This window comes from Rhopalosiphum maidis, chromosome 4, assembly GCF_003676215.2.
Source record: "Rhopalosiphum maidis isolate BTI-1 chromosome 4, ASM367621v3, whole genome shotgun sequence".
Classification (NCBI taxonomy): Eukaryota; Metazoa; Arthropoda; class Insecta; order Hemiptera; family Aphididae; genus Rhopalosiphum; species Rhopalosiphum maidis.
In genome coordinates this window covers 49,301,043-49,420,250 of record NC_040880.1, presented here as the reverse complement: position 1 = coordinate 49,420,250, position 119,208 = coordinate 49,301,043, and the positions used below count along the sequence as shown (strand labels likewise).

General features: G+C 26.8%; 6 protein-coding genes across 8 annotated transcripts; 2 read left to right on the top strand and 4 right to left on the bottom strand.

Annotated features, from left to right (window-relative positions):
• Window positions 1–7,015: 7,015 nt before the first annotated feature.
• LOC113557189 (forkhead box protein N3-like) lies at window positions 7,016–50,741 on the top strand. Of its 3 annotated transcripts, XM_026962554.1 has the most exons (10): window positions 7,017–7,362; window positions 24,380–24,682; window positions 33,343–33,479; window positions 34,906–35,029; window positions 42,717–42,928; window positions 43,090–43,302; window positions 44,389–44,650; window positions 45,764–45,813; window positions 48,284–48,351; window positions 50,045–50,741. In XM_026962554.1, exons 2-10 carry the CDS (start codon window positions 24,415–24,417, stop codon window positions 50,283–50,285), a joined length of 1,575 nt encoding a protein of 524 aa, XP_026818355.1. In that variant the 5' UTR covers window positions 7,017–7,362; window positions 24,380–24,414; the 3' UTR covers window positions 50,286–50,741. The 3 variants fall into 3 exon arrangements, with proteins under 3 accessions (XP_026818357.1, XP_026818355.1, XP_026818356.1); XM_026962556.1 differs by lacking the exon at window positions 50,045–50,741 and having other exon boundaries at window positions 7,016–7,362; window positions 45,764–45,844; XM_026962555.1 differs by lacking the exon at window positions 24,380–24,682 and having other exon boundaries at window positions 7,019–7,362.
• Window positions 50,742–51,603: 862 nt separating this feature from the next.
• On the bottom strand, window positions 51,604–55,150 carry LOC113556815 (atypical kinase COQ8B, mitochondrial). The gene is made up of 9 exons (XM_026961976.1): window positions 54,703–55,150; window positions 53,973–54,051; window positions 53,594–53,913; window positions 53,302–53,530; window positions 53,095–53,219; window positions 52,664–53,027; window positions 52,316–52,518; window positions 51,840–52,176; window positions 51,604–51,773 (listed from the first exon to the last, which is right to left on the bottom strand). Exons 1-9 carry the CDS (start codon window positions 54,883–54,885, stop codon window positions 51,682–51,684), a joined length of 1,932 nt encoding a protein of 643 aa, XP_026817777.1. The 5' UTR covers window positions 54,886–55,150; the 3' UTR covers window positions 51,604–51,681.
• A 2,227-nt stretch (window positions 55,151–57,377) lies between these two features.
• Window positions 57,378–67,246, top strand: LOC113558186. The gene is made up of 3 exons (XM_026963689.1): window positions 57,378–57,813; window positions 58,798–58,902; window positions 67,151–67,246. The coding sequence occupies exons 1-3, from the start codon at window positions 57,418–57,420 to the stop codon at window positions 67,244–67,246; spliced, it is 597 nt and encodes a 198-aa protein (XP_026819490.1). The 5' UTR covers window positions 57,378–57,417.
• An 816-nt stretch (window positions 67,247–68,062) lies between these two features.
• On the bottom strand, window positions 68,063–87,013 carry LOC113559272 (protein argonaute-2-like). The gene is made up of 21 exons (XM_026964934.1): window positions 86,752–87,013; window positions 86,443–86,576; window positions 86,355–86,384; window positions 83,512–83,559; window positions 82,955–83,017; window positions 82,511–82,654; window positions 81,481–81,522; window positions 81,210–81,417; window positions 80,625–80,721; window positions 78,961–79,154; window positions 77,053–77,186; window positions 76,153–76,366; window positions 74,862–75,009; window positions 74,455–74,697; window positions 72,205–72,323; window positions 71,932–72,137; window positions 71,548–71,707; window positions 70,331–70,418; window positions 68,566–68,997; window positions 68,293–68,477; window positions 68,063–68,224 (listed from the first exon to the last, which is right to left on the bottom strand). Exons 2-21 carry the CDS (start codon window positions 86,474–86,476, stop codon window positions 68,131–68,133), a joined length of 2,883 nt encoding a protein of 960 aa, XP_026820735.1. The 5' UTR covers window positions 86,477–86,576; window positions 86,752–87,013; the 3' UTR covers window positions 68,063–68,130.
• Window positions 87,014–89,147: 2,134 nt separating this feature from the next.
• Window positions 89,148–104,278, bottom strand: LOC113558825 (folate transporter 1-like). Its single transcript, XM_026964385.1, has 9 exons — window positions 103,950–104,278; window positions 103,268–103,438; window positions 102,923–103,139; window positions 97,657–97,793; window positions 94,176–94,319; window positions 93,990–94,092; window positions 93,179–93,371; window positions 90,228–90,369; window positions 89,148–89,588 (listed from the first exon to the last, which is right to left on the bottom strand). Exons 1-9 carry the CDS (start codon window positions 104,076–104,078, stop codon window positions 89,511–89,513), a joined length of 1,314 nt encoding a protein of 437 aa, XP_026820186.1. The 5' UTR covers window positions 104,079–104,278; the 3' UTR covers window positions 89,148–89,510.
• A 238-nt stretch (window positions 104,279–104,516) lies between these two features.
• LOC113557120 (protein misato) lies at window positions 104,517–108,960 on the bottom strand. Its single transcript, XM_026962435.1, has 8 exons — window positions 108,646–108,960; window positions 108,488–108,571; window positions 106,474–106,690; window positions 106,055–106,308; window positions 105,561–105,845; window positions 105,161–105,471; window positions 104,832–105,046; window positions 104,517–104,754 (listed from the first exon to the last, which is right to left on the bottom strand). Exons 1-8 carry the CDS (start codon window positions 108,724–108,726, stop codon window positions 104,546–104,548), a joined length of 1,656 nt encoding a protein of 551 aa, XP_026818236.1. The 5' UTR covers window positions 108,727–108,960; the 3' UTR covers window positions 104,517–104,545.
• Window positions 108,961–119,208: the final 10,248 nt, after the last annotated feature.

Genomic DNA, 119,208 nt, shown 5'->3' with positions numbered 1-119,208 from the left:
AGTTTTTCACGTACAACACCTATCTTAAATCAGACAAATTATAATGTTTTTTATTTAAAAAAAAAAAAAATATTTTATACAAATTTAATTTAGTCATTCGATTAAAAGTGATTTATGCATTTAAATTAATTTTAGAACTTATTGTATTAATATTCAGTCACCGCAATAAGGCTTTAAGAGTTTTTCACCTCGTCGTCAGTGGGATGATACCAAAAAAGGTGCTTCGACGACTACACACATCGTACATTTACGTAGTGGTTGGAGCACAGTCAAGAGTATGCCACCAACGCACACGCAGTTCAACGACACGGGTTCGAAGGGTTCGGTAACGTGGTGCGTGTTGACGAACACTTGCATGGGCTATTTTTTGGGTTGGCCGAGGTCGTAGGGTCGTCGTTTAGAGGCCACCGCAAACACACCACATATCGGAAACGTATAATACGCATAGGGTGGTGTATATTAGATAAATATGGTTATGCAGCCATCAGTAGAACGTGTCAGCTATGAAATATTCTGTGAACACGTGTGACACGACGACCGGGATACTGTATTTACCGAAAGTGACCGCCACAATACAGCAGCGTGCGGGCCACGACGCTAACTGCATGATGTCGGAACGCTGAGCCGGCAAGCCTCTATGGTGCACACGTAGTTCTATGCTCGGCGGTTCCTTGTCGAACCAAGATCGTAAATGCCGAAATCCTGTCGCAAAAATCTGTCATGATGTCGCACGTGAAACCGTAGGCGTTGGCTATTAACGACACCATAGTCAAGCGAACGGTGTGAACAGCACGTAGGCGTCCATGTTGACAGCCATCGCGGTGACGTCCGTTTTGTCGCCGTATACTCTCCAAGCACACGCCGGCGAGTTCATACCAAGTCCTCTATCGTCCTTTAGTCGTCGCTTTTGTGTAACTGTGTGATATCGATGTATGTATTGGTAAATCGTGTTGTACCACGCTGTCCACTGACAATCTGAGATATTATATTATTATAATATTATGATAAAAGTATTTAGTAGATACTATACTTTACCTGCGATGGAGTGTGTTTTTGACATAATAGGTACACACCAATTCGCACGCTCAAGCTCGCCAACGGAAATAAAGTGTACAATGATTTATCATTAAATTAAATTACCTATAGTCAATATTATTAGGATGTTCAATCTACTATACGTTTATACATCAGAGTAACTTCTTCGGGTTTTCGCTAGCTCTGATATTGCAATTTTTATTATAATTTTGAAACAATCTATAAAATTTTTAATCTGAAACATTTTCATTTTAAATACGTTTATAAATTATACGAATAATAGTATTTTAAGCGCGCTATCATATTTTAAAACTATATTTCAGATATTTAATTAGAATAAAACGGACAACGCGTATAGCCGTGGTCTGTGGACCCAGTTTTATTGTAAAATAAAATTGCACGCATTAGGTTTGGGCAGATTTTAAGCATATTGCCACAGCCCACAATCGGTACCTTCATAATATAATACCAGATTATTCACATTACTGGAAACAGTTATAGATAATAAACATTGAATCTGTGAATCTATGCGTGTATGATGATTATCAAAGATATTATTCTAAAAATATTTAACTATAATGTATCTGAAGATTTAAAAATAATTTTGAATTATTGTATAGTCAGTTAATATTTGAATTGTTATAGTACCAAAGGTTAAATTTTAAAGTTCCAAAACAGCAACTAATTTAAACTAAAATAGATAGTTTTGATCTATCTTGCTGTCGAAGTGTTTTTTTTTAAATCACAATAAATAATAATGGTGTATAACTATAAACAGTTAATATATATATTAATTGTTATGTACTTAAGTTGATATAATTTGACTATTTTATAATAATGAAAAATAAATAAAACATTTAAAACTAAATAGCACAGCTTCTAAAAATTTACGTATAGATAAAAATGTTAAGAATACAGATGACATTTTTGAAATCCTCAAAACATAAAATTATTTTATTATGGAGAAATCTGACAATTTAACTATTATATAATAAGTGTTGAGTGTTTAAAAGTTCATGTAAAGTTGTTGTATCCAAATGGTTGTATTTATTCGTGTTTAAAGGGTATTAGGGTGTACAAAAGCATTATTAAGGAAGTCAAAATTATAAATGTGTCTCTGTAAATACCTAAATTTAATACTAGCTAGACTGTCAAAAGTCTAAGAATTATAATAATATATGAACCAAACTTACGGCGTATGGTATAGGCATTGTATGTACATCATATTATTTAAATTATACATATTTAGGAATCTGCAAGCAAATTATCTATAAATATTTAATAACAAATTTCAGATTTTAATTCATAATTTAAAAATATGGTCCCGATATTAATATTTTAATTGAATTACAACAATATTTTATCTATATTATGTATTTAAATAAAATATAATTTATAAGTTAGTATAAGTTCTGTTTATATCCTAATAAGAAGGTTAAATTGTAATTTTATTTATTAATGTAAACACCCTCGAAGGCTCAAATACAGTATATTGAAATATTACCAACGTAAATTTAATACAAAAACTATTAACATATTAAATATTACATGTCATAATATAATTATATTTTATTACATTAAAACATTTAAATTAGATACTCTAATATATTTTATGAATCTATATTATGAAAAATAAATAACTCAATAGACATTAATTTTAAATTGAAACACAATTTGAATTTAAAACTAAAATATAATTACAGCTCTTGGCTGTGTCAATCATCATGCATTCATTACCATTAATAAAATGAAATGGACTCATGTTTTCAACAAACGTTTATCATTTCCTAACCTTAATTCCACGCGAATTGCCTTGGGAACTTGCTATGGTAATTTATAGACACTATGGCCAACATGTATAATATACAATATTATTACAACTATAAATAACACCAAGCTGCAATGAAAATGGTTTGTGCATAACAGAAGCGTTAAGCGTGATTATATTATTACTGCAGTTCTATTTATGCTGAATATAAAACTGAATTAATTTTCCTAACATTTCATATTGCCATATTGGTACAAAATAATGTAAATTTTAAATATATTATACTTCATTAAAATTGCCATTTAATATTAGGAACTGCAGTCATAGAACACAACACAAGTAAGTGTTCTATAAATACAATTGGTCTGACGAAACTGTAGAACTTTGGTTACCTGACGGATTTTAATTTTAAATATATGTTCTTATTCAAATTGACTGTAAACTTATGAATCAGCTATATTTTTGGTACTTATCTTTTAATATTTTAATACATAATATTATAATCTTATTTCATTGTAATTGTATGATAACTAATATTAAGATTTCAGATTTAAAATTATAAAATAAAACAATTAACAATACATACTTTAGTTTAAGCCTCTACTACACATAATAAGAAGTTTTATTCCATAAAAATAAAAATATTTGTATTGAATATGTGACACATAATAGATTACCTTGATAAAACATATGTATAATTTTAATTATATTAACTATTTTTAATTTAAATTAATAATTATTTCTATGAAGACACATATATAAATGTTAAGTTTATTTTTATTGATTAAATTACATTAAAGCGTTCAAATTGTGTTAAATGTATTATCATGTTATTATTTAAACTATTTATTTTCTAAAATATTTTATCATATTTTAATGTTTTTGTTCTTCTTCTATGTCTTTACTCTAAAATATATGTCATATGAACTATATAGTAAAAAGCTATATTGTAGTGGCGTCACCTCCTGTGGTTTATTGTAAAGAGCTCTTGCATTGTATAGATTTTTGAGCGCCAAACATTTTTAATGCCGTTCCGCCAAAGCCATGACAACCGAAGAGTGAACAAGTAAAGCAGAGAGGGAAAGAGAGAGAAAGAGCGTGATTAGAAACTATAAACTATAAAAATAATCTAAAATAATATCACTTTAATCATTTACTGTAAAAAATCGGAAATTCTATAACAACAAATTATATTATTAACTAATAAAACGTAGTAATATTAATGCGATAACTGATGTATCAATAATATAAATTTCAATTTAAAAATTAAATAAGTATATAAGTATATATAAATAATTTAAAATTCCAAATCTCAAGTCATTGTCAATCTAAAATATTTTAAAACCCTTAATCTTATTTATGATGTAAAATAAATAATTACTAAGAATTTCATAGTCAAATACAGATTATAAGATATTATGATGATTGATTTTAAAAATTCACAATACTATTAATCATAATTCATATTAACTGTAAATATAGTCATTTAACTATTCTTTCTATATTTTCAACAAATTTAAATTATGACAAGCTCAAAGTATAGTATATGTAAAATTTCCAATCGATTAACTTTGTATAAAAGGGATTAGAACACATTAATAACGCTAAAAGTATTTTTAGATAAAATGTAATATACCTACTATATTATAATTTAAAATACACTAAATTAAAATACAAATATAACTTTTTTATACTTTATTTTCGATATAAAATACTAATTGCTGATCTATCTTATGATACACTAATATCCTACATATATTTTATGACAAGTGAAACAGTTAAAGCTATGATGAATAGTAATATTAACATGTCATAGTTACATACTTACATTTAGTAGTATTGACATATTGACATTGTAATATTGTATACGAAATTCACAAACATTAACTCACACTAATATTCATATTTTACTTCTCACACAATAATTGCTATAAAAAATAACCATTGTTGCCTATGCATAACCCCTTAATAATTGTTTTCAATCTCTCAGAGATCTAAGACATTTTAAAAACAATAAAAATACATTTTCTTAAATCGGCTTTAAAATATTTATAGGTTGTAAAATTATTAATTTTGATTTAATAAAAAATTGTATGCATTTTTAATCGGTATTTATAATTAATATAGTTGCAGAAACTTCAAAGTTAAAAGGACGTTATACCCGCATGTGTTGTCTCTTTCTTACTAATGTAGATCATAGCAAATTTGCGTTCAGCAGAACAGATTTTGTGATGTTAGTTGTAATATTAGAGTAAATTTACCTATTATCAAACTTAAAGGTAATAATATTATCTAGGGCATCTCATAGGATTTTAATTTTTAAGCGAATTACGAGCATTTTAAAGTTTTAATATTTTACATAACTATAACTCACTTAAAAATTAAGATATCAATAAAAGCCTATGAAATGCCCTAGATAATATTATTACCTTTAAGTTTGATAATAGGTAAATTTATTCTAATATTAAAGCTAATATCACAAAATATGTTCTGCTGAACGCAAATTTGCTATGATCTACATTAATAAGAGAGACAACACATGCGGGTCTAACGTCCTCTTAATAATACTTTTAGTAAAAATAATACTCAATAACAAATTCATACTGTGTCATCAAAGTTAATTTTTGCAGGTGTGAAAAATCATACATTTAGTTCTCATTCCCCATACCACCACGAGAATTTAATTTAATCTAACCTACCTGGTATTAATAAATATCAAAAATCAAAATTTCGAGAGGTGGCAACCTCCACTTATATTAATTGGAATACATGCCACTGTAAATTTTCTAAATTGAATCATCCACTGTTGATGTTAAATGTCAATATTCTAATTTCAGTATGTTATATATTTTATATTTTATAAAAAAAATTAAATCTGAAAAATAAAATAGATTATTAAAATTATTGTAAAAGTCGCTTTTAATTCTGAGCAGAGAAAAGAAATATATACCTATTGGTATTATGTGTGTTTTTTATATCCGTCATTACGGAAGTTTAAAAATGTTATTTTAGATTACTCATAAATTTGTCTTGCTGGAATTAAAAAAAATTTTATCATAATTTCATATGATTTTTTGTGAGCGTTTTAAGTTCATATTTTTATGACATTGGATATTCAAAAATATAACAAATAACAATTTTATTAAAAACTATTTATCCTCAAAAGATTTTGTTAATTATTATTTGTTTTTTAAATAATTGTTCTAAGAAGGTTGAAACATAAACTTTTATTTAAATTTTTGTTTTCTATACACAATTAAATTTTGAAAATATTTAGATTAGTTATTATCTCTATCAAAATATATTTTTAGACGTTTAAAATTTTGGAATTGCTTTAGTTTGCTTTCAATAAATGTAAATAAAAAATTAATAATAAAATAAAAGATGGCAAAAAAATATAGATTACAATAACAGTATAAGACATAGATACCTACTCGAAATTAAAATCTTAATACTCAAAACTACACTAATTTAATTTAATATAATATTAAATAAAATAAAATATTATAATCGTAAGATGTGTAATGAATTGATTGTACCTTATTCGTTCAAAATAGCAACAACTTCTGTTATAGTAATAAATTTCAACATATTTTAGAATCAGAAGTTTAGAATTTATTTTACTCGAATTATTAAAAATTGATAAAACTTAAAATAAATAGGTTACTAAGATATTAGTACAAGCAATTTAAAATTTAAATTTTATTAATGACCCGGGCTGTCACAACACACATTGGATAAAAAATATAATATAAGACTAATACGTAGTCAATATCAAAAAATCAGAATCGATTTAAAACTTTTATGAAACATAGAAACGTATTAATTGTAAATTGTAAATTCAATTTTTTCATCTAAAATATTGAAGTTTAATCACAATAAAAATATTAGTTGTAATTTTGTGGCATATTAATATTATTTATTATAAACATGAAAGATTTTCTTGTAAGTCATATTATAAACACCCATAATCATAATGATAAAACAAGGTAAATAATTAATAACTAACGTCTAACAGTGATTGTCCAAACCAAGTTGTTTTTAACTAAAGAATTTCATTATCGGAATTTATTGTGACGTTGTGGCGTCCATGTGTCCGAAACGGTGTGCTGGTGGGGGCATAGGTTGTGCGAAGGACGAAAATGAGTGGGGATGAAGCCGTGACGTCATAAAGTTTGTTAAACAGTCCATCCCGTTGCCAACTTCGGTCGGTACTCGGTATACAGACCGTCAGCTGGTACCCACGCACGCACAGTCTCGCCGTAGCCGTAGTCGTCATTCCGCGTTGGTCCTGCCAACGTATACTCCGTCGGAGACGCGGTCGTGTTAGCCCCTTTTTTTTCGAACCAAAAAGTAAAATCTGTGATTCGTAAATTTTAGAATTTTGGTTTGTGCGAGTGATTTGGCTACAATTACAAAAATTTGTTTACGTGAACTACGCGAGTTGTAATAATTGTTTTTTTTCTAATTCACCTTCTGTTGCGCTATCTAAATCCATACGTAATGTTTACGTAACCATGGTAGATAAATAGATTGGTCAGATCGTCAGCAATCTCGAGGTAATAAATTTGAAAATATAGTTTGTTTATTTTGCATGAACTTTAATCGCAGATTACCTATATATATGCATAAACGTCACCTATATCTACCGATTATGTAGTGTTATAGTAGGTACATATTACCTATTGGAAAAATATATTTTAAATTTCAATAACATCGAAACTCAGCTTACTTACGCGTATTTGTACACACCACTTAATAAAGAATTGTGTATTTAAATATATCTACTTCAATTTTGAAATATATTAGTTGGCATAGGCCATACCAAAAAACTATTACTATCGTTTATCGCCAATAACTATATTTTAAGTGATATGAATATTTTATAAAATATACAATAAACTATATAGTTTGGTAAATTTATAATTTATTTTAATACAATAATCACGAGCACAATTTACATACGTATTATATATAAATGTGCATACAGACATTCAATTGGTTTTCACTAACCAAATATAGTCTTTGCTTTTGCATATTATATTCGTTCTACGGATATAAAATAATATCGTATAGCTTAATATTATTAAATCACATTTGTAAGACTACGGTCAAATGTAATGTAATACCATTACGATATTTATAATGCGAGAGATGACCTTTCAGCCAGAACCACATGTATATAGAACTCCATATCTGGTCATGGTTGTTCGATAAATAAAGAAAGAATCGTTTACAGTTTATACAGTATTTCAAATATCATCTCACTTTATTATCTATAGGTCCTTATCCTTGACTCATAAATACAACTAGCGAATTAAGAAAATAATGTTTTATGGTTTATAAAACATGGAGTTCAACCCCTGCGTTGAACACGTGTTCGTCATCGTATTTATTTTGTTGATGATGTTTATTTTTAATTACGTACAGCTTTACAAACGATAAACAGTTATCCTAAAACCGTGATATTAAAATGAATTCTATTCGATTTTAAACATAGCATCTATAGGCTAATATTATATTTATATAATAATATTAGTTAAAAGGTACATTTAATAGAATTTTAAGCAAATTTTATAATAGATTTAATATAATGTAAATAATAATTTTTACGTTTTTGATTTTTATTGATATAGCAGTAATACAAAAAAAAAATCTGCTTAGTTTACACAACCATAATATGCTTTAATATGGTATGTAGTTGTTGAGAGTCGTCCCCACCCAGAGCCTCTTGTACTCCGTCATAATATTATACATTTACCGTACACAAAAGTGTACTCGTACCTACTCTAATCGCAAACACACAGTCCACGTTGACTTGCACGTGTAACCATAGAATTGTAGGTGATACACACAATTCAACGATCAGCCAAAGATCGTAAGTGTTTTTAATCAAATGTATTCTATTCTGCCCGATGACCCACATCGAGCTCACTCAACTAGAACGACGTTCTGCTAACATTTTCTCCACATAATATAGGAAATTGGACTACATTAAAGAATACAATAACCTATACAGACTTCTTTTTATATAAATAAAAATACCAAACCCATGTCTATTCGTTCCATTATTCCATAGGCCGTTCCCGCTCTAGTTTTTCGATTTACTCTGTTATGAGTCACGGACAGACACAACTATTAAACTACATTATAAATCGTCTAATCTATTTTGTTCGATTAGGTTACTGCTGGCACAATTGATGGTGAAAAAAAAATTAATTACATTTTTTAATATTTTGTCAATGTAATCTTTAATATTTAATGATCACTAATAATTGATATGTTAATAAATAACACATTTTGGTAGAAATTACTTTCTATTAACTTCATTTAATTACCTTATGGCTATATGATTATAATATACATTATGTATTCGTTTAGTATGTATATATGATAACATTAAAACTATACGTTTCAAAATTGAACAAAATAAGTAAATATTATAAGTAAAATTGAATAGAATTCGAAATTATTGGAGAACATTTTTTTTTATATCCTTTGATTGTTTGGTTTAGTTTGGTATGTCCTTCTCTAATAGAACTCGTGGCCGCATTATTGGCCGGCGACGTCATCATCGAGCGCGTCCGAGAACGTGGGCCGTTACCCTGCCAACGGCATCGTATACCGTCACCGGGGCAACGGCTATGGTGTTGCCCCGTGCGACCGATAGAGTACCACCACGAGTGTTGGACTTGAGACGAGGTAAATAAAAAATAAAAGAAAAAAAGAAACAATTGGTATTCAAAAAACCTATATGAATAGAAAAATATGAATTTATTGGACTTGATTTATATTACCTTAGGCAAAGCTGCTATATTAGAGAAGAACATAAGAAATAATTTAACTAGGTAGTTTAAAATAAGACGTATATACGATAATGTTAAGTAAAGTTTTTCATCGGGGCGTAGGATTTTTAATTTTCAGCTCATTGGCCATGGCCCGATTCATTTTATTCTCGCTGTTATAAACACTTTGCGTGCATTATGTAAACTCGTTATTTGGATATGAAAACTATAATTGTTTTTCTTGATTAAATTCTTATGTCTAATTTTGTATTAATTTTATGATCTTAAAATACGGCTTTGATTTTAAAGTCATTAACTGTAATTAATTTGATAGATGTTTTACAACTAGATCGTAATTCATAATTATCACAGCCAATCAAAACATAATTTCGCTTTAACTGTTAAATCATCGTTAAAACGTAAAATATATAAGATATAACCTGCTGTCACGGCACTCGGAATAGCAAATGCTGTTTTTGCATTATCGTCGACCATCGTCACTTATTATGTCACGTCTTATTTTAAATAATTTTCAACGTAGGAGCTGTTTAAGTTGTTCTGAAAATTTTTAGTTGAATATTAATAAACGATGCTGAGCTATATTATTTTATATTTTGTAATTGTATTAGTTTATAATAATTAATAATAAATAGTTTACCTACGTTTTTTTTTCTTTACCAAAAATAAAGAACGGGTGGAAACTGTTTGTCACAATACTGCCACCACAAATATATAATATAGGTATTTGGTAAATAGTGTATATTTTACGGCTTTCGAGCGACTTTACATACATGATTTAATAAACACAAATATTTTAAATGTATATGTTTTTAATCATCTATTTAACGTTGTACGTTTTGAGGTATTCAGCGGACACACACTTGCGCAACAATCATAATATCCAAACTTGTTATTTGTCAGAATACTGACAACGTTCGAATCGGCTGCGCCGCAAACCAAATCTAACACACTTGCGCAGATATAACTTACATATTATACTAAAACGCACAATTATGGCATTATGCTACCAGCCAGCAATGACGATAGTACCTACATAAATAATATATATTAATATAGTGTTAAACTTAAAATTGAGTGTGTATAAAAAGTTGGAAAATATTCACTGAGAACCGTATTATTATTATTATTATTTTTGAAAAATAAATTTGAAACCGCATACATTGTTGAAATTGCATTTTTATTTAAATATACATATTACTTTGAAATCAAAATCCGTTTGAAATATATTATGTCGGATACGTAATTGTATGGAAAATATTCTGTTTGAAACATATGTTGTTAGAACTGGAATATACTGAACAATACTTTGTCTGATTCGTATTTCTCAGAAACTTATTTTCATGGAAAATCATTCTCATTCTTTAGAAATGTACCTATATTATTGGGTTACGGTATACGGTTCCGATCAAATAATTTTCCGACCAAATACGTTTCTGAGCTAATAGTAATACTCTTCCGATAAATACATTTTAAATACATACGATTTCAATGTAATGTTTATAAATAGATTAATTTATAAGCGCAACGTGTTCGATAAAATTGATAATTTCCCATTAAAATATATTTCCAAATCAATTCAATATATAATTCAACAGATAAAAGTATTTCCTGAATTTTTACGTTTCAACCAATTAAATTTTCAACGAAATAAACCTCCTATAGGAAACACTCCTATAATAAATTATACTTGATTTTTTTACTAGAGTTTAGGATCAAACCCTAGTAACCTACCCATAATAATATGTAAATAAACTAAATTCTATTTTTAAATGACAAGGTTGTAGTATGTGGTATGGAACTGTCTATTCTTGTTCTTATACTTTCAGTGAATATATAGGTAATTTGGTATATTATCCTACTTTGACTATCGCCGCCCGATACGTAATTCTTTGGAAACTGTTTTTCATCCGGAAGTGATTAAGACTCGTTTCGTCACTGCACTAAGCTTATATATAGGTAATATGAATTCGCGAACGTCAGTTCAAAAACAGTTTAAGATCGAGACGTATTATGTGACCGGATTTCGTGGCATAGCACTACACACAACGCTCGCTCTCTCTCACACGAAAAAAGAAATGTGGAAAAGTGTTTATAATACTTGTTGTATTAATACAACTTTTTACTTGTTGTTTTTTTAACAATTTTAGTTATTCAATAATAAAAACAATTTCTATGGAAGTCGATCCTCAAAGGTATTAGGTAAAGTATATTTTTAGTAGATCGTGACCATAAAAAGTTAGGCCACCCCTGGTATAGACTTATTCGAGGCTAGCGAATACGAGAGTGACTGTGATATTTTTCACTGGTCGTCAACAACTGTCGTCCGTTCACGAAAATGTTCGATAAAACCGTCTTTATAGTCACCGCCCGCAAGACAAGTGCAGTATCACGACGACGAGTTTCGGCCGTGGATTTCATTTTGCACTTTACTAGGCTATAACCGAAATTCCGACGAAACAAGTCTTAAACGTCAGTCAATCACCTATGCGGTGGCTCGTAAAGGTAGAAATGGTAGAATGCACATCAGTAACCTATATTATACTCAGCTGTTCTTTATATAGTTGTATACGAATAGAAACAATTTCTTACGCTTTTACGATGCTTATTATTTTAATTTTTTGTATTTACCTATTATAGATGTGTAACACATTATATGTGTAATGTAAGTACTTATACGTAATGGGTATATTGTTAGGTTTCTAAGATTCAAATAAAACTTTAATACAATTTTGGTGCGACTTATAAATATTAAGTATCATTGTGTGCATTATCATCTCTTTATTTTGTTTATAATATATATTTAGGTGTAGGTATTTATATTTATTAATTGTATTCTTTAAGCAGATAATGACATAATGGGCTCCACTAAAAATGTTGGACCCCTATAAAACTATTTTTAAACGACATGTGATAAAAATGCAAGTATATCGCTTAATTTAATATACTTTTATAAAATAGCACTAACAGAGATATTATGTACATGATTATTTTTACTGTTATAAAATAATTCAGTGTATATGTTGAATCGCACTTGAAAACTGCGTAGTATTACGGTTTAATAACATGTATTACCTATATTATTATACGATTATTACAAACGAATTGCAATTTATCAATATGATTTTTTTTCCACTGGTCCAAACGCGTGTATTGCCCTAGTTCGATATTTTGGGGGGGAATAAAATAAAACGAGAAAACGAGAAAAAAACACGTTGAACGACCGCGTCGGCCGGGTCGTCGGACGAACGTCGTCCATAGAAACGTATAAAAACTCGTTATCCCACCAAGTTCTTACTATAAGGCATGCCCGGTGGATATTATTATTTTTATTATTATTATTATTATTATTATGTGGCTACAGCTGATTCGTTCAGTCGTCTCTCGGCACGGGGCACACAAGTACATAACAGCAGCAACTACAATGTATAGCCTTATGGATGCTGATTCCGTGTATACTTGTACATTATGATTATTATGCTACAAGTTACAATATTATCGACGCGCAATAAACCGATCGTCAAGGATGTGATTTCGCCGCCGACCGCGTGTCGTGTTTTGTGTGTACGACTCTCAGCGTCGTCGTCGTCGCGGTGGTGGCATATTTTAACAACGGTGCCAAGGTCATATTATAGTCGTCGCCGCCGCGTATGTCTACAATACTGCGTTGCACGTTTGATACCAAAAACTCAGATGTCGTTGTTATTTGTTTTTCTTTAGACTTTAGACCACTGCCTTTAAAGAAAAAAATTGTTTTCGCAGATTATTGTCAATCGCACTATGATGGCGTAACTGCGGATTAGTGTTGCCCTCGAATCTCGATAACCAAACGTCCGCTTCGTTGTTTCCTGTAATAATTAACGACGACAACGACGATGATAATAATAGTATTGATTATAAATACTTAATCAATGATAATAATAATAATAATAATATGAATATTTATAAGTGTACTCTACAAATCTAAGACGAGTAAAACGAGTTGAGATGGCGGAAGGTGGCCCTTTGAGTACAGCTCGCCATTAAATTATTTAGGTATAGTATTATAAATCGAGTCTTGATTTGCGTCAAGTGACGACGTATGGTGGCGTTGACAATGACAATCGTATTACTATGAATTATGATTATTTTTTATTACAGTAATAAGCGATACTACGCGTATGACTGCAATTAAGTTAAGAGCGTCCGACATGAAAATAATATGAAATATCTTTACGATACGTAATTACGCGCATTTTCAAGACAATGTTGCGTTGTAACGTGACGACCGATCGCTGTACCCTATAATCGACAACCATATATTATGAATAATATGTACTACTATGAAGTTACATGTCGTTGACCCCGTCGGCCACCAAAACGGCACACTACGCTATATTATAATATAATCTATTATTACTTATTAATATTATCATTATTATGTACATAATATTACTACACCAAGTCAGTCATACTTGTCTTTATATTCACACCCGCTCGTATCCCAGTACCCTCTAGCCATGCGTTTTTGTTAATGTCGCTTCGTTAAATAACACAAAACTTGACACTAGAAACATCAAAGAACAAGTGTCACACTCCTGTGTATATGTATAATTAACATATTCGAAACCCTGTGTTGTTTGGACACACCCACTTGAGATTTCTAACAATTTATTCTTTAGCGCTCGCTTATAATGATATAAATAATAAAATAAATGTTCATAATATAATAATTACACGTCATATAATGTGATATGATTAGAGGTATGTGTAATCATTAGTTCATAGCCTAAAACGTTGCTGTCTGAAAACACCGTTTTCCATAATTATATCATTTTGAAATGTGAATACGTATATTTTAATATCTGCGGATATTCGTTTAAATGTTCAATGCGGATAATTTTATAATATCTATTGTAAATTTATCTTTTTTTATTATTAGTGTTCGATAAGAACACAATTTTTTTTTTTTTTTTTTTTTTTTTAGTTTCTATGCATTTCTATGAGATACTATAATATCATTATATAATATAATTACTAATTAGGTATAGTTTTGCCTTAAAATACATTTATAAATTTATAATACAAGTTTTGTTAGGACTTTTTACATGTACACTTTACACGAGTCGCGACCTACTTTTTATTTGTATTTTTTAAGTTTATAAATAATCCCTTTATCTTGTACAGATATTCGGGAAATGTCTATATTCTATAAAGATACTAAATATTATATTATCTACCAAACTTACTATTTCATTACTAAGTGAATGATATTTTCATTTTTTAGAATTGTACACAGAGTCTGATTGGTAAACCTAGTTATAGTTGTTTGACCTGTATGTTCGCATTATTTGTATGTTTTCTTTTTTTTCTTTATTTCATACCTACAATATATATAAAAATCATATATGAGTATATGATACGATCTATATTATATATAATATTTAAAATAAGTACAAGTGAAGAAATGTTACATTAAAATTAGTCTTAGGATTCTTGAGTGAAAAACCATCCATTTATGGGAATTCACGATGTTAAGTGGTTGATTTTAGACATTAATTTCTAAAAAGCTAGATTATAACACAGTTTGTGTAATAAACGTATTTTAAGGAGTCATCTTAGATACTACAAATAGTAGTAAAGGTATAATATTTGTATGTATCTTTGAGGTTCTATTATTTTCCAAGATAAACTTGACGGTTTACAGGCTATGTTATCTACTGCTATACCTCATAGGATTACAAAGACACGAAGTTCATACTCATTATAAATTCATACACATTAACATTTAACGTCTTCTTTAGTACCTATACATTTTATATCTTCATTGGAAATTTTATATTATTAATAACAATTTAAAACGCCAATTTGGTTCTGCCCTGACTTAGGTTATAGGTAGTTAGTCAAGCCTAATTTTATTCTAAAATCAACTACATAATATGATTTTATTTTTTTTTTTAATATTATTGTCTATACTGTATAATATACATATTATGATGTAAATAAGTAAATAACTATCTATTTAATTGTAATCCAATCATAAAATATCATAATCCTTCTTATGTGGTTCAAATTAAAAAGTTTTAAAAATATTTACTATAGTACTATAGTTTTTAAATTTGAATTAAATATTGATACTTTTAAAATTATTTCCTGTATTAAAATAAAATTAAAATAATATTAGTACATATTTTACTACCAATATATTCTATTTAAGTATATTTCATGAGCAATTAGTAAATTGAAATATTTTAGAAATATAATGTCGTTTCACTAGTTTAAGAAACTCGTGAAAACTAATTTGATTTAAATAAGCTGATATAACTGTTTAAACTACTTCAATGTTTCACTTTGTTTGCGATTCAAAAAACTTCAATAGTTCAGTACCTTTATTTTTATTTTTTATTTAATGGCGATTGTTATCAGGCTACATAATCGTCGTTTATTTACTTAAAAAATTTGATCCAAACAAAATTATATTTTTACCATGGCCTTTTATATTATTGACAATATTGCTGAAATTGCAACGTCGCTGTTTAATAACTGAACCTCATTAAGATAACAATATTCTGATAAATATATTTGATACAACTAAGTATTACAATGAAGTATAATGAATATAAATTTATAGTTTTAAGTATCCCATGTAATACCAAATATCATGGTGCATATCAACGTGTTCTTTCGAATATCCTATAAATTAATTTTCAATAGTGATATATATATACAGGGATATCTACAGGAATATATTCTGTAGATTGTAAAGTATCCTGTATTATTGTATGTCTACATTATTTTGGATTATAAAACACATCGAAATACTGAGGTACCTTGCAAATGTATAATTTAATTATTCAAGTTGAAAATAGTTGTATAAAGCATAATATTTTATAAACTTATACATTTTGTTAAACATATCTTAATTATAAATTTGCAAAAAAAATATTACAGTTATCATTATATTTGCATTATTTGTTAAAAATATTTTGTTGAAAGTTGGAAGGTATATTATACCAGTTTTGAAGGAAAACTGGAATGATTAAATAAAATGTTGTTTATTGCTTACCATAATTAATAGTGGTAAATCTTGATATGCCCCAAGTGGTGATAATATTTTTCTTTTAATCAAAAATTAGAAAGTAATTATGTATATTTATGTATAATATTTATTTTATACTTTTCATTTACTTTTCACAAAGAAACTAAACAGGATTGAAATTTAGTTTTTATACTTTTATACAAGTATAGAACTATTAATGTACCAACACTTATATCTTATAACTTATTAAATAGGTGTTTATAATTTTATAATTGATGACTTGCTGTATAACTTGACTTCGCCCGTGAAAAAATGGACAAAAATAATATTTTAACGTATTTCAATTCACGGAAAATTGGCGTCAGTGCACTTCACTTTGTGAACTGATTCAACTAAGATGGGTAATCTGTTATTTTTATATGTACATACATTATATAAAAATATCGTGAACCAAACCGAAATCCATGTGTAAGTCCACCCTATAGTAACAGTACGGCATAGACGTTTACCATAATATTCCCGACCTAAAAATATATAGGAAAACTGTACCTAAATGTGTATGCATTATATCGATATTTGCAAAGAAAATAAAAATAGTAAATTAGAACTTGTTCAACCAATTCGTATAAATCATAAATGATTCGGTGATATTTTAGTGTTTTTCTTTCGGTTGACCCTATAGGGTAGATAATTATATTAAAAATTGTATGAATAGTTGACCTGTAAAAATTAACATGTAACTATCTAAACCAAACCGAATAATAGTAAAATAAATAAGGATAGGATAGTCTAAAAAATGACAGTATAGTGTAAGTTATTAAAAATAGTTATTTTTTCATAGCTATATTTATGGTTTGGAAAGAGTTCTGGCATATTTTCCAAATAGTATAAAATAAACTCAAGTCAACAGTGTAAGATTAGGTAAGAATTTAAAGATATTAAGTTAATAATATTTCCAAACTAAAAGTTTTTACATAATTATTTCAATCGTTTATTAATCGAAACAAACAAAATCTTAAAAGCACAATTTATCTACATTATATAGTATCATAATCTTATGATCCTGTAAATAAATTAAATTGAAATTTGCATGAACGATCGTCAGTTTTTAGAATTTACGAGAATGACTACTTAATATAATATGCTGCAGGACTTAGAGCTGCACGCTACTAAGCTACTAAGGCTACAATGTCTTCAAGAATCAATATTAAAGTATAAGCTTTCACTCCATAAAAAATTATGCTTATAGGTACTAGGTAGATTACTTACAATAATATAATATACAAGTATATTTTAATTCATCATTTGTTTATTTATGTATCCATAGACAAACTTTAAATCTGAAGTTGAATTACCTAACATTTAAAAAAAATTGTTTTCCTTTAATATTTTCTCCAATATATTCTTCCAATTATAGGTAATTATTTCTCAGGAAATAAAAAGTCATCTTACGTCATCTCGTAAGTTCTATTTTTTGGTGTTACTTCAAACAGATGTTTTAGCCGAATATTGAGTTTCGTAGTCTTTCGAATATGAGCTAATTTCTACGCTCCGTGTAAAACAATAGTATATACAACAAATATAACAGGAATTGATTGCCTCTATTTTTCTTGTATATATAATATACACAAAATACACTAGATTTTAAAAATAGTGCGAGTACCTAGTGCAATAAATCATATAAAATAATATAATATATTATAGTATTATATTTGTATTATAAATACTTGTATGCATTTTTTACATTTGTTTGTCAAGAATTTTAGCTATCAACATTAATCAAATTGTATATTGCATATATCTATACTAAATTTGTTTACAATAATCATCTATAGGTACATTTTAATAACCATTTATTTTTAATAGTTAACTCACACTCAGTATACTAAAAAAAATCGTATACATAGGGGTCAATTTTTTGGATATGTTACCCTGTTAACTGCAAGAGGATATCCGCAGTACGCACCACAGTCTAACAATAATATTCTCCATAAATTCTCACCGTGTATATAATAAACCCTCACAATAATGTTTCAATGAATATTGAACGTAGGGGCTTACCGTCGCGTTATTATAGCAATGTCATTCAGCATTTCCTTGAACCCGTATTGACCTTATATTCTCTATGACTGCCCCTTCCACTAAAATTTAGAATAACGGAATTAAAGCATGAACGCTATTATGCAGTAATATAAAATATATTATAATAAGTGTATAGAAATAATAAGTAAATATTTTAAAATCTATTTGCAGTTTTAAAACAATATTCAACAAATGTTTTCGAATGAGGATAAATAAAAAAACAACGTTACGACTACTAGGTCATAGTCAACACATAACAATTTAAATAAAATTATACCATAAAAAAGTTAGTTTCTATTTTTTAAACAAATCAATCTTAAAAAACGACAACACGTTTGTTATATGATATATCAGTTTAATGCAGAAAGTGATAGTGTAAATTTTTGTTTATATTTTTTAATTTTTTAATTAAAATAACAAAATTATTTTATTTTTTCATTTAGTCATTTCTTGCACATTGGTAACTATGTTGCAATGTAGTCATGTAAAAATTCGCCAAGTGAAAAACAAATAATTTAAAAATAAATTTATACTTCTTGCACGATTAAATAATAAGTGAAGTGATTTATTTATTTCCTCTTGTATTTCATATTTTTATAATAAGATTTTAAATATATTTTTGGATATTAAAAATACGTATGCATACTGAATGCTTTTATATTTGTCTCTGATTTTACCTTTATTTATATCTCTATAATATATTTTAGTTGATATATAATTATATATTAATAATATACTGTTGTAAAAACTAATTTAGAAGTTAGGTAGTGTTCAGTGTTCACATTCATTTATGGTCATGGAGACCTCTAATTTCTGAATAATGCAGAAGACCAAATGATTATTGCGACTCCCTACTATTAATTAATATGACAAACAGCAATATCATCGCTATAATTATCAATTTTAGCTTAATTAAGGACACTCAAACACATAATATGTCTTAAAATTATAGATTTACAAAAATATTTTATTTAATATTGTAGTTTTTTACAACTAATTATTTCTTTAGACAGCTATATATGGAAAGATTATTCGATTGACGGCTAAAGTAAACTGAGAATACTTCAAACCGCCAAGAATTATTATACACTGCATATTGTGTAAAAACGTACTCAACATTATAGGTACTAACGTATTTTTTTTTTTTTTACCAATTACTAATGAGTATAAAATGTATAATAAAAGAAGAGTAGACTCGTTATCGGTGGTTATCTGTATGCATGTGTCTGTAATATGACGTATAACAACATGCGGCCCTACTCCACACAGTTGCACACCACGTAATAAAATCACACAATATATGGTGATAACAACGCGTATTAAATACATTTAAAAAATGAAGCACGCCTGACATTTAACAATACTTAAACAAATACAGACAATGTTGCGTTGTTGTAGTAGCTACACGTGTTTTTTCGGACCACTTTTATCGGTTTGACATTTATAATGATTTTATTTGAACAAATAAATGCTCTAGGTGTCGGTGGGGCACGTTTTCCAGTTGGGTCAGTACGGCTATCAGTAAAATGTGTGACACATTATGTGTCGTTAGGTACTATATTATTATTATTACAATTAGGCATAGCGATGAGTCTTTAAATTAAAATAAGATAAATAATACATAGTGAGTAATTTAGAAATTTTATTATTATTATATATATATCCACTTCTACGTTCCAACTGTATTATAAGTATGCATTTGGTTATTATAATATATTGTGTTATTATTATGTATTTTGTTAACCAGGAAAAAAACGTAAACAATATTGTAATAAATTGATGGTTATTTTCTTATCGTCCGTCAACATTTAAATCGTTCAATTTTTTTTTCTCCTCTCCGAGCACCATTAAAACAGCAACGTTGCCGTTCATTAATTTACCTACTCACGATATGACTACATGCACCGCGCCCATGCACGTGCGCGAATGAACGCAATGTGTTGCAAAACTCGGCGAGAGATAAACATTGGATATGGACTGTTTGCAATATACATATTATGAAGTCGGTGTTGGTGGTTGCCAAGCAACTCCACATACGAACGACGTTGGCGAGCGTCTATTTTGTGATAATAATAATAACGCGTAATATAATATTATAATACTATAGTCATATTCCATTTTACAGTGTTGTTCGTGATTTAGATGTAATTTCGTTTTATTTTATTATAATACTGTATTATGCTTGCCAATTTCCTATAAAATAATATTTTTATGTCTGTACATCTGTATTAATGTATTATACGTATATTTTTAGTTTACTGGCATTTAACAGAAACGCGGGTTGCACCTTGCGTGTAGGGTAGGGTTGAAGGTTCCCATTTTACGTAATATACACTACAAGTATTTTTCATTCAACCTGTTCCTGAAATCGACGTGAAAACCCTCATGATTTCGAATGCTTCAGTAGTTCAGTGTATCATAATAATTATATAAGTATATCGTGTATACATTTTAATATTTTATAATAGTGCGTTTGCATTAATCCGTAGTGGATTTATCATTAATAGCCGCGACAAAAGGCAATATTATTATCAAGTTTTATAAAAGCATCGATTTCACTTGGGTTCTGTATGTGTTATAAATTATAACATAATTACAATAAAAAAATTATAACTTATAACTAATTATAACTTATAATTATTTCCATTCTCTAAAGAATTCAATTATTTCCGAATAACGACAAGAAAATTGTGTTTATACATAAATGTTTCTAGTAAAAAATCAACAATATTACTTATAGATAAATTTATAAATATTAGCTGCGTACTTGAAGTGTACTTAGGGTTCTAAGCAGACCGATGAATGTATTGATTTTACTACTATAATGCGTTTTTTTTTATTTTATATAATATTGTATATTTTTTTTATATAAATGTATAAATTTCTAATTTTTAAAAATTGAACATTTATTCGAAAAAACGATTTTAGTTATTATATTGTAATTTAAAATAGTATATTATGTGGCAAAGGCGGAAAGTGGGCTATTTCTGTCACGGTCGTCGTGCGTGTCGTACGTGTCGTAGGTGATGGCTAAATTTCGCTCAAATCAGAAATTGCTTTCCAGCACGAGTCACACACACACTTTTATCACGTCTCGTGTCTCTTATCTGTGCTACCGCTGCCAATGATAATTAGAAACACACTCATCATGAATTCATGATTTCAATTTCTTTACATCAAGAAAAATAATCAAAAAGTAAGTTATAATATACAAAGGGTTAATGTTTTATTAGGATCATGGACCATGGTTTAGATTGTCAGTCAAACACAGACTTAATTCATAATGAACTGTTCTTGTCGTTCTCGGTATCTAGATTCACCAAATTATTTTATAGAAACAGCTCGGGAGCAATCCACCTACCAGATATTATTTGATATAATATTTTTTTGTGCACATAATTTTTAATTAGTTGTATTAATTAGAAAAATTTATGATATAGTATTATGATTATTAATATAAAATATTATATGCCATGTTTTTCCAAAAATTAGTATAACATTAACCTAATATTAAATCACCTATTACAAAATAAATTATAAAATATCCTTAGAAGTAGACTGTCTCCGCTCAGAATTTTTTTTTTGTAGTTACTCAATGATTTATCAAATTTAACAAATCCATTACTGTAAAATTACTTCATATATTTAATGACGAGGTTCACTTGAAATCTTTTACACAGTAAAGGGATATTTTTTACTTATAATTTACAATACAATTATGATGTAGCTATATTGCCTTTGGTTGTACTTGTACATATTAAAGGTTATAGGTACCACTGATAATATTCTAAATCCAATCCATATTTTACGTTTTCAAATTAAATTATTACTTATATTTTATTAACATAATAATTTTACATTTTTACCAAATATAATCCCCCAGGTACAAGTTGACTTTATTACTAAAGGTTACACACGATATTGGTTACTACTAGCTTAGACACAAAATTACATACAGATAATATCTCGAATTAATGATCATATTATTATAACGGTATAAGTAATAACACTATTATTAACTTTGGAAATCGAAAACGTATTACATATGTTCATCGTTTATATATAGTTTCTAACGAAGTCACAATCTTGCCAATAGAATAAGTAGGTACAAAAATACACTACTAATGTTATTATTACATACAACAATTAAAGAGATGGAAATGGTAGATTTTTGACATTTTTTAGATAGTAATTTAATGAATTTCTAACAAAGTAAAATAAGACATACTATTATTAAATTTTAAAATTGCTTCTAAATAATCTATTATAGGCAAGTATACTAGAAGCTTAAAAACACAGGATTATTATAGCCCACTTTATAATTCAATATGCAATTATCTGTAAATAATGTGTCTGTACTTCATGTATATACACAATACATGATAAGTAATAACATATTATATGAAAACTCTATATTATGTGTATACTGTATATATATATTATATATACTATATTATTATCGGAATATGCACATGCTGAAATGGTTGTTTTTCATAAAGTTTAACATACTAAAAAAGTAGCGTATAGCACCTTTATGTAATAAAAATAATAATACCTTTATTTATACATACATTTCATGAGCGGAACAACGCGATTTTAAATGATGTAAGAATTTTTAATCAAGATGTAATAATTCAAAATAAAATATTTATATGCGTTTTGTGCATTTAATTTTAATTATTATTGTTAGATTAAATATGTATTATGTACATTTTCTATTGTATCTGTTATAATGATTGTCATATTGATACAGTTTTAAAAAAAATCATCCTTATTTACCATATTAAAATCATATATTTTTTAATTACATTTTTTAGTTATACCTTTTAAAATAATTATTAATATTTATATTTTTTATAAAATTATTAAGATCTTTCATCGTACAAGGTTCTTTTTGATATTCAATTTCTTTAGTAAACCTGTGAACGAGTTATATTTTTTGTGACAATTACCAATGGCTTTCTTTAACAACAATAATTATGGTTATTATTATTTGTAGGCATCTATCTAATAAATATTATAATATTAACTCAACAAATACGTTAAAAATATTTTTTTTATAATAAATTATGATTAAAATCCAGTAGGTTTATGTATTTATAATATACAATATAATATTAACACTAAATGCATTAGTTTTTTACTGTTATATAATAAAAAAATTAAAAATTAAAAATTGTAATATTTTGAAAGATGAGGGCTAGGGAAATGTACTTATTACTATGAATATTTTTTAATTTTATATTTAAATTATTTTTAAATCTAAATATACTAATTAGTTATTAGTAATTAGTAATATTAGGTGTTATTACTAACATATTCCAGTTATCAATTACCAAATTACAAAACCCATATGTCTATATACGTTATATGTAAAACACTGTACTTGAGTTTTGTATTGAAATTTAACATTTTCACTATTCACGATTATTTCGTACGTGATAAAGAAAAAAAGAAATTTGTGATTTTTACGTTTTTCCTTTGGTTACAATGAGATAGTCTGACCATGCTTTATAATAAAATGAAGCGCGTTATGTGTCTATTTCTTTCTAAATATTTCAGTAAACTACGCGCAATTATCAATTTTTTTTTCCAATTTCACAGTTATTATAATAATATTGTGTACAACTTAAACTAAACGTTCGGCTGTGTGCATGTGTGTGTGTGTTGAAGGAGGCGGCGATCGGTTGCGGTGGCGGCGACGGTGGATGGCGCCGCCTCGGTTGTCGGACGAACAGAAGGCATTGTCACGTCAGCGCAGACGGGACAGGCGTAGGGAGTTGCAGAGGTTGAGGCGGGCCGACCCGGTATACCGGCTGGCGGAGCGGGCGCGAAACACGCGAGCCCGTCGGGAACAGAGGAACGACCCGGAGTACCGCAAGAAGGAAAGGGAACGCGACACGCGGGCGCACCGGGACCGGCGGAACAGGGTGGACACGGTGATGCGAAACATCGCCGGCAGCCTGTGGACCAACGGTAATGCACGGGAATCCCCATCACATATTACATAATAATATATCTATAACTATACCCAAAGTATTAAAGTCGATCATCGCACTAAGTATTTACAACTTTAACTACTTACATACGTATATTGTTACATTATATTATCATAATGTGTTGTGTATCGTACAACTGTCTTGTATGTGTAATACAAGAAGTAAGAAATATAGAGGAGACTTGGGAGGGCTAAAAGCAGCTCTCCCTCCATCAATATAGTCCTTTCAAATCTTTATATTGTATTTTTCACGTATATACTTATTTAAAATTATTTTAGCAAATATGGATTAGGTACAAATGACGAGTGACTATAAAGATTTTGATTATTTTTCTAATCGTGATAAATTATATTATATATTAAGTATACTTTTAAAAAATATAAAACATATTTAAAATTAATGTTGTTTGAATTATATGAATCTAGTGTTATTTTGTAAATTATTAGAGAACTTGGTATACTCGTAGTCTTTTATCTATGTATAGATTATACCTAGTAATAATTATTGTATCATTTTATATAAAAAAAAAGAGTAAGCTCTTTCTAAAATGTTATCATAATTTGAGGTATTGAAGCGTTCTTTTAATTTGAAGTATACTTGTCTTGCGTTTTTAGTTTGTTATTTAGAATTTACAATTATACGCATTACTCATATTATAGTTGACCGATGTTTGAATCACCGGATTTGATGGATAGTTCTAAGGGAATTTATAGGATCAGGCTCCCAATCTTTGCCATGTAGTACTTATATTATATTTACTACAGTTCATCTTATACTTTAATATTATTAAATTTAATAGGTTTTTTACCAGAAGAAAAAATTAGATTTTTAATGACCAGATTTGTATTATCATCTTGAGAATTGTTTAAATAAATTATACATAAAATATTAAAAACATATGTGTTACGCATTATAATACATAAATAGATTATGTTTTCAATTTAAGATTAAATCTTTCATCTTTTTCCGTAGCGTTTGCATTCATTATTATTTTTTTTTGATTCCTTTAATATCTGCATCATTACTCACACCATATAGTATCTCAAAAATTAGAAACAGACTTACCTTTATATTCTCTTTTCTTCCACTATGCGATTGCGTACCTGCAGGCTGCAGTTATACGTGAGCGCAGCTATACAAACGTTCGTTCCTAAAGTTTTCCAATAAACCGCGCGTGTACCATGGTGACCCAGAAACGCGATCTTGTTACCTATATAAACGCATCGGTTTATTGTGGCAACCGCTGACGCCCCACCAGTCGACCTGTATACACGCGTCGGTATTATTATTGTTGTTGTTAGCAACGCTAAATGTAATTTGAAATTATTATGTTATCGTGGTCGGTCGTAGTAGCTTATAATTTTTTTACTATTATTTTTCGTTGTATCGAAACGGTCGGAAAACGATACCGCGAGCGTGCACAACGAAGGTTTCCCTATAAACAATACAATAATGATATTGTGTGACGATGACTGGTTAGGATTTAATTAACATATAGTAAAAAATTTCATTGTAGTTAAAATAAAAATTAATCCTATACTTTATACTGGTTTAAGCCGTATTTTCTCTCGCGTGTTTGTGACTATAATAATGCGGTTTTATGATTGCGATCCGACCGACGTAATATTGTAATTTTAATATACATAATACGTCGAAATTGTTTACCAAAATGTATTTCATACGCGGTATACATAAGATAGTCGATGATGATTATTTCACTGCAGTCTTGGAAATCTGCATCTGTGTACCACCACGGCCATATTGCGTGTTAAATTCGTGTCTCATGATGATATTATTGTGGACAGTGTATATCAAATGAATTGATCTTTATTATCGGAATTTTAATTCTGTCTAGACCTAAATGTAATTGAATATCGTTAATAACGTTTTGACAATGTATTATTAGGTACTACATTCGATTAAAGTTTACTTATCGAAGGCTAATATTTTTAAATAGGTTAGATTAGGTTATCTATATTATATATATACACACATAATATATAGATTTCCTACATTTCTGTGGGCAGTGCATATAGAATATAATGAATATAAAATATTGTATTATTATGACTATTATGCGAATTCGTTATAAAAAAAAATTATGTCCGCAAAGATTTCATAATAATAAGTAATATTATAATTTATAGGTGCGGCGTAGGAAATATAGATACAATTGTATAGATATAATATTATTGATGAAATAAAAACTAAGTATCATTCAATTACAAATTCTAATTACTTGTTATGTTCGAATTTGAGATACCTACATGTTTTATTTTTATGCTGTCATAGTCACATAGATATTATTCAAACTAATTAATAATATATACATAATAATACAAAATAATGTTTTATTGCAAAATTTTATAATTTTTTAACATTTAAAAAAAATATATTATACCGTACAGATCCTAATTAAATTTAATTACATAAAAATAATATAGTGCTGTTTTTATTTTTAAATATTACAACATGTGATATATCCAATATACATTTTATATATATATATTTATGTACCTATTATAGCTTTTATCATAACGCATTAGTCAGAAATATGAGTGTCATAAATCAATATTTGTTTTGTATGTTAACAATATTGTAATATATCTATTTATGTATATAATATAATATAATATAATATATGCGCTGTACTACTATTTATGTATATATCGTTCTTAATATATACCCCCAATGGAGATGTTAGTTTTCAAAGAATGATTCAGTTATTGATTATGAACCTGTATTTTTTATACGATTTATTATTAATCAATTCAGTTATTTTACAAGTTAACAAATAAAATGCGAGATAGTTGTTTACCAATATAATTATGCATCACACAGAGCACACGATTAAATCACAACATTTTTTTAACTTGTACGGGTTGGTAATATTAATTATCTAAGTATGCCTACTGCATATTTACCTAATGTCCATTTATAATGCACCATTATATATAAGCTTTAGCTGTCCTTGATTAAAACTTTGAAAATGTATTACACAATCTGTATAATGACACATTACGTGACAGCTTATTCTGCAATGGAACACATCATATTATAGCTACACGTTAAAAAAACAAATCTAAACACTATGTGAATAAATATATAATAGTAAAAAGTTGTTTGGTTGTATTTTTTCACTAAAATAATTGAAATTCAAGAATTTTTATAAAAATGAATAAACTTTTACTAAACCCTAAATAATATTATAAATTATAAAGAACATGGCATTTATTAAAAAAAAATAATACATTTGAAAGTTGAAATTAAATTAAAATGCAATTACTTATTTTTGTAATTATGAAATGTATAATAATATATATAAAAATAAAACAATAGGTTATACAAGAAAATTTCACAATTGTTTACAAATTAATTCTTCACCTATTATACTTCATATTTGTTACCTATTTATATATATTTTTATTTATTGTATCATTTAAATTAATAATAAAACAAAAATGTTTAAGGGATACCCTAAAATTACTAGAATAATACTATCTTATAATTCAATATCAGCAAAATAAAATAATGCAACTATATTATGATTGGATTTACCTAAATTTATTAAATTGGCTAAATTACAGTTAGTAATAATATACTGTGTTTTTATTAATCAATTAAACTGTAATTATTATAAATATTTACATTTTCACAAATATTTGGAACGTATTACAAGGGTATTAGAAAAAAAATTTTTAACGAAAGCAATATTATAAAAATCAATCGTATTAAAGAGTACATAGAAATATAATTATATTTTATCAAATTATAACATTTTTATATTTAATACATATTAACACACATATATATTTATAAGTTTATAACTAAATTACTTTATGCATTAATGTTAAAATATAAACAGGAAGTTAAGAAAAAGATAACGTAGCTTAATAATAAATGTATAAATATTCAAATTTAATAAAGCATAATTTTACTTCTTTGTGTAACTCTTTAATAAGATCTTTATAGAAAATGTATAACATATACTATCACATATACTAGTTATATTCTTTTAAACTTCTAAACATAAATTTAGAACACCTTACATCCCCGTTGTATCTATCCATCCGTTATAGTTACCAATACACATTTATGATTGTTGATGTTAACTATGTTAAGATATTTATTTATTGTCTGTAGTATACTGTACATAGTTACGACTGTTTGTATTAAAACCTTTTAACAGTTCTATTCAAAGTAAATTTATACTAGCCAGTACGAAAAAAAAAATTCAAAATATAATTATTTAATATAGATTGATATTAACCAATATAAAAATAAGCACTAAAATATAAAGGTTAACAAATTGTTTTTTAAAATAACTATAGTTTATTGCGTAGTTTTAAAAGTTCAGAGACCGAGAATTTAGCACACTCGTAGAGTAAGCGTTCCCAACTTGTTATAATCAAATATCAATGTCTATGTATTTAAATTCTTTTAAAACAATAATATCATAGCAATTTTAGTTAGCCTTGATGGTTTCATTAACTACGTGTCTATATTAAATAAATAAATAACTAAAAATAAAATATCTAATAAATTTAATAACTATAAAACAAATTAATATATTATTCATTTTGAATACATTTTACTTCTACATAGTTCAATTATAGTTAACGCAAATCTATAATTAAAATTTAGAATATATATTATATACTCCTCTTGAAGTTCCTTTTAATGGAGGTATTCTTCACTCTGTGTCACATGTATGTTTGTTTTATTTTATTTTCTCTTTGTTATCACATTTACTTATTATTCTTTATGTGAAAAAATTGAGTAAAATAGTTTTCAATATTATGTATAATATTTAATATTATGTTATATGTATGACTTGTTTTGCTTCTAAAAATGTTTTAAAAAATAAACATTACATCATCATTAAAACATTTAAACTTAAAAGCAAAGTTCACAAGTTATATTCTAATATTTTTGAGATTACATTTGTATTTTTACGGCACGTAATTTTTATAGTTAAGAACTTTAAAAAATTTAGTCAATTTATAAAGTATTATATAAAATTATAATTTACAATACTTATTAAAACGTATAACATATTTTTTTTATAATTGTCTTTTATAGTTATGATTTACATAAATATTAAGATAGAGTTAAATGATAAATAAAAATGTTTTATAAGTTGGGTATTTCTAAAAAATAATGTCAATTATCTTAAAATTGTATAATATATTGATAAAAAAAAATAGTATTTAAAGGTATTTAGTATTTAGTATTGAAAATCACTGTACAAGCGTTTTCTTTATATTAGCCTTTAAAATTAAATATACTAAAAATAGTTTATGGTTTAATCTTGATTTTATTGGTTTCTCCGTTGATGATACTATGATAGGACCTGGTGTAAATATTTAAGCTATAGTAAGTAGATTTATTATGCTTATAAAAATATTTTTTAAAAAAACGTATTTTTTAAACATCAAATCCAGGGTCAATGTCGACTATCATCGGGCTTACTACGTACCTTATAGGTACATACAATAATTACATGCTATCTCCGTCATGACCCATATATCCATGCATGTGTGCAATGTATATTGTATAATATTATTTTATTATTGTGTTGTACATAGTTATTATAGTTACACGAATAGATACAATATGGTTGTATTGACGACGGAGCATCATAATAATTGTCGTCGCCTAACTATCTTGTATTATATTTGTGCTGTACCCAACAAAACGAATTGGTTAAATAGATATACTTATATCAGTAATATCATTAATGACGTTGTAGTTATTATGTATATAATATATAAGTGCAATGTTGTATACTGTATACATGAAAGAAACGAAGCAATCTCAACGGCTTACACATCGCGCGCGCGTTTAACGTGGTCGCCGAGGTTTAAACACGCACTTAAACCATTCGGCGTGCGCTTCAGTCACGGTCTGCGGGATGAGTGGGGAGAAAGGGTTGTGTTGAACGAGCTTGGGTGTTGAAAAACGCATGCGTTATATTAATTAATTCTGTGTGCCACTCCGCGTGCCGCGCGGAAGGACGTGGCTGGTGGCTCCGACGAAACTTTTAAGGCGCAACTCTTTTTCGATGTTTTCTTTTTTCTCTCTAATTTTTTTTCGCTACTCCGGCCAAGCTAATTGTTTTCCACGTCTTTGGCAGAACATCTATTCCTGACCCGCGCTCGCCGACCGTCGTCGCACGCCACCTGCAGACCGATAGCATCGTCGTGAGCAGCTCACCGCGCGGAGACGGCGGCGCTAGGCGCGGCGACGTTGTTGTCGACGCCGTGGGTTTTAAACGGCTAGGGCAACCGAATGCCGCCGTTTCGGGGTCACTGCCGCCGCCGTCGGCGAGATAACGTCGGTGAGCCGGACGGTCGGTCGGTAGGTCGGTCCACGTCGTCGGAGAATCCCCCGCTCGAATATGAAAACCCGCACTATAATACCGAAGCAGTTTCCGCCCAAAGATTTTTTTATATTATAAAATATTATTATGTATTGTTAAACTGAGCATGTCTATGTATTTGTGTGTCGGGTGAAAAAATAAACTATGTCCAAGGCGTAATAAAATATATTTTTTTGGTCGTCATAATACACTGCGAAGGGTACGTGGTGTGCTTCTCGTCGTGCAGAACCCGCACATTTTAGTTTTTATATAGCCGCTGTAAGTCTCGAGAGCGAATTATTTATTAATTTATAGAGGTACGCAGCGTAATATTATTGCTGGTATTTAAAATTCCCCCCCCCTCGCCCAATCACAACATCAAACTATACAATAAAATATATATTAATATTATTATGCGGTCATATTAAAGGGTATATTATGCGCGCGATATGCGGGCCCCATGGCATCGAGCCGCCGTTGTTTGAAACCCGATACTGGTACAGTGGTACAGACTACAGGAACAACGCCACGTCGCACATCGCTGCGGCGTGCTTCCGTCAGTCCCGTCCGTCCTCACGTTTGTGGTTTATAAAATTTATTATATTATATTTTTATCTAATACGAAATAGCATCATGTGTTACAGCACGCGGTAGATACTAAATGCGCAGCATGCAGGTCGAAATAAACCAAAAATCGCGTCGCGCATGGCGTTCGTCCAAATGAAAAAAAATTAATAAATAGATAAACTCGCACCGTTTACACGAGTTACGTTTATATTATATGTAGGGGGGGATGTGTCTGAGCAGTCGTCGTCGTCGCCGCCCGACGTCGAAATAAACTACGTTTGGATATTGTTTCGTTTACTGTATACAATTATTGTGTGTGCACCAGCTAACATTATAAACTTAAAAAGTTCAACGACATGTGCCAACTCGTATTAGGGTCCGGCGAGTCGTCGTAGACAGTGAGACTTGATTGCTGCCGTTCAATATAAGCTGCTGTATTTTGCTTTGGATAATAACAATTTTTTTTTTTCAAAACCGATGTGCATGCGACTTAAAAGCAAAACTGTCTGGGATATTATATAGCTAAGCCAGCACTGTATGATTCTATAGTAATTGTATAGGTATAGCAAATAGTTCAGTAATAAAAAAAAGTGTTAATTTGATTTTAATGCATTGCAATTATTATTCGTACTGCACATCGATAATGATTGTACAATTAAAAATACTATCAACACAATTTAATTTTTTTTTAAGGTATTCGTTTAGGTATACACATTTCTACGAGTTTATGATGTTTATATACAGAGGTATACAAGATTTTAGAAAACTCATTTGACAAAAATGGTAGGAATTAATGTTTGTTTCTATGCGATTCTCGCCATTAGTTGCCATACACTATTTGAAAGACCTGTATAAGTAATAAAGGTGTATAAATACATACTATACGCTATTATAGTGATGTTTTATATGATGTCTGTTCTGTCTGTGTATTATTATCTCATTTCGAATCACAATTTACAGAAATGTCAATTACTAATTTATATAGGTAGCTAACAATTTGTTGTTATACGCGTTATATGACCAAAAAAAAAAGATTGTTCCCCACATAACACCCTCTGACGAAGGATTGTATGCTATAAGTAAGGGGGAAAAGGTGTCTTTTCTTTTTTACAGTATATACAGTATACTTACTGCATTTAGTATAGTACATTTTTTCCATTTTGTATAGGCAGCATCGTCATCTATGCCTTAAAATGGAAACCGGACGAGACCGAATTATTTTCTCCTACAGTATATTTGGCGCGTGTGTGTATAGTGTATTACTGTACACGTGTATAGGATAATGCGTTATCTATCTTCTCTCTCACTATATTACTTTTCTCTCCACAGCCCATTGCTATATTCGTGAGTCATTATTGCCCCACTGAAAACTGGTTGTTTGTACTAGTTCGCCAAACAAAATAATATTACTCACATACCACATGATGTGGTATCTCAGTGACTATAGTATACATTTATTATACATACAAATTATAATAATTGAGCGAATTTTCACCACATGATAATAATAATACGGAGACCATCTAATGTCTGCTGCAGTATGGCTTCGGGTCGCGTTACAGATGATATTATAGCGATAATATTGATTAGACGCGGTGTATTTTAAAAATCGACTATTCCCCTATTTAAATAATAGCAATATTATGTATAAAAACCTCTACCCTTATTTTTGTTTGGAAATAAAATATGTCATCGTTTATTGGTTTTAGCTGAATTGGAAAACATGGCACCGGATCAAGTAGGACCGGACGAAGACACGGGTGTAACCGCTCTAAGTAACTGTCCGGCTACAATGATGAACACCACAGTCTTCGTTACAGTGCCAGCTAGTCCTTTCCCAGCCCGGGTGAGTTATTAAAGAGAAAACGACTTCTACGAAATTTTACCCAAATGAGTAAACATTAATTTCTAAATAACTTAACCAAGCAATAATAATTTTGTTATGAAAATTATACATATTTCAAAACAGATAAATTGTAGACACTATTATTTTTAAGTATAAATATTATTTGCTATCTTCAACAAAGTTCCGATTCATCATTATAGGTATTATTCTGTTATAGACCTGTAACATTCCTAAAATCGTGTGTTATTGTAGGTAGTAGGTACATCAAAAATTTTGTTAACAACAATGTAGATGCCACGCTGTGACCGTTTAAAAAAAACAATTTGCATCTTTTAGAAAATAAAATATTTTATATAATTTAAAATATTTATTTAAAGATATCTAAATAAAATAAATATTGAAGCTTAAACCATTAACCAAGTTCAAGTTTTCATGTTTTTACAACATACTACTATCATAAAATTGATCCAATAGACGAGGGATTGTAACTTGTGAGAGTATTAAAACTATGGTTTTGTCGTTATACAGATTGACGTCAATGAAAATAAAGTACCTTTACAAATACAATAGAATATAAAATACATGTATTATCCAATTTGTTAAAATATGTTTGTTACATATGTACTATATATTATATAAATATAGAAATGTAGTTATTTAAATTTATAATATATATACTATAATATACTAATACCTAATTATACTATATAGCCATTTACCCGTCTATGTAAATTGTAAATGTACATTTTAGATATTAATTAAATGCTATACACTACGGTTTCTATATAATCACTGTTCAATAGTGCTATGTATACTACTCGTAAACCTAGTAAAGTTAAGAATTGTTAGAAGTTATAACTACGTAATACGTACAAAAATACATTTCTGAGGACATAATTTAATTGCGTGCTACAATTTTTTTTCTTTTTATTGTGAAAACGTTAGAACTCAGAACTTATAGTATTGTTTCCGATGCTTGCAATCATTGTATCTAAATTATCTTCTGGAGATTCATATGGATAGGTCGCTTTATATGGACTGAGATACAACCGCAGTGATTTATTTTTAAAAACGCTCAAGGGGTCAGTATAAATAGAAGCACAGACAAGACGAAGATACGTGCTTGGACAACTATCAAGTGGCCAGCAATGCGACAAATGTTCATTTATTCCCAGGGGGGAAGCTTTTTATACACACGCACACACAAGTATACGCATACTGTATACATCGACGACGTTTTATATCCTTGCCCTGTAGTCTGGAATAATTCAATTTACCTATTAGGGGTCACGTATAGTACCACCATATTATACTGGTGACGTGTCATTATTATGTATAATATCCATATCTATTAAATCATTTATCAATATTCGTGTCAATCGACGTAGTAAACTCATCATTCGGTTTTGTATTTATGTAATTACAGGAAGAACTGTCGTCCGAAAACGTTTATGTCGGCGGTGACAAAGACAAAGGCAACTCGACGGATGACAACGAGGACGACGACCTCACTTCGCTAAGTTGGCTGCAAAACAAGAATCTGCTCAAAGGTTAGAGTAAAATGTGTATATATATATTCATAATAAACAGTCAATATATAAAAGGGGACTGTACTTTTCGTTACGGATTGTTAGTCGAGTTCTCTTAAAAGAAAAACGTTTTCTGTACATTTAGGTCAGGCCAATGTTTTGTAAATGAGGATAACGAACAATAGTGTTGGGTATAACAATTATGCACACGCTTTATATGTATTATAATATATAATACAAATTATAATCATTGGTACTTGCAAGGCAAACCAGCCATAACGATATTCCTTTAAATTACTTATATATATTTTATTTTAAAAGTAATATAAACAATTATTTAATTTTATTAATAAGTAAAAATTTTCTGTATGGAAAAAATAATGCTTTCATGTGACGTTATTCAATTTTTCTAAATTTAAAGTGTATTAAAAGTAATAATTAATAACATACAATAAGTATGATACTAATAATTGAAGAGTTTATATTATTATTATATTAATAATGTTTTTTTGTTATTTAAGGTTTAGCAGTTTAACTTAAACGTTTAATATGTAGGTACCTACTATATAAAAATGTTAGTTAATTGTTACTTGTTAAATATAAAATGAAATGATATGTACGTTTTTACCCTTGCAATATCAATTATTGTAAACCTACGGATTATAAAAATGATGGTATATACCAGATAATTCACTCAAATTCATTGTAATTTTTCCTTTAATTATGCATTTATATGAATTCTATTTTTTGAAATTTTCAAGTATACTTGATACCATATTTTTAAATACTTAGACTTTTTATATAATTTAGCGACAGGCAACGGTACGAACTCTAAGCCATTTTTAATAACAAGAATAAATTTTTCTAGCATTAATTTTTTGATATTAGCACATCTTTTTTATGGGAATTTTGATGTATAATTGTACCTATAATATAAATCAAACTCATTAAAAAAACATTTGTTTCACCACAGAACGCTTCGCTTCTAAAATGGTATAAAAATCAAATTATTTTTTTCAAAATATTGTCTAAGTATGTTAAAAATTCCAAATATATATATAAGAATATGCTTTGTAAATTATCCTGTACATTAACATAATATATACTTAACATTTAATCAAAATTGTAAACAGTGTATTCATTTTTCTTTTTTTAATAATGATTCATTTTATTTCATTTTTGAAGTTAGTACTGACTTTGCCTATTAAATACCCTAATGCTTAAAGCATTTAAGCCGATAATGCGATTAAAAATACAATAGAATTTTAAAAAGTGTATGTTAGCAAAAATAAAAATAAAAACTGACATATATCATAATGCCGTTTTAAGATTCTGTAGAATAAAGGTCATTTTTCGATTTTTTTTAATAGTGTCTCAAACTATACAGACAACTATCGTAATTTTTTTTTAAAAAATTGGCAAATTTAATTTTAACCCAGCTTAGTTAAGAATTGTATTGAATGATTGTATACATTTCTGTATAGTTTATTGTTTTTACGTTTTGTGGCCAGAGTCCAGGGGCGAGCGTAAGAAAAAATTTCGTACGGGGAAGATCTTTTTATGTTTTTTTTTAAAAAAAATTCTTCAAATCGCTATGCCTGTAACATATAATTGTATTGTTTGTTATTAATTATTATTATTATTTTATATTATATTTACAAAAATATAATCGATTCATCTTTGAATTTTTGCCATTTCATCGTTGAATTCTTTTTACGTCTTTTCCATAACAATGTCATTCTGTTTAATCGTTTTTCACCCGTTTTACTTCTTGGATATATTTTTAGCTAACTAAAAGGAAAAAGCGTTTTCTTGAAGTCACTGGAACAGGAAGTGTCATACCGATTTTTAAACAACGGTGAATATTGTCGAATTACGTCGAATCATAAATATTCAGGGTGGTGCTTGACAGATTTATTCAATATTTTGAAATATTTTATTATCGTACTTGTACTGATTTTCAGAATATAAATAAAATATTGTAATATAAATAATTAATAACATGATATAATTTATATAATTATTATATAAATATAAATTACTGTATCCCCAACTCTTCCTACGTTTTCTGCTGTTATCGCTACATTAAACACCAAAATCCACCCACCATATCTTGTGCTGAATCGAATGAAATTAGACGAGTGCCTTGCTCTCGGTTATTGTATCCTATTTTTATTTTATCTATTTTTTCTTCCATTTAAGTATTAACACTAATTAATATATTCAGACATAAATACTTTATGAATTTAAATGGCGTGATATAATTATATTCCCATATGATGCTAAGACTAAAACACCAGTTGATTTAAACATTTAGTTTCGTTGGAAGATATTAAATTAAATCATAGATACTTTTTTTAAAGTATAACTCGTGTTATGCCTATTCACGTTATAATAAATTCGTTCATCACCAATATCATATCCTTTATTAAATTGTCCGGCTTCTTATTTCACTTCTTTTATATTTTGTAAAATTAAGTGTTATATATTTGTTGTTAATTACCGTATCATATTCAATCGATATTAAAAATAAGAAAATTATAAATTAATTAAGCTGTATTTCTTACTCAAATTATTATTTTATATAAAGTATCCATCACAATTTTCATAATGCTTATGGAACTTGTATATAGTATTTTATTCATACCTATTTATGTTTTAAAAATACACGAGAAATTATCTTATCGCGCACCTTTAAATATGTGTACATGAGTATGCTGCATAATATTCAAATTAGAAAGTATAATATGGCAATATTATATATATATACTTGAAATTAATTGTAATAAATTTAGCCTAGTTATGTATAACACAGAGTTTATAATTTAAAACAGAACAGTAACATAATTAAAGTAATATTGGCTTTCCTTTAAAGCATAAAATAAATATTTACTTTATATAATTATACTTGTTACATATTAGTGGATTATTGAGATTATTTTTTATTTAAATAGAAATCATTTTTATTACTGGAACAGTTATACATAATCTATAAGTGATATTATTGGTTTAAAAATAAAATACATTTAATAAAAACTTAGTTTGCCCATTTTTAAAATCATTATTCGTTTGGAAAATCAAAATGCTGATCACCTATTAAACATTAAATATTTTAAGAGGTATACAATAAAATATTAGATGTAGCATTGTTGCTGTCATAGAAAAGTCGACTTTAGAACCAAATCGTATGATTATTTTAATATTGTATTAAACATTTCAGCGTAATAATGAAATCTTTATATTTTTTAATTTATAAATTCTTAATCCATTTTACGAGAATTTGATTTACAAATATGAATCTAAATATAATATAACTTTTTAAATACATAACAATAATCTAATTGTTAAATAAGATTACTTATTTATTTTAAGGAAATACTTTTGAATATAAAAATACCTTTAATATAAAGCTTAATAATGTTCAAGGTTCATTGATATTCTAAAGATTTTTCATAAAACAGTATTTCCCCTATTTGATTATTTCATAAAAACACAAATTGCAGTAGAGGTAGATATGTAAAATATAAAATAACATTTTTGTTACAAAATATTTATAGATTTATCATCTACATGATAAATATATAAAAATAAAACACATTAGTGCAGTATCATATTGTTTTCAAAATATTTAATTTAAATAATTGTCTGATTTTTTTTAATACGTTTTATAAAGATTATATAAATTATCCCTTCTATTGAAATGATTAATAATATCATTTTTTCTCTGTCATGCTTTTTATTGTTTTATAAATGTATGATTTAAACGTTAATAAGTAACTACTATCATATAAATATATAATAGAACATAAAGACTATACTGAATAGTAAGCTAATGCATATTTCATACTCTACTACCTACCTACTTTAATAAAAATAACAATAAATCAAATTTAAATAAATTACAACATTACAAAGATATAATAGGAATACATTTTTTTTTTATCAAAAATATGAAAACAATATATTAACTTTTTATAATAATGTTTGTATTTTTTACAATATCAATTTATGAAATAAAATGTAAATATTCACATAGTTCTATTACTTATTCTTATGTTTTTATACCTGATTATGAAATATTTTAATTTATCTAGTTAGTCATATTAAGATAAATATTGATTTAACAATTAGGTAATATTATTTTGTAATATATACAATATATAGTTCATAAAACACTTTCGTACATTTAGAAGCTGATTTATCTACATACTATATAGGTAAAATCTATTATTTATAATTTTATAAGTTGTTTTTCATATCATCATAATATTATTATTTATATCAAAAGAAAATTACTCAAGTTTGCAAAATAAGAGAATGTTTTAAAGTAATATAAGTACAAATATAATTAACTTCAAATGCATATACAATATGTCAATATATTAAATTGTAAAGTAAAACATAGACTAATTTAAAATTACCCAGATTTGTATTCTTTAAATGTATTATGTTGGTAACAAAGTTTGAATAAAATTTAAAAGTATACATAAACAAATAACATAACTAGTAAAAAAATAGTAATATAACTAAACTATAGATGGAAAAATGTATTTAATTTAAATTAGAGAAATTAGACTCGATTAGAGAAATTAAGAAATATTATTTAGTTTACTTATTTACTATATATAATATTGCACTACTTTAATTATTGCTTTCACTGTGATCTGACTAGGGAATCTAGTTATCGCAACACCACTAAATCTAAATATATCAACTAATTGATTATTTCTCAGACTGCAGTTAATAATTCTCCGAAATTATAAAATAACTTTAAAAAATATATTAGAATCTAGTACAAATCTTACTACATTTAATATTATAAAATTATAATTTTGTATTTTCGTATGAACAAAGAATAGTTAATGAACAGTTGTATAGAGATTTTATGCATCTTAAAAATCAGAACATTGGTATTTACTTTTTAATTTTCACAAAAATGTCAGTTACCTTAAGGACATATGTAATGGAAATGAATTATTACAGTATACTCAATATTCTTATTATATAAACAAAAATAGTCATCATGTTTACCATTAAAAACAAAATTTAACCAAACATTCTTTAATTAAAAACTGCTTATATAGCAACATAATATAATTTTCAATTTAAATAAAACGATAACTAGTAAGAGGATGTCAGCGCAATATTTGTTTATTCTCACAGACCCACGCACAACATAGATAAAACGCGTTCACCTAAAATCGTTTTTTATAATTATTAAGTAAACTTAGAGTAAAATCACCTATTACAAAAATTATAGAGGATAATATTTTTAAGGGAATATGATATAACAGTTTTATATTTTAATATTATTTGATTTTGTATTCGACTTTAAAAATAAAAAAAAATATAAATTTGAGTGTTATTTAAATTGTTTTGAAACAATATTTAGATAAATCGATAAGTCATACCCTCAAAAATTTTATTCTCTATCGTTTTTGTAATGGGTGATTTTAAAATTACTCAAAACAATAAAAAAAAATTGGTTTTGCATAAATGCGTTTTGTCTATGTTACGCATGGGCCAAAAAAAAAAAAACAATGTGCTGGTATCCTCTTAATAAATAAGACGTTAAATAATAAATAAATAATTTGTTCAACATTCACGTTTTACTACGGAACCCCAATTCATATTTTTTTATTGCTTGTATTAAAATAATTTATGAAATAATTATTAAGTAGGCACATTAGTATAATCTTATTTTTTGACTTATGCATGTGTAATATAGTTAAAATCTCCACCATATTTCATCCATTTTGATTACAATTTTTAAATTAAGGTACTACAACCTATAACAGTTATAAAAATAACATTGTATGTCTTTTTAGTTATGTCAATATTTTCATTTTTTTAAATAACTACAAATAATTATAGAGAACTAAAAAATTTAATTCAATTTTCAATTATACGTGTAGATATTGTATTAATATTTTGGGTGTAATTTATTTATGATAAGAATCAAAACATATTAGGTCGAGTATGACCCAAAACAAATTCACTGGTCTGACTATAATAATTATAGAAAGATAATTATTTAAATATTTAATATGCTTTTATAAACGTAGGTGTCACAGACTATATTGCTACGAAATATATGTTAAACTTATACTATACTTATTATAAGTTGCTATGCGAATAAATAAATTGTTTATACTTTTAATAATGGGACGGGCATTACTAACTCTATATATATAGTTTATTTTAAATTTTGATCTTACAGGACATCCTGTAACTACTAAACTAGTGATAATCACGAAGGGGGATTTTCGTTCATGGATTATTTTCTACTTTGGTTTACTAGGCCCCTGTCACAATTAAATCCTTATTACACTGTATAACATACATTAAAACATTAGTAATCACATGCTATTGATATTATAACTTTTTTTTTTATTGAATTAGAACTCACTAAAATCATTAAAATTGGGTATGTTTTATTTTTAAATCTATTGATACCATGTTGCATTTAATATTATGTAATATATCTACCTATCATATTTTATTTTATTATGACATTATGTACATTCTTAAGCAAACGCCACACCCAGTGTGTTGTTTCCGTCTTACAAACGAACGACAGCACGTAGCATATTTTACGTTCATAATAATCCATTTTATTATGTTATTTTCAAAACTAGAATGAATTTACCTGGTATAATATTTAAAAGTAAGATCATTACCTCGAGATCTCGAACACTTTTATTTATATTTTAATTTTGAAGCATGTTGTAATTAAAATCAATAAAGCCTCCTCGATGCCCTAAATAATAATCTTACTTTTAAATTATAATATAATCAATTCACTCTAATTTAAAAAATAACAAGAATAAAATTGGTTATTGTAAAATTTGCTTGATGTAAATTGTAAGACAGAGACCACATATTATGATGCAGGTGTGGCGTCTTCTTAAAAGTGTTTAAAAAAAATCAACCATTGTCTATCAACTCAAGTAAAACTATTAGGTAATTTTATATTAATGACATGCATAAACATAAAAATATACATAATTTTTGCAATTATAATGAAAGTGTGTGCCTAATTTAATTAAAATGAATATATTTATGATACGTCTTTTATATGACTATCATTTAGGTATATATTATATATAAATATACAATATAAAATTATTGCAAAATACAATAGCTACTTAATTTTTAAATTTAAGTTCACATCGTACCACTTGTGATTATATTACGTATTAGTCTTTTATACATTGAAGAATAATGAGTGATTAAATTTTAATTTTAAAACATATTAGTATAATATTACTAATTATAAACGTGTATAGTAGATACCTATATTAATATTACATTTTAATCAATTAAAAAAATACTTTAATATGTATATTAAATATAAATTTCATAATTTCGTTTTAATTAATGTATAGTTTTTTTTTTCCCAGAAAACAAAATATTAATTTAATATATTTTATTTTTTTTTTATTATTTTATATATTGAACTTCGTGATTTTACAACTATATAGGTAGTGTGATTTACGAACTAATTAAAAATTTAAATAAGAAATATGAATATCTACCTAAAATATTATATACCTATGTGGCTATGTGTTTACCAACAGGAAGTCCTAGTTTAGAAACTCTTGTTTTACATTAGCCCATTCGTGACTAATGATTAAAAAACAAATAAAAATGTATTAAACATTATTAAAAGTATGAATATTATTAATGGAATTTTTATTTTCTACAGGTGTTCATGAGCTGCCAAAGACCGATTATGCGGACGACGCTTCATCGGACTCTCGTTCATCTAGTGGTCAGTCAATATCGCCGGTCCGATGTTGGCCGGCTATGGCAGGTCTACCCACTATCATAAATAACAACAACAACAACAACAATACTAATAATAATAACAATAACAACAAGACTTCCTCGTTGCGGTCGTCCAGTTATGATCCAAAGGTAATCCTACCAAATAACTTGGCAGAGTATGAATACTGAATGTAGAATTTTATATTTATAATTTTTGACTTGATGGTGATATATTAAAATATCTATAATACACAATGACGATACAATAATGCATTATTCTTAACACACGCGTATCTTTTTTGAAATTACAGGTGCACACGGAATCCAAACCACCGTACTCGTTTTCATGTCTGATCTTCATGGCCATCGAAGACTCGCCTATCAAAGCGCTACCGGTCAAAGACATCTATGGATGGATTGTTGACCATTTCCCGTACTACAAAAACGCGCCCACTGGCTGGAAAAACAGCGTGCGACACAACCTTTCGCTGAATAAGTGTTTCAGAAAAGTGGAAAAAGCACCCGTAAGTCTAATTTTTTTTTTTGTTCATTTTCAACTGAATACCCACCGTTAAAAGGTACAATATTAGCTACAGAATACAGAATACTGACTTCTCCGCCATCATCCGTATTTGTCCGCGTCAGACATTCGATTTATCTAAATTTTTTTCTTAGAACTGTATTAACTGTATTATATTTTAGAAAATCACGTTTATAATATTATAATAATTCATAATATAGTAATTTTATCTGGATAAAAAAATAAAATTTAGTTTTGAATAAAATATGTTTCACTGAGATGATCTATACTTATAGTATAGAATATAGCCAGTAGGTAATTTTATGTATGCAAACATTTGCATACATGTGCACATGTTTTTTATTCATTTAAGCTGTTGATATATACATTTTACTCTTTTCATCTGTAGACTCAATAATACTATTTTTTCCTCGTTCGCGTTTGGGACCTAATTATTATGCATCGATTATTTGCATTAAACATTCAAATAGAAACAGTGATATATTTTCTCATTTTTTGACAAGTAATGGGAGTACATTGTATATTGTGGGGAAGCACTGTTATGTAGTATGAGTAGAAAAATACCATTATGTTGCAAGAATTTTCTTTTGACCCTATTTCTCAAAGTATGATATTAGTGATTGATGTACTGGACTTGATTGTTGTGGAAGAGGTTATAAAAGCAATTTTTCAAGTTTAACTCAATAATTATTTGTATATTATTCTATGATAATAATGGTGTGATTATGAAAAAATTGGAATTAAAAAGGATATAGATTATTTTGATTTTATGCAGTCATATTCTTAGTTAACTGTTCTCTTGTTAATATATCACTATTTCCTACTACCCAGTTTGAGTTATACTGTCTATTGACATTAGACTCAACACGTCCATTGTTATTATTTTTTTTTATACATGATGCATATATGATATATGCATAACAATTAAATATTAATAATGGCTGTCTGGACGTCTGCTGTAATAGCGTTGTCTATTTGGCGGTTGAGCAGGTGTGCCATGTTGGTGAATATTGTAACAATAACAATAACAATCATTATAGCTTTAATTGACGTTACCCTCTACTTATAGAACTTGGGAAAAGGTTCCCTTTGGATGGTTGAACCCTCATACCGGCCGTGCCTGATCCAAGCGTTACAAAAGACCCCGTACACTAAGGGATACAGCAAAAAGTCGACGGTGAACACGAGCCCGACGGTTCGAGGCGAGACCATGGAGACGGTCAAGGACGAACGGAGCGAAGACGAAATGTCTACGGTCAGTGACGTGGACGCGGCGACCGCAATGTTGGTGCTCAAGCACGGTCCGCACGTGCGCATCGTGCACGACAGAGGTTAGTTAAACAAAACCATAATATTATTATTCTAATAATTACACCAATCGTGGAATGATATCGTAACCTGCACGTTTAGCCTGGGTAAATAAGGTATCGCCAGTTGCATATATGGGGTGGATCATATAAGCTATAAAGAAGTTTAAGTACATTTATAATTATGTTAAAATATACATTTTCCAAGAAAATATTTGGCATTGAAAACTTGAAAAGTTAAAAGCATAATATAATACAAATATACAATAATGACTACACTTTACTGAATTGGTTACTATATCACATACTAAATGATTTATCTAAAATTCGATAAACATAATATCATCACAGAATAAATAAAATAATCATACTATTAAATGTTAGCAAGGAGAATATATTATCATGTCCACTTTGATCGTTAGTTGAAATTGCATTATTTATCAGCATATTTTCCACAAGATGTTTGTCCACTATACCTATATTCCGATAATTTAAACTTGGAAAACTGGCAACTGTAATTAACTTCTCGTTCGAAATCTAATTTTTATACTTCGAAATACTCTGAAAAATATTCAGCTTTGGAATATAAAATCAAAAATATATATTATCCTTTAAACATAAATGGTATAAATTATTTAACGTATCACATACTCATATTATGTAAATCATGATTTTTGAAAGAGAATTAGCACTGTGATTACCAATATGATAAAAATGGCGATGATGTTGATGGCTTTTTTTTTATTTTTAAACTTATTTTTATATATATACATCTCGTAATTGGCGGCGATAACTGCAATAATTTAACTAAATCCAGACCATAATATACTACAGGTGTCAATGAAATTCGTTATGACAATGTAAATAATGTAATACATATTCATATTCATTATTTTTTAATAATATTACATAATTTTCAATGGCTGCGTTGAAAAATAATATGTGGTAATGGCAAATACTTTATTATTACTCTCAATCGATTCGTGGTGATGATGCGATTAAAATGATGATATATTGTATTATTATTATGTTAAATTCGTTCATTAACACACTATAATAATCATATCGGCAGGAAAGACCATATTTTACTTACACAACGAGACGTGCAAGCAATTTTAATTAGTCTATTAATTTCAGATTGGCAGCTAACGCAAACAAAACCTGACACGGATCCAGAACTAGCCGGGGTACGTAAATGTCTACATTGAATAATTCTCGGTAACATTATTTTATTTGATTACCTTGGTTTTTATTTTTACGTTTCTTACCCTCGCACGCGTTTGTTCCGCCGTCACGCGTCTGTCAGAACATGGCGTTTGTATGTTTATTAATAAACATTGATGGAACTCCGTAAATAAGAGCCAAAATATTTACTATAGGTATTTCTGTACTTAATACTATGTATAAATGTATCATATTTAGGACGATTGTACATAATAATGAATACATACTTAGACTAATATTGCTGAATGAATAATATTATACACTTCGTTAATTACATTTCCAAACTATTTTATATTATTTTCTTATGAAAGTAAATGTTTACTTCATTAATTTCTTAAAAATAATATTATATTATACAATGTGTATTCGACGCAAATAAAGTGCTGAAATAACGGCTGTACAAAGAGTTAATTTATTCAAATAATTCTAAATTTTTTAATCAATGAGATAAGTCTATAAGAGTAATTTTACAAATGATGTTAAAACTTGGTAATGAATAATATTGTAACATTTTTTATTTTAAATTTGTAGTTGTATTATTATATAATGATAAAAGATACCCATGAGGTAACCCCTAAAAATAATAAACAATTAAGAGGACGTCTCACCCGCATGTGTTGTCTCCGTCTTACACACGTACGACATAGTAAATTTTCGTTGACCAGTTTCAATAGTGTGCTTTTTAGTTTTAATATTAGAGTGAATTGACCTATTATCAAACTTTTAGATAAGAAAATTATCTGTGTTCTCTCGTTGGCTTTTTACGATATTTTAATTTTTATGTGAATTATAATTATTTTTATATATTTAATAATTTCATACTCATAACTCACCTAAAAATTAAAATATCGTAAAAAGCCAACGAGAGAACACAGATATTTTTCTTACCTAAAAGTTTGATAATAGGTCAATTCACTCTAATATTAAAACTAAAAGCACACTATTGAAACTGGTGAACGAAAATTTACTATGTCGTACGTGTGTAAGACGGAGACAACACATGCGTGTGAGACATCTTCTTTACAGACCTTGATACATGTAATTAAATAAATTTTATTAATGAAAATGGGTCTCTGCGATTTTTAATGTTAACAGAGGACTTGGTACACAAGCAAATTTGTTTGTGTATATTTTGTACTAAAATCATATAATCTATTATAGAAAAAAAGATCATTTTTGATATTAACTCCGATCATCACAATACTATTGTATCTTCAAAAATAAACATAGGTACCTTTTTATAATCTTCTTCTTTTTCTCAGCTTACCGGTCCATTAAGGACCATTTCTGCCTTCAAGAGGTCTCGCCATCCATTTATCTGTTGTAAATCAACTCAAAGATTACATTATGGTCTATCTCTTTCAAGTCTGGTTATTACATCGATCCACCGGGTTCTTGGTCTTCCTAGCGGCCTTTTTTGTACATTTTCTCTACAAGTACTTTTTTATTAGTTGTCCATCTGCTCTCCAAGTATGTCCAAACCACTAGTCGTATATTCCTAATAAACGCTAAGATAATATATTTGATCTGTTGTACAATTTCTGTAATTCATTCTTCTTTCATAGGTATTCATTTCTTGGTTGAAACGTGGCCTATAGATGTTTCGGAGTATTTTTCTCTCAAATATCATTAATTTCCTTTCATTGCCTTTTGTTAAGGACTGTGGCTCGCAATCATATGTTATTATGGGGCGCAGGTAGTTATGATAGAGGCGAATTTTTTATGTCCATGAAAGTAATTTTGATTTTAGTAGTTTGACTATACTATATCACTATAATAACACCTGTTCCTACACGCCTTTTTATAATATTATAAATAATTTTTTTACAAAAAAACTATCTTTCGGTTACAATTGTTTTTTCCTAGACTTTTGTAATAGTTAAATTTTCCTTTAAAATCAAATTTGGAAGATAGAAATAAGTTATGGGTTCAATAATCTTTATGACCAATATAATTTTGAAACCACTGTTAGAAACTATTAATAATTTTGTAATTTTTCAAAAGACTATTTTGATAGTTTATATTAAATAAAATTTATCTAATATGTATCGTTATTTCTGTAAACACAATGATTTATTGTTATACTTTCATATGGTTAATAAAAAGTCTAAAATAATGATTTTTATAAAATACAATTTTAAAATAATAAATAATTTAAACATGTTCTGCAAGCAAAGATGTAAGTTTGTCATTTGTTCAAACATTGTGTACACCGAATTATTAAATGCTAGAATATAAAATGCAATATTTTACTAAAGATAATCAGCTCCATTATTTACTCGACATTTTTCGGTCAAATACGCTGAATAAATTTTCTATTAACTACTAAGTACTAAAATAGATATTTTCCACAGTAAAAAGGCCTTTGATAGCGAAAATTATGTTTAAAGCACAATATTATATTATGTTGATGAATTAATTAATGTTTTTCAGCTATATCCAATTGTTACGATATGCCCAAGCGAGGATCATACCTACGACAACTGCTTCAAAATGGACAGGTACTTCAAATACTATTTTTTCAATTTACTGATGGTATTATTAAATATTTTCTATGTCGTATGAAATTTGAAACATGTGTTATCTTCGTCTTACAAACGTAATTAACGACGTATATATTGTACATTTTCATCATGCGTTTAGCAGAATTAATTTTGTATTGATAATTTTAATGCGAGAATGATTATATTATGTATATATCTGTTACCAAACTTACGGTTAGAATATTATCTCTGTTTGTCGTTTATGTACTAACGATAAACATTTTCAAACGAACAATGATTATGTACTACTAAAACACTGCTGCACGTGCAAAATATTACGAATTTTAAAATGCTCATACTTGCTTCAAAATTAAAATACCTTAAAATTTCAACGTAACCTCACCTTCAAGTTTGATAATGAATAATGATGATAGGTAAATTAATTTTGATAACTATTAAGAAAGATAACATCACAAGATACCTAACCCGAACCCAAATCCTATGTTCTATACTTGCACGTTTGTAAGAAGGAGACAATATTATAATGTGGGGTTATAGCGTCCTTATAATATTATCATTTACTATATTTCGATCTAACGACTAACGAATATACAAATAACCATTAATATACAAATGGTGATATGTTATACATATAGAATATTATTAGGTAGGTACTTGGCAATTATTAGTTAACATCTACTAATTAGTATAATGTTTATTCGACGTTACGGTTGTTCTTTAAATATTTTTATTTTTTGTATTTACATTGACTACAATTTTTACCATTACCATATCGTATTATCATCAAATTGTCGCTGTAGTATATATCCCTTATTGTACTATAATGTACACCAACAAACTACTACACTAATAATTCCCAACAGCCCTGTAACGTGTTAAATATAAATAATGTACATATTATGGGTACTTAGTACTTACTACTTACTAATAAGTAATAATTAATAATTTATCGTTTTCTATACAACTGTATAATACAGCGAGACTAATATCTACAGTCTTCATACCTTAAATCGTTTTTCAAATAATAGCAGGTTTGTCATTTTTTTTCTGATTTAATTATTCCCGAAACAAACTAAGTAGGCACTTGGATTTAATAGCCATGTTATAATTAAAATAGTTTTCGAGTAAACCATTTTGATATTTTTTTACCCTATCATCAACGTCTGCAACGTTCCTACAGGTACCTGATAGTCGCAGTTTAACATATTCATTTAGATTTCAATTTTAAAATTGTCGAAACCCCCTCTCATAAGTATTCAAAATTTTATAGCATGTCTTTTTTTTTTTTACCATTTATTTTAAATAATAAAAAATATTGCTGTAATAGCGACATTTCTCTTATGCTGTTTTAATAAATTAGTCTGATTATTCGAACGATTCAATTCGTCGCATGCAAAAAATATTTCCCGTCGCCCGCGGCGGATTCTTTCAAAAACGAAAACGATTTTAATCACGAATAATTATATACTAATATAGTATAATAAATGCATTGTCGATTTATTCGCAAAAAAAATGGGACAACAGGATGTAAAATAGGAAATAATGACAGGATTGCACAGAGTTTAGAAACATCGGTAGGTTACCTATAATAACTATCCATAAACCGCATCTATATACTCGTCTAGCTCCCTCCCCTTCGGAATTTGATAGGTTGGATTTGTATTTATAATCGTTTTGTTTTCCATTGCAGCCTGTGCAAAGAGGACGCAGAAGAACGTCGTAAAATAGTCGAGGGCGCTGACGCATTGTTGAACCTGGCCGGCATCACCACCCGCCGTTTACGCAAACGTTCTTCGAGCGTCGAGTGCATCGATGCTAAACGAGAGTGCACAGACACCCTGCGACAGATGTACCTGAAGAAACAGTCGACGGACAACAACAACGAGCCCGCGTCGGTGATCATCGAACATCACAAGGACAAATTCAGATAAAACGCACCACGACCGCGGCGTTTAATGAAATATAGCCTACTCCGTTTAGCATTTTGTTGACTAGTTTATACGTAACACAGATTAAAATAGTTTATTTACTTTATTTATACTTGCAGAAAAGAAAGAACTTCTCCCTCCCGCCAGAAAATTAACTATTAAATTAATGAGAACAATAATGTTTAATGATTTACATCGTGCGGGTTAGTTAAAAAAAAATAATAATAAAAAAATAAATGTAAAAGGTATTTTTTGAAATGGTGATAGTTTTTTCTCTCGAGTAATATATTATGTATTGTTAATTGAACGTTTTTGTCTTCTTGCTCTTAGGAAGCACTGTGATAGTATTTTTTAAAAAATTAATAAATTTTTAATTGTTTTTTGGTACGACCAAACCATATTGATATTTTCGACAAAAAAAAAGAAAAATGCCAGGCTGTTCACCATATTTGTTAATATCTTTTTTTTGTTAAGTTTATTCTTATGATAAATATATAATTACATAATATATTAATATATTATATATTATTTTTTTTTTTTTTTATAACTTTATTTTCTCTTGATCGTTAGTAACTTATATCAAAATTATAAAAGAATTAGTTTTATGTGCTTCTATGAAGTATTTGTGTTCAGAGACAATCAACACAATTAATAATTTTCATTTCTATTACCTTCAAGAACTTCAAAATGAACAATAGTACATGTTTATACTTTTATAGTGAAGAATTTGGAGAAGTAATACATATGAGACCTCTCTCTCTGCTTTAAGCAACGCTACAATATGCAAATAAAAAAACCTGATACCTATATTAATACATTTTTACAAGTATTTACAAGATAATAGTCTTTTTCTTTTTTTGTATTTCTCTATTCTAATGAATTTTTTTCTTTATATTTCATAAAAAAAACTAATGTGTTATGTTAATAAAAGACATTAATATGAAGAAACACTTTCTTTATGAATATATAAAGTTTTATTGTTTTTTATGTATTTATTATTGTTTTTTTTTTAAAGATTTGTGTTTTTTTTTTTTAGTCAAACCTTAGTCTATTTATTTTTAAATAAATAAACTATTTGAAAAAATTATTTCACCAAAATTATGTTGTAGGTACTCAATTATTAAAAACTACAAAAACAGTCCTTTATAAGGAAAACTGTTTTCCTACATAAAGGCCATAGTATTTTTAGTAATTGTTTTGATTCAAAAATTTAGTCAATTGTAATTATAATAACATGCTACATTTTAATAATAAAAAAATAATAATAATAAAGCAATAAAAACAATATATTATCTAGAAAATTTAAAATGTTGATCTTTTTTTCCTCAATTGCACATTTTATTTGTAAATGAATAACATCTAAAAATGTTATATATATAAATTACTACCATTGAAATTATTAATATTTGTGTTTGAACTGTTCGTAAGTATCAAAGAATAATTTTCTGCACATAAACTTGGCTTTTAATTTGGAACAAAGTAAAAATATACCTGTAAAAAAAAGAAATGACCATATTTTTTATTATTTTAAATATAATAACATTTTGATAATATTACCAGATAATTTCCTGTGAATGCTATAAATTTCTTCAGGTGGAGGTGCTAATCGTTGATGTAGAATTATTGGTAATAGTGACTGGATACGTTTAGTAGAATTCTGAGAGCCAAAATCATACTCTCCATCATACTGAAACACTTCTCCCATAATCATTACCATATCAACATGAGCTTCCTCCATTGCCTTTGATTCATATCCTGTTAAAAATCCCATTTCTTTGGAAAAATTCAGAACTAGTTCACGATTGTTGTCTGCTGCTGCCTTGATGATTCTTAAATAATCACTTAAAAACTTTTGATCAAAAGAACGAGTTGCTCCGAAATCCAATAAAATCAACTGAAATAAAAAACAATTTAGTTTCTTCATTTAATATTATATTTTAGAAATGAACAATAATAATAATAATAATTATTATTATTATAATTATAATTGAAATCACCAACAAAATATAAAATTAATTATGATACTAATTTACCTGTTTAGTCCTTTCATTATAAAAAAAATTGGCCCAATTTGGATCAGTTTGCATGTATGCAAATTCAAAAAGCTCTTTAAGGCACAGTTGTAATACTAAAAAACACAAATTGTTACGGGTTTCCTGATCCATGTAATCACATTTGTCCAATGGAATTCCCTCAATTAATTCCGATGTAAATATCCGTTTGGTACTAACTTCATCTAATATAAAAACATCTTTTAAGTAATGTATATCATATAGGCTTGTAGTTTATATAACATATTGAAGTTATACATTTTAATTTATAAATTATTTTAATCAGGTTAAAGGCAATTTACAAAAAAAATATAATGTTGTAAGACTTACCGATGACTTTTGGTACATAATAATCATTATAAGGTTCCAATAACTCTCTGAATTTTCTTGTACATTCTGCCTCTCTAATGTAATCTACTTCATTAGACAGTTCTTTGTTAGCCACTTTAACAATATTATCTATAAACATGCCTTCTGGAAACATATTCCACACTTTCATAACACCGACCAAATTATCAATATCACTCTTTATACTATCAGCAACACCAGGATATTGAACTTTGACTGCAACTCTAGTTCCATCTTTAATGGTAGCTTCATGTACTTGACCAATAGATGCAGCTGCAAAAGGCTTCAAGTTAAAAGTGTTGAAACGTTCTTTCCAATTAGTACCCAATTCTTTAGCTAATACTTTCTAAATATAGAAAAAAAAATTAAATAAAAATTTTGGAAAGTAATAACAAAAATTAATTAATTATTACTTCTAATTGCCAAGTTGGCATAAAATCTGCTGATTGGCGCACTCTTTCAAATGCTTTCTGCAACTGTGGACTTAATAAATTGTTATCTTGAATGCTAAGAATTTGACCAATTTTTAAAGCAGCACCTAGAAAATAATAAAAATCAAATATACTAATATATCCATGAAAATAATAATATTTAAAAATCGTATGATAATATTAACAAACCTCGAACTTCGCATAATGTATTAGCAATACGTTCAGCATTTTCTGGAGATATAAATGCACTTTCCATGTAACCACCATCCTCTTTTAAGGTGGATTTGCTCATTCCTAGTGTACGTTTTGTCACTTCTGTAACAGCTCCAATACCTATTCCAGCTGCAAGTCCACCAAATGACAACATTCGACCAATATGTGAAGATGGTACAGTTCTCTGTTTTGCAGAACCACTTAACTAAAAATTGTTTTCAGAATTTAGTTTTATACTCTTATACAATTCTAAGAAATTCTAAACAACCTGTTGTTTTGGTTTTGTGTTTTTGCTAACAGTTGGTTTACGTTTTTCTTTAATTTCATTTTTACTTTTATCAGTTGCACTTTGTTTTGATTCGTTTCCATTACTACTATAAAACAATTTTTGTCCAATAATATTAGATTCAAGTGGATCAATAATCAAATCTCTAGTGCAAGATCCATAGAAACAATGTTTTTTCAATACATCACTCGGAACCTTAAATGGTCCGCTTAATGCTTGACCTTCATTAGGAATTTGATCAAGAGGTGCAATATCTACTAGATTAGGTTGTATAGTTTCTTCAGACTGATTATTTTGCTGGACTATAAACAAATATATAGAATTAGTAATGTTTATTTGAACTTTAGTATTAATAACTTACGTGTCATAATGATGACATTTCGCAGACCTTCAAATACCATAGCTGATCTTTCAGAAACTTCTTTTGCGATGTTTTCTGGCTATAAAAGAAAAATAATTATGAATATAAATCAACACACAAATAAAAATATATTGCTTAAAGATAAAATATAGTCATGATCTAAAAATACATGTTTTTAGTTGCTTACAATAACTCAATATTAATTGACCATATCAAAGACCTTAACAAGAGCCAATAATTTTAAAGTTGACAAAAGATGAAAATATAATACTCAAAAAAGAAATTATTCAACACATAATAAATCATTAATAAACCTGGATAGAAACAGTAAATTATTATTTTACTAAAGACTACTTAAATACTGCATTACTATTTACTGCAGCAATATATTAATTGAGTAATCTAAAAAGTTTAAAGTGGTAAAGTTAAGCTATGCTTGTGATGGATTAGGGAAAAACTGGATCAATATTCTGTATGATTAGCAAAATGGGAATGTTTATCATGTTTTTAATTGTTATCGGTCCATACTATAATGTCACAACATACCTGTATAATACATAAAATTAAACTATACCGGTTTAATGTTTTATTATTAAATTTTTTATTCTTGGTCAATCTAATCTATATTATTAGCACGGGTAATGAAGTCTATAAATTATTGGTATACACAGAGTATACCTAAAATATTCACTATCATCTATTATAAATTATAGAAATTGCATTGCATTACTTTTAATTTAGCTGCTCCAAGCCTGTCGGCAAATTGAACTGTAGTATCTTTAAATGCAGTTGTAATGCTACAGTTTTTCATATTCCTTTTGCATACAAGTTCGTTGGCCTTAAATATTTCCTCCAACACCATTTGCGCACCTCTGAACACCCTTGTTGCATCTGTACCTCTTGAAGCCGACATCGTTAATAAAGATTTGTGACTACTGTGCAATTCTATTTGTTTTTAATATATATACACATCAATAATGAGTATTAATTAATATTATAGTTAGTAGGATTTGCTTTACTTATGATTCACAGTTATGTATCATTAAATAAAATAAATAGTTCCTTAGCTTACAAAGAAAGAAATTAAATTGCTAAGGTAAAAGTGAATACCATAACTATAATTACAAAATATACCTATAGATAAATATTACTCAAGATGTTGACAGAATATTATGTCGACCGAGAAGGCAAGAAGATACTAGATAGTGTTTATCTACCCATAAATCATTATCTCAGATAACAGTAGTATTCGTTATCAATTAACTTTGATAAGCCTAATGTATTATGTGTATTACTATGATTTATTATTCAACCTTGAAAAAGATTAATTATTTAAATTTAAACGAAACTAAAAAAATAAAATCCAAAAAAAATGTCAAAAATTAATTAATGTACTAAAAGGTTATATAGTGGTAGGTTAGACGTAATTTACGTACAAATAAAAAATATTTAGGCCTAAATTTTTTTATCTGTTTGTATAAAATATCCCCGGTACAAACAATTTTAAAAATGGGACACATTTTACAATGACCCGAATTAATTCATCAGAATTCGGAACATGATTTCAATGTGAGATGCAATTTCTTCGATACTGTCTATTCAAATACTTCTTACAAAAATGTGTAAATACCTATATACCGGGCAATGGCTACTAACCACCACCAACTGTATCCAATATTGGCACCTATACTAATTTATTATACATACCTACATAATACATAAGGCACGTCATAACTCATAAGATGATAAGAATATTATTATCCTAACCATTTGTCGGTCTATGGATTCGAAATCGTTGTTTCAAGGCAACATAGTAATACGGCCGAAATGTTCAAATATGTATAAAATATTATTTAATGTAGGTGCGTCTTCAAAACGCACTTGTCATAATATTATTACAGAATGTAAATCAGTTTTTTTTATCAACTGTTTATGACTTTTTAAATTGTAGTAGGTAAAATACCTATATTATAATAAACAAATATTCATTCAAAAAATATAATAAAAAAAAACTTTTGGAAGGTGGTCACCTATACTTATCGCTTTGATCATCACTCATCGACATACCTAACTCAATAAATATTACGCCCCTAAAAAGTAATATTGTATATTATTGTCGATTGATATACCTGTCCGGACGTCCATTATTTCGGCACTTGGTTTTAAAAAAAATTAAACATTTGATCATATGGTGTAACTTCAAATATTTAAAATATTTTACTTTGATAATATAGTATAATAATATTAAGTTCAATACCGCAAGCAAACGAACCAATAACATTATTGGATATTAATAATTTAATACTTTTAGTAATAAACAGGTACTCATAAGCGTTTAGAATTTCACGGGAATAATGCGACAAGTATACGATTTTTAGAAGATTGAAATAATATAATATCATAAAAATATATTATTCTGTTGTAACCATTAAAGTATATTAAACACGCCCAAATAATAATATATTATATTGTTCTTCGAGTAATAATTTTACTCGGTTGTCCGTCGTACCGCAGCAGTCAGCGTGAGCGCGTGATAAGTACTTGCTGTACAGTACTATAAACCTACAGCATACTTACGAGGACGGGCGTATACTTCGGAATGAAATAACAATATACAATTTTAAGGATTATTAAGACCAGTATAGACGGTGGTAACTGGTAATGATTTTTTAGTTGTCGTGGTGTCTTACGTTTGTAAATTGCGCAAGGCCTCGCAAATCACTGCGTATTAAGACGACGGCGGCCGCACCAGTACGGGATGACAACTCGCACTGCATACAGCATATGGGCCGCCTTGGTGTACTGGACGGGCAAAGTGGCCGGGGTTTTGGTGTTGGCCGAGACCGCCGCGGACCGCCGCCAGTTCACGGCCACTGCGGCGTCGACCGGCGGATGGCGGTTAGCCGGCACCCGTGCGTGGAACGCGGTCTGCCTGGCGGCCGTGGCGCATCGGATCGTCGTGGAAACGTGGCCCGTCACGGCGCAGGCCATCACGCACTTGCCACAGGCCTCGTGCTACGACACCGTGTGCGGTGGCGTGTGGTGCGTGTACGCGTGCGTGTACTACGCGGTCGCCTGGCTCGACAGGACGTCGGAGATCTGCGCGTTGGTGGCGGCCGTCACGTGGCGCCGGCAGTCCACGGTCGAATGCTTGAACTCGGCCGCGTCCGGTTACTTGGATGACAACGACGACGGCGGCGACGGTGGCAGCGGCAGTGGCGATGGCGACAGTGCCGGAAAACCGTCGGTGGTCAGTATGCCGTGGCACGCGTATCTGATCGTGGCGTTTCCGGTCGCACAGTTTGCGATGGCCGCGAACGTGATATCGTCCGGTCACCACGGCGTGTGGCGCACCGTTATGATCGCGGTGGCCGCGGTGGCCAGTTGTGCGCCGGTCGCCGCACACGGCACCGCGGCCGCCCTGCTGGTCGTGGCTAACAACAGCATGCGGTCGGTCAACTGCAGGATAACTCACCTGTTGCCGGTCGGGCAGCTGCGTCGCGTCCGATCCTCCGGCGACCGCCTTAGCGCCAACCGTGCCGACGACGCCGACGACGAAAACTGTCGGCAACGCGACGTCATCGCGCAGCTGGCCCGCAGACACTGGCGGATCACCGGGCTGGTGACGGGCGGCGTGTGCGGCGCTTACGGCGTCGATCTCATGGCGGCCGTCCTGCTGGCCGCCGTTCGCGTCACGTACGTGGCCATATCGGTGTTCCATCGGCTGACCGACGATTCGGACGCGCGGACCAACATGTCGCCGGCTGTCGTCGTGCAGTTGATAGCGTGGTTCGGACAGTTTACGTATTTGGCGTACACGTGCGACGAGCTGGCCGCCCAAGTATTTGCATATATATACACATTATAATGTATTATCATTTATCATATTATATTTTAATATTTATTTTCTCGTAAAACCGTCAGTTTTGAATTAAATTCACTGAATTGTAAAAGTATAAAAAAAAAAAAAAACCACGAAGCATACGAGTCATAGTTATAATGTATTAAATACCTATATATAATTAGAGGCCTCCTCCGTTTCTGCTCGCTTCACCCCCCTGGCGTCCCCAAGACCCCTCTATTTGATTATTTAAGTTTAATATCTATAAATTAAAATATTCACTATGAAAAAATGTTTTAACATATGTTAATATGATGAATAGGTAACAAATAAGTAGAAAGTAGACGGTGAGTAAGGCTGAGAAATTGGGTTTTAATGCGTTATAGTTTTTTTGTTTCAACCGTTTTAAGTGAAAAATATATTATATTATAGCAAAATTACCTGATTATTTTAATGATAGTTTTTGGAAAATTCAACTTCTTAGTGCATCTTTTAAACTAGAACATCTATCACAATTTATTTTTAAAGCGAACGTAAATTGTAGTACAAAATTATCATAAAATCCAGTACATCCATATAAAAATACATAGTGGCCAAATATGTTTTCATATAGTTAGGTAATACTCCATCATTTCTCTTAGTTCTTAACGTCCATCCATGTAAAACATATCATATTAATATTTATAATATAATAAAAATAAATAATCATTTAAATTCTATTGATTTTAATGAGATTATATGAAATTTATAAATAAAGATTAAACTATTCAAGTATATTAATTAAATTATGATGTGTGATTAGATAATATAACTATTCATAATATTATTTACATAAGTTTTTAGTAAAACAATAATAAATAAATATAAATTTTATAAAATTGATATAATATGAAAAACCACCTAATGTTCTATTAAAATTAAATACAATAATTAATTGTGTACCTATTAAAAATTAAAAATTTTTTTTTTTTTTCTATTAAATAGTCAAGTGAAATGTTTGACAATTTAAATACACTGTTGTTGGATATTTTCAAAGAAAGTCGACTATCCGGAGAACCATACATAAGTAAAATGCAAGAGATTGAAGCGGTGAGTGTAGGTATAATAAGATAAAGGTAACAATATAAAGTATAATCTAAACAGCTATACCTACTATGTTACTACCTATAGTACTATAGATATAATCCATAACATTATCTTAAACCGTTCGAAATCTACAAATACAGCGTGTACACAGAATATAGGTTTTTCAAAAAAATGGTTTTTGATGAATTTGGTAATAAATTTTTGGTTTATCGAAATTATTATTGTTTTAAAATATTAAGAGAAGGTTCTTTATAGATTCTATACTGCATAGCATAGAAGTCTAACAAACACTCTATACTCTAAAAAAGACGTAAAATTAGTTTTGTATTGAAAAATCGATCAAAAGGTGGAAAACAAATTGACATTTTATACTTTTATATATGTTTATATAAATTGTTTCGCACACTCAACTAATCGTGAATGTGATGTTTCAAAATTAAATTCTTACTTTTTCACCCCATCAACGCATTTATGGGGTGATATGGGGAATAGATTTCCTCCCTCCTTCCACTTTTTTTTTAAAATCAGTTGTAAGCATTATACACTATGGGTACTTATAAATTATAAGTTATAATGTTATAAAAATGCTTTGCGTGAAGTAACTGAAGTTAAATGTAACAGCACTAAACAACTATTTCATAACCTCCTCCTCCTCCTCCTCAATAAAATTATTTATACGCGGGCCGTTGTTCCGCACCTACCAGATTATTCAAAATAATTTTATCATCTCTTTTAAATTAAATGTAGTTATCATCAAGTATATGTGCTTATATTGTCCATTATTATATTACCTCGAATCTTGATTATACTGTTATCAATAAATACAATTTATAATAACTTATGTAAGTATATTATGCTACCTAGCAGGGGCGGAGTGGGAACCAAATCCAGGCCAGAAGTTTAAAATATATCCAGGCCACCTACCAAAAATTTTTTGTATTTACCTATTTCAAAACTATTATACAAGTAGATTTTACTTCATTACTACTTTCAGTATTTTAAAAGTATTTCAATTACTATTTTGCTATTTCTTTTAACTTCTGTCTTCTAACGCATTATATTAATATATCACTCATACCTGAAAGTCTGAAAAATTAAATTAGTAAGTATATATACTTTAATAGTTAAAACCAATGAACTATTAATAATTATATATTGTGTTTTAATGGTTTAAGTATAGTAGGTATAAGGTAATAAGTAATACATAAATTATAAACAATAAAATAAAAAAGATTTATACATTTATAATAATAATTTAGATAATAGCTTAGATTTTTCACTAACTGCATTTATGATAATATTATTATCTATTTCCATGAGAATTTTATTTTCAATGGCCATTAACATAAAAGACTCAAGGTGTTCATTGGTTATTGAATTTCTCAACAGGTTTTTTAAATACTTCAATGTTGAAAACGACCTTTCACAAGCAATTTGAGTAACAGGGAGGGTTAAAATGTATTGATATGCTATAGTTAATGTCGGGTAAGCATTTGCAAATAAATTATATTTAACTAAAACATTATAACAACATATTACACAGTTTTTACAAGACTTGTTACACGGTTTCACGGTTTCCAGGCCATCTGGAAAATTCCCATTTCCAGACCGGCCACTCCGCCCCTGCTACCTAGTTATACAATATAAATTAAAATCAAATTTTTAATTACACTATAATAAAACAGTAAGTAATAAGTAATAAAAAAATTAATATAAACTGTTAGTATTCAGTTATTTTAAAATCAATAAATTATTTGAAGTTTGAAATTAAGAATTTTTAAATAATTAACAAAATTAATAACGCAATATTTACTAATTTTTAATAATTTATACTTATATCATAATCTTAAGAAGGTATATACACAGTGATAAATATATTTTTAAATTTAAATCCATGATTATTATCTTACAACTGTCAAGTAACGTTAGATGTTACACAGACACACAGTAACTAAAATAAAGATTAAAACAATAAATTATTTATATAATATTATTATTATAATATATTTATTACATTTTAGTTATAATAGCTAAAAGTTTCAATTTTTATAATAGGTATACTTGGCGAAACAATACAAATAGTTAGAATTTCATTCTAGCAGTGGATACAAAATACATCATTACTATGTAATAGTAATTACTAATTAGTGTATACGACATAACATTAAATAACAAGAATAAATTAATATTGTTACTTGACACTTGTAACATCACGTTTGGTTGTTTGACGTTTGTATAAAACACTATAGTTTGTATTACGGTATTAGGGTTATTGCAAGTTGCAACTTTTAATCATTTGAAAAATCAAATTTGTTCGTATCGCATCTACGATTTTTTTTAGTGAATGGCACTTCTGTCTTAAAATTTGAGGACGGTTTCTGGTTGAAAATTTAGTTTAAATTAATAATTAGTTCTTTTAGAAAGCCAAAAATAAAAAATGTCCATTAGGTACCTACTTTTTTAAATAATTGAAAAGATAACAAAAAAAGAAGATAAAATTGGATTTTTCACACAAAAAATAGTTTTTGACTAAATAAAAGATTTTGCTATTTTTGTATTATTCAAAAATTACCTATAATCACTGTAGACTTTTCAAAAAATATTTACAACAATAATATATTTAATATTAATATTTTTTAGACATAGTAGATATAATTAAAAACACTTATTTAAAAAAAAGGTAGTATAATATTTAACATATAATATTATAAAATTATTTATGATACTTTGCACTAACGCCACTAACTCAAATGTTCTGTCAACAGGTGCAAGAGTTCATGCGTCAAGTAGTAGCACGCAAAGTCATCGTACACGCATTTGGAGGTCTAATAACGTTAAATCTATCTCTCATAACCACGGTATAATATAATAATAATCTATTATAATTACACACAAAGACAATAATACTAGGTTGTAGGTACCTACTTACCTACGTCATAGGCGTAAATTTGCTTTGTTAAAAGGGGGGGGGGACTAAAATTATAAACATAGAACAGGCTCAATTATTTTAATTTTATTACAAATTTATAATTCAAAATTCATACATGAAGCTTAAATGTTCACATAACATTTATCTATCGGATATTCTCATCAAGAATTACGTTTCACATTTTATAATTTTCTCTCATAAATAACTTTAAATTTCTTGAAAATCTTAAAAAAATGTAGTGGGGCTAAGCCCCCTAAATCCCTCTAATTTACGCCTATGACCTACAAAGTTTTTTGAGAGAATGCAACTCGCTTGCGCATACATATGACACGAAGCTCATCCGAGCGGTCTCTAGGGCCTAAGCTAAATTCACGCATCGTGTGTAAAAAGTACAAACTTTTCAAAAAATATGGGTTTTTTACTAAAAACAAATAGTGTTTGTGGAAATATCTCGCTTTGTACTGGTCGTACGAAAAAAAATTCAGAGAAGACAATTATCTAGAAATTTATTGTAGTATTTATACGAGTAGTTTGCAACTTACACATGGTTACATATTTTTCAATTTTTGAGCTGGATACAACTTATTTTTTGTATTTCGCGTAATACCACACCCACTTTGGAGGGGGGGAGTCAAAAGCTATTTATTGACAGTTGAAATTTTCGATTTTTCTAAGTTTTTTTTAAAATTTATACAAGGTTTATTATAAGTTGTACTTATCATAGTAAAAAAACCGAAAATCAAAAAAATTTTTGTTTATAAACATTTAAAGTTCAAATGTTTACGAATAAATATATCAAAATCACGAAATTTTGAAGTTGAAAATTCATAAAATTGTTGTTTTATACCTAAGATTGAAAAACCCAGCACAAAATTTTGTTTAACTTTTTCTTCTAATAACTGTAAAAAAAAATTCTAGCGTCAATATAGAAAACATTTTATGAGTGTATGAAATTTAATTTCTTACGAAATCGCGTAAAATAACGATATATTACAATTTAAATATAAGTAAATAATATAATATATCCTAGACTGACAAATCATTTTTGTTCAGAATCGTTTTTCGTTTACAATGATACGCCTATCATTGCATTCAAATTTAACACATCAATTATACTGACCAAGATACTCTATATCTCTACTATGCAGCAGAGCGATACCCACTTCTTGCCCACCCTTTTTTTAATCGAATTTTCGTAAGGTTAATCCTAGCAATCACGATGCAGATTATGTGTACATGATAAATAGGTAACACTAATTTTAACAGTAGCACAGTCTTTCAATATTTGTGACATTTCTAAAATAAGCGTGTGTGATTTATACCATAATAAAACCACGTTACAAGATTTCCATAAGGACTCTGTTTTCAATTTTCGGCCTCGACGCTGGCCGTCATTAGTACGGGCGTCAGATGTTGCTCTGAATAGTGCCAGATTAATATTTTGGGCCGCTACTGATCGAATAGGCCTTGTAGATAGGCGTGATTACTGGCCGTATAACTGTGAAGCGATTAAAAAATTAAACCACAAAAATAATTTTCATAGGTACTGAATATAATATTTTTATAAAACAATATTCGTAAATCGTACGGAACAAACATTATAGGTATAGGTACTAAAAAGATCATATACGTATTATGTGGGACACATGCCGAAGATACGTGATGCAGCTAGAAGATAAATTACATCGTATACCAGTGCTTGAATTGTGGGTGGACGTGAGGGGACGGAGTCCGCCTTCTTTATTTTTATTTTTTAGTATATCCCTTTTATTTATTTGAAACGAAACGCTGGAAATGAAACATTTGCTGTAGTGAATTTGTAAATCATCAGTTTTTTCTGATGCAAAATATACCTATAACCTATAACCATAATATTTGTACATTTGTATCGATTATGAAAAAAAAAATTGGTTAATAATAATAATGGGTAATTAATATAATCAATCGTTAGGCTGCGGCGACCACACCTAGACCTTTTTTCTATGTGACCGCTGCGATCCTAGATATTGTGAACGTTACTATTTTTCACTTTTATTATAATGATATATAAAATAGAAAATGTCAAATCTATGAGTGTTTTTTTCAACAAATTTTACACTAATTCACTTAACTAGGTGTTTATAAATAATAAACTTAACTAAATTAACGTGGATATATGTATTACTAAAAAAGATCTTGTATAATAAACAATTATTATCCGTTACAATTTTACAAACACTACAAAAAAAAAAATTACGTTTTCGTAATGCGTACAATGTTTCGAACAGATTCGTATGTCATTCAACGACATCACAGCCACCGAATAATCGGATCAGAATCGAATCGCACGCGTTGTCAGATCATTACAGCGGTATACGAGACGGGCAGCTCAAACGAGAGCGGTACACCCGTAACGCGGAACTCTGACGAGTCACTGGAACTGTGCCATATGCTCGCTAGATCCGACGTACGCGCGACTTGTCATTTCTGCGGAACGTAACCCGCCGTAGCTCTGCGCATATGTCGACAATGAAGATAACGCACAGGGAAATGGAGTTTTACGAATATACATTCTGTTTGGGAAACTTACTTGAACACTTACGAATAACGTATTCCTACGAATGACTGTTTATCGCATAAGTGGCATAACACGGAAACAGAAAAAATAAAATATGCATTAACGCAAATATTTAATACAGATGTGACGATCAGTGTTCGCGCAAACGCAACAAATCCAACCACTGACGCACTGCCCGGACGGTATCAGAATTATATTATAGGCCACTACGGAACAAGGCCAAGGTAGAATTTTGTTTGTGCATACCAGAGCTTGAGCTAAGGAAATGTTAGAGCTGCGAATAGGTATGAATAAAATCACTATTTAATAATATGAGTACAAGCAATGTATGTACAGGCAACATAATATGTTAAAGTTTAAAAAATATAGATACCAGATGCCTTCCCTAATCGCGCAAGTCTGCACGGGGTGGGTCTTGCTACGACGGAGGACAGACAGTGAATGTCAATGCTAGTCGTTTCGCCGGGCCTTTTATACCCGGTGTTCTGTGACAGATAACAAGAAACCGTAGAAACCCCAATAGTGCAATCGTCAATAAACGCACAATTTAAATAAAAGTTATTATAAGAATAAGATAATAATAATAATAAAAATATTAATATTAATAATAATAATAAGATTAGGAATAAGAATAATAAAAAGGAAAAGAAGGATCTAGAACTTTATCCGTGCGTCCCCCCCACCGAATCGAAAAATTCCCCTTCTCAAGACAAAAAATTAAAAGTTAAAATATTAAACAGTTATTTATTATGTACAAACTTTTCATGGGATTTTAAGACTTTTCCAAAGTTTTTTCCAACCCTTTCTTTTGATATTCGCGTAGTTTGCGTCTTTTGAAAGCCGTGGGTATTACCTACGATTTTTTCGCCGTTTGCGTTCGTAGTGGTTGCGATCGCAGTAACGAGTACGACTGCCGACGACAGTCCCCCGGACGTTTTTCTTCGTTTTTTTTATTTTCACATGATCGCGGACGCCGATCGATGTACGTGATATTTATTCTATTGTTATTGCTTAAATGTACACGTACATAATATACGTTTGATTCGAAGCCCGTATTGTTGATGTACAATATTGTTTTTTTTATTCAATAAATTGCGACAATTGCGTTATATATTTATATTATTTTTGTTGTTCTCGGTATAGCTAAACATTTACGTCATATCTTCAACCACGGGTTGTGCTGTATACCATAAAAGCGTTTATCGACGACGTTTGTGTCGCACAATACTGTACTCATGTACATGGGTGTATTTATGTAATAAATAATAATACATGATAAGTTTTTGTAGGTGTATTGATGAGTTATTAATAACATGTTATGTATCTTTATAAATCGTAATTTAAATTATAATGTTATTGGATGACGTGTAATAAATAAATAAATGTTTCTTTATTTTAAAATATTTTTATACGATAAATTTAATGATTTTTGGGGATTATGGGTGGCTGAAGGTGATGTGGGGGGGTTTGCTTCGCAGTCCGCATAGTAATGTGATATTGAATTTTGTGTGGAACGCTCGTTCATCCAACATCCACTGAGTCCCCCTTCTAGTTTTTTTCCAAATCAAGCACTGTCGTATACTGTTACCAAATAAGGAAGAATTCAAGAATTAGTCTTTGAATCAAAAATGTAAACAAATACAATATACATAAATACATAATACATACTTATGTACAACACGTTACTTTACAACTACCCAACTCGCTGATCAGCATCCAAATGAAAAAAACATAATATATACCTGTCGGTATGTCAAGCATAAAACGAATGCATACTTATAGTATTATTGTATATTCATTATTTTGTAAGATGAACACTTTATATTAAACTTTGTATGCCGAAAAACGGTTATACTTTTACATAATAAAAAAAATTAAATTACCTTATTGCAGATAAGATCTACAATTTTTGTTTAAAATTTTTTCTCGTAAACAACCAGTATAAAACATTAAGCGAAATATTTCCCTAGTTGCTACTAATTTATTTGTACCTATTTACTTTATAGTAGAAAAATCACGATTCTGTGAAAGTTTACACGTTGTGGGCTTTATAGCACAAATGCACAATACACAAAAACAATAACTATATTTATATTATACAGTGAGTTCCGCTTAATGTGATCACTGGTATTTAGATTCAACCATTTATTGGAATCAAAATTAAAAATCCCAAACCAGATCTTATGTTACTACTAATGTTAAATGAACCTTTTATTAGAATCACCCAGTATGTACCTAACGGATAATTGAATCATTTTTAAGAACATTTTTTTCGTTTTAATGGTATTTCAAACTTTCACTAAAAAGAAACATTCTTGTTTTGAAAAAGTTAAAAGGAGCTATTCAAAAATATGCCGAAAACAATACTTTTCAGTTGTTCCAAAAGTTATAGATACAATGTACATTGTACATACATTATTATTTATTTAATTTTAAATAATTAAAAATCATGTATATGTATATTATATTGAGTATGGATTTTAATTTCTGGCTATTATGAAAACGAAATTATTAAATTCTCAAGTACAATAAAAAAATAGCTAGTTTCTTTATTTTATTTTAATTTAATTTTTAACATACCTATAAATATAAACTTATTAATAAAAAAAAATGTTTTATGGAATCAACCGGTTAATAAAATCAAAATGATCTGAACCAATGTGATCAGTGATCACATTAAGCGGAACTTACTGTATTAAATAAGATAGGTACATATTTCATTGCCTATATGTTATAGTTATATTCATTTTTTTTATTATTATTAGATCATTGGAGTCACATTAACATATTTTATTGTTTTATTGCAATTTGAATCATCACACAGTAGTACCGTATATAATGGTACACACATGATTCAATGAGAAAAATAGTTTTTCAAGAATGTATTTAAGATACACACTGTATTTTACATTTATTTGAAATTTAAATTCAAAATAATAAACATGACAAGCTGGGTAATAAAGTTAAACAATATCTTATTCCATCATCAACATTGAACTATAAAGGATTCAGAAAAAGCATTGATGTGTTTCACATTTTTGATTAACTAAACCCAATAAATACGTGTTTGGGATATATTGGTCATAGTTTTTTCTTGTTATTTTTATTATTGTTATAGTTTTTATTTTTCTATCTTTTTTATTATTATTAAATATAAAATAAAATTAGTACTTTTACTCTACAATACGAGGTTCCACCTCAGTGTAGAGTAACTTCTAGTAATAATCTAGTTGTAAAATATATATATTATATATTTCTTGAACTAGAATTTTAAATAATAATAAAAAAAAAAATTCCTCTGTTAGTTTAGTACAATTTGTCAGTCTTCAGTATCTAATGGAGTACTAATCCTAGACGACATCAGTTGAGGAGAAATGGTAGTTGTGTGTTATGTAGAAATAAACATGACCGTGATAGATGTTTAAAAACAACTGACGGCAAACTGGTAATCAACAAATCAACACTAACCATGTTTCAATAAATTAAATTTATTAACACAATATGTAAAGTGGAAACATGACCTTATTAATAATTAATAAAATAAAATAAAGTACAAGCAAAAAAGTATATTAAAAAAAAATTGTCTTAAATGTTATACACACACATATATATATATATATATTGTATGTTATTAAATATGAGTAAGTATAGATAATAGTATAAAGATAATAATTAAATAATTTTTTTTAAAAAAAAAAAAAAAAAAAAAAAAAAAAATATTAAAATAGTTTTTAAATAAATTTATTTAAACAAAAAACATGGGTGTATTAACTGTGAATGAATGGTTCAGTTTATTTTTGTTTTGCTCATCATCTAAATGATTGAGGTCAATGGTTTTGCTAAAAAATAATATACAGATTAATAAATTTATGTTTTAATATTATAATACTGTAAGCAAATAACTAACTTTTCAATATAAGCTCGGGCTCTAAATGCAGCCAAATGAGCATAGTAGGTAGGTGCCGGATATGAAACAGAACGTGTACAACGTGCAAACATAAAACATAGGTAAAATGTCAGTTGTTCCAACTGGTCTTCGGTGAAATTATTGTCATCCCATATGAGATGATATTTGGTTGGTCTTGATGTGCCCTTGATAAATAAAAATTTGGTAATAAAAAAGAAACATATTGTATTAGCTTTTAAGTAAATATAACATATAATATTTATAATAACTAACTTGAATACTAGCATGGCTACATAAATAAAAATCGAGTTCTGTTGGATGGGTAATTTGAGTATCTACAATTGTACCAGAAGGAACATTAGCAAACTTGCCGTCCATATCACAACTAGACTTGGGAAACATTCTAGTATGATGTCTTTTCTGTACAACCAAAAATGTCACTGAAGGTCTGTAGTTAATATTGAGTCTAAGACAAGCTCTTCGAATAGCAATCAGTTCATGTTCCAACAACTGTAGAAATTGGCCTTCGCTTACACCATCTCTAAAATATAATATTTTCTTTGGCACAATATTTGTTTTTTCCTTGTATTTAAGCAACTGTAAATGAATTATGTCTTCTAAATCTTGAATGATTTCAACTTTAGGAGATTGCAAGCGCCATTCCATATTGTATTGGCTTCCATGAATATCATGACTGGCTGCTACCTAAGATAGAAAAAAAAATGTTTTTAAAAAATTTTGTAAAAATTACTAATATAAGTATTGTGGTTATCTAAAATTATTTTAGAATCAGATTGCAAAAAAAAAAAAAATAGCGCTATAATAACTCATTTTTTATAGGAAGCAGATGTCCCAATTTAAAATACAAAAAAGCAAAAAGACAGTTTAATAAAAAATAAAAATAAATATCCATCCAATAACCAACATATATAACTAAAATCAGAGCAGTTCTCATGACAAGGGTGGCCAACAGGTCGATCACAACTCCCTTTCGTATTTTCTTAGTTTGTACTTTTTGTTTTTTTTTGGAAATTTGTGTTAATTTATGTTTAATCCATGAATATAAAAATTAGATTTAGAAAACGGCAATAAATAACTGTGAAAAACGATATTATACACAATATACCAGGGATGGCCAGCGAGAAGAGACTCATAAGCCACCAAATATATTAATAAATATGGAAGAGCCAAAATGTAAAAAAAAAAGAAAAAAAGTCATGAAAAAATTTTATGATAGTATATGAGCCGCAAAAGTCTATGTGCGAGCCACGGCTTGGCCACCCCTGCAATATACACTGATATCAAGTAGCTTCATTGCGACATATAGGTGAATTAAATAAACATAATAATAATAATAAGTTAAAAGTAATAATTTGTAATACAATATATTAAAATATGTGTTGTGTAAAACTGTGACATTAAACAATACTTATAAACAGGGCTTTGCACCCAAACATAACCCGAAACCCAAATTATTATTAAATACATAAAAATGAGTGCTATATCAGTGAAAAATGACTGAATGATTGATGGTAAGTATATAATTTTTATTATTATATTTGCTTTAAAAATAAAATAAAACTATTATATCAAATATGCATAGAAAATGTCATGTTAATTGATATAAAACACGTAATTAACTATAATTAACCCAAATAAATTTGTATTTAACCGTAACCAGAAAAGTTTGTTTACCTGAAACACCCGAAATTCAATATCTCAAATTTTCTTTTAACACCTAAAATTCAAAACTCGAAAAAATGATTCCGGTGAAAATTTTTGCTTATAAGTGTAATACGCATGTATATAAAAAATATTTTTATTTATTGACAATTTTTTTTTTTTTGTCAATCGCGACAACCGGGAAAAACTCAGAAGTCAATCACAATCTATTACAGTTGACCATCCCTGCTATATGAGAACCGATTTTTAATTGTCTTAATGAAGAAAAAAAAAGATTTGTTGTAAAAATGGAGGCATTGCTATAGAATTGTTATTTACATCCACTCTAATAGTATGAAATTTAAATTTTACTTACAGCAGCAACTGATGGAATAGCAGTCTGATCAGGGGATGGATGTGTCACATCAGCTCCAAAAATAATAGCCCCTTCCATACTCGGTGGACTAAAATATACATAAAAATGATTTTTATTTATTTACTTAGATAATAAGATTTTATTAGATTCAATTTTGATTACTTAAAAATGTATTATATTAATTTGTTTGAACAATATACCAAAAATAAATATTAAGCATAATTTATATTATATTTATGTCATCAGAAGTTCAAAATATCTATAAGGTATAAGGTATAAGAATATTAAAAGCAAAGATAGTATACATATGTCATACATTGATGATACAATGATAATTTGTAACAAGGATATTTTTTACTGAGTTTTATATTGAATTTTCAAACTGGTTTTATTTAATGACGCTGTTGTCTAGCAATCAAAAAAAAAAAAAAACATTTAGAATTTAGTTAGCATTACAATAATGCTGTAATTAGTTATTTTAAATGTATAATTTTTTTTTTTATAAGTATTTATTTTAAAACAGGTTCAAAATTTGATGAAATTAGATATTTTAAACAAAAATAATAATTTGTACTGTATTTTGAAATTTGGTAAATACATTAATTAGTATTATGATTTTTTTAGTATATTTTAATTTTTTTTTAATTATTTGTACCTATGCAATGTAATAATATGGATTATATTGTTTTTGAAATCAATTATTTTTTATTTGTTTTAATCATAATTGATAGTTATCATTTTATGTTCAATATTTCAAATCATCACAGTTTTGTACTTTATATCCACAATTTGTGATAAATAAAAATATTTATCTAACTTAATTATGGAACATAAAACTTCTATTATAAAGTTAGTAAGCAGTTAGTAGTCATGAAAAGATTTAATTTATATTTTAAAAGGCTTGATATAAATATTATCATCTACAAGTTTATATTGTTTATTATTATATTAGTTGAAATTACAACTATATTATTGTAAGATTAAATGATATTGGATTATTCAATCGATAACTCAAAATACAATTAAAACTGCAGACTTAAATTATTAGATTATAATTCCTGTACAATGAATCATTATCAAGATTCTGCTGTACATTAAAATTGTCTAATTCAAGTATATACATTTTAATTTAGAATATTGATCTATGCTTATAGAAAAAAGAAAATATTTAAATTGTTTTCTATTTTGAACTGCTTTATCATCTAGTATATTATTACCTGCTTTTATTAGCAAGAGTGTGATTAATTCCATTCAGTTTCGAGTTTATTTTTAGTAGAATATTGGAAGATGTTGATGGATTCATTTTAAACATTGTCTTGGATTTAATGCATTGTGTAAGAATACCAACTTCCAATTCTGATTTTTGCTTAACAGCGGCTTAAATAAAATTAAGACAATTTTATATTAAATGGTATAATTAATAATACATTAATTATTTTTTAAAAATGATTACATCACATACATTAAACAATTTAATAGATACAATTGAATATTAGTAATATATACAGTAGACATTTAATATGTTTGATCTGAGTTAGAAAAATAAATTAAATACTCTTTCATAAAATAATTTATTACAAATTAATTTTAATATTACTTACCATATATTCCAGGCGGATAATCTGGAATAATAACCACAACTAATTCTACATTGTTAGCTTTTAGCTTTGTAAAAAGGTTCCCAACTAAGGTTTTTATTTCACTCAAACGGGCATTCCTTTGCACCACATTGTTTATTGGAGGATTCATTGGGTTGACAGAAACATTCAAACTATTACCACTCGCTATCAAAGTTCTTTCAAAGTTTCTAAAATAAAAAATAAACAATTAGTTAAAAAGTAATTAAAAAAAAATTAAAATAATTATAATTTTACTTAATGCTTTGCATATTTGTGCGGCCATCTAGATTTAATACAACCCATCTGGTAATACATACAGCTTTAGTAAATAAAGATTTATCAATTTTCCAAACACCAGCATTTGGTGTCTTTTCCTGAAAAATATACAAATTATATATTTGTGGTATTTCTTCTAACTCTGTGGTGTTCTTCTTACAGGATGAATAATATTATTTACAACTTACTTAAGAATAATAAGTAATAATTATGTATTCTATTTACTTTTATTAGCTACTTTAAATTAAAAGCCTATCAGGCTGCTATTGTATACTATTGCTTTAAATTTTAGAATGACAACATTTTTTTTTTTTATAATAATTTAAAAATGTAAAATTCTTATTTTTATTTGGGCCGCTAATTCTTTTTAATTCATGAATGTGGCCTGAAGTTACCGATTATTAATATAGATCAGTGTTTCTCAACCTTTTTGTAATGGAAGCCCTCAAATTTACTCCTTATTGGTTATGTGACCCACCCACACTAAAAATAAATTATTTATGGGTAAGTTTAGCCAGTTGCGACCCATAGGTTGGGAAACACTGATATAGACAATAGATACAAATTATAAAATAATAAATATAAAAATGAAGTCACTGATTTTTATTGTTCAACTATACAGGGTGATTCTTTTATCATAAAACACTCATTATTTTATTAAGTGTTCATGTTTTTGAGTACATTTTTTTTACATAGTTTCAAGTTGTTAAAAAAACTAAGTTTTTATTAAAAAATTATATTTATAAATATTTTTTTATCATTATATTTTTTACATTTTTTAATGACAACAGAGTTTTAATTTCATATTCCAAAGCAGAATATTTTTCTGAGTATTTTGATACATAAAAATCAAATTTAGGGTGAGTAGTTTAAGAGTTATATGTATTTAAAGTTTAGACAAACGGAGTAATGGACAAACATTTTGCGGGGTAACCTCGTACCACTCCATTCCGTGCAAAAAAACTTTTAATATTTATAACTCATAAACTATCTGCCCTTAATTCAATTGTTATGTATCAAAATACTCAAAACACAATTATTATGCTTTGGAACATGAAATTAAAACTCTGTGTTGTCATTCAAAAAAGTAAAAACTTAAAAAAAATATAAGAATAAAAAATATTTAAAAATATAACTTTTAATAAAAACGTTTTTTTAACAACTTGAAACTATGTAAAAAAAATGTACTCAAAAACATAAAATACATTATGAAATAATGAGTGTTTTGTGATAAAAGAATCACTCTGTACAGAAACAAACTAATTAGATTTTAAAACAATTTAGATAATTTCAAGAATCATGGGAGTTTTAATAATTTTTATCCATTTAATTTTATAAAATAAAAATAATGAATAGAATAAGACATAATATTGTATTTTACTACTCATAAGTTAGAAAGTTCAACTTTTAAAAAGTGTTTAGTTTGAACTACACTGATAGAAAAATGTTAAGAATAAAAAGTTAACAATTATCTTTTAATCAAGAATTTTAATGTACCTAAAAATATATCAGCATTATTAATAGTTATAATATTTTGATATTCATATTTTTAAAACGTTGCATATCCCTTTTATCAACAAAGAATATAGTTTTAAGACCATTAATAGGATAATTGAAACAGAAATATTCATCACAACTATCATAAAAATAATGATGGTTAAAAGTACGTTATACCCACATGTGTTGCTCTATGGAAAATTTGAAGTAAATTTGCATTCATTAGAACACATTTTGTGTTGTTAGCTTTAATATTCAAGTAAATTTTTCTATTATCAAATTTAAAGATAAGAATATCATCTAGACAATATCATATGCTTTTATTGATATTATCGTTTTAAAGTGAGTTATAGCTATGTAAAATAATACAACTTTAAAGTGTTTATAACTCACTTAAAAATGATAATATAAATAAAGGCATATAACATTGTCTTATAATATTCTTACATTTAAATTTGATAATAGGTTAATTTACTCTAATATTAAAGCTAACATCACAAAATATGTTCTGTTGATCACACATTTTCTATGATGTATGTATGTTAATAAGACAGAGACAAAGCATAAGGGTATAATGTCCTCTTAAAAACATCAATGATATAATACATCGCATAAATCATTCAACTTTGAACTAAAATTAAAATTTGCTTTGATCAGATCAAATAATAAATTATTGATTACTTTATAAATCAACTGTTAATACTTAATTTACTAAAACATTTTTAAAATTACCCCATTAGCATATGACAAGACAGGCTGAGGCAAAACTCTTGCTGGGATTGAAGCAAAATTCTCTGTAACGGAAATACCAAACTCGTTCAATACAGGATCTTGGTTGTATTTAATGTCTTTGATGCAATTTTCAATAGTCTGTCGTCGTTCTGCAGGAGGCCGAGCTGCATTTCTTACCATGGTAGCAGTTTGCATTTCAGATAATTTTTTCAAACGCAATTGTCCCCTTTGAACAATGCATAGCTAAAAAATGTATTAAACAATATGACTTGAGTTCAACATTTTTAAAATTAATTCTATGAATTGTATTGTAGATGCTATTACATAAATAACAAAAATATAAAACTATATAATTTTGAACTATTATGTATAAATATTAACTATTAAGTAATATTATACTTATTTACCTCAATCGGAATAGCAGTTTTTTTATTTACATTGCCAACATGTAAACAAGGTAAATTTGGATACTTGATAACATAGTTTCGCGTAAGTTTGAAGTATTGCACTACATTAATTGATTGTACACCTTTAGCAGAATCCTCCATATTAAATCTAAAAAGATAATGTCAATAATTGTTAATGTTTTATTTACAATTTTCATTTTATTTGCCATTTTTCCACAAATTGAAAATTGTTCACACTATTGGGGATTATAATATTACAATTCAAATAAATACCAGTTAACAGATAATAATATAATTGCAATAATAAGCTTATTTTTTTATTAATGGATAGTTTTAAAATTTAATACTACTAATAATATTTGTATATTGAATTTTAAAATATTACTCCATTAAAAACAATATAATTTGTAAAATTTCTTAAAATATAGGACAGACCTTTACAAACTTCACATCAGTGAACTGATCTCCAATTAGGAATATACACTACAAACAAACAACTTTACTCCTACATCTGTATATTGAAAGGTGAAATAGGAAATATAAATGGCATTATAAATTGATTAAAAATGTTAAAAATGTTACTTTATAAACTATTCATAAAACTTAGGAAGAAAAAAGTTTTGTTATTGAGTTAAGACCTTAAGTAGTTTACGATATTCTAACTTTAACTATTTTCCAAAACAAAAAATATTTAGCAAATTTTTGATTTTATTTGTTGTATTATTTAAATTTTACTATTAAATATGCATGATTAGTAAAAAAAAATAAAATATATTTCTAATTGATTTATTAAACAGTATAGAAAACACAGTTGAAGATAACTAGCATTGATTAATGAATGTAAAAGAACGAAATTATTGTGTTTCCTTTTAAGCATTATTCGATTTCTTTAAAAGGCACTGTTTAATTGTCTAGGTTTATTAGATTACTTATATTAGCAATAGCATGAATATTAAAGACCGCTAAGCTGTGCTAATTTAAGTAGTTTAACATTTTATTGCAAGGAATGTACTCCAAGCAGTAATTATGTCATTTTTATACATACAGAATAGGAAATTAATTTAAACACAATTTAAATGTTAACAGTAAGACTAAAGAATAGATTTTGTAATAAATGCTTTTTTCATATGGTATATGATAGACAGATAAAAGTATACTTTCAAATATAGCTCAATATTGCAAGTATAAAGAGCACTTTTAAATTTCAAAGTTTATATCTTTGTAATTTGCTTTAAAATTAAATTAAAAAAAATTAATTGAATTAATAAAATTCTTATTTTGTTGTCCTAACCTAAATTTAGCGGCAGTGTCAAGGAGACCAACGACTTTGTACGAACGCTTTGTGTTGGGTTGATTTGGAACCATAAAGTCAATTTTTAATCCTTTAACATAAGTTGATAATGTGTTAAAACTCCTCATATCCATTTCTTTAGTGAGATCACATTGCAATTCAATAGTTATGTAGTTAATTAATGGTTGATGTTTAGGAAATCCTTTGTGTGCCACTAAAATAAAATATTAATAAATTAAATTAACATATATAAAAGTAGAACATTTAGAACAAAGACTGCGTAAGAGGATGTCAGCGTAGTATTTGTTATCTACATCTAACCTATGCATTTGCAACATAGCAAATTTTACGTTCACAATGACTAACCATATTAATTTCTTAAATTAGAGTGAAATGACCTATTATAAAATTTAAAGTTAAGAACATTATCTAGGGCATTTCATAAGCGTTTTATTATATTTTAATTTTAAAGCAAGTTATGAGTATTTTAAAATTGTAAATTATTTATACATCCTGAATGCACCAAAGAGTAGCACTCTCTCAGTGGCCAGAATGTATAGAGAAATTACATTACTGGACATACATATGCTACAAAATTCTGACATCAATGATACTAGATTTTAAATAATAAATATGAAAATGAAAATATAAATATCATTTAAATATTTCAAATACTAATAGTTATTCATTTATGAATTACAAAAAATCAATTTTATTCAAAATATGACATCTTGTGTGAATACTTGAACACAATTTTAATTTTTAGTTTTTTAAATTACTTTAAAAATCTTTTAGTATTGTTCCCTCTTCATCTCAAATTTTAAGCTAAATCAAATTTTAACCATAAGGCATCTCAAAAGAAGATTGAAGAATTTTGATTATATATTACTTAGTATTTACCATCTATATTAAGATAAGGTTTCCAACCCATAACAGGACTTTGAAAAAATCCTTTCCATAATTCCATTCCTTCACCTAAGTCGACTGGTGTAATACGTGGAAGTGGGAAAAATGATCTTCCAACATTAGTGAATCTATAACACATAATAAATAATTAATTAAAATTTAACATTCAAAATTTTAGGGAACTGTACTTAAGAATAAAACCAGGGGCATTATCTAATTCTTTCAACATTTTTTCCCCCAAAAACATAATAATTATTTTTTATACTTTATATTTTAAGGCTCTTACTTATAGGCTAATAGTTTGTACACGAAAACAATTTTAAATCGCCACAAATTGTATTCATTAAGACATAAAACTTATACACTATAATACTCTACACACACAGTTAAAATTTGCCCATTGTGAATAGACCTATTTAAAACAATATGTTTAACTTTAGCCATCTTGAGTAAATGTTTGCCTAAAATTATATATGTAATTCTTAGTATTATGTCCAGTGTTCAAAAGTCAAGTGTCACAATAAGTCTCATAAAGTTATTATGTGTTGTAAAATGTATTTCTTATAAAACTATTTATTACATATTTCAAATGATTAGCAGTAAAAGAAAATTATTGATTTATAAATTACCATATCATACTGGATACAAACCAGTGGCATGATAATATAGTTGTTATAAGAAAATAGGAACATATAGCTTAAGCTTGATTATGTAAATTAGGGTACACAAAATAGTTTTAAATAAAATTATTGCTGATTTTTTATTTTGTATTAATAAAATAAAACTAAGTATTGATAAATAATTCTTTAAGTATATTGCTGAACAACAAAAAGTAAGAATATTCGGTTCAGTATCTACTTAGGTATCATTTAATATATATGAAAAGGAAATCATGCTATAAAGGATTTTATACTTGCATGTATATAAGGTGATTTCTTAAGCCATGCTCACCCCATTATTATGCTAAAATTATGTATATATTCAAATTCTGATTTTTACATAGTTTCAAGTTGTTAAAAACTCAACGTTTTCATAAAAAAATTATATTTTTTTTAAATTTTTACTTTTTTGAATAACAACACAGAGTTTTAATTTCATATTCCAAAGCAGAATAATTGTTTTGAGTATTTTGATACATAAAAATTGAATTAAGGGTAAATAGTTTATAAGTTATAAGTATTTAAAGTTTTGATGCGCGGAATAGAGTGGTATGGGGTTACCCCGCAAAATGTTTGTCCACCACATCGCTTGTCTAAACTTTAAATACATATAACTCATAAACTACTCGCCCTAAATTTGATCTTTAAGTATCAAAATACTCAGAAAAATCTTTTACTTTGGAATATGAAATTAAAACTATATGTTGTCGTTCAAAAAAGTAAAAACCTTAAAAAAATATAAGGATAAAAATTATTTAAAAATATAATTTTATAATAAAAACGTTGTATTTTAACAACTTGAAATTGTGTACAAATCAGAATTTGAATATATGTAAATTTAAGCATAAAAATGGGTTAAGCATGCTTAAAAAATCACCTTATAAATATAATAATGCATGTGACACACACACAACATGGAAATATATGCATGTAATTCTTAACATAATTTATTTGAATTTAATATCATAGTAAATTTATTTATTATTGAATTTATATGGGAAATATAAACTATGCTCGAGTATAATTTTTTTCTTCGTATTTTCATTTTAAAATGGGTTACAAAGACTTATGTTTTATAAGTCCATTTTTAAATTCATATAACTTGTTTTGAAAAAAACTTACCAGAGTAGTTTATATTATCCTCTACAAATTTGGTATGTTACATATTGTGTGTTAAACAGATAAAACACATGCAGGTATAAAATCCCCTTAATATATAATATATTTACATTATCTTATTCACCTTAATGAAAATGGTCGGTTTTTCAAAATAATATCCAATGCCTGAAATGCTTCTCCTGGGGTAGAGTTGGATGATCCAGATCTTAAATATTCCTCGATTTTACTCATCTGAATTTTATTGACAATCGAGGTAGCAATAGTAAATTCTATTGTTCTATTGTTTTCATCATTTAACACAGATACTAAATCAGTTTTCTACAAATAAATAAGTAATTACTTGTAGGAGTTAAAATCACGATGTTGTATTATTATTATATTTATTAGAGATATCTATAATATAAATCTTTTTATAAATACAATTTATTATTCTTAACCTTGTGAATACTTGGTAAATAACCAGGGATTTAATAGCACTAAAAAAATAGTAAAAAAAAGAGAGTAGTTAGCTGCTCTATTCTACAGTACAAATATATCTCATCATTGAGTAAGTCATTGTAAGGTATGTGTTAAATTTAAATTCAATAATATACCAATGCATATAAAATCTAAGTGGAAACTTGGCTGATTGAGTGTTGGCTTATTATCTTTTAATATTATATTGCTATTAATTAATAATTATTATAGTAATTTAATTTAGAATTAGTTATATGCTAATATAAACTTCTATAAATTGCAGGTAAAGCATAAAATTAATCTAAACCTTTTGAAAGTATTGTTGTGTATACTGAATAAAAAAATATAATAATGTATATAAGAGTATCAAATTCCTAGAAAAAATATTTTTAAATTTCAACACAATAACTACAATTTTTTATTAATAAAAATGTTTAAAAACATGTTTTTTAGATTTTTTTCATTATATATGACTATTACTAATAGAAAATCTTGAATTAAATTTGCAAGGTTTAACCATAAAAATTTGTGATATTGACAAATTTAAATCTTAATATGATTATAAAAAAAAAAATGTCTTTATCTATGTATATTAAATACTTTTAAGTTATGAGCAATACCTAATAGACAAGATATTGGCCTACCGAGTTTTAGAATTTCTAACGTTTGATTATAACTACAGCTGCCTACTGTAGGGTTTAAATAATTTGAATTAATTATATTTTTTACAAGTGTTTGTACTACTTTATAGCAATAATAAAAAAATATATATATATTATAATCAAACACTCAAAACTGGCCCATATTTTGAGACTCATCAAATTCTACTTGGTAACTTGCAAGACCAATCCGGTCCCTGCTTATGAGAAACATTATATTTTTCAACCCAACAAACCATTTTTTATTAATATTTGTTTTATACAAAGAAAAAAGTTTATCTCAAAAAAGAGTCAGTCTTTAAAGTTAATTATGATATATATATAAATACTAATCTAAACATTTAAAATAATATGGTTATTCGTAATTGAGTATAATCAAACATTAAAAACTGGTTATGTGTTTGCTGTTTTTTCTTCATTATTTTTCTTTTCCTAATTATTCTTAAAAAAATAAGGAGAAATTTAATTTTGACTTCAAAAGTATTATTAGATTAAATTTGCTAAAAAACGATCCTCAAAGTTAAGATCGTAAATTTTTTTCAATTATCTATAAATAGAAGGCATACTCTTAATATAACATGTTGAGCTACCAGAATAGAAAAATATGAATCAACCATTTGCAAATATTAATTTGTAGCATACTAAAAGATATATTTTTAATTAATGAACATACGCCATTTATTTCTTTTGTAGTATACATATTTCTCCGTCCATCAAATGCAAAATGAACTTTAGGGTAATGTTTGTTATTAAATTCTTCCAAAGCACATCTATAAAAAAATAAAATATAATAATATATTAACCGATAAATAAAAACAAAAATATAAGTTCTATAGTAAAATATATACATATACCTATAGTCTATTCACAATTATAGCGATACCTGATGGCGGTCAGATGCTCCTCCCACCAGTCTGGCAGGTACACTTCTTATTCTGAATAGACTATAAATGTATAATTTTTTATCACTAGTAGCCAGTGGCACCGAACACAGACTTTTGTAAAATTTTGTGTTGTCCCACCCACTCAATTTATATGCTAAACCTATTTACAATTGAAGCGATCGCTTCACATGCCATACGAGTTCAGTTCCATTAATAATAACGTAATATAGAATTTTAATTTTATTTTAAGTATAGATTTATCGAATATAAATAAGGCATAACAAATATGATAAATATTAATTTTTGAATAAAAGTTGTTCAATATTAAAAAATGAACATATTAATACTTATTAATAATTGTTAAAATAAATTACCTTAGAAGTCTTTTTGGTAGATCTGGAGTGAATTGTACATCTACGTGGTATACAATTTTTTTGAATAATTTATCAAGGTTAAGAGGAAGATGATTCACTTCAATCGTAGTTGCGCGCCCCATAGAACCTCCAGCCTTAGGATTTTTTCTTTTAGGAATAAATAATTTACTTTTTAATATTGTAATTTGTTGTTCAATTTGTTGATTTCCTAAATAAAATATAACTAAATTAGTACCTAGTAAAACAATACTTAAATATAATTTTAAGTTACCTTGAGTTGGAGCTGATTGTGGCACAACAGGTGGTTTATTACCTATGACAAAATTGTAGTTAATTAAGTTCAAAGAAAAAATTGAATACAAATCATTGTTTATTCACATTCTCATGATAAAATAAATAGATGTTATAACTAAATCCCAGATTTAATTGATATTGCAACTATTTTTTGCATTTAAGATAAACAAAATTTGATCAAATATATAATCGATGTATATTTTATGTATACTACCTACTTAATTTTATAATACAATATTTTACAATTGTGTGTGTTTAAATGATCAAAATATTTAATTCAGCAAATTGTATTATATAAAAATACAACTATGATATACCCAGCTTTCTTTATAAGCAGATAATCTGTGGTTGTACCATAAAACCATTATTAAGAATTTTATTTTTATCCATTATTGTTCAAAATATATATTTATATCATTTTATTATCATTGGTATGATCTGACATGGATAATTTTAATTTATTTGAATGTTTAAGGGCTTTCTTTCTTCAGCCTCTTAGCCATCCAGTTACACTATTGCAGCTATAAAAGCCAGTCAGTATAGACATGGATGCCTCTATGGCTGTATTATTTATATTACTGCAGAGTGTATGTGTAAACCGTTAGTCTAAATACATCAAAAACATGCCTAAAATAAAATCAACTTTATAAAGTAAAGCTGAAATAAATTGTACAAAATAATGCAGTCAAATGTGGTTCAGCATTCATAAAATTACACTTATCCAAGTTATCCATTAATCTTACAAACTTGAAAGAATCAAATAGTAAACTTCTTGAAAGTATCAATATGTTTAGAAAAATTGAAGACGTTTTAACAAATATGTCAGGTCCAAAGGGAAAAAAAATTAGGATAAATTTATGTATGTAATTGAATAAAATGAAGGGTATAACACTATTGTCCTATTATGAAGTCATATCAGGTAAAGCCGATGTTAATTTAGATATTACAACACCAACCTTTTGAATTGTTTTGAATATGCACTATTGTCTTTTTTAATTTTATATTACCTTCAGGTTGTTTTTGAGTTGGTTTAGACCCGGCTGGTTGATTCTGTTTTTGTTTTTGATTCGCTTCCTTTGGTTTATTTTGTTTCTGTGTTTGCTGTTTTGGATTTGCCTTAGTTTGAGACATTTGTGGAAAGTCGTTTTGTCCTATTCAATAAATTGTTCATGTTATAAAATATAATTGTAAAGATTATTAATATCTTCTACAATTGGTACTGGTTTGTTATCCTTATCAACAAGCAACTCATAATAATCTAGGTATTCTGTTAATAATCTAACAATTTTATGATTCTCAAGAATAACATATTATATTATTATAAGTCCTATAATTATGATCACTTTTGTATAATATTTGTTCTTATTATTATTATTAAGGATGGCAGGGAGATAACAAACCAGTAATTTTTCTGCTTTTAGATTGTTTTTTAGAATATTTATGAATCTTACCTGGTTTATTCTCTGTTGGTTGGTTTTGTTTCTGGGTTTGCTGTTGTCTTGCCTCTTTTGACCCTGTTTATTTATGTTATTTTATATCAGATTAAAGAAATTTATGCTGAATTATACAGAAATAAGCTTATTATTCGCAGTGATGTATTTCTACTTAGAGCATAAAAATATAGCCAAAAGAGAGAGTACTATCTTTAAAAAGATGTGAACTTGTATAAATGATCTTATTCCAGCTAACAAACATTTAGTATAATTCAACAAAGCAAAATCAAAATTATAATTTCTAAATTAACATTTATGTTTTAACACCTATTAAAGTAATTTTAATAAAATATGTTTCATCAAAGAAGTTAATTAAATAAAAAATAAAAGAATTTGACATTCTCAACGTTATCCACTTAAAATTTGTTTATAGGTTAAAACTTTCACATTAATTTAGATACCACTATTAAAATTTGGCTTAGAAGAATTTTGTCACATTCTACATTAGACGAATAAACAGTATAAATGTGAATAGCGTCTTATAAATAGTTTAAATAAATTTTATAATTAATTACCTGAATTTGATGGCCCAACATTAATATTTGAATTATCTTGTTGATTACCTTTAGAAATAGAGAATGATCAAAATGTAGTCATGAATAGATATATAAATAAATAAAAAAAACTTCCGAACAGCAAATAAATATAATATTGTTAGAACGCACAAAATTTAGATTACCAAACACTAATCATAGTGGGAATTTTATTAAAGCACAAAATGTATTGTAATTTATTGTCAGATGATTTCATTTCATATAGATTTAACAAAATAGTATTATGGTTTTTAGGAGTAATACCAAGGTATCTAATATGTGATATGTAGGGTTAGAATGGATGTTTTTGCACTAAAAATATATGAATATGTATATATCTACTTATGCACTAAAATACGGCTAAATATGCATGAAAATTTTGAAAAATATTTATCAAAAAATAAAGAAATGTGAACAAAAAAAATGCAATAAATATATAAAGACAAAGTTAATTATTAATAGAATATAAATAAATTGGGTCGGTACTATATTTATGTGCTTGTTATATTAACTATTATGTATTACATTTTATAATTTACTATATAAAATGAAATAATCATTTAATATATTTTAAAAAGAATTGCACTGAATAATTATTGTTTGTTTTAAATGTTTCATTGTAAATCTTTGTCTATTTAGTGCTAATATGTAAATATTTTAGTAGACACCTTTACTCCGTATAACCATATTGAATTATCAACAATAAATATGTGAGAATTTGTAAAATACAGATAAATAAACTTATTTCAGATTCGGTTAATAAAATGTAAAATTATGGTATTTTTTAGAATTTAAAACCGTCAAATATGCGCTTAAAAACAGAAAAACACACAAATAATGCACTTATAAATAAAAAATGGTAAAATATGCAATTGTATACAAAATAAAATTTTGATATTTTGAATATAGATATCATGAAACATTTCTATAGAAGAATGGAAACTATTGGACAACATAAAAAAATATGCAAAATCATAAACATCCAAATTCTAGTAATAAGTTAAATCTTTAATTTTTGGTTTGATTAAACTCAGTTTTCTCTATAACAAAAATTATTTAGCAATGACACATAAAAATCATTTAAAATTAATTATTTTAAATAACATTCATCTGTGTAAATGAATAAATTTATTGATATATATTGTGCTAATATAAGTTTATTTATTATTATGTTATATTATTTAATTAAATAAATAATTTATACTTTAGTTTAATGAATTAAAAATAACATTTTTAAGATATGTTACTAATAAACAGTTCACATTTAGTTTCGTTACCTTTAATATTAATGTGAGTTGATCTATTATAAAACTTAATGGTAAGATCTTTATCTATGTTCGTATGTTGGTTTTTTTATGATAATTCAATTTTTTATCAACTTTTGAGTAAATAAAATAGGGCAATTTAAAAATGGAATTATTATAAAAAACCAACACAGATAAATTTCTTGCCATTAAGTTTTATAATAGATCAATTCACTGTTATATTAAAGTTAACGAACCAAAATATGAACTACTGAACGTAGATTTGCTATGTTACAAGCTTGTAAGATGGAGGCAATTGTGGGTACAGCATCCTCTTAATTATAGACTATTAACAAGAATGCAAGACACTGTGTCCTATGAAAATATAATTTTATATTCTGACCATACTACCATGGTATTCTGCCGCAGTGCGGTATACCGGTATGTCCAATGCAACAAAATATGAGATGTTAAGTTTTTTGCCACACTAACATACAACACAGTGTTAAGGTTGGGGAATGAGCTATCTGGCCTCTCAGATAAATTGGTAATTATTATTCTTTTTTTAGCAGCCACTCAGTTTTTTCCCAGTAATAATGGTAATAAATTAATTTTCTGTTCTTTATTTTTGTCAATGATTCAAGGCTCAAGCAATGAAATTATTGGTATCATGAATTTGTGATGATAGAATTAAATAGACCTGTTCAGTTTAGTACTGATTTATGGAGTAATATTAGTTATAATAATATTTTGTTGCTTTCGAATCTAATTGCATAATTTATAAAATTAGAAATTAGACAATTTCTAGTGCCTTAATATTATATAGCATGTACATATTAAATACAATAGATGAACAGATAATTAATTGATAATAAATAATAATAATTAAATTTTATGCTTATTGATTTGTATTAACATTTTGTCATAGAAACAAAGTAAAAACTATATACATATAGTAATCACATTTATTATGTGATCAGAATTTTTTGATGCATAATTATTAAAATAATTTCTCATGAATCATGTACTCGGCTAACATCAATCAATCAATTTACTTTATTTATGATAATCGTATGTGAGATATTTACTAATAAAGTATATTGAATATTTCTAATGGTCAAATCACTCTTAGTTTCCAATGGGCAGGCAGTAAAAAAAAGAAAGTCTAAGGAATTAAATAGAATACAAAAATGTGGAAAAATGACATAATTATAAGATTAGATAGACGTGAGCATTCGGTATATTATAATATTCTCAAGTCAAGTACATGAATCAGATACAGTGTTTATTTAAGACCTTCTACCTTGAAGGGGTATAGTACATTTTCAAGGAGGTATGCTGTAGAAATAAACAATGAAAGGAAGTAAAAATTTTGTTTTAAACTCCATTTATTGACATTAGATAGGTAATAACCCCACCCTCTACTGTCACCTAATTGAAATAAATACTGAAAGTGTGTGATCACCGATCAGCTTAAGACATTTTGTTATACATATCTAATGGATCTATGGATCATTTAAATTCAAAATCTAGATTAATAATTTAATCTTCTAATACATTGAATAAACATTTTTTTTTTACCTTTTTTCTGTTTTTTCTTTCCTGGGACACCTGTAAGCAAAATCATATAAAATTATGACATAATTAAAAACATTATTGTTTATAGTACCAGGAGTTCCATTATTTGGTTGATTGGGAAGCATATCAATTTAATAAATTGAAGTGCGCACTGCACGTCAGCGCGTTAATTAAACAAAACGTCCAACGTCCAACAAACAGTGCAGCGTGAAATCGGATTGATCACTATAAAACAAGAATGATGTTAAAATGGCGAACAAATTCTATCTGTCAGTATCGTATAAACAAAAAGGGTAGTGATTAATTAGACGACACAATATTTAGGGTACAAACAATTAGTTAGATTATAGTAATTTCAGTGACATTGTACTAGAATTGTCTAAGTAGAAACCACTTTTACCAGATATCAGAAAAGCTAAGCGCTCGAATACTCGATGTGACGTATAACGATTGGCGATTGAGGAATGAACAATTCCAAAATAGATAGTGAAGAGTAAACACACTGTATTATACACACAGTAGACGGTGACTGATATGAAGAATTCTGACTTGCTGAGTACTCACTACCGACCTGACACTACTCGTAATAATAGTACTCGATATTACATCACCACTACTAGTTACTACTAGTATGAGTAGTACCTACTGCGCAGCGCGCACTTACAAGTTTACAGATTTTATCAGCTTGAATACTTAATTGTGTACGGAGTACTATGGCGAAACATCACAAGCCAATGGTGAATTTACTAAGAGGGAGAATAGACTGAATCGTCGATTGTTGATTGGTGGTTTGACTTCAAAGTGCAGTGCAGACCATGCCTGAATAATTTAATAATATTAAAATATATTTATATTGTTGCCAGCGTTGCCAACCTCTTTTGCTGGTTATAATTTTTTAAGGGCACCTTGGCTCTTCCGCGTTCCGCATGATCACGTATTATAAGTATTGCATACTCTACTCTTTGATCACAGTATAATACTATAATATACTAATATAATATGATCATATTATGATCTAAGAACATACCATACATTGCCGGAGACCCATAGGAAATCGACGGCTCTTATCGACTCTGGCTGTATCTATTACGTTTATGATATCATTATAAAATCATTAATATTCAATGTTTTCAAATTATTATCTTTTAAATCAATTTGAATAATTTAATTGTAGACTGGGGCTTTGTAAAAAGATCAAAAAGGTATTGCAATTTTGAGTTTTATTTTATTGGTATTCGAAGGAAAGTCGATAGTTCTGGTATTTCCAATGATATAAATATATCATACCTTCATACCAATATAATATTTAGTTTTATACGACTATTCCAGATAAAAATATTCAAACTGTTATTCAACTCATGAGAAAAATAAATCACTAGAAATATACTTTAGTTTCTAATTTATAATGTTAAATATTTTTTACATATAATTTTATTTTTCTCAAATGGTCACTCTAGGTAGTCTAAGCCGATGCATCGTAACTGCGCATGCAACGTGGCCATTTTATAAATTACTTATCGGCTATCGCCTTAACTCCTCATTGTATGAGTCTTACACGGTTTTGTTTTTAACACTGTAACTTCGAACATATTTTTATAAATATATTTTATTTAAGTTAAATTTATTTAACTAGGTGATTATCAAATAAAAATGATAATAATTAATGCGTACAACAAAAATCGTCGTTGTCGGTATAAAATGTATAGGTTATAAAATAAAACATAATATACCTATCTGTAGAGAATAAAGTAAATGTTATAAAATTATAATGTATCAAGTTTAACATAAAATAATAAATAAAAATAAAATATTATTAAACAAAGCCAAACTTTTTACAAAATTATATATATATTAATTTGGTTGTTACTGTAATATAATTCAATATTTTTAATCATAAGTTGTACCTATATTAATTTAATTTCAACACGGTTTTACACTTTACGCCGATAAAGCGCCAAGGCCGTAACTGAAAAAAAATGTTGGGGGTCAATAAATAAAAAAAATAAATAAATAAGTATTAATAATACTAAAATTTTATAGTCAATAAACTATATTTATCAGTAAAATGTGGCCACTTAAAAATTTCGGGGTGAGTCCGGACCGCTTGAACCCCCACAGATACGGCCTTGTATAGGGCTATCTTTATTAATTTTACGGCATGCGAACTTTTGGTGTTAAAAATATTTTTAGAATGCAGAGATACGGCAAGATAATTTATTCAACCGTGCGGAAATACGGTGCATGTGAAGCTACAAATTCATAAAATATTTTTATTCATGCGGAGCTGTGGTGCGTCCGCCTAAACGTATTCCATTATTTTGATCGCTTCAATTCACTACACATAAGTTATGTGACTTAACAGTTAACAGTATACGGTTAGGTATGGCCCCTCTATATATTCTTTACTCTATAAGATTAAAACAGACAACAGTTAGGTATTTGCATCCAAAAAAAACGATTATGAATAAAACTCGATTTATTTAAAACGAGTAATACTTATATTTGTTTGGTTTTTTTTTTCAATTTATTTTATTGGCAATTCAAAAAATGATTTTTTCTACAATTTGTACTTTCAAACTTTATCAAACACTCAGCAAAAAAATATATTTTTTTTAAACATTATAATAGAATTAATAGTACGCGTGCTCTGCTCAGTATACTATAGTAGTAACATTGTAGCATTATGTTACCAAAAGTTAGATTCACAGAGCTTTAATCATTCACTTACTATAGATGAGTATAGGTAACATAATTGATTTTCAACTTATATGATCATCAAAAATAATAAAAAAATAATTATGCTCAATGTTGTATAGTATATTTTATGACCATTTCATACATACAGCCTATATGATATTATAGGTATTATTTAGGTGTGTAAAACAAATTACTATAATATAGGAATTGCTGACCTAAGTCTACAAGAGCATCATTCTAATATTTTTTTACAAAAACACATAAACCGTATTCTTTTATAAATATTTGTTTAAATCTAAACTTTTTTTACTTTAAATAAATAAAAACACTTAGGTACATCGATGATAATGTTATTATGGTATTTATACAATTCGATGAATTAAATGTAGATAAATTAATAAATAAATGTAAATGTTTTTGGTTAAAGCATTCTCCTATGGTTCACAGTAGGTACATGTGCATTTATTTCTTCCATTTTCTAACAGCCACGACAAAGAATAATGCAGACATCGATGCATACATCAGAGAAACTGTTAATATCTATAGGAAAAAAAAATATTATTATTATTTTTGTTTTTGTCTTATTGATTAGGTAAAACTATAAAGCATAAGACACATAATAATATTAATAATAATAAAATGTATTACAATTTTAATGAGTATAGTAAATTATAAAATAACTCAATAGAAGTTAATATCTTCATTCTTCAGTATACCTATAATAGGTATACTATCTACATTCTAGTTATTCTACATAGTATAATTATATTATAAATAGCTCCTAATAGTTAATAGGTTTAAACAAAAACTCTTAATTACATTGTAAATCGTTTATTTATTTTAAATAAATAACACGAAAAATATATCTATTAAAATTTATTATAATTATCCTTTTTTCTAAATTGTATAGAATTCAAAATTTAATTTTATGTGCAAATAATATGTACTAAGTATGTATATAAATATACAAAATAAATTACATTTTTTTAAATCAAAGGCTACGACTAACGGATGAGGTTGTTTTAAAGATATATTATAACATGTCTTATATTTTCTATTAATGTTATATATTTAATAGAAAAACTTAGTTTTGAAAGAATTTTTAGGTACTAGGCTTTTAATTTTTTTAGATACTAACAATATACATAATATTATATAATATTTTATGAAATAACTTACCTGATTTTTTGTTCCTATAATAACAACAAGACCTTGGATAAATAATAATGTAAATATTGAGATTATCAATAATGACATAAACAGATTAAAACCAAATATTAGTCCGTAACTGTCGGGTTTTATATGTTTCGCAACTTCAGAGCTAAAATAACATTCATAATAATAGATTTAATATAAGGTGTTTCATGTGTCCCAGCCCCCGTCAAATGTCAATAACTTAATTTTAATTCATTTTTGAAGATACAGTTCTTAAAATAAAGTATATCAATATAATATCATGTAGTATAGATATCTTTAAATATATGATGTAGTATATCCAGTAGCGTATTTTCAAATTTATTTATTTTTTTTTTTTTGAGGGGGGTGGTCTAAAAAATAATCAAGTTTATAATATTATAAAAAATACAACATATACCTATGAGATGAATTAATAATTATATTATACCATTATAATTTTAAATACAATAAATTAAGAATTTTTTATAGTAAAAGAGGTAAACGTCTTTTTTTTTCTAGTTTGTCAATAAATCATCAAATCATTCTTCAGGTGTTATGAACCTTTATTTTCTTTTGGGGGGAAGGTCGACATCCAGAAGTACCCCCTTTGAAAATACACCACTGAGTATATCTTTATGGTAATAGTATCTCATATTTACTAGGTAAGTAAAATATTCATTTATTTATTTATTTGCATAATATTTTGCAAAAATAAAGCAATTGACGGGGATTAAGATATTAAAACACTAACAGGATATATATAAAATTTATAAAAATTAAGAAGAATGTGCAAGTTATCAGATTTTTATTGATTAAAACATTCATGATGGTATTTTTTGATTTAGAAATTTAATTTAATCGATGTTATTGAAGTTATTTACCTACTTACATAACAAATATAAATCGTATATTTACCTATATAATGTTTACAAAATGAAGGATAATTAAGTACATAATCACCATTAGAATATCACAAACTATTATCAATAATGTATCGTTTTTATAAAACTAATAACTAATAATTAATTACCTATCTGTTACGTTTATGTACCTAATAAAGTATCTAGAACATTGATAATAAAAACTTACACACAAAAAGTATGAAGATACAAATAATAAGGCAATTAGAAACACAAGCATACTGCAAGGCCACTGTGAAGAATGAAGCGCCCATTTTACCAGCTTAAAAGGATTAAACGAAGACCATACATCTCAACGGGGAAAAGATAAACTCTATAGTGGTACACTAGAAAGAAACGGATCGGCTATAGAATATTAAATGACTATAATTTTCTAAATCCATAAAAAATAAAAATCTATAACAATATTTGAAGTGATAGTGTAAAAACTTTTAAATATTTTGTTAATTTTTGTAATAGTATAGTAACCACCAAATAATTAAAATTACACTAACGTATTTTATTTAGTTATGAATGAAAAATGATTTATATATCGTCTAATATCAAATAAAAAATAGAAATTCTGAATAAATCACTATGCTATATAGAGTTGATATGTGTAATTTATTGAGTCATAACAAAATATACCTTGTAGTTAATACCTATCTAGTTAAAACTAATATTTAAGTAATATTTGCATACATATTGATTAATCAAGTAAAACAAATTCGTTCAATTCGTTAATATAATCACTTCTAAATAATGTAATAAATATAATAAACAGATCATACTACCTAGCCATAAAACATTTATAATTAGTTAAATGCCAATAAAATAATAAATTATAATACTATTCTTAAACTCTAGATAAGCAATTTAGAAGTTTAAAGACAAATAATATCGTCAATATTTTTATAAATCGGCAACAATTAATCATAGGTAATTTTGTCATCAAAATTTACAACGGACAGATAATTTATTAGTTATTACCTATTAGCTACCTACTTACTATAATATTTATACCAATAAATGTTTTTATTACATATAAAAAGTCCTACATATGTTTATAGTTTATAGAATTAAAGTGTAAATACGTAACTAGTATAAGCTTTTCATAATTCATATAAATATGTTATAATTAGGGCTAGGCCCGCCGGCTAGAGACGTCTAGGAGTTTGCATTTTTTTCAATAATTCTAAAAAACATATCTAAGTAAAATATGAATTTCTTTCATAGTAATACGAGTGTATATTTAAAATTTATAGGTATATATTTTGCATATTTAACCATTTTTAATTTAAAAGTGCATATTTGACAATTATTTACACATGGGTATGATTTTATAAAGAAAAAATTTATCTTAAATAGATTTTCTGGACCTGAAATATTAGTATGATGGTTTTATTTATATAAAATAAATATTTTAATAAATATTTTTCGCTGATCACTTACACCGTTATTTATCGCCTACCGATGCATTGCAAGCGTGATTTAAAGAAAATAAATCGGATAAGAAAAATAATAATAAATAATTTATAATTTTCGCAATTTTGTAATTAAAATTAGAAACTAGATATTAATATAAAAAGATTTTATCCAATACTATGATTTTTTTTTAATGCATATTTTTATAGCTTATTTAGAAGTTCTTTAGGACATAAATGCATGGATATTTTAAAGTTTTTTAGAGTAAAAGTCTGTAGCCCTAGTTATAATTCATTACAAGAAAATAAATCCTATCTTAGAAAATCTATCTCTCCGAAAATAAATTATAAAATATAGGCGTAAATGCATAATCAGTAGGCAGTGAATTATATATAGTAGATATATCTACCTAATACCCAAGGATTTTAGGTACCTAGTAGATATTTTCTTAATATTTCTATTTATCTACCTATTCTTCAAGAAGATAATAGGCCCCCTAAAAATGTTCATAATAGATTCATATATGTTAACATGTTAATGTTAAGTAGGTGGTATAAGTAAGTAACGATTAAATACTAAATAGATTTACACTTGCACATTCCTGAAAAATTACCAGTAATAGTATCATACGTAGTTATAGTTAATAATACTTGGTAACAAGTACCAAACGATATGTATAATAGGTATAATATCCATAGTGAATTGCAGTAGTATATTATGAATAATAATAAAGCTAAAACAAAGGTTCCAACTGTGAATATAATATCGCCAAATTTTTTCCAATCATAACTTAAGTGACCAACTGCATATGCACCTGCTGCGCCTATTAAACAATCATAGCTATTACTTATTTTTACTAATTATCTTAAAATAATAATAACATTTAAATACAGTAGATTCTTATTATGTCTAACGTCGTTATCTCCAATTACATTTAAATCCCTTTGAAACTATTATTGCACATTAGCGTTTTGCTCTCGGTAACTCGAAAAAAATTAATCGTTTTTCGTTATCTCGAATACACAAATAGTATTTTTATTATGGTAAGAACAACAAATTAAACACAGTACATTCAATATAATGATTGTGATTTCACGTGTTGGTAGTCGATATTTGCAGTAATCCTTCGTAATTCGTATACTAGGTATTTAGTGAAATAGAAAATAAGCGTAAATTAAATATCTTTACAAGTTACAATTAGTTTTTATATTCTTACAAAGACAAAAGTAACTTTAATGACATATATAAAAATTAATATGTATGTTATATTAGTACTTTAAGTATTTAAATTATGCATTTTAACTATTCAAATTATTTACCAAATTTTTAAGAATTTTTTAAAATTCAATATTCCGAATTTTTCGATTTTTTTGAACTTTTTTCTGTTTTCCACGAGATTCGACAAAACGAGAATCTACTGTTTATAACATAGGTACGATACCACAAAGAGTGTGTATAGATTCGACAGCGCCATTCATTAGTTCTATTTTATTTTCGTTCATTAAGTTTACATCTTCCCATAAAACTTGAATGTACGTTGCAACCTGGTAAAAAAAAAGTATTTAAATATGCCAAATAGAACAAGAGTATACAGTAAAAAAAAGAAATATAATAACACATCATTTACTATAATTTGACCAACAACAGCAATTATCCACCAAAAACATTTTTTCACTACATATGCATTTTTATATGCCGATTGAAAGTCATTAAAAATCATCTGCTTAACTTCTTTAAATTTATTGATTTTTGAAGTCTTAGGAACATTATTCTATAAATAAATAATAATTAAGTTTGAAAAATGTTCAATTTAAATATAGAGTATCTTTTGTTGTATACCATATGGCATATGACATATGGTTTAATGTATATCTTAATATTATTGGTAAATGGTAGGTATATAATATTTATATAGGACATTTTAAAGCAAAGGAAAACATTATTCATTATAATATCTAAAGATAAATAAGTCTACTCAAAATAGTGCATTTCTTATTTTTAGTAAATTTTGAACTATGAAAAACAATAAGGATGCATTTTTTGTAGTTTGTATGTGTGATAAGCATGTTTCCAAGTTCCAATAGGAGTGATCTAAGGAAGGTTAGCTATAATAATTTCAGATAAAAAGTTTTTTTTTCAGTTATTTTTTAAATAAACATTTTAAGCATTGTATTGATAAATCATTTTCAACTGTTTTATGTCTAATGTGTCTTAACCTTAACCAATTAATAAGATCCTATTATTTTAATAAAAACGTGTCAGTGTGTGTATTTTTTACGTAGGAACTTTTAGAGGCACACATTGATGAAAATAGGAGAAGTAATTAGTCCACCAAAAATCTTAATGATCTCCTTTAAAATATACACTAGCGATATTTGGACATATAGTATTGTTTAAAACTTATTAAATTATAATTTATTTTTAAATAATAGACATGATAACTTAGTTTTATTATTATTATTATTAATTAATTTTAAAAGAACATTACCTATTTGTATTTTTACGTTCCATTTTTTACGAAATTTCACTGTTAAAGCGAGATATGAGCATTTTTAAATAGCAACATGTTTATATTCATAACTCGTATAAAAATTGAAATATCGTAAAATAGGGTGAAAAAAATCATTGTAAAAACACAAATAATGTTCTTAGTTTTAAGTTTGATAATAGATCAATTAACTTTAATAGTAGTGGTAACACAAGGTTGGTTCTACTTAAACGCAAAAAGGCGCTACTGTACCACTATTTACTTAAAAAATACATAGGAGAAATGAATTTATGAATATACCTAATTATAATAATTAATAATCATAGATATTTATAAAGTACTATAAAAAATGTAATAAAAGAACAAAATTATAAATATCTAACTAATTGAGAATTTTGATAAAAGTTACACGAAAACTTATAAGTGAAAATAATAAAAAAAACTCCTTGTTCTCGCCAAGACTTCTTTCAAAATCCAATATTATCGTAAGAAACTCATCTCTCAATTTCATAGAAATTACCGATCACTAAATAACTGATACAGGGAAATACAAGCCAGCGCCTAAGTTTTAGATTTCTATGCAGAATTTCATAAATAAAATAAAATAATGTAATCATAACTCTTATTATAGTTTATGTTCAGGAGACTATTTTGTGGGCACCCTTTTCGCGTCGTTAATATTATATTTTAATGGTAAGATACAATTTACATTTATTAATATTTAATTCAGATGAGTTTGATTCTAAGCACCTATCTATAAATAAATTATTTTAAACGAAAAAATATTGAATAGGTAGGCTTAATGAAATAAAAACAATAATATATTTTTGGTAGATAATGTGGATTGCCCTCTCATATTGTTGTCCTTCAGAAAATATATATAAATGATTAATACAAATAAAAACAATTTATAAACTTCTGCACGTATAGGTGATAGGTATAGTTAAAAAATGAGAGAATAAAATTAAACAAATAACATTTTAATGTTGGAAAAATGTGTCTCTAATAATTGCAACATTTTTAGCATACCATATAAATTTCATCTCAATAGTTGTGGCGATGTACTTAATATTCATAAATTATATAACTGTAAATAAATAAAAGTTAAATTAAAAACATATATAATAACTAATAAGTGCAAAATATGACCTCATATTGCGTATGAAAACACACAAACAAAAAACACCTTTAATAGAACAACATTTTTTATACATTTTTAAACTAACCATAAATGTAAATCAATTTTAAATTCTGAGTGGAATGATAAATGTATTGATTTTATCATATTTTTTTTTTTATGTACTAGTAGATAAATACTGTATAAGTTGTGGATAAAATGAATCAATTTTCAAAAATAGGGGTCACACTTAAAAATAACAAGTACTTATTTATTTATCTAGGAAAATTACCTACTTATCTAGTAAGTGGTTAAAGCTTTATACACCTAACTTTTGGTAACATTGTGCCACTGAGCGAGCGAAATCGCTATTGTCTATTAATAGTATAACAATGTGATCATGTTTAAAAAAATATGTTTTTTTGCTGGGGTTGGATAAAGTTTGAAAGTACAGATTGTAGAAAATATTTATTTGAATCTTCCAATAAAATTAGTTGAAAACAAGCAATAATATATTCATTTTAAATAAATCCAGTTTTTTTCATAATCGTTTTTTGGATGAAAATAATTACTTTAATATTATATTTATATTATTTTAGTATTCAATTTTGTATAATAATTCGTACTATCGAATATTACCACCTATGTATTAGAATCTTAGCACAGCGATGAATGTATTGATTTTATTATGATGTTTTTTTTTTGTGAATGAGTGGTGAGTACCTACACGATAAGTTGTCGATAAAATATTTCGATTTTTGAAAATGGAGGTGGTTTTAGATGTCATTATATCAAATTAGATCTAGTTTGTGCTTAAGAGAGGCAAAAGAGGTTAAAATTAAAAATTCCCAATTATATTTATAATTGAAATTTTTTATGAAAATCCATTTTTTAACAAAATATATTTTGTTTATTTGATGTAACTTGAAATCAAATAACTATAAATACTTGAAATTTTTACTTAATGTTTATTTATATTATCATGTTCATTACATAGGATAAAATATTCATCATTTTTAACCTAACCTTGAGTAATTTATAGGCAAAAGATATTTTCAATTACATAAATTATCGATTAAAAATTATTGGCTGGGTAGAAATGCTTAAAAATTTAATACAAGGTTCTACAAAAGTTATTTTTATGGCTGTATAAAAATTTTAAAAATATTTTTTTATGCGTATTTAAAGTTAGTACTTTGTCGAAATTTTTCAAAATTTCAAAAAATTACAAACTATTTTGTAGTTAGAAATTCATAAAAACTTTACTAAACTTTACTTTACTTTACTTTTTACGTTTTGTAAAATTTTTAGCAGAAAATTAGTTAAATATAATACAATTATTATTTAATAATACCATAGATAATAAAAATTAATTTTGTAATTATTGCCGGTTACCTATCTAAAAAAAAATCATGCATTTTGTAGTAGTGAATTATTAAGTTAGGTCTAGTATAAATCTATAAATCCAATTGATGGTTTTATAGGTGTACAAGATATACTTACTGATACATTGTCATCAATGGTAACTCCGTTAGATTGTTCTAATTTAATGTTTACTGTTAATTCCTTATTTCTATGAAAGTATAAACTGTGATCTACTTTAGGGAGAATTAATGTCCATAGTGTTACAAATGAGGTACCTACGAATTAAACAACAATCAAGGTTATTAAAATTATTTATTGTTAATGGCCAACAAGTGTGAAAATAAAGACAAATTAAAAAAAATTTTTTTTTTTATAATTGGTAATTATAAGTGCAATATTATTATTAGTAATCTTTTATACACGTTATATTAAATGTTTTAGTTTATAAGTAAAAGTGCCTATGCCCTATACTACCTATAGTACTTAAGTATGATGTAGGTTGTTCTAGTCGGTTGAGGGGGATAAGTACATTGGGTGTTCCATATTTTGTGTTCATTTCGAAAGCGGTAAGTTGAGTCCCAGGTATAAAAGGGTAGGATGTAAGATGGGTCCCAGCTATAAACCATTGGTGCAACTAGGTCTAAAATATTAAAAACTTAAAACTTTAATACTTTGTTTTTATATAATAATTTACTTTTGAACAGTGCCGGCCCTAAGGGGGGCAAGCGGTGCGACCACACCAGGCCCCGTACAAGCGCGGGGCCCCAGAGGCCAGAAATTATACTATTAAGATTTATAAATAAACATAATAATATTGTCCCCGTAGTAACACAGAAATTGCAACCCGTATTAGACAAAATACGTCTATGTAGAATTATTAAAATAATTCTATCTAAATTTTAAAAACAAGACTGATACGTAGTATTTTTTCACATGCATTTATTTACAAAAACAATACTTTGTAGTTCGTATACTTCTGTATCATGTCATCTAGAGATCGGGATAAGTTTAATAGTTATCCGTTAGGAAATTAAAAAAGGCAAAAAAAACATAAGGGAAAAAAGTTTAAATAAACTGCGTGGATCTTTCAACAAATTTGTTACATTATCTTTAAATTCTACCTAATCGTTTCAAAATTCTCCAACAAAGAATAGTCAAAACAGTAAGTAACAATCTATCACAGCATAAGTTATCGGACCTGGTCCTTATCAGCATCAAACATAGTATTCTTTGAGCTATGATGAGACAATTGATCTATTTGATCTATTTGCATCACAAAAAGCACGGAAAAAATATTTAAATAATATTATATTAGGTATGTTAATTTTTTTTATTCTAAGTAAATGTATACTCATTGCATCATAATTATAATTTATGTTCAATATAATAAAAATATTTATTAATAAAATATTGTTTGTACATTGTACCTAAGTACATTAAACCTACTTATTTTGTGTTTTATATAATAAAATACGAATTGGATTTTATTATAGTTTATACATAAAAATTTAGGTTTCTAACATATTTTAAAGGGCTTAAAGCTTACAAAATTATAAAAATTAATGTAATTCCCTATAAAATAAAATAAATATAGATGTGTATATTGTATAATGTATATATAAATAATTAATAAATTAATACATATGGCCATATGGGGCCCCGCAAAATTCTGCACTGGGCCCCTAAAACCATCGGGCCGGCACTGCTTTTGAATAATTCTTTTTTGTGTACGAACTATTACAAGTACAGTCTGAGACTCTGGGACACATAATAAATTACGAAGTACAATAGAAAATAGAAAATTACCCTCAGTAAAGAAAAACACTATGGGAACAAAATAAATGAAAGAAAATACTCGTACACTAGCTAATAATATTGTTAGATTAGAATTTGTTAAATGTTTATCATTTAAACATGATATATATTTTAATTTATATAATATTTTTATACTATATCTTATTTAGAACATAACATTATAAAAACATTAAAAACTACAAAAATTTTAATTTATATTTTTTTTCAGAGACTCAACTTAGTCAATTTACCTACTACCTTTTTATTCGGGACTCAATTTACTAATCTCGCGATGGAGTTTTACCTTTTTGGGTATTATACAAATATTGCGTGCAGTGCCAGAATAGCAGAATAACATAAGATATTATGATGTTGATTATTCAAAGGGGTACGATTGCGCTTGCAATTGAGTGCGACTTTGCCGAATTTTATATTAAACATAAATTAAGTTATATCATAATTTTTTTTTTAATATTTAAATATGGATACGAATACACCCTTTCAAAAAGTATTGAAATACATTTATTCTGCAAATACTTAATAAGAAAAGCTAATGGTTACATAATGAGATTCACGCTCAGTCTACATCATAAATTACAAAAATTATTATTATTAAAAATTATAATATTTAAATTAAATTATAAAGCCCCACCGATACCTATTTCCAACTATGGTCAAAAACTTAAGTATATTTTCTAGTGTTTTAATTTTGCATATTCTCCGTGATGCTTACAGATAAATTAAATTTTCTTTAATATTTCCTCCAATTTTGGATTGATTATTCCTTTGGTTCTTTGGAAATTACTTCATAGTGATGGGATATTTGTCTGGTATCAGCAATAATAAGTAATAATAAAAAATAAATAATCTACTATGGTATTGTATGGATTTATCATAGACTTATATATTTGGCAACGTTGTTAAGAACTTCGAAGTAAAAATAATATAGCATACACAATCGTATGCCTAAAAAGGTACCTCCGATAAGGACCACACGCAATCGTATCGTGCCCGATTTAGTGGTATTACCTATTTTTATTTTTCAGTTATGACTCAATGAGTTATATACTACCTACTTATCGTATAATACTATATTTCAACTTTTAAGCATAGAAAAATAACTAGAAATGTAATAAAAACCATACGATTAATAAATAGGTATATGGTTGGTATATTAAACAAGTACCTACCCTATTTTTTTAACCTTATTTAGATACTTTTAGAGAAATAAGTATAAATTAAAACTAGGTATTATTATCGAAACAAATTTAAAAGTAATAATAAGATAAAAATTATATTTAAAAAAACGAAATTTTGAGTTCGATTTGCTTAAAATTGTTAAGTAACAGTATTCATTAGAATTGGGCAAAAAACTACCTATTTACATTTTTTTCAATAGTTAATTCATTTTAAGACTTTTTAAATAGATAAATTTATTAAGTTATTGCGAAATTTAAAAATCTCGAAGTGATAATGTTTTAAAAAAAAGCGCAAAAAATATCCTATAAGTGCAAATAAATTACCTTTTAAACAACCCATTAGCGGCATAAGCGCAAATAAATTTTACAAAATTAAAGTGTATTTTATTAAAATAATAGGTCATTATTAATTGAACTTTTACAATATTATTAAAATGAGTTAAAACATAAAAATTAAAATTAAGTTTTTCAATAATTTTAAATTTAGAAGTATAATGAGTAATAACTATTGAGAACCTTATAATTAAATTTGAAATTTGAAACATAAAGTTTTTAAGTAACCCAATCTGGATTTGTTTATAATTTTATTTTAATTTGTAAAATACAATACAATAACACTAAACTACAATTGACCTCTATTAATGTGTTTTTGAAATATAAAAATATTATATACTTGAGAACTAAATAAAAGAAGCGTTAGATTTTAGACTGAAACTTATAGTTCAGTGGCGTAATTATCGGGAGTGTTGGGTTTGCTATTCACAGGGGCCCCTATAGATTAAAAATCTCATGTACGATATTTCTACTATAATCTGTAATATACACATATTATATTATTTATTTTAATATAATAAATAATTATGTCTTAACTCTTTTGAATTTAGAGAATAATTCAAAATTACGATTACCTACCTATGTGAGAAAGCAATACAGACAATACACTAATACAGTATAGGTACCGGAATGTGAATATAGACTATAATTGAAAATTTGAAGCTTATTTTATTATTATACATAATTATGTTGGTGTGTGTACTGTGTAAGTCATGACTCGTGAAGTCGTGACAATATTATGTATCTGACGATAATAGGACAGAAAAAACTATCTATAGAATTTTCTTATTCCTATCTGATAATAATGAATTGAATACAAACAAAATCATTAATGACTTTGCTGCCGTAAAAACAAAGAGTTAATTTTTGTTTGATTTTATAAAAAAAATTAATTTAACTAATAATTATATTAATTATGACATGTGAGAAAATAATGTTTTTTAAAGTTAGAATAAGATATGACTATTTTTCATTTTTATTATTAGGTAAGGGCCCCAGTTCGGAATTTTCACATAGGCCCCTTTTTATAAAGTTGCGCCACTGTTATAGTTCAACGAATTCAACATTCAAAGGTAATTCAGGTATCAAATACAATTTGTTTTAGCACTTTTATCTCAATATTAAGGTATAAAAGCACACTACGAATTTAATCTACTACCTAGGTAGCTAGGTACCTAATTATTTTATCAATATAGTTTACCTATAACCTATATCTTATTGTTTATAATTAATTCAAAATCATACTGATTTTATACTTAACTTTTTAAATATATCAAATTGAGAGATCATTCTGGATCAAATTTTTTAATCTAATTTAAAAACCAAACATTTTTAATATTGATATTTTGATAAAAGAAAAAAATATTTTTTAGGAGATACTTAGTCTACTACTTAGTACTTGAAATATTATTAATCTGAAGAAATTTAAAAAAAAATGATATTAGTTTTATATAGAAATGGTTTAACAGTTTAAGATAGGACTATAGTTCGTAATCCTCGTGGCGATGATGCACATAATATAATTTTATTTCCCGAAATTCAAAATTTCCCATTGTTCACTAATAGTTTTTATATTTTGTAATTCGGATAACGTGAAATTATTTTTATTTTGCTTCTTGCTCCTAATTGACGGAGAAAAACTAGTTGGTGTTCTGTTACTTCATTTTTTAATAGTTTTTTAATGGAGATTAGGCTTAATTTTCTCATTAACATGAGTCTTGCAAAATCGTATAAAAATAGCATAAGGTACTTGCATTAGTCTAACTATTTCACAAATACTTTGTATAAACTATTAAACTATTATAAGTAATAGACACACGTCACACACACACACACATATATGCTACTTTTTATTTTATTGTTAATTAAATTTAAATTATAGTTGCAGGTAACTCTTAATTTCTTAAAATAATTAACGAGCTGCATTAATAAACTTATCGAAAATTCAATAAAAAATAAATTGCATCAAAACTAGTGGTTTTTTTTTTATCTTATTGGCCATTAAATTTAAGTAGATTAACAGTTCTAATAGTGTAAATATTAATTATTAATATAGATATTCATTTTATGATACATACTAAATATACTGATATATAGTAGATAAACTTCGTTCAACAAGTGTGTTGAAACAATAATTTGCGCAATTAATCCAGACAGAAATCTGCCGAATAACATAGATGCTTTCACTAGGCTGGTGATTTTTTGATAATATTGTTTGTCGTCGACCTTGGCATACAAATAAGTAGTGAACGCAACTTCTGATGAATAAAAAAATCCAAAGAACACTTGTTCCATCTGCGATGTAGGTATTTTAATTGAAAAATTAGGTTCATTATTTTTGGTATTGGTTATTAATTTTATTAGTTCCATACAAGTATTAGTATACATATATTAATCTCAACAGGAGTCATTTAAAATCTCACTTGAACTCTGAATAAACTTGGTGTTCCTAATAGTAAAGCATATGTTAAAATTCCAGCAATTCCATCTGCAATGATTAATGGTTTATACCGAAAATAATCTGTAATCAAGAATATTAGAACAGCTAATACTAGACACGAGTAAGTCCCCACTGCATATATTTCTTCATTGATCTATATCAAAATAACAATGATAAAATACGAATTATTATTTTTAAAGTATTAAGAATAATATATATTAAGTTATACTTCACAACCACGGGTGAATACCTATTAATAGCTTTTGATAAATAGATCTGAAATTAATTAATACCTACATCTAAATAATATATCACTATAAGATTTATTGTGCGTTAATATTTAAAAAAAATTAAACTAACCTGCCACAGGTTATTTAGCCTAATCTAGCTCTAAAGAATTACCTTTAACATTTATTTAACTAAAATAAATATAATACTAAAAATTCGTAGAAGTTATACGTTATTCCTAATGTTCACCTTCAATAGTTTAGGTACCTATGTTATTTTTTTTCTAAGAATCAATATTTATGCAGTAATTAAGTCGTTATAGTTTTATTTTTACTTATAAAAGTATCAGAAATAGTATATAATATATTCATTTGACTTAAAAACTCTAAATATTACAGAATAAACATTAAAATAATAATATAATTGAAAATAAATACCTGGTTTAATGTGAAATTCATATTTTTGAGATATGAAGTGAAAAACGGCTCAATTGGTCGTATTTCTCTAACCATAGCAAACACACAAACAAGCAAGGACACAGTTTTCCAATTTTTCGAAGTATCCATGATTTCAAAATTGTTAAAAAAAAAATTTAAATAAAATCGTTGTGTATATGCAAATAAAGAAAGACCATATATATTTAATGTAAATATCAATTAAGGAATGCTGAATTTGATAATTGCTCAAACACAAATTGATCATTTGAACCTAAGTGTAATATAGTAGATTTCCAACTAATGCAAACGATAATACACGACAAATATAATATGTTTATTTTATATTGTCTATACGCGCGCGCATACGCACTCACACAAACACGACATAATATGAACGTGAATCGCCTTGAGAAACATATTTTGTTGTATATTATGTAGTAGTTCATTTAGCATAATATAATAAGTAATTTATACATATAAAATATAAAATAATAACAATATTGTTTATAAATCGTAAAAATATATTTATTTTAAATTTTAATCATTTAATATATAATTTTCGGAAAAAACTGATTAATACTAGTTACTTATTCAAATTATAAACAGTCGTTTATTAAATAATTATCACTCAAAACGAGAAGATTTTCAATAGTTTCTTTGTAATCCATTATATCAATTCCATAGTTAAACATGTGACTCAATTTTGAACCTTTTACTTTACTAGAATCATTCTTCAAAGCTATAAACATATCTCTCATTGAATTACTGTTATGTAAACCACTAATAGCTGTACTTTTTGCGACCACTAATTTTATAATTAATAAAATACAAAATATTAATAATACGCATCAATCTTATGTTATAAAAATAACCAATAGTTACCAGAAGTAGATGATCTAGATAATGATTCTACAAATCCATGCTGGTTAATAGATTGAGCAAATATATTAGGAAACGGTGCTATAGTCTCTAATGATGAATCAAATGCATGAACTTCTGTCATTCGCACATGATCACAAAAAGATATAAATAATTTGAGCAAAGCACTAGCTGATGTACAATGATGAGATGGATTTTTTGAATCTCTTATGAGATTACTGAAATTAAAAATATATATATATATATGTATGTATAATACTTAATGATAGAAATTATTTGCCATCCATATTATTATACAAGTTAACAGAACTTGATTATCATTAAATACTTACTTGGAATAAAGCATATTTTCAGTTATGCCTCTCATAACAATTGTTTGAGCTACAGACATTTCTGTAGTACACTGAGGTGAAATGGGTTGCCATAGGGGTAATTTTGCATTCTGTAAGTAATCTAGTAAATTTGACTTTGATTCAAATCCAAGAGGTAGTTGTATTGAAGCTGATACAGCCTTTCGGCCTAAAGGGGTCAATCTGGTACACATATTTTGCATACTATCGTCGTCTGAACGACTTCTATAGCCCAATGTAAATGTATCTATAGCTGATGCTAAAATAGCACTGGAATGATAATCTAAGTTGTTCTAAAATGTAAATTGTGAATAAATCAAGATATTATAAGATAAATCATTAAGTGTACATAAATAATAAATGTATATAAGTTACACTATACTTTGTAAAATAAGTAATCCAAATTAAGATGACTTTGGCTCTTTGTCCATCCACCGGATGATGTAGTCAATGGCACAAACATATTTGAATGTTCGAACAGCGAAGAAAATAATAATGAGGTGTTAACTGCTTGTAACTCAGAATTTTCATCTTCAAGAATATAATTATCTGACATTACAGGCATAGCAATAATGTTTTTATTAGAATACTCGTCTTTTAAGTATTCCAAAGCCTTACAAGCTAAACCACCAAAACCATTTAATGAATCCATTGTAATATGAAATCCCTAATTTATGAATATAAAAATATACCAATAAATATTATTTAAAAAAATATGTATGCAAATTGATTTTTACAATTAAAGCAGACAATTGGAAATTCATATCAGCCACTATTACTAAAATATATGGCTAGTCTAATTAATTTGAAAAGCTTAGTAATTTACTTTTCAAAATTAATTTTAAGACATTACCTAAAACCCATAACATAATGTACCTGTAAATAATCACATTCTTCTGCATATAATCTTAAATTATCAGTCCAAATTTCTTTCATTTTATATGAATCCCATAATGTAACACCTTGAGCAAAGTTATTAAACACATTACTTGAATCATTGTGTTTATACTCATCAATTGACGTGATAGTTCTTGGATGAAAACGAGCTTTCAAAAAATCTGACCAAATTTTAACATCGTTATCCAAATTGTATACTTTTTCAGCTAAATTTATTTTCTCATTACCATCATCTATAATATATTAAACAAAATGTTTTTTATTTTATTTTGAGCATAAATTAAGGCTTTAAAATCTCATTTATTAAAAGAAACAAAACAAAAACAATCTACCTGATGAAGTAAGAAAGATTGTATTAAACTAAAACATAACTAACATACATTTTAATTAAAACTTACCTGTAATTAGTTGTTCTTGTTTGGCTAAGTCTGAAAAAAATTCATTGCTTGGAATTTTTTCTTCTTGAATAGTTTGAATTTTAGTTGAACAGTTCAGTATTTCTTCATCTATATTACTACAATTTAGATCATATAAGCCTCTATGTACATCTGGCAATTGGTAAAAACTGTTCTTAAGATCAATACACAGCATACGAGGAGTATAGGTTACCTCGCCCTATTTTAAATTTAAATTAATAATTTTTATCTTAATTGTAAGTAATATATTTTAATTAGGCAATTAATACATTCAATTTTTTACTCAAATGCCTAATATTTAATAGATATCATTTTTATTTAAGAGCTATGTAATAACATTTGTTAGTAGAGAAATATATTTTTGGTTTATTTAGTAAGTATTTCATACCTTCAAATTAGTTTTTAATAAGACATAGAATAAAATATTATATTCAATTACTTTAGTAAAAACATAAATATATAAATAGATTAACTAACTATACTTATCTAAACTTTTTTTTATTCAACTGATGTTAAACATGATCAATTTTGATTTTCTAGAATTTTATTAAATAATATAATTTAAAGTATTAATGGTGTAAAATTGAAACATTGTAAAAAAATTTTATTTTTTAATTTAAAATTAAATTACAATACCTTTTCATAAATTGAATTAAAGGATATAATATTTAATTCCATCTAGGTATTATACAATTGAAGGCGTGCTTTTCATTGTTAGGTTTATTAAATTAAAACCAATTAATTATTTAGTTAGTTTTTTTAAAAATCTTCATTTCATTTCTAATTTTAAAATTAACATCAATATAAAATATTTATAGTAATAGAACAATTGATCTAATAGTATAAAGATTATATTTAGTTTAAAACTTATATTTATATTGCTGTTCTAGGAGGATGAATAAAAGATGATAATTAATTGAAACTTGTTCACTTATTGATTTTTTGCAGTATTTAAAACTCAGAATTTTTCCGAGTATAGATGTTGAAAAAAAAATTGACAGTATACTTCTGTAACTGATAATTATACAATTTAAGTTAGAAGTTTAGAACTGTATATGTTATAAGTATTTTACTAATTACTGAGAAAACATTTTTATCATAATTATTACTATATAATAATAAAGTATCGTCTTCAAAGAAATTACTCATAGGGCCAATAAGTATATTACAATTGTGTATAGTAAATATAATTAGTTTTGTTAGTAATTATTAACTATTATTTATAAGTATGATTATCATATTTTAAAATCCTCAAACCAACCAGGACATCAAGTGACTTTTTTTTTATGTAACGTTTATATGAAAATAAGTGTACCTATATCTTTTTTTTATTTAAATATTTATTAGATAATAAATACAAAGGAATATTACTAATGCATTATTATTTATTAATTATTAGTAGTATTTTATAAATATTATATAGTAAGTATAAATAGTTCTATTATTTGTAATTTTTCCGTGAAATGCATTACAAGTTAAACTAAAATTTATTTTACAGACCATCAAACATTTTCTTAATTTATCTTACACCTTTTGTCTGACAATACATTATTTATAAGTGAGAAAATTCTTTCTATTGGAGCAGAAGTTCTTGACATATGAAAGATATACTGTAAAATTAATTTTAGATTTGAAGCTGACGTCTGTTTTTTGAAATGACAAAATAGCAGTACTCATTTTCCCTTTTTTCTTAGTTTTTATTTCTTCTACTTTCCATATTTAACTTTTGATAACCAAATTTTTTTAGCTAAAATAACTTCATAAAAAAACTGATCATGGTTTAACAACATCATTTTCAGTTTCTATTAACTGGGACAATGAATGACAATAAATGCCTACTTATAAGGTACCTTTTTTAAACTAACTGTGAAAACAATTTTTTTACATTTTTTATCAATCTTTTTAAGAAACTTAAAGAGATTACCTAAGTATATCAAACCACCTCTGAGTTAAGAATATTAAAACTTGAAACAAATTGTTTAATTTGTTTACCTACCTTTAAATTAACACCTTCCCTATACAAGACATCATGGCATATTTCTAGTGGCTTACTGTTTTCATCGTAAGTAAAACTTGCTTCCTATGAAATAGATTATTTTAATATTTAATAATTTAATATAATTAATAATGGTATGTAGGTGCTGAGAAAAAAACCTGTAAATTCCAGAAGTGTGTGCCAATAAAATTAGAATAGTGACCAAACTGCAATGTTATTATTTCACGAGTTGAATTCATTTTTTAAAGATGAATATTTGCTAAGTATTGTAATTATTGAATTTAAAATCAAATATATTTTAGAGGCCTCCGGTTTGTAGGTAGCTTTTGTTATATTACAGACTTGAGATAATTGTCTAAAGATAGCTTAAGAATTGAGATTTTAAATTTTAGAAAATCAGTTTTGTCTTGTTAATACTGAGCATCTGAGCGTCTTACTACACTTGCTGTGTTAATAATTAGCATCGCGGTATCACACGTTATAGATAATAATATATAATATAATATGATCTAAGTTGTAGCATCTGATGCTTGGCCGTCGAGATAAAGAATTGCTCGGGCACATGGTACTTATCAAATATCAATCGGTGCCTATCACAAATATATATATACACCTTGGTTACTATCACAGCCTGAGAAAAAAGGCGTGATTCGGAGTGTGCATTATAAATTGCGCCATCTATCGGTAATAAAAATACTAAAAAAGTTTTTTAGTAGTTCAAACATAATTTTAGGTGAATCTCAAGCTTTCCAGATTACCTATGTTTTTATATTTTTAACTTATGAGCCGTTTTGACGCTTGACCGCCGAAACTACTTTCTTCCACCTTTGACCCTTCTATATCATAAGATGACTGTTCCCAGTCAACTCCAATTTCTTGACACACATCTTTTATATCTATGTTTATGGAGTTATAATATATGATTATTACCTAAGTATTTGGTTAATGGTTGTATACTTGTATTATAAATAACGTATGGATTGTAATAAAACTTTATTTTATAGGTTGCCATCAATGGTTAACAAAATAAAATGGTCATAGTTTATACAGACAGACTTTAATTAAATTAAAATTTTCTCTTATAACCAAACTAAAATGTTTGTATCTGCTGTTTGTGAATGATTCGACTATAAGATGATAAAAAGGTGATTTTCATAATTTAAAAAAAGATATATTTATTATTTTTTTTATTTTATGAGGTTAAAACTTAAAACTTTATAAGATGTATAATATACCAAATACGAGCACGTTCGAATTGAAAAGTATATATTGTATAATATTATATACTATTACTTATTAGAGTATAAATATTTCTCGAGATTTTAACCGGCAAAAGATTATGCTAATTATTTTGCTCTGTTAGTATCTGTAAAATCAAATGAAATATTAGTATTTTAACCTCTTGATTTTGGGTTTTACACTTCTGCTTCTGCTGCAGCATAAATTAGTTGGTATGTAGGTTTATATTAAACTATTGATGCATTGTAGTCTAGGTACTTATTTAATTGAGTTATCTAATGTCAGAGAAAAATATTAAACATAATATAATTAATAATTATACAAATAAACCGCAAATTGGAATCAAAAAAATATATAAAATGTACGTCTGCGACCTGCATATTCTGGCTACGAAATAAAAATAATGAGCTGTGATCATAGAATTTATGCTATTAACTACTAGAAAAGTTTAAAATTTTAAAAGCAGATAGCGCTGTCGTTATCGCCTGGATTAACTAATCGTATATTATAAAATAAAAGTTATTTTCCACTTATAATATTAATGGCGTACCCAGGTTAGTGGATTACAATATTTCTTAAAAAATTTTAGACAGTGTGTACCCCCCCCCCCTAAAAATTCTGGATACGCCACTGTAAATAATATAAGCTATAATTATATTATAATATACCGTGTTCATAAGTTATAACAACATTAATTACATAGGTACTCAGAATTTTTTTTTTGAATGCAATCATTTAAAACTGCTTTTAAATGTACAATAGTACGATGCATTTGATACTGATTACTGTTGTATTTATACACCTACCGTTATCCGTTATACTGGTAAGCTTGGAGATTTTATAGGGCCACAAGAACCTATAGATGCTTAAGTAGAGCTTGGGAAAAATTATTTTTATCCGGTCTTGCTAAGGAATTTAAATACTATTTTGTCACCAGCAGTAGCACCCCCTACCTCGTAAATAGTTGTGTTTTTTTTTAATTCTTTTGTCCCACAACTATACCAATATTAATGAACAAAATAAAAATAATAATAAATCACCTGTTGGATCCAGATTAACCGAATACATCATTTTTTTTTCTATATTTTGTACAAATAAGACATTCATAGCCATAGGCTATCTATATCTATGGATATTTAGGAAAATTACAATAGTTTTAGCATATTAATGCGAGGATTATAAATATTTTTATATAAGAACTAAAGAATAAATATATCTAAAATATAAATTACAGAAGTAAAAATATGTTTACATAAAATACTAATATTTATAATGTTTAAACGCTAGTTCCTTTTCAAATCGAAAAAATCTTTCGCCTTTTGAATACATCTAGATTCAATCAAAAAACTTAAAAGCGTCTTTGTCCAATAACATTTTTCCCGAAATAGAAAAGTTGGTGTCGAAAAACAGATGTCAAATATCGCAAACCTCAATAAAGAATTATAATATGATAAAATAAATGACAAATAATTGAATTGTACACGTTATGTTCGTAAACCATAAAATTATTAAAATTTTCTTTTCCGATAAACATTTACATGCGACCCAGTTTGCATAGTAAACTAATGTATTTGGCCCACTTAATACTTTGAGTTTAACATGCCTGGATTAAAATTTATAAAAAAAAAATGATGAACGCGTTGTTATCAATTATTCTCAGAGGCAAATTTAGAATAATATTTTATTTTCACTTTAAATGCCCTATTTTAATCTTGGTAGTTATTTAATCACTAGTACAATCTCGAAGGATAAATCATATAATAATATCTTTTTTTTGAAATCACCGCTACGGGAGTGGAACAGGAGTGGTTGATTCACGGATCCTTCCCTCTGGAAAACAAAGTATTATAATTATTATAATATACTTTATGAAATCTTATGATACTTATGTGATTGACAATTGCTCTTGTTATTATCAATTGAATGATTAAAATACGAATACTTAAACACTAAATATAATAATAATATAGTAACGTGTTTAAATCAAGAATTTTGGATAACATAAATGAAAAATGTAAAAGTGAAAATAAATGGTCAATGATTATCAATCATGACCACTTTTTTACTGTTGTTATGTTTCAATATATCATTTAAAAAAAAATAATTTAGAAACTTGTAAGAAGACCAAGTTAAATTCTAAGTTATTTATAGAACTTATAAATTATATTAATACCCTAAAAAATTATCACTTATAAATAGTCAAATAGGTAAATTAAAAATTTCTTGTTATGGTAAAATAACAAAATCAGTAAGTTGTATTATTTACTATGCAATAAATTTGGATTGGTAGCGATTAGTTATTACTTATTTTAGCCAAAATAAAAAATAATAATAATAAAAAACTTACGCGTAATATATTGAAAAATAAACAAAACTTAAAAATAAAAGTAATAATTGTCTGAACAAATTAATGATATAAGTGATGTGTATTACGTCAAATGATCATAATAAATAATAGTAATTATAATAAAATATGTAGGTATGTTATGTTTAACTAATATCAACTTAAGCAATTTTGACGTGTGTTATCGGATGTTAACACTAGTAGGAACTAGGAAGGTCCTAATACTGGTAGAATTTCCATAAACCCATTCAATGCCGGCTATCTCGAACAATTTAACAGGTATTCACTTACAAATACCTGTAGTCTAGTACCCTTTACTAATATTCCAGATAACCCAATAAAATACTCATTTCATAAAAAAAAAATAAGTATTTACTTTTATAGTAATATGTACAAAATATTTTATACATTATAGTATAAGTATTACGTAATACTTAACGCAATTACACTTATATGACATGCCAAATACCACATGGATATTGCATTGTGATGCTTAAGCACAGAGACTGAGCTTTAAATATTAGTTTGTTAAAACAATAAGTCTTGTAAGTTGATACTGGAGTTTGGATGTCTGAGACCCAATGGCTACTGCTACAATCCATCCACCTCAATTATGAAAGGGATCCTTGAGCACCTTTTTAGATACGCGATAGTCGCCACTGCAACCATACAGCTAAGAAAGTAGAACTGGCGAAGTTAGACAATTGTATTAATAATATGAAATATGAATAATAAATTGTAATTTGATAATACATTTTTTATTTTTAAACATATAAATTATAAATTTGAAGACAGTGTCGGCCTGATATCCTGTCAGCCTATTAGTAAAGTTGTCGACTCAACGTCGTGATCCTACCGGTTGAAGCCATCGACAGATGCCACCCTCGTACAATTATGCACATGTCAATAACTCGATAACAATAAAAATGCACTACACGACTTTTACAACAACTTAATTATTGATTTGACAAAATTAAAGTTACTTAATATACTTAAAAAATATTTATAATTTTTTTGAATAGTAATAATGTAAAATATTACTTATATCTTTTTTTTGTTTTACTAGATATCTAAAAAAAATTACAAACTGACGGACAAACACAATTTTGTAGTTAAGTATCTAAAAATGATACTAACTGTTTATGATTTTTATTCTTTATATATAAGTAACTATAAAAGTTCTATACAACTGAAGGAGTGAGTTTTGAATATCGAAACTTCACATCATCCACGATTAGGTGTGTTGCTGAGACGATATATACACATAAAATATATTAAAGGTAACTTTTTTCGTTTCTTATAGGGCCCACGGTTACCTGTTAATGGTTTTTTGAACTGAAAATTAATTTTACGTATTTTAACTAGTGTAAGGTGCTTGTGAGATTTCTAAAAATAGGCTAGAGTGTAAAAAGGATCGTTGCCCTATATTTTAAAACAATAATACATTTCACTGTTATTGCTGTGGCCTCATATTGCAGGAAACATTTGGACTGTTTAAAAATTTTACAGCCCTGTTTTAATCGAATTGGCTCCCCGTCTATAACTCTTTAAAATATTTAGGAACATTAAATTTAATGGATCTTTTTTAATTACGTACTTGTTTTCTGTAATTTATTTGTATTGTTTATACATTTTTACGGCAACATAAAATAAGAACAAGGTCTTTTATCGAATTATTTAATAAATTATGCTATAACCTACGCGAAGGCGAAATTACATATTTTTGTTTTTGTTACAACTGTAAGTTAATCTTCTATTATACGTAAAAAATGAGGATATCCGATACAACATCTATAAATATTTATGTTGTAAACAACATCTTATTATAATTTCATGTTTAAGTTGGATACCTACATAAAAATTAAAAATATTATGTTATATCTGCAATTCTTCAGTAGTATACGCATTAAATTCGTTGGTTGGTCTCTAGTGAATTGCTAATTTATAAATGTAACTACATATAAATATATTTTAACTTGTTTAAATGTCTTTAGCCGAAGGTCAGTACAAAACGATAAAAAATTAGATATTTGCAAGTTAATTTCTGTTATTAGAAGTAATTTCTAGGTAATATTAGATATAATGTCGTGTTCTTCATTCTGTTTTTCTTAAAAAGGATGGTAGTCTAGAAGTGCACTATTTACGTTCAGTAGAATCAATCTTATATCATTAGATTTAGGATTAGAGACCAGAATGAACCGACTATAGTCAAAATTAAATTAAAATAATATTATTCGGGACAACTCATACGATATAAAATCATGAGAATTTGAAAATAATTTTTAGTTAAAAATCTAAATAATTTTAAATTTTAATTTATAAGGCTTTATATTTTATATAAGGGTGTTCATATGTTTTTCATATGTCTTTTACAGTGGCTTAAAAATATATATGTATAATTTTTGGTAGGTATTTCTACTAAAAATTTTCAAAAATTGGAAACTAAAATTTATTAAATAACAACTTTAGTTTCAATGACGACAATAACTAACATAATTTTACTCAATGTTCGAACTTGAAATTTTTCAACTTTACGTATGTAATAATTTACTGATAAATGATAAAGAAATTTTTAAAATATTTAGAATTATATTAAGATGTTTATACTACAAACATCACATATATACTTATGTAAATTTTTTTTTGGCATAAATATATTCATTTTTTATTAGTATTATTTCTAATAGTTTTAAAATAAATGGCGAATAGTAATATCCGTATATTATGATAAAATATTTTTAGAAAAAATTCAGAATCGTTTTACGCCTTTTATCTTTGTTTTTACGCCTACTATACAGAGCAACTTCCTTTCCGGGTTTTTATTACTTATATTTAAAAATTAAAACAAATTCGAATAATACGATATAACTTAACAATTACCTATTAACAATAATTATAATATATATAATATTAAAATTGATCTATTCGTCATAGAATATTATATTTATATGATACTTATAATTTACATCAATACACTGTATAATGAGCTATATTTATATGATAAGAATATTATTGTAGATTTATACATGCAACTTGTATTTAGATTGTATTTAAATTATACACATTATACATTAAGGTACCAAACATTTTTATTTTGGAATGAATTTTGAACTTAATTTTACATTTATTACTATTTATTGCGATATCAGGAAACATGTTTATAGAAAACTATTTTAGATATAAATCTTGCAATTTTGGTTTTAAATTAGAAATACACTCTAAATACACTATAGTCAATTATGTATTGTAATAAATGTATAGAATTATAAATCTAAGTAATAAGTATATATTATTATTTAATGTTTTACTGGTAGTTTCTTTCAAATTATGATTTAATTCTTAGGTTTTTACGGTATGAGTGAGTAATTTAAATCATTGAAATTTAATATACACACAATATATTATGTATAGTCATGTAACATCATAGCTGAGTTATAATAATAATTTATTATTTTATATACACTATATATTTGTATATTGTAGTTGTTCAATAATTATAGATGAAGAACTCGCATATTATATAATGTTGTACTATTCAATTGATGCAGCATGAAGCCGATTGCTGATATATCTTCAGATAGCACTATTATAACTCATAATTATTAGAAAAAATTATAGATTGCTTGTTTATGATTATTAATTATTACTTATAGTTATTAATGTAGAATTAAAATTTAAAATAGAGTCTACTCTTTCAATCATATACAATATTATATTTTAGTTATAAACTGCGTACCTATATATGCATATTATACCTAATATATATTTTTTTTAATTTATCCAAATTTAATTTGAAATAAATAATTGTTTAAACCGTATTCTCAGAATATTTTTTACAGTTGGTTAAATTTACCATTACATTGACACAATATAAAAAATTTACAGCAACAACAAATATTTTGATATGATAAATGTGTGAATGATTTCATTATTTAATTATTATATATTTATATTATGTGCGTACGTATTGTAATCGCCAATTGGACTTGAAGTTAATTTTATAGGCTTGTTGGTTGTAGTGTCATGGTTCTAAAAATAATACATGTAATATATGTGTAACTGTACTCGAACGAATTAAATAAAAGGAAAGCGTAAAATCAAGGTCTTACTTCACATTACGTTTGAATAAAATATATGATTATTATTTAATCCGAAAATGTTGCATTTATTTTATTATATTATGAGTATTTAATTATTATAATATTATATATTTTTATCATAAATTATCAACGTATGTAACGTAAAACATCCTTCTGTAATTACTGTAAACAGTAAAAGTAGATTCATTGTAATAAAAAGATAATATCTTAAAATAAATCAAAAATGTCATTGTATTAGTAAAATTCATAATAGATAATATAATATACGTACAAATTTTAAGTTCCAATAATTTTTTTTTTTATATTATATTAAAATAATATTAACAACGTTATATATATTGTTTATATAAGTTATTTTGTCAAAATTTGAATTTAAAATGTCTATCAAAAGGAATTGCCTTTTATATTTTATGGTTTCAGTATATGAACTATATATGTAGAAGTTCATATAAAATTTTCAAAATTAATAAGATATGAAAAGAAAAAATTTTATAAATTTCTTACTATTAAATAGTTTGAATATTTTTGTGATTTTGACGAATTTTACTAAATTTTATCTTGAAATGTATATAATAAAGATTTTTAATACAACTTTTGTGGGTATTTGTATTAAATGTTCTAGAATTTTGACTAAGTGAATAATATTTAATTGACATTTATAGAAAAAAAAATGTTCATGTTTATAAATAGCTTATAAATAGTTTAAATATTTGGAAAATGTTATCATAATATCATATAATGAAAATGATAATATAAACAATAAATTTGATGAGAATTTCAAGTATCTACTGTTATTTATTTTGAATTATAACAAAATTAAAAAAAAGTTTGAGGAGAAATAATAATTTTACGGATAAATATCGAATGTTGTAAAAATTTGAACTTCAAATGTTCTTAAAAAATTAATTTAGCTTTCCAATAGAATTATTTTTATTTATAGAATGAAAAACTTACTTACATTTTCAAATCTTAGATATAAAAACTCAAAAATGTTTATGAGTTTCTAACTATAAAATAATTTGCTAACTTTCACGGTTTTAAAATGCTTAACAATATAAAAAAATACCAATATATTTATCATTTTTTTGTTAAATTTAATCAAATATATAATCATTATTTTTTTTTATTAATATAATAATATAATGTGCACAAGAGCCTTGTTAATACCAAAGTAACTATAGTTAATCATTTTTGACTTAAAATCATGTTTTTAAAATGCATTCACCATAATCATTGCTTTCAAAGTTTCAAATATTTTTTAACATTATCCTTATATTGATTATAAATATTTTACTATAATAATAATAATAATAATAATAATAATAATAGTAATACAACTAAGCTAAGGTAAATAATTCAAAATAAGTGCCAATATATTTATTACTTACTAACCAGTTGCTGTATATATTTCTGTCTATAGATATTTTATATTAAATTTAAAGTTATTATCTTATATAACACTAATCTTTTAAGTTATACATTATAATAAGTAATAACTGATTACAATAACAATAAAATAGATTAAATTAAAACTGGTTGAAAGCCAAAATAAAATATGTTTTTATACATTACTATAGTTAAATTACCTATTGCAGCTGGGCTATAGTTAAAATAAATAAATAAAATAGTTGAATAATTATAAATATATACATAAATAATTATAAAACATCAATAGTTTTAAACTTATAAATTAATAATGCAACATGTTTTTATTTAGAAATAACATAAAAAATAAAATGATTTTACTTCTATAGTTTTAATAATACTCAAACATAGTTATAGATATCGGGTATAGAGTAAATATTTCACCTAAAATGTTAACAAACAAATTCAGGAATTAATAGAAAACGTATTATAGGGATCATGAATACGTGTGTGCACACGACAGTTAGTGAATTTCATCGCTACGTAATTACACAAAAAACTAAATATTTCTAACTTTTTAATTAACAATTTCTTTTTAACTTTTCTTATTTAATGGTACACTATGAACTTGCATTTAAAATAAAAATGACACAAATTGATTTGGGTAATTTCAGAAGTAGCTGTCCAAATAAATTGTCTTACGTTTTAATAATGTATGAAGATAAAGATAAAGATACAATATAAATATGTACCCAGGCTCGGATTAATACAATCGTAAGCCCTAGGCAAAGCCGTAGCTGGAGGAAGGTCCAGAGGTCCGGACCCCTCAAGATGTTTTTAAAAATAGAAATATTTTATACTAATGAATAAAGTTAATTGACTCTAAATTTTCAGTATTTATATTTTAAAAAAATGTTCGTAGGCCCTATGCACAGTGCCTATAGTGCCTACGCGCTAATACAGTCCTGTATGTACCTATACTTAATTTCATACAATATTATTAATTAATATTTATCCATTTATCTAAGGCTTTAGTTGCTTAAGTATAAGACCTAATAATACTTTTTTTTCATTTCAGGTACTTACTTATTATTTAGACATAAATAATATTAAATAATATATTATTTACTTTTTTTCTTTTTAGTAGTATAGACAGTGTAGTTTACGGTAAATATTTATTAGATTTTATTATTTTTTATGAAATATACAAATATATATATATAAAAAGTTTAAAAAAATTTAATTAAAATTAAAATGTTTTAAGTTTTTTGATGTACGTATAAAATTAATGTTGTTCTTGAGAAGCGATGTTTTGGGACATTCAGAAAAAATTGCAATATTTATTTAAACTATGCCCTAGTTATATGATTAAATAAATAAATTGGACCAATGCTAGCTGTACCGAAACTCAATAATTCGATGGCCTATATGAGAAATTACTCTTTTTTTGAGGATAAAAAAGTTAACAAATGTAATTAATCATTTTTGTAGCGTGTTTAAAATTGTATAAATTTAAAATTGAATTTATTATTCTAAAAAAGCTGGTTTTAAATTATTTAATAGTTTTCAAGAAAATTAATAACACAATAATGGAGAAGGAAATCATACGTAAACGATATAATATAGGAAGTACCTATACCTAGTCGTTATTAAATCTTCAGGATTATTATAAT

Excerpts from the sequence above, each read along its gene's own strand:
- LOC113556815 (XM_026961976.1), bottom strand. The coding sequence starts at position 54,885 with ATGTCGGCTTCAAGAGGTACAGATGCAACAAGGGTGTTCAGAGGTGCG. Across the intron at positions 53,028-53,094 it reads TGCCAACTTGGCAATTAGAA|AAAGTATTAGCTAAAGAATT; the intron begins GTAATAATTAAT and ends TTCTATATTTAG. Across the intron at positions 51,774-51,839 it reads CATTCACAGGAAATTATCTG|GTATATTTTTACTTTGTTCC; the intron begins GTAATATTATCA and ends TTTTTTTTACAG.
- LOC113559272 (XM_026964934.1), bottom strand. The coding sequence starts at position 86,476 with ATGCTTCCCAATCAACCAAATAATGGAACTCCTG. Across the intron at positions 81,418-81,480 it reads ACAATCAGCTCCAACTCAAG|GAAATCAACAAATTGAACAA; the intron begins GTAACTTAAAAT and ends TATTTTATTTAG. Across the intron at positions 68,225-68,292 it reads GCCCGAGCTTATATTGAAAA|CAAAACCATTGACCTCAATC; the intron begins GTTAGTTATTTG and ends ATTATTTTTTAG.
- LOC113558186 (XM_026963689.1), top strand. The coding sequence starts at position 57,418 with ATGCGGTCGGTCAACTGCAGGATAACTCACCTGTTGCCGGTCGGGCAG. Across the intron at positions 57,814-58,797 it reads GCGACGAGCTGGCCGCCCAA|TCAAGTGAAATGTTTGACAA; the intron begins GTATTTGCATAT and ends TCTATTAAATAG. Across the intron at positions 58,903-67,150 it reads AAATGCAAGAGATTGAAGCG|ATCATTGGAGTCACATTAAC; the intron begins GTGAGTGTAGGT and ends TATTATTATTAG.
- LOC113557120 (XM_026962435.1), bottom strand. The coding sequence starts at position 108,726 with ATGAATTCAACTCGTGAAATAATAACATTGCAGTTTGGTCACTATTCT. Across the intron at positions 108,572-108,645 it reads CACACTTCTGGAATTTACAG|GAAGCAAGTTTTACTTACGA; the intron begins GTTTTTTTCTCA and ends TCTATTTCATAG. Across the intron at positions 106,691-108,487 it reads GGGAAGGTGTTAATTTAAAG|GGCGAGGTAACCTATACTCC; the intron begins GTAGGTAAACAA and ends AATTTAAAATAG.
- LOC113558825 (XM_026964385.1), bottom strand. The coding sequence starts at position 104,078 with ATGGATACTTCGAAAAATTGGAAAACTGTGTCCTTGCTTGTTTGTGTG. Across the intron at positions 103,439-103,949 it reads TGAATTTCACATTAAACCAG|ATCAATGAAGAAATATATGC; the intron begins GTATTTATTTTC and ends ATTTTGATATAG. Across the intron at positions 90,370-93,178 it reads GTATTATTAACTATAACTAC|CTCTGAAGTTGCGAAACATA; the intron begins GTATGATACTAT and ends ATGTTATTTTAG.
- LOC113557189 (XM_026962554.1), top strand. The coding sequence starts at position 24,415 with ATGGCGCCGCCTCGGTTGTCGGACGAACAGAAGGCATTGTCACGTCAG. Across the intron at positions 24,683-33,342 it reads CGGCAGCCTGTGGACCAACG|CTGAATTGGAAAACATGGCA; the intron begins GTAATGCACGGG and ends TATTGGTTTTAG. Across the intron at positions 33,480-34,905 it reads CTAGTCCTTTCCCAGCCCGG|GAAGAACTGTCGTCCGAAAA; the intron begins GTGAGTTATTAA and ends ATGTAATTACAG.